At 33.7% G+C, this 134,806-nt stretch overlaps 15 protein-coding genes and 3 pseudogenes across 19 annotated transcripts; 13 read left to right on the plus strand and 5 right to left on the minus strand.

Moving 5' to 3' along the window:
• Positions 1–1,067: 1,067 nt before the first annotated feature.
• Positions 1,068–7,797, minus strand: LOC145631740 (putative alpha,alpha-trehalose-phosphate synthase [UDP-forming] 7). Its single transcript, XM_081683904.1, has 4 exons — positions 7,440–7,797; positions 5,146–7,258; positions 4,787–5,060; positions 1,068–1,972 (listed from the first exon to the last, which is right to left on the minus strand). The coding sequence occupies exons 2-4, from the start codon at positions 7,131–7,133 to the stop codon at positions 1,661–1,663; spliced, it is 2,574 nt and encodes an 857-aa protein (XP_081540030.1). The 5' UTR covers positions 7,134–7,258; positions 7,440–7,797; the 3' UTR covers positions 1,068–1,660.
• A 2,956-nt stretch (positions 7,798–10,753) lies between these two features.
• Positions 10,754–21,232, plus strand: LOC145630266 (GPCR-type G protein 2). Of its 2 annotated transcripts, XR_014112029.1 has the most exons (15): positions 10,754–11,431; positions 11,589–11,689; positions 12,095–12,202; positions 13,179–13,299; positions 13,372–13,501; positions 14,209–14,287; positions 15,127–15,215; positions 16,941–17,033; positions 17,482–17,508; positions 17,590–17,676; positions 18,661–18,732; positions 18,964–19,094; positions 20,469–20,625; positions 20,722–20,785; positions 20,901–21,232. XR_014112029.1 is itself a non-coding variant. In XM_081682520.1 (14 exons), exons 1-13 carry the CDS (start codon positions 11,217–11,219, stop codon positions 20,617–20,619), a joined length of 1,404 nt encoding a protein of 467 aa, XP_081538646.1. In that variant the 5' UTR covers positions 10,755–11,216; the 3' UTR covers positions 20,620–20,625; positions 20,722–21,232. The 2 variants fall into 2 exon arrangements, 1 of the variants encoding a protein (XP_081538646.1); XM_081682520.1 differs by having other exon boundaries at positions 10,755–11,431; positions 20,722–21,232.
• Positions 21,233–21,818: 586 nt separating this feature from the next.
• Positions 21,819–25,678, minus strand: LOC145631741 (growth-regulating factor 5-like). 2 transcript variants are annotated; one of them, XM_081683906.1, is made up of 4 exons: positions 25,191–25,678; positions 23,997–24,381; positions 22,335–22,738; positions 21,819–22,257 (listed from the first exon to the last, which is right to left on the minus strand). In XM_081683906.1, exons 1-4 carry the CDS (start codon positions 25,369–25,371, stop codon positions 22,250–22,252), a joined length of 978 nt encoding a protein of 325 aa, XP_081540032.1. In that variant the 5' UTR covers positions 25,372–25,678; the 3' UTR covers positions 21,819–22,249. The 2 variants fall into 2 exon arrangements, with proteins under 2 accessions (XP_081540032.1, XP_081540031.1); XM_081683905.1 differs by having other exon boundaries at positions 21,819–22,738.
• A 2,686-nt stretch (positions 25,679–28,364) lies between these two features.
• Positions 28,365–32,007, plus strand: LOC145631742 (gamma-tocopherol methyltransferase, chloroplastic-like). The gene is made up of 6 exons (XM_081683907.1): positions 28,365–28,808; positions 30,123–30,292; positions 30,521–30,625; positions 30,898–31,101; positions 31,450–31,552; positions 31,664–32,007. Exons 1-6 carry the CDS (start codon positions 28,400–28,402, stop codon positions 31,765–31,767), a joined length of 1,095 nt encoding a protein of 364 aa, XP_081540033.1. The 5' UTR covers positions 28,365–28,399; the 3' UTR covers positions 31,768–32,007.
• A 266-nt stretch (positions 32,008–32,273) lies between these two features.
• On the minus strand, positions 32,274–38,134 carry LOC145630267 (uncharacterized). Its single transcript, XM_081682521.1, has 2 exons — positions 37,451–38,134; positions 32,274–33,490 (listed from the first exon to the last, which is right to left on the minus strand). The coding sequence occupies exons 1-2, from the start codon at positions 37,963–37,965 to the stop codon at positions 32,854–32,856; spliced, it is 1,152 nt and encodes a 383-aa protein (XP_081538647.1). The 5' UTR covers positions 37,966–38,134; the 3' UTR covers positions 32,274–32,853.
• A 2,386-nt stretch (positions 38,135–40,520) lies between these two features.
• LOC145631744 (dual specificity protein kinase YAK1 homolog) lies at positions 40,521–52,605 on the minus strand. 2 transcript variants are annotated; one of them, XM_081683908.1, is made up of 18 exons: positions 51,878–52,605; positions 51,350–51,549; positions 48,699–48,852; positions 48,509–48,618; positions 48,360–48,429; positions 48,199–48,281; positions 48,012–48,090; positions 47,891–47,931; positions 47,459–47,581; positions 46,488–46,638; positions 45,507–45,621; positions 45,328–45,410; positions 45,147–45,221; positions 43,743–43,826; positions 42,759–43,579; positions 41,777–41,935; positions 41,031–41,305; positions 40,521–40,846 (listed from the first exon to the last, which is right to left on the minus strand). In XM_081683908.1, exons 1-18 carry the CDS (start codon positions 52,046–52,048, stop codon positions 40,776–40,778), a joined length of 2,865 nt encoding a protein of 954 aa, XP_081540034.1. In that variant the 5' UTR covers positions 52,049–52,605; the 3' UTR covers positions 40,521–40,775. The 2 variants fall into 2 exon arrangements, with proteins under 2 accessions (XP_081540034.1, XP_081540035.1); XM_081683909.1 differs by having other exon boundaries at positions 40,521–40,916.
• A 4,281-nt stretch (positions 52,606–56,886) lies between these two features.
• LOC145631745 (DNA polymerase alpha-associated DNA helicase A-like) lies at positions 56,887–64,046 on the plus strand. 2 transcript variants are annotated; one of them, XM_081683911.1, is made up of 8 exons: positions 56,887–57,508; positions 57,600–57,702; positions 58,116–58,419; positions 58,502–58,785; positions 59,391–60,422; positions 61,680–61,848; positions 63,242–63,399; positions 63,536–64,046. In XM_081683911.1, exons 1-8 carry the CDS (start codon positions 57,018–57,020, stop codon positions 63,776–63,778), a joined length of 2,784 nt encoding a protein of 927 aa, XP_081540037.1. In that variant the 5' UTR covers positions 56,887–57,017; the 3' UTR covers positions 63,779–64,046. The 2 variants fall into 2 exon arrangements, with proteins under 2 accessions (XP_081540037.1, XP_081540036.1); XM_081683910.1 differs by having other exon boundaries at positions 56,890–57,702; positions 58,111–58,419.
• A 1,296-nt stretch (positions 64,047–65,342) lies between these two features.
• LOC145632506 (1-aminocyclopropane-1-carboxylate oxidase homolog 1 pseudogene) lies at positions 65,343–67,959 on the plus strand (annotated as a pseudogene).
• A 9,246-nt stretch (positions 67,960–77,205) lies between these two features.
• Positions 77,206–79,952, minus strand: LOC145630268 (O-methyltransferase 13-like). The gene is made up of 4 exons (XM_081682522.1): positions 79,500–79,952; positions 78,580–78,890; positions 78,361–78,425; positions 77,206–77,700 (listed from the first exon to the last, which is right to left on the minus strand). Exons 1-4 carry the CDS (start codon positions 79,928–79,930, stop codon positions 77,395–77,397), a joined length of 1,113 nt encoding a protein of 370 aa, XP_081538648.1. The 5' UTR covers positions 79,931–79,952; the 3' UTR covers positions 77,206–77,394.
• Positions 79,953–85,460: 5,508 nt separating this feature from the next.
• LOC145630270 (1-aminocyclopropane-1-carboxylate oxidase homolog 1-like) lies at positions 85,461–87,580 on the plus strand. The gene is made up of 3 exons (XM_081682523.1): positions 85,461–86,112; positions 86,271–86,592; positions 86,985–87,580. The coding sequence occupies exons 1-3, from the start codon at positions 85,574–85,576 to the stop codon at positions 87,231–87,233; spliced, it is 1,110 nt and encodes a 369-aa protein (XP_081538649.1). The 5' UTR covers positions 85,461–85,573; the 3' UTR covers positions 87,234–87,580.
• A 2,895-nt stretch (positions 87,581–90,475) lies between these two features.
• LOC145631746 (1-aminocyclopropane-1-carboxylate oxidase homolog 1-like) lies at positions 90,476–92,833 on the plus strand. The gene is made up of 3 exons (XM_081683913.1): positions 90,476–91,264; positions 91,438–91,759; positions 92,269–92,833. Exons 1-3 carry the CDS (start codon positions 90,735–90,737, stop codon positions 92,533–92,535), a joined length of 1,119 nt encoding a protein of 372 aa, XP_081540039.1. The 5' UTR covers positions 90,476–90,734; the 3' UTR covers positions 92,536–92,833.
• A 1,437-nt stretch (positions 92,834–94,270) lies between these two features.
• Positions 94,271–96,559, plus strand: LOC145630271 (1-aminocyclopropane-1-carboxylate oxidase homolog 1-like). Its single transcript, XM_081682524.1, has 3 exons — positions 94,271–95,544; positions 95,670–95,991; positions 96,095–96,559. The coding sequence occupies exons 1-3, from the start codon at positions 95,015–95,017 to the stop codon at positions 96,359–96,361; spliced, it is 1,119 nt and encodes a 372-aa protein (XP_081538650.1). The 5' UTR covers positions 94,271–95,014; the 3' UTR covers positions 96,362–96,559.
• Positions 96,560–96,789: 230 nt separating this feature from the next.
• Positions 96,790–98,904, plus strand: LOC145630272 (1-aminocyclopropane-1-carboxylate oxidase homolog 1-like). The gene is made up of 3 exons (XM_081682525.1): positions 96,790–97,483; positions 98,000–98,321; positions 98,462–98,904. Exons 1-3 carry the CDS (start codon positions 96,942–96,944, stop codon positions 98,711–98,713), a joined length of 1,116 nt encoding a protein of 371 aa, XP_081538651.1. The 5' UTR covers positions 96,790–96,941; the 3' UTR covers positions 98,714–98,904.
• Positions 98,905–99,630: 726 nt separating this feature from the next.
• On the plus strand, positions 99,631–101,493 carry LOC145630273 (1-aminocyclopropane-1-carboxylate oxidase homolog 1-like). The gene is made up of 3 exons (XM_081682527.1): positions 99,631–100,237; positions 100,557–100,881; positions 101,023–101,493. The coding sequence occupies exons 1-3, from the start codon at positions 99,696–99,698 to the stop codon at positions 101,287–101,289; spliced, it is 1,134 nt and encodes a 377-aa protein (XP_081538653.1). The 5' UTR covers positions 99,631–99,695; the 3' UTR covers positions 101,290–101,493.
• A 1,018-nt stretch (positions 101,494–102,511) lies between these two features.
• LOC145632507 (1-aminocyclopropane-1-carboxylate oxidase homolog pseudogene) lies at positions 102,512–103,057 on the plus strand (annotated as a pseudogene).
• A 4,635-nt stretch (positions 103,058–107,692) lies between these two features.
• Positions 107,693–109,092, plus strand: LOC145632508 (1-aminocyclopropane-1-carboxylate oxidase homolog 3 pseudogene; annotated as a pseudogene).
• A 6,221-nt stretch (positions 109,093–115,313) lies between these two features.
• LOC145630274 (1-aminocyclopropane-1-carboxylate oxidase homolog 3-like) lies at positions 115,314–117,148 on the plus strand. Its single transcript, XM_081682528.1, has 3 exons — positions 115,314–115,920; positions 116,216–116,537; positions 116,649–117,148. The coding sequence occupies exons 1-3, from the start codon at positions 115,385–115,387 to the stop codon at positions 116,904–116,906; spliced, it is 1,116 nt and encodes a 371-aa protein (XP_081538654.1). The 5' UTR covers positions 115,314–115,384; the 3' UTR covers positions 116,907–117,148.
• Positions 117,149–131,552: 14,404 nt separating this feature from the next.
• On the plus strand, positions 131,553–133,446 carry LOC145630275 (1-aminocyclopropane-1-carboxylate oxidase homolog 3-like). Its single transcript, XM_081682529.1, has 3 exons — positions 131,553–132,097; positions 132,520–132,841; positions 132,997–133,446. Exons 1-3 carry the CDS (start codon positions 131,562–131,564, stop codon positions 133,246–133,248), a joined length of 1,110 nt encoding a protein of 369 aa, XP_081538655.1. The 5' UTR covers positions 131,553–131,561; the 3' UTR covers positions 133,249–133,446.
• The last annotated feature ends 1,360 nt before the right edge of the window (positions 133,447–134,806 follow it).

Raw genomic sequence — 134,806 nt, forward strand, 5'->3', positions numbered from 1 at the left:
TAAAACTACATAGTACGGAGTAATATTTATGCAGTATTTGATAGTACAAAAGATGCAATCCAAGAGGAAAAAATAAAAATAACATAACAAATGAGGACACTCCAACCCCAAACTTTTATTGAGGTTTGAAACTTTAGTCATCAACAAAGTAATTATTATTAATTTTTTTGGGTAAGATAGATATTGTAAAATAACCAATATTTTACCTAACAGATCCAATTTCGCCTCCTCATCTTCTAGTTCAAGATTTCTCAAAAGACTCACAGTCAAGTCAGAAGAATCGTTGTCTAAATTACACTTTAAACGCTCTTTATAAAAATGGTTGTTTTAAAAGTAATGCTTAATATCTATTTTTGTCAACAACATTGGCATATCAGATCTTAGATTGCTTGGTTGTGCGCTCAGCAATTAAAGGCACACCTACTCAAACCATTTAGAGCTAGTATAGGGAAACAAACCCAAAAAACAATCATCCTTCAACTCTTTCAGATTCAACACTGGAAGTTCAGGGTTCGTCGCCATAGGTCTGAATGATATGAGTGAAGGCCGATAGGCGGAGGCATCTCATCTTGATGCTTTATTAGATGAATTTTTATAGGCATCTCGTCTGAATGATATATGTTGAACTCTTTTAACAGTTGAATTGAAACCAATGTAGTGCCGTATGCTCAGTGTCATGCAACTGCGTCAATTTCTGCTCAGCACTGAACTGGAAAGAAGATTTGAAGCAGAAAAATAGGAAACAAAATATCGCCTATTCAATGTGTGCCTCCATGCCATCACCAAATGCCTAGGGAGCAACCATGGGTAGAATACAAATGCACTCCTGGTGTACAAAGTTCCAGGATTCGGACTTCCAATTTAAAAGAGCAATTGCAAGCCTTAATACATTGCAATCACTGAAGGAGGGTCTGAAAATTTTAATACATTGCAAGCCTTTCTACGGAGTACAGACTATGAATGTACCGAAGGCAGAATCATTATATGCAGCAATCTTTTGCTGCTTCACATCTTGAAGGAATTTTAATAAAGAATGAGTAACACTCCTATTCTGGCATTTTAAAATATAATCAGCAGCCCAAACAATTGCCTATGGAGTACACCTACTAAAGAATTCAACATTGTCAGGTAAACATAAAATGAATTCACTCTCTCAGAATAGAGGGGTGAGGCAAAGAACAATTGCTAAAACATCTATACCCACAACTCAATGCGGCAAGTTACAAGCCAACCCGTTATGTTCTTGCCAGACATCTGACTTCAATACTTATACGAGTCAATCACCAACCAGGCAGTTAAATGGAACAAAGCAACTCTTACATATGACAAATTTCAGAACGGATCCAATGGCAAAGCCTGGTGAGCCTCTCTATGTACATTTGACGCAGCAAAGTCCCCCATTTGCCAATCCTAATCAGCCTTTTCCAAGCATGAAAATATCAATTGCGTATACCTTTAGGCAATCTGGAAAAAAAGTTCTCAAAAGACCCATCCCCCACCTCAATTGTTCAGCCAGATTCAATTTCAGACATTTTCTGGATTGCCCACTAGGGTATGAACCAACTTGGTCCCAGAGGTATCAGGCAAGAAAGGAAATCCTTGAGTTATGCTATTTTGAAGACTAAAGCAATATTTACTTGAAAAATAACTGAAGCAACTATCAAGAGGGGCTTCCTGTCTCATCGTCACTTGACGTTACAGGGTCTGAAACTTCAGCAAGGGCATCAAGCATGTTTATGACTTCAGCGGTATCATCCAAATAATATTTTGCCTTGCTCGGCTTTTGTCCGACCGTACAAGCGTACACTGACGTAATCGCTGACAGTATACCACTGTTCATCGCACTCCCAATGATCTCAAACATGTCTTCATCAGATCTATCATCGCCAACACAGCAAACAAAATCAGCACGCTTTCCATTCTCCGCCATTTTGGTGAATATCTTCTCCGCAACTAGACCTTTACTTACACCCTGAAAGAAATAAGAAAAAAATAAAGTCCAACATTAAGAACGAAGCCAAATACCAATAGTGAATTACACGAACTTCATATTGCAACATCTTAACTAACTACCACATATTACTCAGTTACCAAGTATTGGATGTCCAATATGAAAATAGCATTTGTGAAGAACAAAGTACTCTGCTTAAGATAATCATAGCAACAATGTAGCAAACCATAAGGAAGATCAACCAAGGGCCATTTAGCATTTGATGCGGCAAAATCTCTCCCTTAGCTAGTCTACTGTTTGTTGATAAATAACTCCAGCTTTTCCCCACAAAGTCTTTCTCCAACAACACACACTGTGTTGCCCAAGCTCTTCATCACAAATCCCTCAGCCACAAAGGCACTAACTCTACCCTAGCCCAGTTCCCACTTTCCCAGTCATCCACCTCTTCTTCACCTCCCTTACCAAGACTGGTCTGCATGTCCAGCAGATCAGTTCCATCTCGAAATATCTCTCCCTCTCCCCCCATCCTCCTTCTCCTAAAGACTTGATTCACACACAGAGCAACATTCCAAGAAAACAGAGCATGTCATCAAGGCATGCAGCATAGACAAATTAAGATGATGATAGAGGTATGATGGAGTTTGATTTAGAATAATATTAGCATTAAACGAAGTATATTTACATATAGTATTGGAAATTTCACGTGAAATCCCTCAGATCTAATTTTGTACAATATATACGCCTAAATTACCTTTTTTTTTTTTTTTGAAAAACGCCTAAATTTACATGCACAAGGAATAAATGTGTTTTTTTTACTTTCAATTTACTCTAAATGAGGCAGAAGGGCTTGACAATCTAGTTTGTTGGCATAATTAATCTTAACTTCAAATTTTGTTTTGTTGTATTATGTCAAATATTGTTGATGTGTTGTTATGTTGTACCTTGTATCATTCACTGTACAAATTCCAAAGTTTTGAAATTGATATTTACGAGATATATTGCATAATTAAAGAATGCAGAAGAATCCTATGAATTTATACATATAAATAGTATTAATATTTTGTTTGTACTACAAAATACTTGTAGAATAATTTATTCAATAACTCAAAACTATATGAATGTTTAAATCAATAGAACAAAATAATAAGAAAATGTATTCCAATAGTTCAATTAACAACAGAGAGGAAATTAAATCAATTCATGTATTTTATATCAATTCATGTATTCATCAAATAGTACTGAGTGATTACGAATCTTTTATATAATTTAAGAGTCGGTTAACTACAACCCTCCAAAAGCCCAATTCTTAAATCTTATGCATTTTAGTGTTTTTTTTTTTTTTTTAATTTTTTGCTTTAACCTCCAATTAAGAACTTCCATTTATTTATTTATTTTTGTGCTATAACATACAATTAAATAACTTCCATTGCTACAAATTTTTTTATTTTATAACTTCCACATCTCTTATTGTTTTTCTTTCAAAATACATACATGCTACGTATAAACTTAAATTGTCAGTGTAAGTGAGTAGAAAAACAGAGCTACAAATCTTTAGATATTACTCGTACCATTCAAGTTATCTAAACTTACCGTTCAAATTAAAGCTATTCCTAAAAGTTCAAACATTCAAGAGATAACTAACTGTGATTTTGTGTGATCCTCTCAAAAATCAATTATTATGGGGAAGTTAAGAAAATCCTATCAGTGATATTTGGATTTGATTCTTTTATTTATCCCTGAACCCTTGATGACTAGTTCCAATAACAAAATCTCTAAAGGTTGACCTATATTGAGGACCATGCATAGAATAAAGTAGCCACTCATATGGATATATAAAGGGAATGCAAAGTTCACAGTTGACAAAACAAATAATAATGAGAAATATGTTGTTGACGGAACCCACTGAACTGTAAATTGTTACATTCACTAGAGAAAATATCTAGATAAAAGAGACTTTTGGCAAATTTCATTAAGTGTTAAATAGTTATGAATTTCATCATTGTACCCTGAATATGCTGGTTATTTGTATTAAGCATAAGCAAGTACAGCTAAGAATAGAAAACTTAGTATTGGAGAAATCAATCGTGTACAAAGATCTAACATAAGGATTCAAATGCAGTAGCATTATTGTTGACTTTCACAAAATCCAAGTAAACTCACTGCCTAATGCCTAAAGATGATTTTGTTTAAAATACTTCTGAATAAAATGAGAGATTTTGTTTAGGGAGATGATAGTCACAAAACAGCAAGGATTTAAATATGGATACAGCAATAGCATAATAAACTAATATGTGGCTGTAATGAACATTTTGGTGGGTTTATACAGTTTCTTATAGATTAGTAGTGCTTCATCGTATATATAGTAACTAAACAACATGGAGGGATTTAAATTTTTCCAAGCCACCTAGAAATTCAAGTGGGAAAACTGATTCCACTTCAAAATCATATACAAGTATACAATAAGAGGATCTAGATGATTCCTTCTTTTTCCCATGAAACCTTGTTTTCCAATATCTAAATCCAAAGTATAAGCAAAATATGGGCAAAAAGGCATTAGAGAAACTTCATTGCTGCTGACTTCAAAAGTTTTCAGCACTCATACCTTCCTACAACTAGATCCCCACAATACACCTTAAAGACTAAAAATTCTAATGTTATGTCATAATCTATTCCCAACTTATGTCTGACTGGCACAATATTTTGTCTACATCTTTCCGTCATTAGCTAACAAAGATATGGAGTTGACAATTCATATAGTAAATCATCAAAAGCAGATGACATGATTAACTAGAACAGAAATATGAAGCTGAAAATAAGTTAAAGCAAAGAAGATACCTGAGGCTTGACTTCAACAATATGCTGGCCACTTTTTACAGAAACAGGCTCATTTGCTAAAACACTTTCTAGATGATCTAACATCTCCTTTGCTTGACAAGACCCAAAACCTGGGTCAGCATCTCTATAATGCCAGACCAAGGCACTCTCCTTAGTTTCGATAAATGAACCATCTGTTGCTTCAGTATAAAGCTTCATGACAGGTTCAGCTATCTGCACCCATCCAAAATCACAATTCTGACCGCACATTTCCCATTCATCTTCCGCACTCCATCTAACCAAGTATCATATAAATGCATTAGTAAAAGAAGCACAAGAAAACACACAATCATTGTTACATACAGGTGCAATATGAGTACCTCATAAAGTATCCATGTTCAGCTGCAATGCCAACCTTTTTGCAAGGTGAAAACCATTTTCCTAAGCTATCTTTTCCTCTTCCGCTGACAATAAAAACTGTGTTTCTGGGGTCTGCAGATAACAAGTTTATGATACTTATTACCTCTTGACTGGGCTTCTTGTCAATGGATGTCTGCGGCATCATAGTGCCATCATAATCCAATAGAATGGCCCTGCTTTTAGACCTAGAGAATGCTGAGACTATAGCATCAATAGTCAACTTTCTGAAATTAGGGTCAAGTGCCACTACCCTAAAACCAAAACCCAACCCAATCCCCCAGCAGCGTCGCCTGAAATGGTCCCTGCAAGTCCTCTCAAGATCTTGGAAAAAGCTTCTTGACCAGAATGCCACATCATGTGTGCAAACATATCTGTAATGCTTCTCATGGCGCAGCTGCTTTTCAGCATCATTCATAGAGATAGCCTCATTCATAGCCTCAGCTGTTGCATCCACATTCCATGGATTTGTCCGGATAGCACCACTCAGAGAAGGAGAACAGCCTATGAATTCTGACACGACCAACATACTCTTCTTGGGGCTACTAGATGATGAACCAGATGAAGATTCAGAAACCCCTTGCCTGCAGACAATGTACTCATACGGAGTAAGGTTCATTCCATCCCTGACTGCAGTGACAACTACACACTCAGCAACAGTATAATATGCAGCTCTTTCACTCAGGGAAACTGGTCTATCGATAAAAACAATGGGTTCATAGCCAGGACGTCCAAAGGTTTCATTAATTCTCTTACAGCTAGCTTCAATTTCAGTCTGAATCTCTTCGAGATCCTTCCCTTTTCCTCTGGAGGGATTTGCAATCTGAACCATAACTGCTTTTCCCTGCCACTTTGGGTGTAGCTTCAACATTTGCTCCATAGCTAAAAGCTTCAAGTTGACCCCTTTAAAAATATCCATATCATCAACACCAAGCAGCACAGTCTTCCCTTCAAATTGCTGTTTGAGCTCCTTCAATCTCCACTCTTTATCGGCAAGCCTCAAAACCGACTCAATCTGACCCATATGTATCCCAACTGGCATAATTTTTATTCCAACAGTCCTACCATAATATTCTAATCCAATATATCCCCTTTTCGATTTATACTCCAGGCCTAACATCCGACTACAACAAGACAGAAAATGACGAGCATAATCAAAGGTATGGAATCCAATAAGATCAGCATTAAGCAATGCCTTAAGGATCTCCTCCCTCACAGGCAAAGTCCTGTAAATCTCTGAAGAAGGAAACGGGCTGTGAAGAAAGAATCCCATCCTCAATTTGATGAATCGTCTTCTCAAGAAAGTTGGCAAGACCATCAGATGGTAATCATGAATCCAGACATAATCATCCTCAGGATCAATAACCTCAATCACCCTCTGAGAGAAGATTTTATTAGCAGCCACATATGCTTCCCACAATGACCGATCAAAACGCCCACCATGACTAGCCGAAAAGGGCAGCATATAATGGAAAAGAGGCCATAAATGATGCTTGCAGAACCCATGGTAAAACTTGGTATGAATATCCGGGGGCAAGAAAGCCGGCACACATTTAAACTTCTCCAACAAAATCTGTGAAACATCATCTTGTTCATCCAAGTCCACTTCCACCTTCAAAGACCCTACATACAAAACCTCCATTTCCTCCGGCAACCCATGCTTCAAATGCAACAGTAACGAATCCTCGTCCCAACTAAAACTCCACCCCTTATTATCCGGCCTCCTCTTCGCCCTCACCGGTAACTGATTCGCTACAATGATCACACGGTCTTGTACAATCGAAGATGGTACATCAGATGATACACTATTCGCCTGATCATCGTCTAGCTCCGATATCACTCCCGTCACCGTCATCACCCTCGGAAGCCGCTTTTTCTCCCGCCCCAACCCCATCGCAGGAAAATTCCCTGAAGCTAGATCTAAAAGATTGGTATACGATCTTGACATCATTTTGTCCCCCTTTTTTTACGAATTCCAGTTCTTTCTCTCTATTCCTTCAAATCAATCCACTAACAACAGTAACAACTACAGATATCTTTTCCCCCAAATTCCAATATCGCTTCCTATATACACAACTACACAAAATCCAAATCAATTTCCAATTCAATAAACATTCAAATTCACTCAACAAATCTCATTTCATCCAAAAATGATCCAACAAAACAAGCTCAAATCAAAAAATCAACAAAAATCTCAACAAAATTACATGAAATGCAACAAAAATGAAGACCAAAAACAAAGAAAATTAACACTGACCTTGGCGATAATATCCAGAAGATCTAAAACGATTGAAAAAAGAAGATTCAAAAATCCTAAAATTTGCAGGAAGAACAGATCTAGGGTTTGTTCGTTGTTTAACAAGGAAAAGAGACTCAAAGTTTATTTGTTATTAAAAATTGGATTAAATAAATTAGAAATTGTTGTTGAATTATTATATCCAGAAAAAAGAAATGAGGAAAAAGAGTTGCTTTTAGAATATAGTGACGGAAATGAAGAAAACAGGTGATTTGAGGAGATTAAAAAAAAATAAAAAAAATGGAAAACGAAAGAGGATAAGGTTGGCCAGCTTGACTGGTCCGGAAGTCCAGCTGGCAAAGTTGAATTGTCATTATGTCACGCGCTTTAAATTGTGATCTTGGGTTGTTGGGCCCATTGTTTAGTCGGGCTCGCGTCTTCGCCACGTCATCTTTTTTTTTTTTTTTTTTTTAAGGTAGAGGGAGGACTTCAAGAAGCACGCGTAACGTAATGGTCAAAGACGGCAATTTATGACGTAATCTAGATATGCAAAACATGTAGTCCTTCACGTCCTTGTTAAGTTTTTTTTAAAAAAAATAAATTGGGTACTCCGTAGTAAGGAAGTCGAATGGAGGACTTATCCGTTGAATATTAGAAATTAAGGGTCTGTTTTGATTTATTAAACTTAATTGAGTTCAATTGAATTGTTTATAAAAAAAAATTAAAAAAAAAAAGGAAATTAGAAACTGAATTGAACTGATTGGAGCTGAACTGGATTGAAATTAAGCTAAACAGAACAGGCTTTAAGTTAGGCGCATTGTGGAAGGATGATATAAAATTGAAAATGTGACCACAATATAAGTTAGGCACTTTAACGCAGTTTAGTCGTGCTTTTAAGACTGGCATGTTCAAAGAATTCAAATATGAGATAAATATTTACGAATGTGTTGTATTGGGTTGCTCAAGACGGACACGACCGCACAACACAATCCTACCTTTAGGTAGTGCCTTTAGGTAATGCCTTTTCATAGTGAGTTATATTTTCATATGTTATACGGAGTAGTTCTTTTTTTTTCTTAAAGTCATGCTACTCAAACTATTCATTTTACCTCAAAATACTTAGATTAAATTCGGTATAAGTTATATCCTACAACACTTAGACACCTTACTTTCAGTTCAAACAACTTATGGATTTTTTTTTCACAAAAATAGTTAAATCAGATATGGGTACCCCGCGTTTAAGTAACATAGGTATAAAAAAAAGACTCAAATTCATAATAGTTCAAGGTAGAGTTTGTATAAACGCAATTGTGTACAATACATGTTTTTTTTCCCCATGTACAACACATAGTTGTGTATTATGGAGTAGTATGTAGTATTATTCATACTAGTTGGTAAAACAAAATTGAAGTTAAGTTTCTACCATAAATATCTAGACTCTAGAGCACTCATGACAGTGAACAAAAATATGCTCACGAGCATTTTGGTGAACAAAAAGCATAAAATACTTCATCTCATCAATGAGCATAAGTTAAATGCTCCATCATTTTATAAAATGCTCATACTATGAGCAAAATTTTACATGAATAGTACTAGTGGGCCAATGTTGAAATTCATTAATTAAAAGAATACTTCCTCCGTTTTCTTATACTTGTAACAATTTGACTTTTACACTATTTATGTACTCCACTTTGACTAGTTTTGACGATTTATAGCTAAAAAAAATATAGTCATGTGGGATCTTGTTAGATTCGTCTCGGTTTATACTATTTTAATATCTAACATTTATAATTTTTACATATTGATAATTAAAGATATAAACGATTGAAATAATGCATCGACAAGCGTAAAAAGAGAAGTGTTGCAAGTAAATAAAAATAGAGGAAGTATTAAATATGAATATGGTAATGTGTAAGAGGGAAGTAATGTTTGTGGGGTATTAAAAATGGTAGGAGAGAGAATGATGAGCAAAATCATTTGTATCATTGGTGGGATAAAATATGACCACAAAAAATGCTCGTGAGGAAAATAAGATCGAAGAGGAGAGAAAGTGAGTAGAGAGAGAATGAAGAAACAAAAAAAAACGAACATTGTTGTGAGTGTTCTTTAAGACCTTGTTTTGATTTTTATTTTTAAAAAGGAACTAATTCGACCAATCTTGAGGGTTGACTTTATAAAATAATTATTTAATTTGGTTGTTTAGCAAATAAACCTTTTCCGAAAGACTAGTTAAACTCTCATCAACCTACTTCGAACAAATAAAATGAGAATTGAAGTTATTATTGTGGAATGTACGTGAGCCCTACAAATGAAATTTGTCAACAGATGGAGGTAGAACACTTTGTAATGGTAGAACATAAATAATTGTGCAATTAATACACTTTAATAATGAAAAATACAAATTAAATGTGCATGCATATAATACATAGACAATTGTTGTTAGAAAGAAAGTGACAAGTTTACTTATTGAGTGTTTTAAAATACTCATACCTATATATAGGAAGTATATGAACACGATTTATTCAACTAGCTTTTCGCCATAGCATGTATGGTGTTTATGTATAAAAGGGTAATCTATTAGGAATTGATAAAATATTAATAGCTATTAAAATGAAATTGCAATATAAATATGCATCATAATACTACATAGTTGATACTTCAATAGTTGAGAGGACAATAATTTATAGATGAATCCATCAAGGAAGAATGCATTGAGTTAGTTTATATTGTATATGAAAGATCGATACTTCATTGAATTCATACTATTTTATTTTGTGTGTAAAGAGACTCGCAAGGATGATAATTGTAAAAGGATTTGGATTCAAGTATTTAATACCGCCTTCAAGGTTTTAATCAATTAAGCTAATTGATACTCACGTTGTTTAAGAGTAATTATTGCTCTTTGTTTCATACACTTTGGCAAAGTGTAGGCACATTATGAGAAGTGGGACACCTTTTAGCATTAAATAAATCTAATTTAACTCATTGGCTTGTATTATTTGCATGTTTGATGTCATATGTTGAACCAAACCACCTCCTAAGAGGTATGTAATGGGTTTGATACTTCTAAGTAAAATTCATAAAACTAACCCAACCTAAAATACCCGACACATACTAAAATTGTACATAGCATTTGAAACCATTACAAATCAAAAAGTACAACTAAAATTAATTTATTCACCATATTAAACTAATAACTAATATTCCTCAAAAATAAAAAAAAAAATAAAAAAAACAAATAACTAATAGATTCGAATTTAACAAATCTTAACATGTTTTATATATTGAACAACCCCTCACTCAAATACGGCAAATACGAGTTATATTAACCAACCCAACATACTCGATAACTCGACCAGTCGACCCCATATGATTTGATAGCACTAGCCGAAGCCCAGATGAGTTACAACCCATCGAACCCTTAGTCCCTTACCCTTCATTGTTCATGGAATCAGCCCCATACCACAGATTACGACTTACGAGCAGTAATTAACTGATTATGCATCCTAATTTTATTTTTTTCTTTCCTTTGTAAAAAGAAATACGTAGTAATTTTTTTAGTGAGCATCTAAAAAATTGGGGGGAGAAGCGCAAAATCGAAAACAATCAAAGCTCATCAAACTTGAAGAAGAAGTGAGCATAAAATTGAACAACTGCAATCTGTTATGAAATCAAAATCAATCCAAAATCACCAGATCCAGGACATTTTACATCCCCAGTACATCAAATCTGCCATTCCCAATTGAAGAAAAAAAAGGGGTTTTTGATCAAAAATCAGAATCTCAGAGGAGAGAGAAAATGGGGTGGGGATGGTCAATAATGGAGGGAGTAGTAATGGTGGGTTCATTGGTGTTGCTGGGTTGGGCAGGTTTATGGTTCTTGAATCGTAGATTATACAAAGAGTATGAAGAGAAAAGGGTTCTTGTTCAGATCATTTTTAGTATTGTTTTCGCTTTTTCGTGTAATCTTCTTCAGCTTGTTTTGTTCGAGATCATTCCTGTTCTTTCCAAAGAGTAAGATACTTTTATCGTGTTGTGGGTGTCGACTAGTTTAGTTGGTTAAAGTCTCGGGATGATATGGGGAGGGAAGTGGGGTGTTGGGTCGAATCCCGTCTACATTATTGTCCATTGAAATTGGAAGTAGTTCTTATTGTTGTGTGTTTTGCTGCAGGGCTAGATGGATGAACTGGAAGCTGGATCTGTTTTGCTTGATTTTGTTGCTGGTTTTTATGTTGCCGTATTATCATTGCTACTTGATGCTTTGTAATAATGGTATTTAAGCTCTCTTGCTTATTTTGCAGTTCTTTCCATCTTTATTTGTTATATCCAGATTTTTTTTGCTGCTTTTCGTTGTCAATGTTTTAGAAAGTAAGAGTAATGATATAGTGCCATTTATTAAGCTATTATTGTATGAAAAAAGTTAGGGATTAGTTAACTATACTTTGATTTCAAATGTAGCTAGTTGTTACAAAATTTGATTTACACTGTAAACTGTAAATAAATTTAACAGAAACACACATTTAAAGAATGTGTCTAGGAGGGAAAAATCTGATTTAGCTGCTTCCGCTCTAGTATAGTTACTATAGTATATAAGATGTTATACTGTTTCTAAACTAAAATGTGTATAGGTTATCCTCCTATGATAACTACTATGGAATGACTAATCGATTTTACCAGGTTTAAGAAAGGAACGAGCTGCACTTGGGGCTATATTATTCTTGTTTGCTTTCTTGTATGCTTTTTGGCGAATGGGCATCCACTTTCCCATGCCTTCACCCGACAAAGGTAATTGTTGCAGTCTGAATTTCCTGTTAATGCTCTGAAATTCTGTATTTCTGTGTATTCTTTTATCGCATATGTGTGTTTGCTTGCTTGCTTCTGGATGAGACTCCTCACTTTTCTCATATTGCAGCTTTTCAATATCAAGGCATGCTTTAGCTGAATTGTTAATATAAGTTGCCTTTTCACCCCCTTGGCTGTATGCCTGTACTATAGTGCTTTATGCCTATATGATTGTTGCATATCTTGATAATTTGATTTACAGAAACCGTCAAGTTTTGATTGTTGCTGTCAGGGTTTGGAGAAGCAAGGTTTATGCAGGCTTAGTTAAAACAGTATAATTTATGTTGTAGTGTTGGCATTTGAATGGTTAGTTATAGATGGGAACTTTCACCACCAACTATTTGCTTGTCATTGAGACCTGGAATACCATATAGTTCATTAGTGAAGTTTGCAGAGTTTTGGTTCAGTTCATTTGAAACAATCTTCTTTTGTATAAATCCCTTCGAGTTCTTTGTGTTTTATCCTAAATATCCCTGCATATCCTCCCACCACAGGTCTTAGCAAAAAATGGGATTAGTATGAGCTAGATTGGGTGTCAATGTGACTAGCCACCGATGCCTTGTGGATTCCATATCATATTTACAGTGTATATTGGAAGCCAGCTCTAGCTGAAGGCATTAGTAGTGAACCCCACTTTATGTTTAAAGCTCCGCATTTAATTGAATTAACATTTCTTTCATGGGAGCGAAGAGATACCACTTGAACAATATGTAATTTAATGGTCATAGTTACTCTCCCACTAGTGTCTTATTATGAATGAACAAGATGTGATTTTTAAGGTTGACTTCCATAGTTCCATTACAATGGTCTTTAACCCATGAATTTTGTTTTGTCTCCCCCCCCCCCCCCCCACACACACACACACTTTACTGTAAAAAGTTGAGAACCCTTGTAAACAATTTGATTTCTCATGTCTCAGGATTTTTTACCATGCCTCAGTTGGTTAGCAGAATTGGTGTGATTGGAGTGACCGTCATGGCTGTCTTATCAGGCTTTGGGGCTGTCAATTTACCTTACAGCTATCTGTCCCTTTTTATCAGGTGTGTATTAGTTTCCTATATACAACTATTTTTAATATTGAGAGCTTTATCTCAAGGGTTAATGTATGTTAGGGAGATTGAGGAATTTGAAATAAAATCCTTGGAGAGGCAATTGATGCAATCAATTGAGACTTGTGTTACCAAAAAAAAGAAAATCATACTTTGTCAAATGGAGATGGAGAGAAGTCAAGTATCAGAAGAGGTATGTCAAAATATACATTACTGCTCCTTTATGTTTAATAGATTACTCCCTCCGTCCCAATGTACTTACCCCATAGCCATTTGCACATAATTTTATGCAAGTGAAAAAGTAGATAGAGAAAATTGGTGAATGAGTGTGGGACCCAAATTCCAAAGACGAAATAGAGAGAATATTTTTTTGAAAAGGAAAATGGGGCAAGTAAATTGGGACACCTTAAATAGGAAAATGGGGCTAGTTATTAATAATACCTGCTTTTTCTGTTGTCATCATTTCTTCTTAAATGTTTCACTTCTTTATAAATGACTTTGAACTGTGAAGGTTTTGCACTTCTTTTGTTGCTCTTTACCCTTTTTATGAATAGATGGCTGCCTAGCTTTTTAGTACACGTTTTTTTTTTTTTTTTTTTTTTATAATTTTTTTTAATTTTTTTTATTTTTTATTACTTGACATTATAAGCTCATCTGCTTTATGGCATGAACAAAAGCTGCACGAGGTCTTTCTCATGCCTGATTAAAATGTGCTTAATTGTTTTACTTCGCATCTTTTTTTTCCTTGCTCTATTTGTCCTCCTAAGAGAGGATGAAAAACTTTTATTGCTGATTTGAGAGTTTTCGATACGCAGTAGATTGTAAAAGCTGAGAGTCTTGATTTATGATCATTAGCTTTCCCGGATTGCTTATTTGGCTCACTTACATGTCATTTTGTAGAAGATGAATGCTAGATCTTTCCTGAAGAGAATTGTTGGAACAGTTGTGAGATCTGTGCAGGAAGACCAAAGGGAACAAGGTTTGTTGCTTGTACTTTTGTTTACCTTGAGCTTATTATCATCTAGTAGGTTTGATTGGCTGTATAGTTGGCTTACAAGTTGGCCAATTCAATTTTTTGCCATGAAAAATTTAATACAGATGATGCATAAAGAAACTAAGTCTTGGTATACCACCAGTTTGTAAGCTGGCTTGTGACCTCTGATTAATTAATGTGAAAAATGATTCAGTTCCTTTGCATCTATTCTGGAATGTACTAATACTTTGGTTTTAGTGTTTTGGGGTGTAGGGGTTGATTTGATCCCACTTTGTAAGTGTATGTCTCTGCTGACCAGTAACTCTCAAGGACTGAACAGTTTTATTTAAGTCTCTTACATAAGCTGTTGTCCGTTTATTATTGAGGGGAAACGTTTTACCAACTTCAAATATTCCATTTTCAAATATATTTTCTGCACCAAGGGCTGTATATTTACCTGGCTAATGGTTGGCTGTTGGGATTCTTGGGAAGCTTCCTGCTAGATGTTCTATACTGATTGAAACACATTTAAAGGGATTTTGATTTTTTAAACGTATTTCAACAAGAGAGATCCAAAGGAACTGGATGTTTAAATCAGTTTGTAAATGGCTTTATATGCGTGAGGAGGACTTCTTTTTTTTTTTTTTTTTTTTTTTTTTTTTTTTTTTTTTTTTGTTACTCGTTCTGTAATATCCCATGATGAAAGAAATGAGGAAAAACATTTTCATGCATGGTTTTTTCTTGTTGATCAATTTTATTTTAAAACTTCTTTTCCTTGTGAAATCTGCATGTTATAAGGTTCCTCTCTTATTTTTCTTCTTCTTTTTTTTTTTGTTTGTGGGTAGATATAAAAAATCTGGAAGCTGAGGTACAGGCTTTAGAGGAGCTGTCAAAGCAGCTGTTCTTAGAGATTTACGAGCTTCGCCAAGCTAAGGTATGCTCTGGTCACTTTACTGTTTCACTCAGCAAGTCAACATGCTTGTGTACCTTATCATGCTATTGTATATCATTTTATCATAGCTATAATTCGAGACAATCCTTCTCTCACTAAAACAGTAGGTTATAGGTAGCTAAGAGGAACACTAGGAAGGAAAATGCCAATAAATTCGGGAAACTTTAAGATAGGACTGAATCGGTAATGGCCAAAGTGAGAATCACCAATTACAGTCTAGCCAACATTTGAGAGGTTGGTGCTCCCCCAAGTCATAATTTTCTCTTTTTTTAATACCCCTCAATATGCATCCTACCTCCTATTATTCCCTCAGCATTGCCTGACTTGGTTTCTAAATCAACACTCTCTTCTCCTTCAATAGTAGATTATTCCTATTTTAACTAACTCTGGAGAACATTCCTTCTACTGCCTTCCCCTTTCTTTTAGTATAAGTACTAGGGTAGGAGTCTGATCGATTTTTGCAATTATGCATGTGTCCTTTTAAGAATATACTTCCTCCGTTCTAATAATATTGCAACAATGGGACTTTTGCACTATTCAATACTCTTGTTTGACCACACAATATGATTCATACGTTAAGTAAAATCTAGTCATTGGGATCTTGTTAGATTTGTCTCAATGTCTCATAAAATACTTTCACAGTATCAACTTTTTATAATTTTTACTCTTATATAATTATAGATATTTAACATATAAAATGTGCTTTGGGATACGTAATTTCATCCTTGTTGCAATATTATTGGAACGGAGGAAGTATGTATTTTCTTTTGAAAACGTTTTTAGATTATTGTAGAATTGAAAATCTGACATATGTAACACATTGCGAGTAACTCATAAAGCCGTTAGGTTTCATAGGTTTGTACCTTTAGAAATCAACCTATGCTCTTGCTATAAAGAGACTTAAAGCATTAGAGATCTTTTGTGTTTGTGAGTCCTTCTATGGGTATCAGAGGTTTGAATAAAATGTCTTTCTTTTTCTCTTCCTTCCATCCATTTATGCTCTTAATGATGAAACCTTTGATGGTATTGAACTTTTAATGCTTTTGTTGTTGGGTTCTTTATGGTGAACGATGCTGTTTTATGTCCAATCTCCATAGACAATCCTTGATTTTAAAAAGTTTGCATCATAGTTAGTGATTTTCTCTATCCAACAAAGTGCTAAGATTAGCTCTCGGTTTAAGAGCATCTTGGAGGATGGCTACATTGTGCAATGAGCATCTCAAAGTTGCTTATTGGATAAACATGAGCTTGTATATTTTGTCATTGAAGTAATGGGGGATTTGAATAAATTATTCTAGCTACTCTTTATTTGCAAAGTTTCTTGCTTTTATAAGTTACTATATATTTATTCATTTCAAGAGCTAGCTTATCAATTGGAAACCTACAATGTTCCAAGCTTGAAACCTACAGAATTGTATGTAAGCCACAATGCAGCTAGATTGCACCCCCTAAAAAAGAACATTAACTTTCAGGGATGGAATGTAACTGGTAATTTTCTTGCCTCATGTATGCTTGTTGAATTGTGATGGAACTTTAACAAGTATGATGTGCTAAAAGTAACTGCTTGAATGTATCTATTCTAGGGCTATGAGCCAATGAGTTAGTCTTAAAATCTTCTTTTTTGTATGAGATAGTAGTTGGGCCTACTGAGATGTGTCTTTGATAGTTCGAAAGCTGTTTTTCTGATCATTTCCTCCGTTGTTTCAGGAAGCTGCAGCTTTTTCTCGAACTTGGAAAGGCCACATGCAGAATTTTTTGGGTTACGCCTGTTCAGTCTATTGTGTCTACAAAATGATTAAGGTAATGCATTATTTTCCTACTTGTTTAACTTATCTTCTTCTGATGCACAATTGTCCTAACATGGTGTTGCTAAATTGTTCGTGGTTCATATTGAAACTTAATAGGGAATAATCTTGGTATAAAATGAGAAATAGAGTAAAGAAGGATGGACACTTAGATTGGAAGTAGTGAAACTAATTTATTAACCTCAAATGCCCTATGAAAAAAAAGTTGACGGTGATAGAAAGCTGGAAATAGGAAAGAGGATTTTGAGAGTGAACATGGTCTTTGAACTTTTTGTATATTAGAACTATGTAGCATTGCAGTACTCTCTAAGAATCTTGTTATATAGTACTTCAGTACTATGTTGTTTTTATTTTCTTTCTTTCTTTCTTTCTTTCTGGCTTCACTTTTCAAAGTTATTATTGTATGATGCTTTGTATATCTGATTGATCTCGTTGTTCCGCAGTCTTTGCAGAGCGTTGTCTTCAAGGAGGTAATTGTTCTGCCCGACTGGTTTATATTGGGTCTTAGAATTAGCTGAAATGCAGCTAAGACTTTTTTTCCCTCCTCACAGGCTGGTTCAGTTGACCCTGTCACAAAGACAATCAGCATATTCCTACAATATTTTGATATCGGAATCGATGCCACGTTATTATCCCAGGTGATTTTAATGAACTCTTGACTTATTGCTTCCCATATATAAGTATGTTATAACCTGAACTGCCTTTTGCTATTGATTAATTTCATGGCCCATACTCCAGCCCATTTTTTTTGTCCAATATTTGGATAATTTTATATTTTCTACTAGTAAGTACAATTATAGTGATCATGATATCAACAAAACTGTTTAATGATGCAATATTACTGGCACTGGTTTCTAAGAATTAGGATTTTATTTGTAGTACCTTAAAATACATTGTCAGCCTGTTTGATGCGATAATACTAGCAGTGGTTTCTAAGAATAAACGGTGGCAATAAAAGTGGATTTATATTGTAAATTTGTTAGGAGAGCATCATGGAAAAATCCACGTCTACTTTATAGTGAGTGTCCACCCACAACTATCCCTCAATTTTTCATGGAGCTCCATCACTTATTAATTTTGATTTTTAATGCAATAGCTAACTTCTCTATGATCTATGGACACAAATTTAAGAGAAACTTATATTGGATGGAGTAATAGTAGTTTTTTTTTTATTAATTAATTTTCTTTATTTGATGATAGAAAGATTTAGTATCAGTTTTTAAATTTCCTTCTTTATATTATTGTCTTGATAAATTCTTTTTTAAAGGAAAAGTTTAGGTCTGTTCGTGAGCCGAGGCTTTTGGGCCATTATAATTTCTCATTTGTTTATAGGATGAGCCGATGAGATGTTGAAATTTACAAATAACCAAATGGCCTAAATTGATGTTTGCCCAGATATTCATGATATATTCAAATAATTGTAGTTCTGACGTAAATCTGAGTTAGATATCTAAATAACCTCTGTAGTAAATATAAATTATATAGCTGAATTGTTTAATGTTGTATTTATTTATTTTAATTTTGTACATCTTGACCTGGCATATTTTCTATAATGGTGTAAGTGTGATGGTGATTTGTTGAAATTCTGTATTAATTTCCTTTTCCGGTCTTTTATTGTGCAGTATATATCCCTACTATTTATAGGGATGTTGATTGTCATATCGGTTCGAGGATTTCTATCAAACCTCATGAAGGTAATGTTATTTTCTATGCTTGTTATATTATGTAGTATGGATGCTCATTTATTTGTGGCTGCATCTAGTGAATCTAATGAATGAAGTTATATGCTTTTATCTGTTCAGGAATTTTTCTGCTTGTATTAGTTTAAAATCCTAGACATAATGCCCTGTCAATTTTGATCTATCTGTCGGGCTTCATGGGCATCCACGGTTTGTTTTCTAACTAGAAATATTCGGTTTTTCCAGTTCTTCTTTGCAGTTTCCAGAGTTGGGAGTGGATCTTCAAGCAATGTTGTCCTATTTTTGTCAGAAATCATGGGAATGTATTTTGTCTCATCTATTCTTTTGATAAGGAAAAGTTTAGCAACTGAGTACAGGTATTTATCATACTAAAAGTGATTGTATTCTGTTTTTGTTATTAAGCAAATATACACATTGTCTTTGATTAATTGTTGTAAATTCAGTGATTTGTTTCCCTGCATTTGCCATTATTCTCATCCTCTTGAGGACTTTCCCTTGACAAATTTATTCATTTTTTTTTTATCTTTTCCCCTTTCAAAACTTTCTTTAACCACATGCTCTGTAACATCACAGCTAAATTTGCAAGATAGTTCTTTTTTTCCCCCAAAATCCTGATGTTCTTAAATGTTTAGAGACCTAGAGCTACATATGCAATGTTGCTGGAAGACCTCCACATATGAGTTATGATCACTTGAGAACTTTTTGTCAATATTACTAGTGGCACTAGATTTGCTGGGGTTCAATCAGGGTGAAGTTTGTGTGTGTCAAAAGTTCAAATTATATACTTGAGATTCTAGCTGGAAGTGTCAGGTTTATAGTGGCACTTGACATGTTTTGATTTGTACATTAGTAATTTTACACGATAATATTAGGACATGGTTAAACGGGTCCTTTTTGTCAAACAAAATTTATTTATTGATTATTTACGTTCCCCATCTGTTATAGATAGACATTTATTTACTTATTTATTTATTTAGTTTGGTGGAACATTTAATCATTGCTGAAAATTGATGGTATGTTGAAGTTTCTGGTAATATATAATGATTTACCTGTGGAAACCATCAAAAAGTATTAGGATAAAAATTGTAACTTGAGGATGGTTTTGATAGCTTAGGGATGCTTTCTAATTGAAGACCCTACTTAAGGTTAGTTTCCTCGTAATCTTGACAAAGTTGCTATGTTTTGCTGCCATTTTCTATAATCAACTAATCCATTTGGTACTTTAGCTTAGTTATCCTAACCATTAGCGACACACCGTTATTATTGGCAGATAAATAGCTTATCTTATATTGTATGTGAATTAGCAGCTACTCCACAGGCTATGCAAATCAGGGCGGTAGTTGGACAGTCTCATAGACACTGTTTTAGGGATTTCTAGATAAACATTTGAGGCTAGTATTATATGTTATATCATATACAACTATTGCCTAGTAACAGACTAACAGTAGGCAATTGTAATGGTTCTATACTTCTATATATGCTAGGAAGCATCTCCTATTGTAAAATACACCTTGTCTACGAGTAAGAATTTTGGGCACAATCAACATTTGAAGATTTTTCTTCTGTTTCCTGTACATGGTCCCATATCGAAGGAATGATCAGGGAGGTTTGCATTCATTTTAATTATTAAGAAAATTGCAACATTTTGATCGCTATATGGTGCTGGCTAGTGAGGAGTTATTTTTTCTTCTGCAAACTTAGGGGGTGACTTTTGAACTGCTTCATTTCAGGATGATAATAACTGATGTATTGGGAGATATACAATTTGATTTCTATCATCGCTGGTTTGATGCAATATTTGTTGCTAGTGCCTTCCTTTCCTTGCTTTTGCTTTCTGCACATTATACATCTCGCCAAGCTGACAAACATCCAATTGATTAGGGGCATGTAAGTCCTTCTGACCTTACAATTTTTTTCTCTCTCTTAAGCTTACACCATAGTCCCATGTTCCGTTTGTTAATTTGTGCGCAACTTGGCTTGTAGGTCTTGTATACTTGGCTAAAGTGTGGATGTCTCTGATCAAGGTCACCCTAAAGTTGAGAAACAGGTATCATCATGGGAAAGAAGAGTTCAGTCATATGATGGTAAACTTGGCCTTTATCTTTTGTGCATAGATCGATACGAGGATATTGTTTTAGATTTTTTTGGTGTTTGGTACCCAGAGATCTTTCCGGGTATTGGTTTAGGGGAGCCTATCACGGGTGGCAGTATCCAAATTGTTTCCGTTGAAACCCAGTCGCAACATGCTAGCTTTGATGTGGCAGTAGCAGCTTTGGTGGATAGTTCATATGTAAGGTGTTGGCACCACCATTGACATTGGAGGGTTCACGCAAAAGGAGCTAACACATTTATTGGTGCACTAAAAATTCCATGTAAATCTACTCGATTTTTTCTGAAAGAGGTGTTGCATCAAAATCATGATTTGAACACTTGAATTCAAAATTAATACAAAGTATATGATAAATGTTCAAGTTATTCATCATTAATGTTGAGTTTGTCAATTCAGCCAGACAGTTGGAACTTGTTCCCACAGATTTTTGAAATGTCTTTTTCCAACTGAAGCCAATAATGTAATGGCAACTTAAATCACCAGTAGATATTCATTTCACGGCCTACATGTATCACTATCACTATCATACTGAGATTGTGCTTGCTCGAATTTATCCGAAAACCTGAACAAGAGCCCCTGGACTAGATCTACTATACTTTTCCATTTGGTATACCCAAACTCCGAAGTTTTTAGTCACTGATGTACCCTTGAAATGAAGCATGAGAAAGCCAAGAAGGCCTACAAGTCTACAACAGTGTCAATATAGGGCATCAATAGAAGCTACCCCCTCATCTGAATATACTATCCCCCATGTTATTTATCAGGTTTCTCTCTTATGTAATCTACCTATACTCGCTTACAGTGTGGTAAGAGGGGTAGAGGGCATGAAATATGGTTCAACCTTTTGATAAATTAACAAGAATCGGCAATTAATATTTTTGAGGCAAAGGTATGACAATCAACCTATCACCAATTGCTATTACACAAATTACTTGGTCGTGTAACTGAAATCTTAGCAAACTTGAGAATATTCAATAGCAAAAGACATAACAATATTTGTCAGCAATCAAAACAGCTAGCATGTCTAGCAAAAAATCCATGAAAACCTCTTACTGTAACCAGAAACAAATATTGCAGACTCTAAAAAGCATAAATAAAAAGCGATCCAAGTAAATCAACAAGTTTGATAACTACACATTTGTGCTTTTGCACTCTTGGATGCTGCTTCCAAAGGGAGTCGATTCCAGAACAAAATTTTATTCCATCTGCAGTTTCAAGCCCCTCCAGCCGAGTTTCCCCTTATCTGTGCATGCCTAGCATCTTTACTTCACACCATAGTTGTGTAAAAAGGCCTTCTCATATTATCAGTATCAACTACACAACTTTAGAGAGTAGCAAGAAAACCAACAGCTTCAAATCAAAGCCAAATTTTGTGTTGGCTTGGCATAACAACTGCTTACTTCAAGATTCTGCATGAAAAAAAAAGTCATGCAGATTTCAGAAGATGATAACGTTTCCATTCATTTCATAAATAATATAACTTCACCTTGAGGAGATCGTGGACTGGCTGAGAAGTCCGTAGTAGTCATTGGTACGGAAATGGAGAGCTGTGTTGTGGAGAAAGAAACCTGGTTGGCCCTCTCATCTTCTAAACCAGACCATACCTCCCTGGTATTTGGCCACTCCTCAAAGAAAGGGTGGAGAGAATGATTGCCTTGTTTCACAGACTGCGGTTGGCCAAACTCACAGTTGATAAAAGAGCGGTGAGAATAATCGTCATGTAATGAGGAATTATCCATCGGTTTTGATTGAGAGAGTGATGACATCTGGGGTGACATTGAGGGCCACGTATTGTCCAAAGCTGATTCCATAATGAGAGATCTGTTACCACCTGAGCATTGTGAGAAGGATCTATTATCACCAGCCTCAGGTTTTGACCCCTGGAGGTGCCTGCATATTTACATCGATAATGGTTAAACATCGATATGTAGAATTTCTTTGAAGCAAGCAAAGGCAGATAGAAGGTAATAAGAAAGTGATGTTTCCAAAAAGATTAAGTACTCTATCTGCTTGAAATTAAGCCGTTAATCCTCACTTTCATAAATCTCCCAAGATATCCATTACCATAAAAAGCTGAAAATTGATATAAATTCAGCTTCTTTCTTACACACATATCCCACAATATCCACCATATAAAGTGGAAATTTGAAACATAAGAATTATTTGAATCTAAATTAAATAAAGTGACTCAGGCAAGACTTAGGAGGCATTCTGCAAGCACAACAATTTGAGACACAGAAAAGCACTTGGTTGACATATCTTGGGAGTTAAAACAATGCATGTCTCAAAAAGCCAAAAGAAAGAATATAGATGAATGAAGAGGAGGAATGGCCCTAATTCAAAGACAGCTACACAGTTTTCTGCCCCTATTATCATCATCTTCAATAACCTCTTTCTTCTCTGCTCAAACTGGGAGTCCTGAGCAGCAATTTTTTTGCTTGTCCCCGGCTGTTTTTTCATTCTGTTAAAACCTTTAGGCTGTACAAAGAGGACACTGGAGATAAAGGCAGTGCAATTTGTGATGAAGTTATATAGAAATGACAGTTTATGATAGTATCAACATTGAAGCTAAATCAATTGCATAGTGAGTTAGGGAAGGGGGTTATAATTCCGACTTTCAAATTAATGGTCTAAAACTGTCAATTAAGTAGAACAAGAAAGTCTTATCTGTTTCTTGACTATAACTCAATAAGAATTGTGGAACTGTGGAAGGGCAATCTAAGAGCCTTTAGTCTGAGCCTAATTTGGGTTTTCTGTGCGAGTCTTCTCTCTGAAGTAGTGGTGAAAGTAAGAATTTAAGCAGGTGAGGATTAATGAGTGCTGGGAACATGGGAAAGTTTCTCCGATGTTATGTGATACGGTGAAGCAGAGTTCAAAATTAACTTGCAACAAAATGCGCAACTTTTAAAGAACACAAAATTACTTAAAAATGATAGGAATAGATCAGCACACAGTAAAAAGACCAGTTCCAATAATATGTAAATGCACATCGAAACAATACACATTGCAAAGCAATCATGTATATATACAGTAGCCAATATTGCCAAATAAAGAAAGCCAACGGCAACAGTTGTATAGTGCAATAATGATAATGGTACCATAGAGCAAAAAACATCAAATTACTAAATTAGTATGGATGAATGTATACCTGTTGTATTGTTTGGTAGGAATGGCATAAGGGATAGAATCCAATTGAAATTGTGATTGATTTGGATTTGAAGTCGGCGAAGCAGCATTACTAGCAGATGCAAATGCATTGAATTTGAGGGGAAGGCTCTGGTTTATAGCAGACACAGAAGTCGTCGTTGACGAAGAGGAGGAGAAAGGATTGGATTCCACATGCTTTCTTGAACGGCTGCGGCCACGGTTCATGTGGCGCTCGCAATACTTAGAGTCCGGGTAGGCTTCTTTGGCACACCGCCATTTCTTACCATCAGTTCTTCTACATCTACCCGGTTCGGGATCTATCTTCTTTCCATACCCAAGCCCAATTCCAATGCCATACAAAGAATTCTCTCTACCACAATATCCCACTGCATCAGTGCATCCCCAACCAAACCAAAACAAACAACATCAATAACTATCAGCCAAAAATTTCATAAAAATCAAATTAAATTAGTGGGTATCTCAGTATATCTCCACAACAATCAACCAAAACAAACATCAATAACTATCAACAAAAAATTAGATAAACTTAAATTAAACTCAGTGGGCATTGCTGTACATCCCCAGCAAACCAAAACAAACAAAACCAATACTGTCAGCCAGAAATTTCACAAAAATGAAATTACAATTAGTGGGCAACCCCAGTACAACCCCAACAATCAACCAAATCCAAAGCAAACAACATTAATAACAATCAACCAAAACATTCATTTAAAAAAAAAAAAAGAAAAAATCATATTAGTAAATATTCCAGCACAATTCCAACAAATCAAAACAAACAAATTCAATAACTATCACCCACAAAATTCATAGAAATCAAATTAAAATTATTAGGTTTCCTACTATCTTCCCAACAAACCAATACAAACAAAATCAATAACTATCAACCAAAAATTTCATAAAATTCAAATTAAAATTAATGAGTATCCCAGTACAAACCCAACAAGCCAAAAAAAAAAAAAAAACAAAACCAAAATCTATCAATCAGAAATTTCATTAAAAACCAAATTTTAATAAAAATCAAAACTTTATCAAAATTAAAATTAAAGGGTATCCACTACATCCCAACAAACCAAAAACAAACAAACAAAACCCAAACTTTATCAAACAGAAATATCACAAAAATAAAAAATTAGAAGGGTTTAATTAGTAATATGTAAAAGTACAAAAAACTCACAAGTAGGGCGATGGAAAAATGCAGAAGAAGAAGTTCCGAAGCTATTTTGAATAGGAAGAACTAGATCTGGTGGAATAGAAACTCCAGCAATTAAGTACTTGTAGATCAAAGCTTGATGCTCCAATTCTTGCCACTGCGACACTGTAAACGGCGAAACCCCTTCTGATCCTCCTCTATTCATACTTAAACTAAGGTTGTCGTTCTTCTCAACGTTTACGCTATCGTATACTTACACTTAATGTTCCGTTCACCGTAAACGGCGAAAACCCCTTGATCAACAGCTCATTCTTGTCAATCAACTCAAAGAACCAGACCAAACTAAACCAAACCCAGGTTGAATTTGCAGAAATTAGAAGAAAAAAAAGTTGGATTTTTGGTGGGTTTTTTTAGTTGATTAGATATGTATAATCAAATCTGGAAAAAGTGGTACAAAGATTCAGAGAAATGAGGTGATATTGTTGTTTAAGAAGTGGATAAAATGGGAGTATTTCAGCTTAGTTGTTAGTTTGACCTCATGAAAATGAAACCCTTTTTAAGGAATAGTTTTTCAGCATTAGTGTTAATAATGGAAGTACAATTTAGTCAATTAAATTTTCATTACGTATTCAACGGCTTCTGGGTTTGTTTCCGAAACCCTTTTGATTTTTTTTGTTTGGTTGACAATTTTTTTTCAAAGCAATAACTTCATGAGGCCAATAGGCCCAATGTAAATACACTACACAGCCTGTCCAATATCGACTAAATGGCACCCCAGAAAAAAATACAAAAACTTCAGTGCTTAACATCTACGGAGTATATTATTATACTAAGGGCTTGTTCTCATTGATTGAAATGTGTTAAACTGAACTGAACTGAACTTATTAGAGCTGAAATAAACTGAACTGAATTGATCTGAACTGGCTGAACTGAAATGAATATTTTATAAGAGAAGGAAATTAGGAGCTGAACTGAACTGAAAATAATCGTATGAGAACAGCCCTAAAGCGATACTTTTTTCCCCCTCCGAAAGAATTGTAATCTCGCCTATTTCTTTTTTTTTAATCACCGCCTATTTTTTTTTTTCTACCATTTGGTTAATTAGTTTGATATCCAAGTTTATCTAATCATTGTTACATTAATAATTTCAATTATACGCAGTATTTTGCTTCTTGTGGTTTTTTAATTTAATTTTTAATCACTTCCCTATTTTTATAATATCGACCATTTTTAACATAGATGTACTGAGTTAACATCAACGAGTACTACCTAGCTCTATCTATACTGTTGACATATATCCATGTAAAGCTCCATAGAGTCAAGTTTGTGGATGGATAACTAGGTTAATGTTAAACTCTTGAAGGGTGATTCTTAATACCTGAAATCAAACAATAATTCAAATCCAAAAAACATTGATTAGTCAAACATTACTCCTAAATGCACCTGAATACGTGTAAGATTCTTTCACCACCTCTTACCATTGAACCGAATTATATTTCCCTATTACTATTGTAAACACTAAACAAAATATCTAACATGATGTACGGGATACAACACCGTTAAGGATTCGATCAATAAACTACGCTACGCTGATATTTCTCCGTTATTACTGATATCGATTTCATTCATAACAACCCTCATTGTGGCCATGTGGAGAGCTTCTTTCAACCACGTAGGCACCTGCTACCTATGAAATCCATTTGGCATCTATGTCGATAGGTGACACCAGCTTGGTTATTTCCCTATAAATACCCAAGTATAGTTCATGGTTAAGGTAGGATTTTTATCTCTCTAATTCTCTCTCTCTCTCCCTCTCCCTCTTAGACACTCTTTTGTGTCTTCTCTTGTTCTTTTCATCAAAGTGCTAACTTTAGCATCGGAGCGGTGATCCTCGGATAATTTTCCGAATTAGCTAATTTGCAATGACTGTGCAGATATTTAGCTGGTCGATAAACCTTTACGGATCCCAAGATTCGAGTTACTGGAATTCACTCGAAACACTTATTTTTTATTATTTATTTATTATTATTATTATTTTTTTGACGGGAGTTCACCCGAAACACTTGAAAACCTTAAATCTAGAAAATCCAATATACTCGGCCAAATTTCCATTTCAAGTTTATTAGTACCCCCAAACGAGTTTTTAAAGCCCATCTCAAAAGAAATATTTTGAAGCGGCAAAAACTAGCATCAAAAGATATTTTCTTTTTTATGGACAAAATTTCTCAAAACATATTTTTGTTGTGTTAGAAACGTGCCAAAGCCCAGAATCATTAGGTCACAAATGACATAATCCCCACATTAATGCTATTTCCTTTTCTATATACAGAACTTCTGAGTAGGCACCCCGCAATTTTTATTTTTTTTTTGGGTAAAACCCCACATAATAATATTTGAATACAAAATTACAAACACAATATTATTAAGTCAATTTTTATTTAAATGCTTCATTATAACTAGATATGGATATGGATGTAATAAAAGTTTTAATCAATAATATTTTAATTATTATTAAGTATAAGAGTATAACAATGAAATATTAAAAACCTTTATTAAGACAATTTCAACAAATATCACGAGATTATATTATGTGTTATGTGTTGTTTAATACAATAACATTAGTCAAAATAAGTTTAGGACTTTAGTAATGAATTGTGCAAAGAGTTTACGTGGAACACTAAAAAAATATACTACGGGCCTGTTTCGACTTAATGAAAACAAGTTAACTAAACTGAACTAAATTGAATAGAGCTGAAATTAATTGTTTATGAGAGAAGGAAAAATTATGAACTAAACTATACTAAGGGTCTGTTCTCTTACGTTGAAAATCAGTTCAGTTCAGTTCAGTTCAATCCCTAATTTCCTTCTCTTATAAAATATTCAGTTCAGTTCAGTTCAGTTCAGTTGAGTTCAGTCAATGAGAACAGACCCTAAACTGAATTTATTGGAGTTGAATTGAACTGATTGGAGCTGAACTGAACTAAATTGAATTGAAATTAAGCTGAACAGAATAGGCCCTACGTATATACAAAGTTGTGCATCAGAATATATAGTATACACATAAAACAAAGAACTTAAATAAAAATATAGGAAGAGATATGTGATACCTGTTCCTCTTAAGATCTCTTATAAAGTAATAATAACAATTATAATAATTACAATATTATTATTTTGTCAGATATAATTACAATAATAATAGTCTACTATACACTGCACACAAAAAAATAAAAAGAATGTGGAGCAGTGAGTTGAGTAGGTGTTGTATCACTGCCACCAATCATATAAATACTAACCAATCCTCATCACATCTGCTACTCAAACCACTAACAAATCCATCACTCTGCCACCCTTACTACAACCGCCACCGCAACCGCCGTCGCAGCAGCATTACCATATCCATGGCCATGACAGAATCAAGAAATAATAACAGTAATACGTTCACAGGTAATATAAAGTCAAGGGAAGAGCTTAACAAAGGTATTGCAGACTTGTATGATGAATCTTCTGCTATGTGGGAAGATATCTGGGGTGACCATATGCACCATGGTTATTATGACCCTTCTCAACCCGCCTCGCTTTCGCAACACCGCGCTGCTCAGATCCGAATGATTGAGGAGGCTCTCCGATTCGCCGGTGTTACAGGTCCATTATATCATATTATACTATCAAATTATCAATATATGTTTCATTTGATTTTTACTTTCTTGTTAATAAAAATCTGATAAGTGATGTAGACAGAATTTAATTCCGAGTTTTTATGTTGATTTTTTTGATAAGTGGTGCTACATGTTCATTTTATTTTATTGCAATTAGTATTTTTTTTGGTGTCCCGGTTCACCCTTTATGGTAATTCGAATTTGGGATTAACTTTAGGTGATTAGTTTTCAGCCCCTTTTAATTGTTGTTGCGGGGGATTGAACATACGGTCTTCACTGCCAAGTTTAGTTTCAATCACCACTGTATCAACAACCAATTGGTTTGCTGTAATTAATATACTTGCATATTATCATTTCCATCAATGTTTGGTTTTGATGCGGAAAGAGTTCTAAACAGGATAAGTGATGTAAATAGGTTGAAATTTTCTTGTATTGGTATTTGCTGATTTACTCTTACTGTAGTTTGGGTTCTGTTTTGTGATAGGGCCATTTTCTTCACATTGTCGCCTGCAGTTTGCAGATGTACTGCTCAAATTACAGTACTATTAAATTTGAATATCTGATTGAATTGATATTTTGATATTTTCTGTTTGTTTACTTTTAAATGACAAATACCGTGACTCTTTTGTGGTATTTAGTGGTCACGTACTTCAACTCTATCCCCAAGGATTTCCGAATATGCTTTTTTTTTTTTTTTTTTTTTTTTTTTTTTTTTTTTTTTTTTTTAATTGGAGCAAATTCTTTCACCAATTTTAGAAATGGTATTGAATGGTAAAGAAAAATTAATGAACAAATGTAAATACTCAGAATTGGAGGAGGCTTTACCAATTATAAACAAAAAAGATGGGATTTTTTATACGAGATTGATGTAAAGTCATTAGTATTACCACTTATCAAACAAGCCGTTACAGTTACTAAAGAAGATACAATCATAAGAATTGTATAGAGACCAAACCAAACCATTACACGAATGTGTTGTGGGATATAACAAAAAAGAGGGAGGGGTTCATGCCTTTTAGGCTCGTGCTAAGAGAAGTGTACAATGTGCTTAAACTTGTAACAATTATGAACTATTATGAAGTGTGTTTGGCAAAATTAGTTGTTGTACTAACTGTAGTTGTATGTGCGAGTAGATGTTAGATTAACGCTAGCCTAATATATTTGGGGAAAATACACTCACTCCCTCTTATATACTCCATGGCTTTATGAGAGGATCCTGTTTAGAGTTGTAATTTATTTTTTTTCTCTTTTTTCTGGTTAACTAAATTCTTAAACTTCCAGAAATAACTTTGGTCTGCAGATGATCCAAGCAAACAACCGAAAGCTATAGTTGATGTTGGGTGTGGGATTGGAGGCAGCTCACGATACCTAGCCAAGAAGTTCGGGGCTACAACTCAAGGAATAACCTTGAGTCCAAAACAAGCTGAAAGAGCTCAAGCTCTTGCTGTTTCTGAGGGTTTAGCTGATAAGGTGAGTTATGAGAAATGTGGCATACACATGTAGAATGCTGTATTTGTCTTTTGATTGACCTACACATTCGTGTAATGGTTTGGTTAGGTTCTCTTCAGATCAACTTACAAACAATTCAGCAAATTCAGTTTTCATCAGCTTTGGCTTAGTAATGCATATAAAATAAACACTAGTGAGTTAGCAATAATGAAAGGATAAAGATTAATTCTCGTGAATTTAAAATAACAGGCATCCTTTCAAGTAGCAGATGCTTTGGAGCAGCCATTTGAAGATGGAAAGTTTGATTTGATTTGGTCAATGGAGAGCGGTGAACATATGCCTGACAAAAAGAAGGTTTGGTTTCTCTATGCTTATTAGACGTGAATTAATTTTGGCACACCCTTAATTGATATTGGCACACCTTTATGGGAAAAGAGCATAAAAAAAACTATGCTCTCACATTGGGTGTGCCAAAATCAACTAATGGTGTGCCAAAATCATTTCCTTCACCTATACTGTCTTACTGGTCTGCATATATAACTTGGTTAAGTTCGTGTTTCCTGTTTCTAGAAGACAGTGCTTTAGTGAATACGCTCTCTTAAACATTTTTTTTTTTTATTATTCAGTTTGTCACTGAATTGGCTCGAGTTGCTGCCCCCGGTGCTACAATCATAATCGTGACATGGTGTCATAGGGACCTCTCTGCCTCTGAGGAGGCCTTGAAGCCTGATGAAACTGAACTCTTACGGAAAATATGTGATGCTTACTATCTTCCTGCCTGGTGCTCTGCAGCTGATTATGTAGAGTTGCTGCAATCTCTGTCTCTCCAGGTGCACACCTCATTTTTTTTTGATATTATCCGTTGTGTGAATCACACTGCTACTGCTGTATAAATTGGCAAAGTACATCCTAAACCTGCCCACCCAGGAGGCCTGGAGCGTGGTGTTCATCAAATGCTCCTTTCAAGTTTGGACTGAAACTGAACATATTATATACTTTTGTATGGATTAAAATATGTCAGTCTAGTCAATTAAAAGCTCATGTTCATTCCTGATAGATTACATATGAAGTGTTTATTTGAAGTATCTAGCACATAATGTTCCCAAGGCACGTTATACTGATTGGTACTAGATTGATCTCACAAGTTAATGATACTAAGTTCTGAGTTTGTATTGCAGGACATTAAGGCTGAAGATTGGTCACAGTATGTTGCGCCGTTTTGGCCAGCAGTTATACGCTCTGCATTGACATGGAAGGGCATAACTTCGCTATTGCGCAGTGGTATGCTTAGACTAAGAATAATAATGACTCAAAGTCGATACATCTACATCTGCTCTTTCATGAGGTTAATAATGTTCAGAGTCTCATGTTGGCTTAAATTAATCTGTACAGGATGGAAAACGATAAAAGGAGCATTAGCAATGCCATTGATGGTAGAAGGATACAAGAAGGATCTTATCAAATTTGCGATTATTACATGTCGAAAGCCAGAGTAATTTTATCTGCTAGTTACAGAAGATTGCTTCTTTGATCTGTGAAAGCTCAATCCCTTCAGCAAGCACCTACAAAATTAGTAGCTAATTCAATTCTTCAATTATTTGGGTATTTCTTTGTCTAGGACTCTTGGGATGTTCCATTCCCAAAACAGTTGAAGTAGAACATAGAGAAGGATTGTTATTTTCATTCTCTTTATCCTCCAAATAAAAGTATGTGCAATTCGATTTCATATTGATGAATGATACCGTATTATTCTCTTGGTGTCTAAAAGTTCGACTCACTGTGGGTTACTAGGAAAATTAGGAAACAGAGTGAGTAGGTGTGCGTAAAAGAGATTATATGGAAAGAGGTAAAAGGATAAAAAAAGGTAAAAGAATAAGATGGAATACAATGCAAGCAGAATCTAAGCCATGCTCAAATATTTCCCAGACAAGCTCAAGACCATGATAGGTCCAACTGTTTCAGCTCAATTTATACTAATTGGTGCTTGAGTTTTAACTTTGAATAATAGACATAATACTGTTGTACATAAAAACTTAAAATGTAGAAAGCACAAAAACTGGAACACAGTTTTTACAGTTATACGGACTACAGAGTAACTAATAACACAGATATAACCTAAAGGCAAAAAAAAGTTAAATTTTCGTATCGATCTCATAGGCCTCATCCATGTTCTCCCTCAATTTGGAGGTTCAATAAATTTCAGCAGATCATGAAGAATTTCACATGCAAGATATCTTACTCATTTAATTTAAGAATCTAAAAGCTGGAAGGAAAGGGGTTTCCCCATTCCCAACCCTCCCTTCAACTCAACCATTCAATTTCTAGGGACTGATTTTATACATGGGTATGTCAGAAAACAAGGTAACTCAAAACCAATTAATTAAACATCTAGGCTGTTGTTACACTAGTCCCTATCCCGTAGTGACTCAGCTAGACGGAAACTCAGAATTCCAAACGATGCTCAAGTAACAGCCTGCATAACAGATTTTGGAGCTAATGCTTGTAATCCAAGAGAGCTTATGCTCAAGACAGGGTATATATATTTCAGCTCCCAGAATCACCAGAACCAACAAGCTTATATATTACCTAGAATTTAGATCAAACTCCCCACTTTCACGCCACTCTTCTTGCATTCCTGTGTCTCCATTTTCTGCCTCTTCATCGTTCAAAAAATCATCAGAAGGTTCTCTCTCCCCCCTCTGTGCATTATTGCCCCACCCGTTGATCATCTCATCAGGGATAACCCCTTGCTCTTGATCATTTAGTTCATGATTCATAGATGCATCATTTCCTTGTGATCCAAGAGCATTAACTCTGATTGGAGCTCGAGCCATCAATTCAGCATGTGCCTGTGATTCAGCTCGAGCTTGCTCAGCTTGCATGGCTGCCATCCGCATCTTAGCTTCCTGAACCTCCCGACCAGCTCTTGACTCCATTTCTGCTCGTACTTCCACAAAAGCGCGTTTCTCTTCTTGTAACAGAGCCTGCTCAATCATCAATCTCTCCTCAGAGCGAAATTCCCCCAAGGCCCGCTTTCGAGTTATAATATTAAAGGCCAGTGCCTGTTTCTCAAAAGTTGATGTGAACTCAGCTACTTTAGCAGCAATATTGTGGTCCCACTGTTGGGAGCGCGAGAGTATTTGCCCAGTAGTATCAGAATCAAGAATCCTATCATCTTCTTCTGCTTCATAATCTGCCACAACATGGTATGGTAGCAGCCTGTATTATCAAAAATTGAGCAGAGCATTTAGATAGTTGTAGGACTTCACGCAGAACTTGAGCAAATTGAGAGAAAAGGATGCATGTGAAGTCAGTAAAAGACCACGTCAAAATAGAGCATAGAGCTGAATTCCTTTTCATGTTATTATTTATCCGCACACCAATAAAAAGATGCAACATCCTCACATCCGAAACCATACATTATCAATAGAAATTAGATTGGCTTCAAAAAAAAAAAAAAAAAAAACAAAACAGAACAGAACAGAGATAACATTATCGTTTTGGAAATCATAACTAGCAATGTAATACTTCACCGCCTGAAATGACTGATAATTATGATGCTAAACTCATACCTTATATTTCTAGATTTATTTTACAGGTATATCGACTCCAAGCCAATAAAATTATTAAACTGTAATAAGTTAATAACCATGCTGGGTACAAGTAGTGGGCCTCGTGGCTAGTACCCTGGGTGTTGACTCATAACCTACGGTCAGTAGTGATAGTCACCAAGAGAAAATATTGTAGCGAATTTAATTCGGAAGCACAAAAGGTATTCCCCATGTCCAGTTGGATCCCCCTCAAAATACATTGGACACCACTCCACAATTAATGAGCTCTAGGCAAATCATGTAGCATTAGCAGAGGACATGATGCAATTTTGGAAGTCAATTTTCCAAGAGAAGATGAACTCTGACAGAATTATCAAGACATAATCACAGCTACATGTGTATCAACTTCAAGATAAGACAATAAGCTAACAAAAAAATTCCACCACTTCATTCCACTAATCTAATACCAGATACAAATATTAGCTGTGACAAAAGCCAATCAAAGCCAATATAATACCATATCAACAGACAAGAATCTATAGTGGATCTTGACCAGGTAGGGTTCTAACATTTCAGGGACATTAAATACATTCCACAATAAATATGCTATCTAAAATAAGAGGATATGGCGCTTTTGGTTTCACAAATCAGCTTTTGACATCATACAGACACATGCTGGAATCATTCAAAAAAAATATATAAGGGAACCCGTTTAAATCATCAGAAAATGTAATATTCTTGTGCCAAAACTACTTAAAGCTAGCAAAAAACCCTCCATATCCAAGCTTACTACTGGAACCATTGCCAACAGAAGTCAGGCTAGGTAGAACATCTGAACATGCCAAGTGACAACACTGACAAGGGGCAGATCAATAAAAGATAAGGAGAAAATTGAAGAGGACACTTACAAATATGATAAGCCAATACAGAAGAAAAAAATGAAAGTGCTCACTCATAGCTTAAGACAGTCAGTGTGTGTGTGTGTGTGTGTGTGTGTGTGTGTGTGTGTGTGGAGGGGGATGAAGTTGCACTGGTAATAACCAAATATATCAAGATCTCAAGCTATCATGAAACATTTACAAATTGACATAAAGTCTTGATCACACTTGATTCTGAAAAAACTACAACCTTCCGATACCTCCAAGAAAAAGGAAAAGAAACATTTGACAAATGCAAATTCAACACTGAATAAACCATCAGATATCTGTTTCCAAGTGCAACAAGACAATTGAACCCCCAATCTCATATAAGGCTAAGAATAGATGCCATCAAGATACTTAAGGATAAAAGAGAATTTTCTCTTCACAAAAGCTAAAATGACTAGCAAAATTAAAATGCCTTACTGAGCACTTTTCCTTAAATGCTGCCCATGCACCTACTGGAGAGGAGAAAAGGGAAGAAACAGGAGTACAGGAGACTCTATCTTCAAATGACATTAGCTAAGAAATCAAAATGTAAATCTCCTTCGAGAATAAACACAAAAGAACTTCCAAATCATCTAGTCTAAAAATCTCGTCACTCCCCTCACTTCCGAACTAAAAAAAAAAGCTCAATCAGCAATTAGCTTCTATAACTTTGATACTCAAATCTTTTTTCAAGTAATTTTAATACAAAGCATATAAAAAGAAAAGTTCTGATGTCTTTGAGTACCATTTTAAGCTATCACCTTATCAAAAACACCTTAAGACGCAATTGAGATCTAGTCTCAGAACTGACCCTTCAAGGGTAGATCACCAGTCACTACACCATATGCCATTCTAAAACACTAATATTGAAACCAACTAAAGACTTGAATGCAGCTTTCCAAGAATACTCCATAGAGTGAAGATCCCTTCTAAATGCAACCTAAAAACCTCAAGAATTATCCCTCCATAGAGTCGGCTCATAGAAATCTCTAAACAAGGGAAATATGCAAGAATAACTTACATGGTAGGAAACTCCCCTATAAGGCTATAAGCTTCAAAGAGTCAGAATCCCAAGGGACAAACTACCCCACCCATCTTACCATGAAACAAACGTTGAGCACACAAACTCATTGTTGCAATCCTACTAACTTCTTCCATATTTACTGCCGAAAAACTGCAATACAACATCAGAACTAATTCTAAATTCCCTTTCTTCACATGGAAATAAAGCTTTCTCATTTCAAGAGGTAATTCCCACTGATCATCAACATGGTACTTCTTAAGCATCTTTATCTCAACATTGTGCATTGAATTCCTCTCCTTGTCACTTCCATGGACGCCAAAAACCTAAAATCAACCCTCACAGTTTCAATGAACCATTTTATCCTCTTACAAAAGAGTTCAGTGTGGTATAGAGGATATCTTTCTTCCAGGATTTAAGCTCAAGCTGGAGGTGGGAAGTTGTTCAACATATGCATCGTTAAGCTTATGAGAGCCATATTCTCTGTAGTAGCTAATTCCAAGGCGTGACAATCACCAGATCGAGACTTTCTCGTACCCATAAATCAGACCTCATTTAACTCCCTAGCAACTGCTCATCCTAGGCAAACCCAAACTACCTCATTTCAAAGAATACACAGTACCCCCCCCCCCCCCCCAAAAAAAAAAAAAAAAAAAAAAAAAAAAAAGGAAGAAAAATGCCTAGAAATGACTAGCCAGAAAGATCTAAGCCTGAAAACTAACTCAAACAAAATGCCTAGAAATGACTAGCCAGAAAGATTCTAAGCCTGAAAACTAACACAAACACCGATCTACTGACAAAGACCTCCAAACAAAAGCAAGGTTCCAGGCTTCCAGTACATTACATAACAAAGCCACAAATAAACTCTTCATATTAGGTTCCTTAAATTTCATCTTATACTAGTTGGAAATTTCCAAAGTCCCCCTCACTTACACACAAAAACAAAATAAAATGAAAAATAAGTCCAAATGTGGAAGGCTACCTAAGTATCCTTGGTAATTGAGAATTGGGTAATTTAAGGACATAATTGTTTCCAATAACCAAATTCTTCAGCTTCTAGTTCTTAAATTAATCAACTTTATCAAGGAAACTAACAAACCCAATTTCTATTATCAATTTAATACTACATCTTGGAATGAATAACGCAACTTTCACCTTTATACACGCATTCAAACCCGATGTCATTAGGACCAAACTAGAATACTTATCAGATAAGTTCTTCACAATGCCTAACTGAGAATAAGCCAAACTAAATGAAAGCATAATTGTTTCCAATAACCAAATTCTTCAGCTTCTTGTTCTTAAATTAATCAACTTTATCAAGGAAGTTAACAAACAACTTAAAATTAACATCATAACAATACTCAAGAAACTAACAAACCCAATTTCTATTATCAATTTAATACTACATCTTGGAATGAATAACGCAACTTTCACCTTTATACACGCATTCAAACCCGATGTCATTAGGACCAAACTAGAATACTTATCAGATAAGTTCTTCACAATGCCTAACTGAGAATAAGCCAAACTAAATGAAAGCATAATTGTTTCCAATAACCAAATTCTTCAGCTTCTTGTTCTTAAATTAATCAACTTTATCAAGGAAGTTAACAAACAACTTAAAATTAACATCATAACAATACTCAAGAAAACATCAAAACTGAAAAATCAGTAAAATGTTGAGAAAGAGTGGAAAAACCTTTCACAAGCATCTTCAAGCGACGCGAAAGGCCGCTTGAAATCGGGATGACAAACGCGCCAAGCATCCTGATACGCCATCTGAAGCTCAGCTTGATTCCCAGCAAGAGGAGGAACAGATTGCTGCTGTTGCGACTGAGGTGAAACCCTATTCATCTTCTGCTGCAAATGCTGTTGCTGAGATTGAGGACTAGAGCTAGGGTTTCCCTGCTGATGAATAGGATGCATAGAATTCGAATTAGGGTTAGGGTTAGGGTTTTGATTTTGATTTTGCGATTGCGATTGATTTAGACCTAATGGACGATTCCCTCCAAGAGGCCTCAAATGCGCATCGATGTTCGACGGAAACCGTGCCATGGCAGCTTGTTGTTGATGCCGTTGTTGTTGTTGATGCTGCTGTTGTTGATGTTGCTGTTGCTGTTGCTGGAAATGCTGAAGAAGGTAGAGTTGTTGCTGCTGTTGTTGCTGTAACATTATTTGTTGTTGGCGTTGCGCCAACGCTTTCGCTTCGTCCATGATTTTCTGTTTCTCTCTCTTACGACTGAGTCTGAAAGTATGGCGAGAAAATTGGGGGAAGTTGGGATCTAGCTACTACTACCATGGGAGTGAGAGGATTTGCAGGAAATTACCAAGTAAGACTTTTGAATTGGAGAAGAAAAGACTTTTCCCGACTTTCTTTTCTTCTTTTCCCTTGCTACTCTAGTAAATTCAACAATTGAAATCCTCCTATTCAAAAATTGTTTTTACTTGGAGTCTAGTAGGGTCTAAAAACACAAAATTTTATATGTAACTAGTCACACTGTGTGGTCGAGGTTACTTAGATTGAGTATCGCTAACCCCTGATCGATCGAGTAACCCGTGATTTGCTAATTAACCTATGATCGAATGAGTAATCCCTTAGTAAGTAACCCCTCACCAAGTAACTCATGATCGACCGAGTAATCCCTACATAAGTAACTCCGGTCACACAGTGTGACCAGCCACATTATGAAATACGCTAGACTGAGAAATGGTGTTTTGTCACGTTTTGAGTGTTTTGATTGTGGATCATAAGATTAGCTTCCGTATATTTGATGACCGAGGATGCAAGTCAGGTATGGAAAGGGGTCGGGCTTGTGAAAATGTAACGGTAATAGCAAATATTGAGTTCAAGATTGGGCGGTCTTACCAATTGATAATTAGAGTGGCGAAAAGGTTTGGTCGAGGATGGCGAAAGTCGTGGTGGTCGAGAAAGTTAAGGTGGGCACAACACAAGTAGGTAATGAGCCTAGCCTGTTCGTGAACAGTTAGAGCTCGGCTCGGTCGAAGTTCGATTTGTGGTGACTCGGCTCGAGACCTTAACGAGCTGAAGCTCAGCCAGAAAGTTCGTGTATAAGCTTTTACTACTGTTTTCCATATATATATATATATAAATTTATTTGTCATAAATATTTCACAATCATGTATATAAACATAAATGTATTTGTCATAGTTAGTATTTTCATTATCATAATAATAAATAAATAAAAACTCATTACAAAATTAAAAATTTAATAATGAAAAATAAAGAAGACAAGTAAACTAAGGATAATAATCATCAATGTTGTTCGTAATCAGTTCGAATTCTGCTCGCTCATGCTTGGTCAAAGCTCAACTTAGTCAAAGCTTGACAAATAAAGTTTCAAGTTCCACAAGCCAAGCTAACCATATTCAGGCTCAGCTCGCCCAATAAGCACTCCTAACTTCCTAAGGGTCTATTCTTATTTATTGACTGAGTTGACTCAACTGATTAGAGCAGAGCAAAACTGAACTGAACTGATTGGAGCTGAAGTGAACTAAATTGAAAATAAGTTGAAAAAAATGGCCCTAAGTCTGACTATGATATTAATTTTTTTTTTATCAGTTGGGAATTTACGGTGCTTTAGAACACATGGTAACACAATATTTGTAAATTTTACAACACAAATATTTATGTAAGACCAACAACTTCGATTAAATCTCTTTTGAATGTACAATATTTCAATATTAATTTGGGTATCCAAAATTTAAATAATTCTATTTACATTACTTGAAAGTTGAAATCAAATGATAGAGCTAACAAATAAACAACTATATATATATTGAAGCTAAATTGAACTGAAATGAACTGAAAATAAACTAAAGAGAACAAGCCCTTAGTTTGATTTTCATTATTGTTGTCTAAAATTGAAAACATGAATCACTCGTCCATTGTACAGAATGGTTGCAATATATGAAGTATCAAATAGCAATATATCAAATAGCTTAATAGCATGAATCATCATTTTGTACCTCTATTTAACATTTGCTATAGAATATGCATCACAAAGAGTCATGATAATATTATATCCAGCTTTAGAAGTTTTCACTAATATTTTTTCCCATTACTGCTAATGGCCAAAATTCAACCAAGCACAAAGGAGTTGACATCAATTTTCCAACCACTACTAAGCCTAGTAGTCTATAATCATACACAAAATAGCTGATATCAATTTCATTTCAAAAGTTTGCCTTACTACGGAGTACATGCCAACAAGAAGTAAATGAATCGCGATGAACTGGTAAGGTTTGCCTTGCTACCCATCAAACAAGTTTGCTATGCTTTCAAAAATTTTCACACAAACAGAACAAACAATATTATGCTTCTAGCATGCATCAAATCTCCTCTATATCAGTATTAATTAATATAGAAAGCATAAGTCCAGCCAATTTTGAAGTCTCAAAAGTTAGAGCTTGGTGGTGAGGAGACGCAAAGCAATGCAGCATCTATGTCAAATTAATATGCATGTATTTCAATCAGAAAACGGCCAAAAAGTATTGAAGGAACCAATCTTCTACATTAGATTTTGAGCTCCCCGGATATCCAAACTGATGTAAAGCCGGGAGATGCTGGAATTCTACGGTCAACTGATGATGGACCACTGATAGCTAACATACTGAGAGCACTGTCAAGTTAGCCTCAGCGTGACCGTACAGTCAATGAAAAACGGATGCCTTCACCTGCTTGGCCCATTTGACAACAGTTAGATATGTTCAACATATTTTGAGACTTGTGGGGAGACATTTGTAATTACTTTGCCTTCACTCAAAATGATGCACATTGCATAAGAGAAAACAATAGAAGGAACACCACTAAAGCAAACCAGAAGATTTACTTCCAAAATTCGAATAAATGAAACAGATAATAGCCCAAGACAATGAATGAGCACGTTCAGGATGGAGAATTCTACAGCACAAGCTCACAAAGGAAGCATATAAAGTGGAGCTTTCTTGCGAGCTCCATGGAATATAATGGAAGTGAATTGTGGGCAGTTGCAAGGTCATGAATCTCATGATATCCTTCCAATGTCGTTTCTTCCTTGTGATGGTGGAATATTGATTGGATGGTTTGTTCTGCGACCTACCAAACAAGGGCAAGGGCTATCAAAAAGAACAGTATTGTATCTATCTTCTTCCCCCCCAATGTTGACCTTCAAAAAAGGAAATAAGCAGCAAAAGTGAAGGAACAGGCAAACAATTATTTCACATATGCGGGAAGACAAATTTAGAACTGCTTGAAATATCAGGATCAAGTTTGTGCATACCCCATGGCATGCTGTTATGTGGATATCCCGGATCATAGCTATAAGAATTGTGATGTGGCCTCATATTAATCCCCTCATTCCCATAAGTAACAGATGATCTCCCATGATTCGTACGCTGAATAGGCGGCTGTCCCAAACGACTTAGGGAGGTCGGTGACAACTGTGACATATATTGTGGTGCCCTTAACATTGAACGACCATACCCAAGAGGCAGATTGTGAGCAGGTGGGCTGTTCATATCTGGTTTTGAAAATGCTTGAACAGGTCCACTGGGCCTGGATCAAATCACAAACATTAAAGTAAATTAAGTAACAAAACTAGCATCCACTGGGCCCTGGATCCAAATTTCCCTACACTGAGCTCAACACTCATGCCCATGTTGAATAACCATGGCAACATCAATCCGATAGAAATCACAACTCCTATTACTTAATCTACCAAACACTGTATCAAATATGCAAAGCCCTTCAACAACACAACAGATTTCAGTTTATTGAACACCTAATTACTAATAGTATACAGGCAATTAAATCTTCTATAGGACATCTTAACTCTTACAGAATGCTTTGGATGCATTTTCTAAGGGCAATTCTCAGCACAGCTTAGATAATAAATTGACCACACACAAATGAATAACAGAAATCATATGGAAACAGGAAACCAATTCTATCATCTACATGCATGCCTCAACTCCTACAAACGACAGATGAAACTGAATAAAATAACTCAACTAGTACATTAATTACCTCCACATTGCATTAGTAACTGCATTTGAATCATGGCTGTATGTTCCAAAACCTAAAGTTTGTGGTGATGCCGTAGCTTGATCTATGTTCACCGCTTTACCAAACTCAGAAGTGATGCTGCTCACATCAGAACTATCCTCTTGCAGCAGTAATTCATCACTGAAAAAGAAAAACGGCAAAGCTTACAAAAATGCATAGGCTTTAAAAATTAGAAACACAATGACAGATGTTTTTCTATTTTAGTCTTCCACCTTGAATAACAGAAGTGAAAAAAGCACAAAACTTATTTCACATAACCTCTGTCCAAACAGAGGCATAACAATTTCACAGAAATTCAACAACCATTGGCATCTTCTATATCAAAGTAATCTTTTGAGAGAAAATCCTGCAAGAACATTTTTCTTGTTCAACATTTCAAATTTAAAAGCTGTGTGAATGTAGAGTAGCAGAGCTTGTTGACTGCTGGCATCAACTTGAGCATAATCTAATTACTCCAGCAATAGCGTAGACTGGGACAGATAATGAGCCAATGCCCAACTTTTCAAATGGAAGATATTTATCTTTTAGTGGGTTGGGTTTAAGCTGGTAAGCTCAAGTGAGGATTTGGCATCTTATTGTGAGTTCAACTTCCAAAGTTCCAATAGAATGCATGAAGTAATAAAGCACGATTGACTAGTATCCATGCTGACTGATACAACTTGAAGTGATCAGCAACTGAAGTCTTATGTGTATGTTCCCTTTCATAGAGTGATATTTGAAGTAATAAAAAATAAGTAAATAAAGATAAATTCCTAAGAACACAAAAGTAAAGCCATAAGACCATGACAGAGTATTCTAAGAAAAAACAATTTGTTTATGAAAATGAAATAAACTACAAAAATGTTTGTGATTCAAAAATATCCAGTGAGTAAAACTGTATATCATCTAGAAACAACAAAAGGAGTCCAAGTTTTCATGCCCAAGGGAGGTACTATTTACATACCTATAGTTTGGATCCCAATCGCCAGGATCAGGCAATGCTGTTACATCAAGCTTTTCATCCACAGGTCTTTTAATTTGTGAAAATTGAAGGCTTGAACCATGCGAACCAGAAATTGGCATGTGGGAAAAAGAGTTATCAGTACTGATATTACTACTACCAGATGGCGGCTTCCAACTTGACATGTTAGAGTTTATAGGTATATGCAGTGGACCACCAGGTACCTGTGACTGTGTGTTGCCCTCACCTTGACTGAAGCAAAGACCTCCACTCAATTGTCCTTGACAATGCGCAGAGGATGTACCTTCTTGAGACTGTATATTTCCGGAATGTCCCCAACTTTTTCTCCGGTTAAAATTGCTAACAGCAATACCTTTTCCGAGAGGAGACCCTTGACAATTTCCCCTTGCTGGAGATGCAGCACTATAATGTCCAGGTGAGCCAGAATTCTGAGTGAAACTGCTTGGCGGAGTAAACTGTGAAGGACTAACTCCAAGCGGAAATGGTGCAAAATTTCCTGCAGATGGACTAACACCAAGTCCATGTGGGCCTTGTGGCCGGTGATAAATTTTCCACCTTGTATCAGGGCTATTTCCGACCATTGCCTTACCACCTTGAGTATGAACATTCATCGTAGATTGGCAACCGGGTGAAAAGTATGTAAATGTATTAAAATTATCCCCATAGCTCCCGTAGCTACTTCCAAGCATATTACCATCATTATAACTATTATGGCTTCCTAAGCTACCATAACTACTGCTTTGTGCATACGGTTGCATCTGAATGTGTGGGGAAGCATGCATTGATAAAGTACGACCAGAAACCTGCATAAATGATATCAAAAGTCAGACACAGAGATGTGACAACAGGATACTCCCTCCAAGCCCACTCTTTGGAAAGTGAAGCATGGAGGCAGTGGGCCATAGCACATTTAGTACAATAGCCTAGGGAATGAAAAAGAAGCATCTAAAGAGCCTGCAAGCTTACATGTGGAGAGAGACCGGCTGCAAACCAGTGCCCTCCCCCAGGATGATGGTCCACCTTGAAATTTTGTGAAACTGGGCTAACCGGCTTCCCAATACGGAATCACAGAAAGAGAAAAAAAAAGTTTTAGAAACTTTGACAAAGAAGAAGGGACAAACAAAGGATAGCAAGAAGAAAACAGAAGACTTTGAAAGATAGAATGACACTAACCAATGAACTAATTACAATGGCAAAGCATCCACATATGGAAAAAATAAGAAGCTTGCAACTAAAGAAATTGATATGTACTTGCAATTAGAAAAAAAATAAAAAGATAATATTTCAGAGACCATGTCTCAAAACAGACTTATTAGTTCAATGAATCCCAATATCAGCATAAACTCATATTGGTAAATCAGAAAACTTGCTGCTTGGAAATTATTCCTCTTTACAATCTTTTTCCTCAGTCCCACTCTATTTGAAGGCTGAAGCTCCTTTGCAAATCAGCACTTTTAATCTAAACAAATAATCTTAATAAAAGACTACAACAAAAGCTTAAGGAAGACCATAAAGAAACATCGCTAGAATGTGTTTCCTTTAAAAGTAGAGGAACCAGCCATATGTCTTATTGGTTCTTCACATGGTATTTTACAAGGGACAATTCAAGGATTCTGAATTGATAAAGCCACATTGGTGTACCAGCAACTTTACTGAACAAGTGCATACATCTTTTTGATATTATAATTAATGCATTTGGCTTGATAGGGATGCCAAAGTCTCAGTAAATAAACACATTACCTGAGCACAATCAGAATAATCAATTATGAAGGAATGACTCAGAGGTCATCGTTGTTCATAACTTTATTCCATACTCTCGTACATGTATTGCAATCTCCAAATTTATACAACTAAACATAGCCATGCTTACTAAATAGCCACCTAAATAGAAATTTACTTTCAGTTTCCAACACCCAATATAGAAAAAAATAGCAACCATGTTCCATGTATAGTTCTTCCCAAAGATTCAAAGTTTTGAGGGCTTGGTATTCTCTGTTAAGTTCTTTCTTATACAAAGGATCATGATATCCGTTGTAGTGTTGCTCTAGAGTCTTATTTTCTTAATATATTGTAGTCAATGGGTATAATCATTTGTCACTCAACAAATAAACAAAGTGCAATTTCAGCATAGCCCATTCAATTCAACATAAAAGGATGTACCACCAGAAAGACAACAAGGACAGTAGTGAAAGAAAAGTTGCTAGTATAATTGAAATTATATTCCAAGTGTTCCTTTGGAAGAAGTAAAGTAAACCCAACACTTTGAAAAACAACTTATAACAAATGCTAACAGAATTCAAGAATTTTAAAAGCTTCAAATTTCCACGGTAAAATAATTCAAAAAGAATATTGGTGTGCAAAACTGCTCACCACACGAGGAGTCTCAGAAACAGGTATATAAGGGCTTGTGAATGGCTCTCCAGTCACAAAAGGATGTTTCAAAGCCTGCATTCAAATGCCAATCATCTAAATTCGTCATCCATATCATACTACATCAGATTACTAAGGATTAGAAACACAAAGTTGTTGATATGACAGAAAATTAATAAACCTGAAATGGAGACCATCGCTTTGCAGGATCAAACTCCACAAGCCCCCTTAGAAAATCAATAAGAGCTAACCGTATTTGCCTCTCTGCAAAATTCGAAGGTAATACATACCAAAATAAGCATGACTTGACAATATTATCATACAGGAAGCATATTAAAAGAATTCAAACATGGTACATACCTTTGATTATGTCTTCTTCGGGTAAATTTTTCTTGTAAGGATAGGCCGCAACAATTCCTTCAAGATTCATATAATTAAAATATTCTTTTCCAATCATAGGTTTTTTCTTCTCCCTCTGTCACAAATTCAAAGAATACTTGCATGAAGACAGGAAACAGTAAATCTGATAGTTATTTAAAAAAAGGACCAACCATAATATCATATAGCGCCATATTTTAAAACATTAAAAAATTTCACTACTTTGAGAAACTACGCTTTTCTCAAAGTAGTGACAAGTTTGATAATTATTATGAAAAGCTTCTATTTGGATTGGAATCTAACCCAATCTGCAATAGCTACTTGTGTTTTATAAGAATAAGATACACTATCTCCAACTACTTGGATTTCCTCAAGGTGCTCCCCCAAGTGTTTGAACCCCACTATCTAGGGCTTGCAGATTTTAATTAAGCTAAAAACCAAGGGACAGAAATGGTCAATTTGTCAATGTATCCTATTTGCTTCTGACATATCTTCATTACTCCAGGGTTTCTGCTACAATTAGTTAACGTATCCTATATGGCCCCTCTATCCATGTCTCTAAAAGAAACACCTGTAGAAAGCATGAAAAGCTAAAAGAATCTAAAATTCGGTATATAGAAAGAAGAAAACTAGAAAACAATAGCTTTAAGAGGAAAAAAAGTGTTGCCGGTGTTTTAAGGTCCTAGCCTATTAGCTTCAGGCCACAATCACCTTCTGTTTCAGGCATTTCTCTTTTACAAAGGTTGCAGTTGCACACCCTGGTCGGAATCATACTTGTCATTGCATAGCAAAAATCCAAAATAATAGGTAATGTAGTATTTAAAGAAGCAAAGCCTAAACAGGAAATACCAAGCCTTAATCAACCTTTTTTTCTTTAACAGGAAGTGCCATCAACCAATGATTAAATTCAAATTTTATTCTATTCATTAACAATCTCAGATTCTTAAGGGTACAAACACATACTGCTTCATATTCTTCCTCAGATAATGCTTGATAAGCACTTTTTCCTCCCATGGAAACATGTCCAGCATCTACATGATCGACACTTCCAACAAACTTAAAGAACTTGTTCGTGCTTTTTGCATCCTTTAGTAGATAATCAGGGGGTTGACCCCTACAAAAATTCAAATACAGATAACACTCAGTAAAGATCAAATATAAGGAGAATATCATAATGATCTTCTCTTTGGCCAATACAAGATGTATCTAGCTAAGATAACATCAAGTGTATTTTTTAATTTAAGAAAAAGAAACATATTTGCACATATAGGGATTTAAAATTCAGTTCAAAGGTGTGGGGACATGATATTGATGAGCTTAAAAAATGTAACAAATAATAAAAAAAATTAAAAAATTAAAAATAATAAATAAATAAAAAATTGCACTTTCAGTTGAAAAAAATGAGCACATTTAGCTAAAATTAAATGCAAATGAGTCCTTGCCTTCACTGGACCTACTACTAATAGTGGATTTAGAATAAAAAAGAGTAGAGATTGATTATGACTTGTAAGCAATGAAAATGAAAATTGAAGATGATTATATAATGAATATACAGTGTACCTAGAACAAATTTGAACTGTAATATTACTTATATTTATAAATGTACTTGAAATGGATCTGGGATTATAAGGAATTCAAAATGAAACATTTTCACTTTGAGTGGGGGAATTTTACATTTTATTTTGGGACTAAGGCTTTGTTGTTGTTGTATAAGAATTGCCAGCATTGAGCCATTAAAAGCCTTTAAAGCATAGGATATAATAAAAGGCTTTCAGTGAACTAACAAAATATGAGATTATTTGTTACAACTTAAAAAACTGGACATCGATTTAGCATCAAAATAGTTATCCAAGAACTGCAGTCATGCACAAGAACCACACCTAGACTTAATTTATACGTACAAAAATGACTCATAAGAAAAAAGAGAAGCATACCCGAGTATACGAATCATCCTTCTTAGAAGATCAAATTCTGAAGCTCCAGGGAATAGAGGGAGGCCTAGAAACAACTCAGCAACAATGCATCCAAATGACCACATGTCAATGGCGGTAGTATATCTTAAAAACATAGTCAAGGTATGCAACTATGCATGTCATTCAATGCATCATTCATTCATTCATAATTTATTTGGACAAGGAACAGCCATATATCAAATCAAAACTGAAACAGTTCAGCTCTATCTATATGTGTTTGTACTCTGGTAGTCTGGTTGTGCAGCAAACACAAGCAGACAAGTAGCGAGATAACTGAAAATGATTCTGGTATGATCATCTTCCTTATTCAGGAAGTTGGGTGAGAATTCTCAAATCATCAAATATTACTATACCTAAGGAAGAAAGACATAATAAGCAAGTAACAAAGGATACTGATAGCCAAGAAGAACTTCTGGAGACCTGTAGTAACGACTCTGCAAGAAATGTAAAAAACTAGAGTAAAAATCATCATTATCAATAGAAAAAGTGAATTAGTGAATGGGAAGAGCCTTACCTGAATATAAGAGTAGACAGTCTTATCCTCCATGCAGGCAGATCCAAAGTCAATAATTTTAATTTCTGCTGGTTTCATACTGTCAATATCATAACAGTGTCATACTTTGCTATAAAGAGGACCAGAAAACCACCTTTCCCATCAACATGTTCCCACTATCCCATGTGTTCACAGGAAGAAAACTCACCTTGTGCACAGAAGAATGTTCTCCGGTTTAAGATCACAATGGATAATACCAGCATCTTTCATCAGTCCCAACCCACGCAAAATCTATTAAATACAATATTTAGCAATCCAAAGGATATTAAAGGTGCTGTAGCAAGTACTATAGATATCAACAAGTTCTACCTGCTTTGAGAAGAGCTGTACTATGCTCAACGATAGCCCTCTAAAATTATTAAGTTTTATCAGCTCATATCTGCCACAAAAGTATCAATACAAGTCACATATAAAGTCTTAACAGCAATATAGCAAAGTCACGGGCAGACCAAACTTACAAATTTGTGTCTAGTAATTCAAAAGAAATACAAAGATGCCGCTGGAATACAAAGTAATCATGAATGCGAACAATATGATGCTTATCCTCAGGATCAAGCTTCTTATTTAACTGCAAAGGGGGCAGAAGGAAAAGTTATTCAGGTCCAGTGATAATAACTTCACGGCGGGAAATATTATCAGCTAAGGTACCGTAGTCAAGATTGAGACTTCAACCCAGGCCTGTTGATAGTAAGCTGGCTGATTTTTTATGATTTTGACTGCTACAAAACTGTTAGTATCAGGCACCCAACATTTGGCAACCTGTCCAAATGTCCCGTGTCCAAGAATATCTTTCACAATGTATCTGTTAAAATAAAATAAAAAAACTAAATTACCAGCACTTGTAAATTGCAGCATGATATTCTTGTCTATCATGACCCCTAGACAACAGAGATAAATAAGGAAAATAGACCACTTACATCAACAAAAGCATACCTTAAAAGATACCAGCACAAAACATGCACCTAATACTTATTTACCTCCCATCTAATGAACAAACAGGGGCTAAATAGCTAAATACAAGCCATAAGTAAATCGAAACACTAAAAAATCCAGATAACACGCGAAGTAGTTGAATAGAGTCAATGGACCGGTAATGCAAGCTACCTATCCTCAAAAGCTTTTTATTTCTGTTATTGGTTTGGCCTTTTCTACAATTATTGTCATCCTCCACAGTAATATTTATAGCAGCAAATTTTGCATGTCTGCGTCCTCCCATTGTATTTCGGTATTTACATTTCTATTTTTTATCAAAAATAAATAAATTATTCGTTTTCCTCTCTCTTCTCTTTCCTTGTCTTTTCACCTTTACCACCTCCAAATGTTCTTCCATGTCTTTTGACTTTTCCCAAACTATTTCAACAATTGCACCTCCTAATTTCAATTCAACAATAGTTATCAAACTCAAACTCATCCTCTTACGTTGTTTTCAAAATTTTGATTTTTTGTCTTTCATTTCTTTTATAATCAAGGGAAAAACTACACATCACAAAGGATAAAAATTTAGTTTTGAGAATTGATGAGTGGCATAATATTTTATGTATATTCATATGCCATAGTGTGACCTGTGACTCCACAAAGCTTGCTAGAAATTATCATATTCGTTGTCTTTTATAGATAATCTAATACCACCACTAAAATTATTTGGAAAAGATAAGGTTTTAAAACGAATACTTTCCTAGACAGGAGAATCTTTAAAATGATTCATAAATTCTGGGAAAAAGCATTACCGTGGTATGCAATTTTTCAAATAATATACAATTGGTCTTGGAAAAGGAGATTCTCTTATAGAAGGATGAAAGGTGATGCATGTCAAAAGGAATTTCCTACACCACAGGAGGCGCTGTGGCCTGTGGGTCGTTGGACATGTGGACAGCCATTGCTTAGTGGGTGCTCATGGTTGCCACTTGCCAGGAACAATGCTTCTCCTAAAGAGCTTTAAATTGGATTTGTCTTCTATGAACAACCATTAGACACTAATATTATAATGGGCTATTTGGTGGGCCAAACGGAGTCCAAAATGGGCTTTCACATATATGAAAAGTATTTTGAGCCAATGAAGAAGACGGATGAGACGGATTCTCAAGATGAAGTACCAAAAATGCATTTTTTGTTCCCAGCACGGGCGTAGTGCATTTCTAGAGTGCTGCAAAAAGCAATAAGGTGTGCTAAACTGCTAATGGGGAAGGTTTCGGCAAAAAAGTTGTCTAGTTGTACATACTAGGGAAGGAAATTTGTACAACCTCCTTGTAAGTAAAATCTTTTGGATGTGAGAACATTATAAAGAGGATTTCTGTAGAATACTCTTTAAGGGGAGGATGGAATCTACAAAATTGGATGTTTCGAGAATTAGGAGCTTGGTATGCCTATGGAATATGAATAGACCATTGCATTCATTTGAACAAATCAACCAACACATTGTATTCTTTTTCAAAGCAATCAAATCCCTTGCACATCTATAAAACTAACTAATTGGTACAAGATCGATCACCCTCTTCACTGGCATCATAATTAAAAGGGCTATGTCCACATATCCAAAAGACATAAAACTCCACAATGCATTCTTGATTATAAGTCCTAACTCACTCTCATTCCATATTTGCACATATTATAAATCAATCATTATCAAATAAAAGTTCCAAAAGCAAGCCTTTGTCCAAATAATGATCTTTCCCCTAAAAAGGCTCATCTTCATCATCAAACTTAAACCATTCCTGGTTATAACCCCTAACTCTTTCTCAGTCTGCATTATAAATGCATCATTGTAGTGTCCAATAAATGAGAGGCTTCAGTCAGAAGTTATAAAAGCTAGTCATTGTCCAAAATTAATAGTCTTCTCCCTACAAAGACTCTTCACTCTCAAAATCTATTGGAAGGGGGACTTGCATAAGCCTTGTATTGGAAAGGGGGATCAGTGTAAGTAAGCGCCTCACTAAAAGTCCCATCTATTGGGAACTGAGTGCACATAAGTCATAGAAGATTCACTTTTGAATCCGCTTTAAATGTATGAAAATCTGTACCAATTACCAATTTACCACCACTTTCAATTCTACACCCTCAATTTTAACAAAGCTACGACATTTAAATCAATGTCTGAATATTTCACATTGGATTGCAATTAAAACTTTTTGATAAATTACATCAACATTCTTAGTAAATTCTAACAAAGCTACGACATTTAAGCATTTTGGCACTACATTAATTCTTAGTAAATTCTCTATTGGGCCCGGGAGGATATTTTTGAGGGTGAGGAGTGAGAGTGGGGAGGGGGGTATATTAAAAATAAGTATAAGAAATCACACCTTCGTTGTGTATGAGAATTGACCAAGACGTAATTTACTGAAAGAATAAGATCCGAATTTGCATTATCATGGCCATCATTGAACACTCCATCAGATGGACTTGTTAAAAACCTCTTAAGGTTCAGTTCATCAGTATACTTGAAGTCGGGATTGCATTCTTGATAAGTTTCAACTATGTGCTTTGTAAGTTTTGCCACCAACTACAAACCAAAAAAAATAACACATACCATACACACACATTAGCATGCTACTCATTCAACCATCAATTTCAAACGGCAATCAACTACTTACAATAACCACTCATCTAAAATATTGCTAAACAACATTACTCCGACTCTCTATTTCACCTCAAGTACCCGTGTCAGATACTCGACAAATGTACACTACATTGGTATGACACTTCAACATTTCAATTTCAACCAAAATTAAGCAATTTCTTCATAAAATCATAGACTTGAACATTCCAATCATTGACATAATAACTAACATCATAAAAGAATGAATCAAGACATTAATTGAGAAACTTACAGGTCTTCTAACCACAACCCTCAAAGGTTTAGACTTGTTACTCGTTTCCTGGGAAAATATATAGGGACGAAACGCCAGCTGACGGGGGAAATACCCCGAAGCAAACGATGGCGAAGACGACGGCAACTCATTCGAAAGCTCGCCGCCATCTCTATGGTTGACTTCATCCATAGAAACCACTGATTAATCTTCTTCACAAAAAGTCTAATTGCAGAATTCAATCATCCTCCTCTCTTTCTCTCTCCTCCACCAATCAATCAACAATTCCAATCAAAACCGCATACTAATTCACCCAGAAGACTGCAATCCCATCCTCATTCAAAAACCTCGAAAACTGATTCAATTTCTTCAAATTATTGAAATTAGAGCTAATGCCTCATCTTGTAACCATCCGATTGCAGATGAATTGATCAAAATTGAACCTTAATTAGGGTTCGGATCGTTAAACGATTGAATCCGGGTGTAAATTGAGGATCCGAATAAGTGAAGTGTGAAACTTGTTGAAGATCAATTACAAGAAGAAGGGATAATTTGGTTTGATTTGATTGAGAAATTGATTTGATTGAAAAATTGGGGGAAATTGGGTTGGAATTGATAGAGTCGACCGGTATTGGTGCCAAAATTGATTAAAAATTTGGGTGACTGGAGTTTTGATTATACGGTCATCGGCGGAGCATCTTCCGTATAATGAACCCGGTCCATTTTTATGACTTTTTCTTTATTGTATAATGTATTCTATTTTACGGGTAGAGTGGAATTTTGGAAAATTATAAATTATACTAGTACAAGTAATTATTTAAGGTGGGTCGTGGGTGAAAAATAAAATTCGTTGACATGAATTATCCATTCGGTTAAAATTATACAATTATAATAATAAAATAACTTTACTTCATATATAATTTTTTAAAATAGGTTTTACCGGAGTGAAAAATAATTATTGAGTTTTCATGCTGTTTTATTGAAGGATTTGCGTGAAATGGCTATGGCTAGAATAGTGCCAATGAAGAAGCATTTCTAATTTTCTATTGCTTTAGTCTTGTAGAGTAACTAATTAACAACTTTGGATTACATTACTACATGTATCTAGGTGCACATGCAGATAGGTGCATTTAATGGTAAGTTTTGGGTGCACCAAGACGCTATTAGAATTTTCATGGGCTTTAGACTAAGGATTTGATTGAAATAATTCAAGGTGACTTTTTTCACAATGGTTTTGCTGTAGATTTTTGTTTTTAAAAAAAAAAATAGTAATGAGGTAAGAAAACTAATTAATTTAACCCTCCAGTATTTGCCCTTGCTTCATAATAATAATAATAATAATTTGCCCCAATTCCCCAAATTACTTTGATTTTCTTGTTCTTGCATCTTTAATTGTTTTGTTTACTATAAAAATATTTAGGGGTTCTTTTTTTTTTTTTTTTTTTTTTTTTTTGAAATCAGGGGTATGTATAAACTAATATGTATAAATCAAAATATTAAATCATTAAATACATAAGACGAAACCATGAATATAATACGTATTAAATATGGAGTAACAAAGATTTCAAGTAGCATCAACAATGAGAAACAAGTGGAGTATTTTCCTTATGTACTAAAATATTAAAATATAAATGGAGCCATGTTTTTTCAAACAATAAACAAGCAAATAAGAAAACTTTACATTAGAATGTTAGATTAAACTACACTGGAAAAATTCATATTAGACTAAAACTTACAAATTGCAATTTAAAACACCTTTTATTCAAAGTGATATTTAACACTATTTATAAGGAAAAAAATAAATAAATAACAAAAAAAATTTAAATCTTTTTTTTTTTTTTTAATTGACTTATACTTTCTAGAGAAATGTGTATTTTTGTGTGAAAATTTTCATATACACCTTTTGTTCTAAGAGAAAATTAGTCTAAAGTAGTATTGTTTGTGTGTGAAACATTTGAAAACATTATGTACTTTAGTCTAAATTTTTTTAGAATTATCTAAGTCCATGAATTTATCTAAAGTTTCATAGTCTATAATTAATTGAAGTCCTTTTCTAATAATATTGCCTATTGGTACTAGGGGTGTACAAAAACTGGCCCGGACCTGAAAACCGACCTGTAGATTCAGGTCCGGTCCCGGTCCTTGAAATTCAAGGATTCCGGGTTTCAGGTCCGGTCCGGGTAAAACCCGGAAATTTCAGGTCCGGACCTGAAACCGGTAAAACTACTTTTTTTTATTTAATAAGTTTAAATATGTCCATAAACAAGTTCAAACAGGTCCAATCAGGTCCAATCAGGTCCAAACAAGTCCATAATAGGTCTAAACAGGTCCAAACAGGTCTAAACAGGTCAGCACTTTCATATTATTTAAAAAAAAATCAAAAAAAAAAAAACTAATCAGGTCTATTCAGGTCCAAACCCGGACCGGACTTGATTTTTCAGGTCTGGACCGGAACCGGACCTGTTGATTCAGGTCCGGTCTTCGGTCCTTAAAAATCAAGAATTCAGGTCCCGGTCCATTCAGGTCCGGTCCGGTTTTGGACCGGTGTACAGCCCTAATTGGTACTATGGTCCTTTGTTTGATTTTATTTTTCATGTTAAACATGCAAACAATATTGTCGTCCACTTAGTTGCTAGTATGTATGAATTCTTTTTCCGCAAATGCGGACCTTGATGGTAATAAATTTCCTATATTTTTTTGAAGTTAATTGAACTTATTTTGGTTGAAATAAGCTAAAACAAGCAAGTTCAACCAAATAGGCCCTTGATCATACATACATCAAACTTCCCTTGTATTTTTAAAATACAACATATTTTTTTTGACACGTTTTTTAAGGAGATGATTAGAGTAAAATAATTTATTTTATTTCTCACATTTTTTAGCATGCAACTTTATCAAAATAATTTGAACACCAAGATTACATTAGGGTTAGGTACTACATGCATAAATTTTATTTTGAATAATTTATCCGTATCCACTATTTAATCTCTTTTTCAAAGTGTGTACCAAAAATGTGTTGTATTTAAAAGAAAATAGATGAAATATATTTATAAAATATTCTTTAGTAATTATAGCAATTACTCCAATTAGTACTCTGTGTGAGTATAAGGACTATGAGAGGTCATTAAACTATTAGACTCCACTCCCATTATGTTTCCATTAATTTATCTCAAAATCTTGCTATTTTTTTCCTTAAAGAAACCATACAAATTGAATCTATTCAAATTTAAGTCAGACCATTATTATTTTCCTAATTTCATATTATTAATTTGTATTGCTGTAATAATATAAAAATTATGTATTTATAAAATACACATTAAGACAACTTTAATAAGATTGATTTACTTGATAATACGTGTTTATAAATCTTGTATTAACATAAAAAAAAAAAGGTCAAAGTCTAATTAAAATACGAGAGCTAACAAAACTTGACTAAGGGCCTGTTCTCATTGACCGAACTCAGCTGAACTGAACTGAAATGAATATTTTATAAGAGAAGGAAATTAGGAGTTGAAGTGAACTGAACTAAACTGAACTGAATTTCAACGTATAAGAACAGGCCCTAAGCCTAGAAATTTTTATGCTTCGCATAGATTAGATTAAAAATTGCATACTATAACACCTTAATTCTAGTGAAGATAACGTAGTATCGAACTCTCAATTGTTCGTTAGTACATCATTTTGTTGACATGAAATCTCACTTGTCTGTCTATAAATTCGTTATTCTTTGGATTTAATAAATTAAAACTAACGTCAAACTTTTTTTCCCAATTTGAACACATCCCCCGTACAAAAAGAAGTGTTTAATAAGTTTAATTTGAATCTAAATTATAGAAATCCGTGATAGTTTTGTACTCTTAACCTAATTAAAATAAGATGTATGAGTTTTAAAAATGAATAATAAAAAGTCAAAAAATAAGGCTCCATTCACTTTATCTTATGTTTGCTGAACTGAAATTATTTTTACTGGACTGAAATTATTTTTACTGGCCTGAAATTATTTTTGCTGAGCTTAAATTATTTTTACTGAACTAAAATTAATTTTACTGAACTGAAATTATCTTTAACTGATTTTCTATTATATATCTTCTTTAAGTTTATAGAATTTTACAATACTGAAATTATTTTTACCGAACTGAAATTATTTTTTATTGAATATTATTTTTTCAAGGTGAAGTGAACATGGCCTAAATATACGAATAGTGAAAAAATCAAACGTGTCAATTAATTAGAAACATTGGGCATACGAATTGATTTTTACTAAAGTGCAATTTTCCGCCGTGTGGCTTAATGGCTTATGAGAGATTATTATGATGTTATATATACTCGGCCACTCGGGTGCACAATACACCCATGGGTATTCATGCCTCATTTTTAATTAATCATCAAATGAAAATAAAAAAACTGAGCTTGATTGATATTGTTTTTTATTTTCAATTTTCTTGACATTTTGAAAAAAAAAAACAAAAGTACAACAATTGTTTCTCCTTTTCTACCAGTTTTCAAAACTATCACGATGTTTGATCAACTTTTGATTCACTATATGACATATAATTTTGAATAAAAAAACAAAAAACAGAAAATAATAGTGTTACCAAATAGACCGTAATTTTGAATTAATTTGGTGCATCATGCACCTAGGTGTATACAAAAAATATCAAAAGCTTCTAACTTACGAGGGATTACCAATGAACGCAAAAGATTCTGTAAGAGAATAGATTCAAAGATCGAGTTGGCGGGGCCACCGTGGGGCAAGTTATAAAAAATCAAGACGTCAACGGAGGCGGAGACAGTCGACACTAGTAATCCCCATTCTCCCGTGACTGAGAGCCACACAGTGTAAAATAACGTTGGTTCACTCCATCCCCACAAATTTAAAAACTGGGAACCCAATTAATACACGTCGTCCAACCACAATCCCAAAACCCACCTTCCAAACACAACTATTGGTTCCCAATTACCAAACGTCTCGTCAATAACCCCCCTTTCCTTTCGCTTTCAATTACCCCATATTCAGTCTCTGGTTTACAAAACCCCCCCCTTAAATATCTCTCTTTCTTCTAAATTCTCCACTATTTATATCAAAAAATCAAATTAAAATAATGCGTTGCACCGAGTTGACTCAGTAGCAGGTTTCCGCCATTGCTGATTCAACTCGGTTATGGAAGCTTTTTGCTACCATGTCTGTAATGGCTCCTCTGCTCTCGCCCTCGAGAAGCTTCGCATTTCGACGTCGACTTCATCCGCCGTCAGAACGCGGTTTGTCGGAAGTTCGGCGGCGGCGCTTCGTTTTCCGAGTGTTGTGTTCTCGAATTCCAGAATTATCACCGGAAAAGGCGGCGATGTTGACGGAAAAACGAAGATTGCTGCTCCGAAGAGGAGGAGAAGCAGGAATCAACGGAAAACTCCACCGGTGCCGGCGCCGGCGGAGACGTCGTTGCCGGAGCCGAGGAATTTGATTGCGAACAAGGCGCTGTATCACAATGGAGATCCGTTAGGAAGACGAGATCTAGGGAAGCTGGTGGTGCGGTGGTTGCGGCAAGGGATGAGTGCGATGGCGGCGGAGTTTGCGGCGGCGGAGGTGCGAGGGGATTTCTCGGAGTTGGAGCAGCGAATGGGACCGGGTGTGACGTTTTTGATTGAGGCGCAACCGTATATTACTGCAATTCCTATGCCAGTTGGTCTTGAAGCTGTTTGTTTGAAGGCTTGTGCTCATTATCCTACTTTGCTTGATCATTTTCAGCGTGAGCTTAGGGATGTTCTTCAGAAGTTGGAACGCGAGGCGGTTGTGCCGGATTGGAAGGAGACGCGGTCATGGAAGTTGCTTAAGCAATTGTTTAATTCAGGTCCATTTTTATGCCTTTGTATTATGAATTGGTTGTTTGATTGCTGTTTTTAGGGTTGTTAGTTGTCTGAGATTGTGATTACCTGATGAATGTTAGGTTTTTGTAAGCGGTGTCGTAAAATCGAGTATGATACTTTTGCAGGGTTTTAGGATTTGCTAACTGTCATATTAGAATGATGATAATGGAATTCACTACAACTAAGCATGTTGTATGTTGCTTGGGTTCAAAAATGGATTGCGAATTTGATTGTAAAAAGCCGGTGTGATTTGTTCGGTTTAAACTTTATAATCATGCTGTGCACAGTGGACTGTTTGATAAATTTACTGCTTCAATGATTAGTTCGATAGCTTATTGATCCTAATATGCCTCCTGCTGATTGTTTTTCATCTGATCATACGAATGTAACAGCGCAGCACAAAGCTATAGCCAGGAAGGTCACTCAGCCGAAGCCTGCCCGTGGTGCTTTGGGGCTTGACATTAACAAGGTCAGGAAGATGCAGGCTACCATTGATCAATTTACCAATCATATGGCAAATTTGCTTCGTATAGAAAGGGATTCAGAGTTGGAATTTACTCAAGAAGAGTTAAATGCTGTGCCTACACCTGACGAAAATTCTGATTTCTCCAAGCCAATTGAATTTTTGGTCAGCCATGGGCAATCACAACAAGAGCTTTGTGATACGCTTTGTAACTTAACTGCAGTTAGCACTTCAACTGGTATCTCAGCTTGTGACATGAACTTACATAAAGTAGTCAATTCCGTTGTTACTTTGACTCAGCATCTCTCTTATACCTGCAGGATTAGGTGGAATGAATTTGGTTGTGTTTAGAGTGGAGGGTAATCACCAGCTGCCACCCACTACTCTCTCTCCAGGTGATATGGTTTGTGTAAGAACATGTGATAGCAGAGGTGCTGGTGCAACTTCATGCATGCAGGGTTTTATTGATAATCTTGGGGAGGATGGCTGCAGTATTAGCGTTGCTCTGGAGTCTCGACGTGGTGATGCTACCTTTTCAAAGCTCTTTGGAAAGCTTGTGCGAATTGATCGCATTCCTGGATTGGCTGACACACGAACATATGAGGTAATTGGAAAAAGATGAACTGGCTCTGTTTCTGGTAAATATTGGAAAGATAGATATAAGTTACACTGTAAGTGAGTAAGTGCGTGCATGCATTACATAAGCGACACACATGTCTGTGGTCCTTAAAGGTCATCGCCTTAATATGTGTTCTAGTTACTAGTTGCTATAGCACGTTGCGGTTAAATTTCTTCTTTAATATTTGTAATTGATAGATATTTTTACTGAAGCACTAGCATCAGTTGCATACCTGTATCTGCATTAATGTGTTTCCTTGCAGTGCTAATATTTCTTTGAATTGTTAGTTTCTTTTGATGGACATTAGTGCTGTTTCTTTGCAATTCTCTTCCTATAATTTTTAATATGAATTGTTAGATTCCTTTGTTTTGATGAGATGTGAACCTTGTACAAATATTAATATAGATTTAGCATGAAAAATTGGTTAGATTAACCTATGTGAAGATTAACCTATGTGAAGTGCTTGCATTTTGTAAAAATGTTAAGAGGTTTACCAGGTGTGCTTGCATTATCTTATCTTGGCTCACTTAGAAAGTTTCTTGAATTTGATTTACTCTTGATTAACTATTGTCTCTTCATTTATTCTCTAGCGTAACTGTGAGGCGCTGATGCTACTGCAAAAGAATGGTTTGCAGAAGAAAAATCCATCAATTGCTGTTGTGGCTTCTCTGTTTGGTGATAAAGAAGATGTTGATTGGCTGGAGGACAATCATGTTGTAGACTGGAAAGGAGTAGAAGAGGACAGTCTGGTGGACAGTAGCAGTTTTGACGATTCTCAGTGTCAAGCAATGGCCTTGGGTTTGAATAAAAAACGGCCTATGTTGGTTATCCAAGGGCCACCTGGTTCTGGAAAATCAAGGTTGTTAAAACAACTCATTGTTCTGTCTGTTGAACGCGGTGAAAAAGTGCTTGTTACAGCCCCAACAAATGCAGCTATTGACAACATGGTTGAGAAACTTTCAGATACTGGAATAAATATTGTGCGAATGGGAAATCCAGCCCGAATATCTGCCACTGTTGCTTCAAAATCATTAGGTGAGATTGTCAATTCCAAAATTGGGGATTTCAGGACAGAAATAGAAAGGAAAAGATCAGATTTAAGAAAAGACCTGAGACTTTGTCTAAAGGATGATTCATTAGCTGCTGGCATACGTCAGCTTATAAAGCAGCTCGCAAAGACATTAAAGAAGAAGGAAAAGGAGATTGTGAAAGACACATTGTCAACTGCTCAAGTTGTTCTTGCCACTAATATTGGAGCTGCAGATCCACAGATCCGAGGGTTGGGGCCCTTCGATTTAGTTATCATTGATGAAGCAGGGCAAGCAATTGAACCCTCATGCTGGATCCCAATTCTGCAGGGAAGGCGCTGTGTGCTTGCAGGTGATCATTGCCAGCTTGCTCCAGTGGTTTTATCTAGGAATGCACTGGAAGGAGGTTTGGGAATCTCCCTTCTAGAAAGAGCAGCAAATTTGCATGGAGGAATGCTCATTGCAAAGTTGACAACTCAGTACCGGATGAATGATACCATAGCTAGCTGGGCTTCCAAGGAAATGTATGGTGGGTTGTTGAAGTCTGCTGCAGAAGTCTCATCTCATCTCCTTATAGATTCTCCTTTCGTCAAGGTAACCTTGATTAGTATCTATTTATATTTAAAAGTAGTTGTTTGACTTTACTTTTTTTTTTTAATCGTTTATTTTTCACTTTCAACTATTTAGTAATAATGGGCTTTTCCCCTTTTCTTGCATGTCCTGAGACCCTTGACCTTACTTGTTTTTCTTTTTCTCTCTCTTGCTTTCTGGATAGCAATCATGAGAAATTTTCATACATTCATATATTATTTATTTATTTTTTTCCTTTCCTAATCAAGCATCGGAACCTTTTTTTTTTTTTTTGTTCTTCCGATTAACTTACAACTTCAGATACTTGATTACAATTCAGTATTCTGGGTACGAAGTCAACCTGCATCTTATTTCTATTTTTCTGTAGTTGGAAAATTAACATTCCTGACTTGAAGCCTTACGTTATCCCAATCCCAGTAAAATTAAGCTAATATAGACCAGTAGTCTAGTTTTGCTTCTCTTTGATTTTAATCAATGTCAAGTACTGAGATCAAGTATATCTACTTAGTTCTTATCTGGGTGAAATGGAGTTCATATCTAGCCGCTTAGGCTCTGCCATTTTCAACTTATGAATGGGAGCTCTAATCACGTTATATTGCACTATAGCAAATAGCATTGGATTTACACTGATTAAAAAGCCATTGGATATCTAGAGTCCCAGATTGCTGAAAAAGTAGCTGCAAGCTTGCGTTATAATTACCTCAAGAGTTCTTCCCAGTATTACCTGAGTATCTAATCGAGGCATATTCAGGACATACAAAAGCAAATAGAATCCTTGTATAGCCTTGCAGGTGATAGCACCTTTGAAATTAGTATGTCAGTTCCTTATAGTTAAATCTTCACAACACTTACCTATGACTTGAATGGGCTATTAGTTGGCGTCTAATTTGTCTAGCAATAAAGACGTTTAGTATTTTAGCTTGGAAGAATCTAGGACTCTAGGAGATAGATTGTGGTCTAATATTTGATAAATTAGTGGTGGAGACTGTTTTAGGCTTAACCCAAAAAAAAAAAAGGAGACTGTTTTAGGAAAACTAGTCAAACTCTATTCTCCCCTCCCCATCTATGTCTTTTTATTTGGACTATTGAGCCACACTTGCATGCGTCAATTACCACAATGTCTTGGTAAAGTTACAGTTTCATCTGTAATAATTGAAGTTGTTTTGGTTGAAAAAATAATGATGCATAAAAGAAATTCACCAAATTTGTTAAGTCTCTGTTGTATCTGTGTCGCTAAAGCCTATGTTTCCCTATTTGCAGCAAACTTGGATAACTCAATGCCCATTGCTATTACTGGATACGAGAATGCGTTATGGTTATTTATCTGTTGGTTGTGAGGAACAAATGGATCCTGCTGGTACTGGTTCTTTCTACAATGAAGGAGAGGCAAATATTGTTATCCAGCATGTCCTCTCATTGGTTTATGCAGGTTTGTTTCTACTTAGAAAACATGCTAAATTGCTAATACATTGAAATCTCTTACATGTGCCATTTTTTTGGGGATATTTGAATGCTTTCATAAATTATCAACATAGACATGTACAATTGAGATTGGCTAACCACATTACAGTCATCTTCCTGTCACTCAAAAACGCTAGGCCCACCTACAAAGATCATCGGTTGTTTCATGGGGCTTATGTTCTAGGGAAGGTCTCCTCACAGACCATCATCATTTTCTTAGCAGAACTAACTTATGGAAACCTTTGGACATCCTGGTTGCCTAATATCAACTAGATTGTTTGGTTCACACGGAAATTTAATTCCATTGGGAAGTTCATAGATTTCTTGGGAAATGGCCTTGTGATGTTTGGTTGGTACTAAAGAGTTTGAAATTCCCGGGAATTGATTTCCTAATTTGTGTTTGGTTTACTCGATCAACTTCTTATGTAGTATACAACAAATCAGCTTTTATATGAAAATATTAGCATATCAAAAAGATTAGTGTATAACACCATAACCAATCAAATCAGGAAGAAGCTTAAATATGATTAACAAAAAGCACAATGATTTCGTCAAAAAAAAAAAAAAAAAAGCACAATGAGCCATTAATTTTTTTTGAATGTAGAATTTGGATTTAATTAGGTTTCTCACCTCTTTGTCACATTTAAAAATAAAAAAAAAATTCTATTTGAGATGTTTCGTCATATAAGCAGAAGTAGAGAATTGCAGCTTGAAACCCAAGTTGTTTTTGCAGCCTTGTTGGTAAGATGTAGAGAAAAGGAGTCATGTAGACTCATCAATAGAGGAAGGTTGAGGGCAATTGTTTTAATTTTTTTTTAAAAAAAAATCAGGGCCATTTTTTTATTTGTTGACCCCCAATGTGGGAATTCTGAATGACTTGGGAGGATGGGTAGTGGTTGAGTGATGAGCTCCCATGTTTATGCGAGAATTTCTTAGGTAGTTTTAAATCCCCCAAATTTAGCTATTTTCTGCCTACCAAACACGAGCTCAATGGAGCATTCCTCAGCACAAACTAGGTAATTCCGTAATTCTGCCATAATCATCATTCATCATACAAGTAACATAACTTGCATGGTTGCAAACTATTTAAACAGTTTTTAGTTTTTAATTACATTGTGATGACTAATGTAAGTTAAGTAATCACCCTGATTAACTTAAAGAGAATTCTGATTTCTTAATTGAATTGCTTTATAATTTTAAACATGTCAGTTGTTTACTGAAGATATACCTCTGTTATACACTTGCACCCAAACTTTTGTTATAAAGACACTCCTTATGCAACTGTTACAATGTTGTGCTTTTTTCATTGATGATGAGCTTCATATAATGAGGAAGTTGATAAAGTATTCTCTATCATGCAGGTGTGAGCCCAAAAGCCATTGCGGTTCAGTCTCCTTATGTTGCTCAAGTGCAACTGCTGAGAGAGAAGCTCCATCAATTTGAGGAGACTAGAGGGGTTGAAGTGGCAACAATTGATAGCTTTCAAGGCCGGGAAGCTGATGCTGTAATTATCTCTATGGTAAGTCTCATCTTGAACATTGTCCTTTCTGCTGCCTACCTAAAAAATTTATTGTAAAATTAACAGAAACTTGATAGGCTGAATATTTTGCACTATTTGTTGTACATGGCAAGTGACACTGAGCTTTTATTTTCAGGTTCGATCAAACACAATGGGTGCTGTTGGCTTTCTTGGGGATAGTAGGCGCATGAATGTTGCCATAACAAGGGCACGCAAGCATGTTGCCATTGTTTGTGATAGCTCAACTATATGCCATAACACCTTCCTTGCAAGGCTCTTGCGGCATATTCGATATTCTGGAAGGGTCAAGCATGCTGGGTCTGATTATTTAGGAGGTCCTGGACTCGGCTCCAATCCCATGTTGCCATCATTAAGTTGATGCAGCCATAAGCTTTCTTTATACAACTGATTCCTGAGCTATTGGTTGCTTTCTTCCAATTGTTGATACATACGCCTAGACCTCATTCATGTATAGCATTCAAATTTTTATATTGTATAAAGCATTTTGTAGTGCCGTTGTAAGTGTATATGTGCATAGCAGTCTCAGTCTCACTTGCATACATAATACAAACATTTGCAAAAATATGTTGCAATGAACATCATTAAGTTTACTACTTCAAACTTTATGAGAACATAATCTTACAGTATATTTGCATTTTCTCAAGTTCCCTTCATAATTATACAAGTACTCGGTATGATTTTGTATTATAATTGTTCGGATATAAGCATTGATGAACCTAAACCCTTCTGAATCCCTATCATCACCTTCTTGACCAATTGTTAACAACCTAATTATATAAGCTCTAACAAAAGACATGAACTTTCAACGAAAAACTTGAACATTCGATGAACAAAGTTGATTGCAAAAACAAAGATGATTACTGCTAACATATCAAGTTGATTATATTGCCCAAACTGCCAATTAGTTGAAAGATCAATGCCAACTCCGTTGAAGTTAACAGTACAGTAAATTGGGAAGATTTACCTAATTGGTAACTCGGCTAAACTTGCAAGGTTGCCAAATTGCCAACGTTGAACGAAACCTCAAAATCATGAGTAGAATTTTAACTAAGCTTTTTGTGTTTGGGACACATGTTACATGCCCTGAAACAAAATGACGAATAGTCATCAGTTCATCACCTAAAGCCAATAAACAGATAAATCAACAATAGTAGTCCATTCACCCTATTGAATTGAAACTTTAGCTTAGCTTGCATAGGTTAATATAGTCCGCATTACCAAGCAAGGTTCCTTTAGGAAAAAGGTAAGAGAATCCTCATCCCTAAACCCGTTCCTAGCGACCTAGCTGGATTGATATACAGACTCAAGAAAGATAAATATAGTCCTTACTCAATTTTTACGGAGTAATAGAGCTTCATTCACTTAGGTCAACACACATTTTATACTATACCCATTAATATGTATAAATTATCTTATGATAAAAAAAAATAATAATATTTTAGAAGTTATATATCCACATGAGTATACATGATTATATTTTGAAGGAAACAGTGATTGTCACTCTTGACATTTGCATTCTAAATTCGTAATTTTTCAAGGGATAAAAACACCTTGAAACATAAACCAACCTTAGTTTTTGAATAGATTAAATTCCCATGCATTGCATAAAAAATAGATTAAACTACGTACCAAATTGATTATTTAATTCCCCACTTATGTTGAATCTATATATAACAAAATATTAAATTGCAATTGGATATTTATTTCTATAATTAATTAAAGGTCAAATTAAGACATTCATAATAGCATTCAAAGAAAGGGAGCAGATATTGACATGACAATTATTCATTGAATCATTCATTATTGGATATTGTCTGCCTCACTACAGCTAAAAAGTTCTTATAAATAGAAACACTCGATACTTCAAACATGCAACCAACAATAATATTCTAGCTCAAAAACTATAATATACACACACATCTTACTATTACTTTTACATACATTTTTGTTGCAATACTTGCTAGACAATTTTCACATTATGGAAATTAATACAAACTTTGAGCGCAACGCTGATCTAAAGGCCTTTGACGAGTCCCAAATGGGTGTAAAAGGCCTTATTGATGCGGGCGTTACACAATTACCCCGAATTTTTGTCAATGACCTACCATCCCCAGACTCAAAAAAAGTCAATGAGGGACTAAAGCTAAACATCCCGGTGATAGATTTCACCGGGTTAGAGGACGCAGGTCCCGAGAGACGAAAGGAGATTATCAAGGAACTATCCGATGTAACTGAAAAGTGGGGGTTCTTTCAAGTCGTGAACCATGGGATCCCCCAACACGTCTTGGAAGAGATGCTCAAAGGCGCTAGGAGGTTCCATGACTTGGATGCCGAGGCCAAAAGGCAGTACTATGTTCGTGGAATCGACACGAAAAAGAAATTCGTGTTCACGTCCAATTTTTATCTCTACACCGGTCATGTGACTAATTGGAGGGACACCACCGTTGCCACCATGAACCCTATGCCTGATCCGGAAGAGATTTCCGAGGCATGCAGGTATATATAATCTTTAAAATGACTAACACTATACTTAATTTTCATCAACGGATTATTTATTTATTTATGTTTTGTTGGTCAAATTTATAATTGGTTTTAATAAAATTTCTAGCTGTATAATACTACGTAAATATAATGCATGTGAAAGGAGTAAAACTTTGTAAACCTCATTAAATTACCATATTTTTTCTTTTTAAATATTCTAATGATGTCAAAAGCATAAAATCTTTAATTTCATTTGTAAATGTCGTATTACTTTTTATTATTTTATTAATGAATTGATTTGTTTAAAAAAAAAAACGACTTACGTAATTTTTTTTTTCAACTTACATAGAGATATAATGATGGAGTATGGCAAAAGTGTGAGGAAGCTAGGACTAACATTCATGGAGCTATTATCCGAGGCCATGGGTCTAAACCCGAAGCATTTGGAAGACATGGATTCTGCCGAAGATTATCTGCTCTTAACCCATTATTATCCTCCATGCCCACAACCCGAATCGGCTATAGGCATCAACAAGCACGCTGATAACGACATCCTTACGGTGCTCTTACAAGACGATATTGGTGGACTTCAGGTTCTTCATGATGATATTTGGTATGATGTTCCTCATATTCCTGGTGCCTTGGTTATCAACACTGGAGATCTTCTACAAGTAAGCCAATTTAACTTTTTAATTGTTTTTGGATTAAGGGTATTAATTAGTGTTTAACAAAGTTGGATGAGAACAAGCTAACCTTAAGAGTTTAGGGTAATGTATTGAAAATAATAAGTTAAATTTATTGAAGGTTGACTTTTGCACATATTATGAAGGTTTTTAAATTAATATATATTAATAACTCATACTCGTATTTTCTATATAATTATCTTTATATTATAAGTATTATTCCCTTTTGTTCAAAAAATAAATAAATTATTTTCCCCCATAAATAATAGTATATTTTACTAATAATTGTTCCCGGTAATGGTTTTTCGCCTAGGTGGATACATGGACAATCGATGTAGATAGTTAATTGTCATTAAGGTTTTGTCCGAGGAAAACCTTTTTGAGAAAGTAATTTAAAGTGTTTGGGTTTAGAATTTAGAAAAATGTGTCTTTAGAGTGAAATATATTGGGGTATTTATTTATAAAATTCCTTAAACAAGTGTCACTTGCATTGAAAGCCCACGTGGGTGTTTTGTCAGGTAAACGGTAAGTGTTCATGTAGTCGAAAGTAGGTTTTCATTTTATATGATGATCAATTATGGAGTATGTTGAATAACGTCTACGTACTAGCTAACATCTAGCTACGTACTAACAAGAGTAGTAACAACTAATACTTCGTAATTGAAATCACCAACATTTTTTTTTTTCCTGAGAAAGAGAAATCACCAACTTTTTTTTTTTTTAATTTTTTTTTTTTGAAAAACGAGAAATCACCAACATTTAATAATAGGACAATCAATTACTTGTTATGTGTTGAATACGGCACATACAAGAAGACAAAGTATTTTTCTTGTTTTGAAACTAGTCTACTTTTTTCCAACATCTCCAAAAATTACTTGAATGTACCCTATATTAGGTTCACCCGAATGACGGGTGCATGTGAAAATTTTCATTTTTTAATTTCTACCTAATTTTAAAGACAAACAGTTTAAGTATCTACATACCTTTTTAATCACTTTCTTAGCTAAAAATTTTAGTTTAGAAAAATCATATAATATATAGTTTATTTGACAATTATATAAATAAAAGAAAGTACTCCATATTAATTATTGATATGATTTTGTATTATGTGCAGCTGATTAGCAACGACAAGTACAAGAGCGTAATTCATAGGGTGCAATCAAAGAAAATTGGCCCTAGAATTTCAGTGGCATGTTTCTTTAGGCCTAGCCTGAAGAACCCAAGATTACTTGCACCAATTAAGGAATTATTATCCGATGAAAATCCTCCAATTTATAGAGAAACTACTGCTGGTGAATATCTTGCTCATTACTATAAAACTGGCCAAGATTATGGTGTTCAACCAGCACTCGAAAATTTCAAGCTTAACAAATAAATTTATATAAATAATTATATATGTATGCATGAAATAATCCGAACTTCCAATATGTAATCTATATTTTTATACGTACAATTTGTTCATCTCATCATTTATTTTATATTGCTAATGGCTAATGCTAGTTTGTACCGATCTAGAGATCACTAGATCATTGCTCATAACTTGTATGTCATTTTTCTTTTAATTATTTCAATTTCGATCAAATAAGTGTTGTAACAGCAAGTTTCATACGGAGTATATCAATACATAATAATAAAATTGTTATTAACAACATATTATTATTGTTTTTTTTTTTTTTTAAATTCTTGCTTAAATTTTTTTTGTTTAATTTTGCAACCACTTCTACTAGATTATATTTCCTTCATTATTTAATAACTACAACAATTTTGACCACAATTTATTTTTTGCCAAGATGTAAAAAACAAATATATATTGTTAGATGAGTTTAAATGTATATATATTTTTTATTTATAATATAATAAAATATATTGTTGGTCAATTTTATGTGTTGTAATAGACAAGTTGCAATTTTTTAGTTTGAATAAAAAAATATTAGTTTTTGATGCAATACTATACTTTTGTGTCCAGAATTAGTCTATAACAAATTTAATAAGTGTAATTGGTATTATAACGACTAAATTTGGACAAAGGCGATTTATTTAAACCTATTATAAATTTCCCCTCAATGTCAATAGATCATATTGAGCTGATCGAAAACAGATCACAATAATGTCGTATTTATTTGTTATTGTTTATTCATGTATTGAATAACAACCAAAGATGACTTTGTTGAATGATTTTGTCAGCGATTATATATGAATAGAAGTTGAAGAACACCATTGCATTATAATATATATACTATTCCACTATTATACTAAAACAAGCCATGCAGATATCATTGATAAAAACATGTCAACTTCTCATGAAAATTTTCCTGCCTATACTATTTATAACATTATAATTCTTTTTTTCACTATTTTTTCGTCACAAAATTCCAAAACTAAATAAATACTTTTTTCATAAAATAAAACAAAATTAATGAAAACAAATAATAAGACTTTTTTATTTGTCAAGTACATACAAATATACAATTAATTATAGATACATCTGGTGTATTGGATATTTGTTTAGGAAGACTGAGAATTAAAGAATGAAATATATAGGGATAGGAAATAAGAGGGTGAAATTCGATCTATGAGTAAATAACTAAATATAAATTCTGTTATATTTTGGCCCTAAATTAGGGAAAACGGCATGTATATCCGCAATCCTTATCCATCTAAACATATGCCCTATAGGCCTATGTGTGTCTTAACTCTTAAGGACGTTAAGGTACAATTAATAATATATGCCAATTTGTTTTATTTATTATTTTTTTATACGACTTTGGTCAATTCACTTATTTTTAGTACTCCCTCCGTTTTATAATTAGAAGCTAATTTCTCTTTATTACGTGAATAATAAATGTTAGAAATAGGCTTAAAATTATGAAATAGAGAGAGTATTAATTAATGGTGCTAATTATTGTGTGAAGCTATCGGCTATACCCGATTACCTAAAAAAAAAAAATGATTTTTAATGATGTCAAATCAATGTAGTCATGTACAACTGTACAAGGTACCATCTCTAAAGAAGAAAGAGCCTTCTGCCCTTATGCATGCTCAATTTCCATTAAGAGTACTTATAATAACGTATATATTAACATAATGTACACCGGGCAAAGGTAGTTATTAGAATTTGTTATATATTTTCGGGTGTATCATACGCTCAACTAACTTAAAGTTAGTTTTTGTTCTTCATTTGATGATAAAATGAAAAACAATTATTAAAATGAGAATAAATACTCATGGGTGTACGGTACTCCCGGGTGTATATAATAACCTTTAAGGTAGTTCTAATTTATCACATTAATTGATAAACAAAATTCGTTTATCAAGTTGAAAAATCGTAAATAAATCAGAAAATATCTGGGTTAGCATGTTCGTAATTATATCAACAACTTTAGGGACAAAGTTTAATAAAAAAAGGGTGTAGTAGCAAATTAGCCCCAACACTTTTATTGCAGGTGTAAAGTAACCCCATAACTTTTACTTGTAGCAAATTAACCCCACAACTTAATATAATTGTGCAATCAAAACCTATACATCAAATTTGAGCAAAATCACATTAAAATATATAAATTTCATAAAATATACTCCAATAAAAGACAAAAAAAAGTTAAAAAAAATTAATTACATCCAAAATATTGTGCATATACATTATCATAAATATTAAATACATACTATAAAATATAGAAATTATCGACACTGAAATATGACAAAGGGCGAAAAAATTAACGGAATTTAGCAAACCATCATACTTGATTAATCTCTTCAATTGCTCACATTTAATTGAAATGGTAAGAAATATAACGCATGTATAATACTCTTAATGCTTATTATTAATACAAAAAATTAGCATGTTTTGATGAATTTATTGTTAAATAATGATGCTCAGATGTACGTTGCACGATATGTTAAGTTTTGGGGTCCATTTGCTATAATTAAAAGTTAAGGGGGTAATTTGAACATAGAGTTAAAGTCTTGGTGCTAATTTGCTATATTTCCCAATAAGGAACTGTTGATTTATTTAAGGAGATAAACTTGTATTTTCTCATTTAAGGAGATAACATTTTAAAGATTTAACTTATATATATGATAAAGTCTATATACGTAGTATATGAAATATAAGTATTTAACACATTTGTCAAATTCTCAAATCCAAATTCATGTATGATGGCCGACCAAATTATCTTCACAACCACCGGATTATTTGATATACCTCGACATATTGTATAAGTTTACCTACTCTTCTAATTCATAATAATACATGCTATTTTGGATTATTTCCCCAAGTTATATAAGCTAAGGCAGAGTTGACCAATACTCCCCAAGAAAAATCCATGCACTCTTCAATTTCCTTAATTTTCTTATTTATATTTTATTTATTTATTTTTTTGAATTTTTTTCAGATTTATACTTAGCGTTTTTTTTACTTAGCGTTACTTAATTTGTGTTACTATTCATTTATTTCAAACTATTAAACTTGATTTATGCGACTTAATAATTAACAAAATTATAAATTGACCATGTATGAATGTGCTCATAACATTAAAATGGCTGCATCGACAATCTAATATATATTATATATATAAAGGGGAGTTTTTTCCCGAGTTTTTAGAAAGCCACGTAAGATTTAATTATTAATACATTTTAGTGTATCCAATTAAATACGAGATTATTATTTTCTTTTAGAATTAAATAATTTAAATGACACACAAGCAAAATGGGCGAATGAGATTTTCTAATTTAAATTAATTAAATATAAAATATTATCTTTTGATATAGGAATTTTATCTAAATATATAACAAATTTTAGCGCATATATATATATATATATATATATATATATATATATATATATATATATATATATATATATATATATATATATATATATATATATATATATTTAGGAAGACTCATATAAGAACCCTCCTCTATATAAGAATCCATCCCAACCGTTCAATGATTTTGATCTAACCATCTAAAATCCCCCTTTAGTAATGACATTTTTGTAATTTTAATAACTCTTTTTCAATCTTTAAATAAAAGAAAACCCTAAATCTCTCTCCTCAACATTTTCTCTCTCCTCAACATTTTCTCTGTTCTCTCTCCTCTACCTCAAGGAACTTGGTAAGTTTATTTTTTTGGTTTTTTTTTTTCGATTTTTAATAATTTATTTTTTTAATTTCCTGTTTTTTTTTTCAAGTTGTTTTTTCGATTCTTTTTTTTTACGATTTTCCAGTTTTTTTTTTTATTTTTTTTATTTTCCAGTTTTTTTTTTGGCGATTTTCCATTTTTTTTCGATTTCTTATTTTCATTTTTTTTTACGATTTTCCATTTTTTTATTCTATTTTTCAGTTTTTTTTTTTTTTTTTTTTTTTTTTTTCGATTTTCCATTTTTTCGATTTTTTATTTTCAATTTTTTTTTTCGATTTTCCATTTTGTTTTTTATATTTTCCAGTTTTTTTTTTTTTTTTTTTTTTTGTCCATTTTCCATTTTTTTCGATTTTTATTTTCAAGTTTTTTTTTTTCGTTTTTTTTTTCCAGTTTTTTTTTCGATTTCAATTTTTTATTTTTAATTCGTTTTTTTTTTCCTCTGTTTTTATTTTTCAATTTTTTTTTTATTTTCCATTTTGTTATTTATATTTTCCAGTTTTTTTTTTTATTGTCCATTTTCCATTTTTTTTCGATTTTTATTTTCAAGTTTTTTATTTTTATTTTTCGTTTTTTTTTTCCAGTTTTTTTTTTCGATTTCAATTTTTTATTTTTATTTCGTTTTTTTTTCCTCGTTTTTTCCTCTGTTTTTTCCCTAATTTTTTTCGCTTTTTTTTTTTTTTTTTTTAAGTTTCTAGTTTTCATTTTCAATTTTTTTTCCAATTTTTTTTTTTTTTTTTTGCTTGAGTTTTTCTATTATTGGATTTTAATTTCAATTTTTTTTTTACTATATTAGAAAACTTTAGAACATAAGGGAAAACTTTAGAACATAATAGAAATACTTTAGAACATATAGATAGAAAATGTTAGAACATAATAGAAATACTTTAGAACATAAGGGAAAACTTTAGAACATAAGTAAAAAATATAATAAAACATAATAGAAAACTTTAGAACATAATAAAATACTTTAGAACATATGGGAAAACTTTAGAACATAATAGAAACATTATAACATAATAGAAACATTATAACATAATAGAAAACTTTAAAACATAATAAGGGAAAACTTTAGAACATAGTAGAAAACTTTAGAACATATGGGAAAACTTTAGAACATAATATAAATACTTTAGAACATAAGGGAAAACTTTAGAACATAATAAGGGAAAACTTTAGAACATAGTAGAAAACTTTAGAACATATGGAAAAACTTTAGAACATAATATAAATACTTTAGAACATAAGGGAAAACTTTAGAACATAGTAGAAAACTTTAGAACATATGGAAAAACTTTAGAACATAATATAAATACTTTAGAACATAAGGGAAAACTTTAGAACATAGTAGAAAACTTTAGAACATATGGAAAAACTTTAGAACATAATATAAATCCTTTAGAACATAAGGGAAAACTTTAGAACATAGTAGAAAACTTTAGAACATAAGGGGAAAATATAATAGAACATAATAGAAAACTTTAGAACATAATAAAATACTTTAGAACATAATAGAAAACATTATAACATAATAGAATGCATCAGGAACCTTGGCAAAATAGAGATATTGAGGTAATGGGATTCCTGCGACTTGTTGGTGATTATAAAAAATATAATGCTGTTGTTGTGTGTTGAGGAAATCAAGCAATAATTGTTCCCTCAAATAGAGGATGGCATCCTCCTTCTGCTGGAAAAGTTCGGGTCAATATAGATACATCTATACTTGTTGATGGGTGTGCAGGTTTGGGTGCAGTAATAAGGGATGCATATGGAAAGAATCTTGATGTGGCTATTCAGAGAGTGAAGTGTGGGGGAATGGTGATGATGGCTGAAGAGCTAGAAGTCGGGTGGGGTGTGCATAAACGCTTTGGTTTACTCATATTGAGCTCCAATGTGCCTTGGAGGTTGTGAAGGCTGTCCACAATACTATACATAGGAAAGCTCTAATTAATTTGATCATAGTAGATGTGTGCTTAATGGGGAATCACTTTATGTAATTCTCTTGCTCACATGTGAAATGAGGTGGCAATGTTATGCCCACTTTGCTCCTAGATTGTGTCCAGTAGATGGGGGAACAAGTTTTCTTAGATTCTTTCCCGCAAGGTATTATGGCCTTAGCGGATATCGATGTAACTTGATTTTATCTGGTTGCTTAATAAAATTTCCACCTTGTTTCAAAAAAAAAAAAGTGTACAATCATAGCATCAAAAACAAGAAAATTAGCATATATTGATGTTAAAGTTGTAAAGGATGCACTTAAAGTTTTAATAAGATTGCAAGATTTGCAACTGTTGTTCCAACTGTGGTGTAAAATGGCACATCAAGGATGCTTTCCCCACCATTATTTTTTAATTTTTTTTTCTTCTCTTTTCACTTATTCTACCAATTCAATGTTGTTTAAAAAAAAACCGAATCCAATGTTAATATTTCATGGAGTAAAGTGTCCAATTGCCAACCTATTTGAGGAGCTATTATTATTTAGTATGTTCTAAACTTTATAAACATATGAAGTTTTTTTTATTTATTTTTTATTTTTAGACATAACCTATGTAGGAATTGAACCTACATCCCCTATGCATCTGCATAGTGCTCTACCATTTGAGCTAATAGGTTTTACCAAGTATATCTATATTAATTAAAAAGCGTAGTCTATTCGGAAATTTAACCATTACAATAACCATCTTCTTTGATAGAAAAACTATAAGATAAACAAGAGCATCATATAATATACATCTATGATAAACAAAAGCTAGAATACATCTATGCATCAAAAGCTATAAGTTACATATTATTTGCACCCTTTTGAGTTTTTAATGCATCATATGATTAATATTTATGATAAACAAGAGCTACAAAAAATTTTGTTCTAAATTTTTTTGCTTTTGTTCTAAATTTTTTGGCCTATGTTCTAAAATATATGCTTATGTTCTAAATTTTTTTTCCTATGTTCTAAAATTTTCTTTTATGTTCTTAATGTATGTTCTAAATTTTTTCATATGTTCTAAAATTTTTTCCTATGTTCAAAACTTTTTCTCCTATGTTCAAAACTTTATATTCTATGTTCTAAACTTTTTTTTTTTTTTTTTTTTTTTTTTGCCTATGTTCTAAATTTTTTGCTAATGTTCTAAATTTTTTTCCCTATGTTTTAAACTTTTTTTTCTATGTTCTAAACTTTTATCCCCATATTCTAAACTTTTATACCTATGTTCTAAACTTTTCTCTAATGTTCTAAACTTTTTTTTTCTATGTTCTAAACTTTTATCCCCATATTCTAAACTTTTATACCTATGTTCTAAACTTTTCTCTAATGTTCTAAACTTTTTTTTTCTATGTTCTAAACTTTTATCCCCATATTCTAAACTTTTCTCTAATGTTCTAAACTTTTTTTTTTCTATGTTCTAAACTTTTATCCCCATATTCTAAACTTTTATACCTTTGTTCTAAACTTTTCTCTAATGTTCTAAATATAAGTTCTAAAATTTTGCCTATGTTCTAAATTTTTTTGTTCATGTTCTAAATTTTTTTCCTATGTTATAAATTTATTTTATCTGTGTTCTAAACTTTTTTTTTCTATGTTCTAAACTTTTATACCTGTGTTCTAAACTTTTCTCTAATGTTCTAAATATACTAAAATTTTGACTATGTTCTAAATTTTTTTGCATATGTTCCAAAATTTTCCCTATGTTAGAATTTTTCTGCCTATGTTCTAAACTTTTTTTTTTCTTCTATGTTCAAAATTTTTCCAATGTTCTAAATTTTTTTACTTTTGTTCTAATTTCTTTTCTATTTTTTTCCTATATTCTAAATCTATATTATTCTGAATTTACAATAAGATTATTTTTCGTCACTTTTCGTGCACTACTACTTTTGCAATAACTGAGCAAAATTTGCAGCTTTCCAAGCAACATATAAAACAACATTATATCTAGCACTCATACAAATTTGTAAGTTTTGTCAGCTAATTTGATGGGTATGGCATAGTAACATAGTGACTACATCTTATACCAAAAGTATTAGAAGTAAACTGATTAGTGATTATACAAACTTGCAAGTTCAATCTTAAAAGGCAGTCCGATAGAAGCAAAGTGATTCATCCTCTTATTATCTTTTCCTGGAACCATATTTCTTCTGTTCATAGAACATATCTATTTTGGCACTTCCTAGAATGACATTTTTCGGACACCAATCTTAATCCTTCTCCTGCCGAGTACATTCCTTGCAGTAATAGGCATCTAAAATGCATCACATATCTACCCTGAAACGATCTGTGATTGCACTCATCACACCCCTCACTCATCCCCTATCCCTGTTGGTCCCTCACGCAAAACTCTCAGCATCTGCCAACATCACCAACCTTCTCATTCCTCTGCCACCAATAATCACACCTAACAACAACCACCAACAACCACAAAAATGGCACAACAACAACACCAACGACACCAACAATAAAAAAAAAAATGGCACAAAAATCGCCCAACAAAACCGCACATAAATTGCATAAAAAATGGCTGAAATTACCTAATATCGCTGAAACTCGAACGCTAAAATTGCTAAATTCGAACATTAAAATCGCTGAAATTTCAGCCTTAAAATCGCTGAAATTTCAGCCCTAAAATTACTGAAGTTTGAACCCTATAATTACTGAAGTTTGAACCCTATAATAGCCGAAGTTTGAACCCTAAAATTGCCAAAAATTTATGAAAATCAAATCAGAATAATCAAAAATCGACTTTAACTCATGCGAAGTTCATGAAAATCAAATTAGAAAATCGCATAAATCAAATCGCAAAAAATCAAATAAAAAAATCGAAAAAAAGTAAATCGAAAAATAGCAAAATCTACTTGAACATCATGTGTTTTTCATGAAAATTTGAACAAAATGGAAATAAAACGTACCTAATTAGAGCAATTTAGGTTGTTTATGCAAAATTTGAACAAAAAATTCATCAACTTGCAGCAATTCGTGTCCAATTTTGGGATTTGAGGAGAGAGAAAGTAAAGAGGTTTGAAAGTTTGGGGAGAGAGGAAATTTTGGACGGTGGGTTAGGGGTTTGAGGGAGGATATATGTTTTAATCTTGACCGTCCAAAGTAACATAATCTTACGGCTGAGATTGATTCCTATATAACTAAGGTTCTTATATAAGGAGGGGTTCTTACATATATATATATATATATATATATATATATATATATATATATATATATATATATATATATATATATATATATAAATTTATTTTAAAATATTCAAACAAACCGCCCGGACTTCAATCTAATCATACATTCTTCTATTTATTCCATGTAAAAGCTAAGCGTGAACTATGAACACGAGTGGCCTGATGCATTGTGCAAATAAAACTAACATTTTAGTAGTATATGCATGTAAATTTCTTTCAAAAAAAAAAAAAGTATATGCATGTAAATACAAAGTGTAAAGAATTCGTACTACTCGGTAACATGTTATATTAAATACAAGTTTCTCTCAGTGATAAACAAAAATTAATTGTTTATTAATTGACATTTTTATATATAAATCAATAACTTTTTCATTAATGTGGGTTCTCCACAGTTAATGGCGTGATTGGATAAAATTATTTATATGTTTACAAAATTGTCATGTGATAAACAAATTAAAAATTATTTATTGTTGGAGGGCAAGCTCTTAATAACTAGCTACTCCGCACTCTTCTTAAGAAATTCCATGACTTTGGTATCATAAGCTGAACAAGCAACCCTAAAGCCTTTAAACCCAGCTGCTTCAGCCAAGGCTTGAAACTCTTTCTTAGTCCTCTCTTTCCCATTTGGTACAGCCATCATTATCGTGTCGAATTGAAACGCAAATTTCGCGGCATGGCCGGTTTCTACTTCTTCAGGGAGGACATGCTCGCAAACAATTACTCTTCCGTCATCCGGAATTGCTTCATAGCAGTTCTTCAGGAATTTTATGCACTGCTCGTCACTCCAAGCGTGACATATCCACTGAAATATTACCATACTTTAGAGAAAAAAGTAAAATTAAGTATAATTGCGGAAGCTATAGTTGGATCTAAAACCTAATCTCTGATACCATGTTAGATTTTGTGAAACAAATTGAAATGATTTAATTTCCATTAATCAATACATATATATTAGTTATAATATGAGTCGTAACTTCTGTTAAGAAACGTCAAAAGATAAATATACAATATTCACATAATATATCCAAATTGCGATAAATTTTCTTTTCATATATTTTGTCACAAATCTTAGACCACCTAGCCAAAAAAATTAAACTTGGATCGGATGAGGTTCTAATGATACATGTATTGAGAAACAGAGGATATATGTATATAGTTTTTAATTTCATCATTTCTGCAACGTACGTACACTACTAAATTATTACATTTAAATTTATAAGATCTTATAAATTAATAAATCTAACTTTTGAGGTAAAAGTAGCTTTAAGTAAAATTTATAAGAGTTACTAATCAACGTATTAATAAGCACTTGTTTTATCAAGGTCATACAAGTAAGGTGTCAAGATTTATGACTTTATTTTTGATAAATTTTTTTTTATACCTACATACATATTATGGATCGGAGTAACATTTAACAGCTAGTACAATAACTAATAACAATTATTTTGTTGAATAGACTCACCTTCATGAAAACAGCATCACCTTTTGGAATACTCTCAAACATGTCTCCTCCAACATGTTCCACACCTGTACACGAAAATCTCGTAAGTATATTAGCTTATATAATTATATTACTATTACTCAACTCCGTATGTTCAATTTTTTTTTTATTTTTTTTTAGAGAGCCACAAGGGCGAGTGATGGTTACATATGATCCTAGTCATCATTTCATACTTCATACCTGTACAAGGTGGAGCGACGTTGATGACATGAGGCAAATCAAAATTGATACCACGAACATTAGGATACTTTGAAAGTATCTTAGTAAGAGTAGCTCCGTTACCTCCACCAACATCGACCAAGGAGGAGAGATCCTCGAATCCCTTGTAGGTTTTAAGGATTTTGTCCACGGTAATTGTTGAATGACTAGCCATTGCATTGTTGAATTTCTTGTTCATATCCGGGTTTTGCCCGTTATAGACATAGTGTGACACACCGTATGCTCTTTCAAATGCATGTCCTCCTTCCAAAATTGACTCCTTTAATTGATAGCTGCAATAAATATGATGAGATAGTTATTGTTCAAGCATGAACATGAAGTATTTTTAGAGATAGATGGAGGAAGCATGTGTTTATAATTATTGAATAATAAACGTGATGTTTATAAGATTATTTTGTATTTTTACTTATTATTATGTTCGTTATTAAATTATTGTGGATGCTAAGACTTTATATACACGGTTTATTGATAGAGTATGAGTGGCGGATCCTGAAAAAATATTTAACAGGATCAAATTAAATAGCATTTGATAAATTTTAATGGGTCATTTGATAAAAATACAAGTAATTTTTAAAGGTAAATTTTTTCTATTTTCATGTTCAAGTGGGGTCAAGGGACCCCACTCATCAAATACATGTGCATTCAATACTATAAAGTATATAAACCGATTTCAGGCTTCAACCATTTGAGTTTTTTGTTGAGTTGGTTCTTCAACATGGTATCAAGAGCCAAATGAGGAGGTCAATGCTACATCTATATTTCAAGCTCAAAGGACTCTCATGTAATAAGGGATTGTCAACGCATGTTTTTAATGATTAATAACTCTAGTCAACCGATATTATAAAAAGCAGATAATTTAATAAGATACACGTGTTACATACCTGCTATCAATAATAATCTTGGAAATACTAGCCAAAGGAGCCAAGCTAACACCATTGTCATCCTTAATCAAGAATTTACAAACGGGAGCTAGGCCATAGAGCCTCTCGACGAGCCCATCAGGAAGGCTCCTGGTGGTGCAAGTGAGGATGGAGTGGCTAGCTAGGAGGCGGAGCATGCGGTCTAGCATGGTGGCCGCCTCCGGATTCTTGGCGGGCAAGTGTGCCACGATCTCCGTGGCAGAAACTTGGCCTCCGTTAGAGCTGAGTTTCTTGATGATTTCGAAAACCTCGAGCTCAAGGATGGTTTGTAGTACGATTGGAGTTACTGAAGAATTTAAAAGCGACAATGCAAATAATGAACGCGCATTATTTTCCTCATCTTCATCATGTACTCTCCCGTTTTGGGTTTGCACTATTTTGGATGAAGACATTTATTTTGAAGTGATTAATTTTTAGGAAGTTTGATGGGAGAGAAAAATAAGAGTGTCTTAATGATTTATGTAGGTGCAAGATGTAAGAAAATTGTGATTCTACTTGTATGAATTTAGCAATATTTATAATGTGAAATTGAAAGAACTAAGATGACAACAAAGGTACGTCAGTATTTAAAATGTAGTATAACTATTACTCCTTGTGTGTTTAAATAAGGGTTACACTTTGACCAAACACGCATGTTAAGACATACCTTTGACCATTAATTTATATAATTATATATTAGTAAAATCATAAGAAAATTGATATTATGGAAGTATACATTATAACGAATCCAATAACATTTGTTTTTAATATATTAATTAATTAATCAAGTCAAAACCATTATGTGAATAGTGTAAAAAGTCAAAGGGCTTGTTCTCATTGACTGAACTCAGCTGAACTGAACTGAACTGAACTGAATTGAGTTGATTTGAACTGAACTGAACTGAGCTGAGCTGAACTGAACTGAACTGAACTGAACTGAACTAAACTGAATATTTTATAAGAGAAGGAAATTAGGAGCTGAGTTGAACTGAAATGAACTGAGCTGAACTGAACTGAACTGAACTGAGCTGAGCTGAACTGAACTGAACTGAACTGAGCTGAATTGAATTTCAACGTAAGAGAACAGACCCAAAGTGTAACATTTATTAAAACACGAAAAAAGTATTATATATTCATGACTGATATAGATTTTCAAAATATTATTTTACAGGCCAATTGTACTTATATATAAATCATTAAATATACTACGGGTATTATAATAAAAAAATGCGCATTGACAACCATATATTGAAAGAAATAATGTAACTATCTTGTGCATAGACAATTAAACTTTTTACATCATCAACCTCTCAAATCTCAATTCCAAACATTTATTTATTTTTTTAATTTTTTTTTTTATGATAAAGATGTCCACATATATAAGATTTTTAGTGTGCATAAGACCAATTAATTAGAATATACCGTGTTAGAAGTCTTATCATCTTAACCATCTTTCTTTTTGTTTGAAACAAATCTTAACCATCTTTCTATTACATATTTATGCACAACGTACTCAAGTATATCTAATTTGAATTGGTATCGTTGGTTCGTTACTTTATTTCATCATCTTAGCTATCTACGAGTACATATACACATGTTCACGTACAATAACATGATACTTTATTCAAATGACAATCCAGGACATCAAAGGGGCAAGTGTAATGTTCTCGTGCCTTTTTTTTTTTATTTTTTTTTTTATTGACATTATACAATACAGTTTTTAGTCATTAATATTGACTTGACAGCTAGTCTTTTGAGTGTACTAATTAAAATTTGCCTCCTTAAGTAATAAATTTGACTTTTAATTTGTAGGTTACTACTTATTGATTAATCCACTTGTCTTAGTCTTATTCAAAGTTTATGATTTTCAAAATACATTTTACAAAAAATATTTTGGGTTACATACTAATCATAATTACAAAACTAGGAAGTGTTTGGCAAAATATAGATGTGAAGGTAGCTGTGTACGTAGCCGCACATAAGCTATTAGTTGTGAAGATATATAATTTAGGTATGAGTGTTTGGTAAATTAGCTTAGCGTTGCTGTTACATATAAACATCAATATATATATATATATATATATATATATATATATATATATATATATATATATATATATATATATATATATATATTTATTTATTTTTAAAAAAAACCTATAGATTATATTTTCAATAGCTACCTCAACAACTACCTCCTACTTCAAAAACTAATATTTCTAACTTTTAATAAAAGCTAGCTTCCCCACTAAAAGCTACATCAACCACTATACATTGTCATCAAGCACTCATACCAGTAGCACTAAAAGATACCCCAACCATTATACATTACCAAACACTCATACCAATATTTTCTTTTGAGTAGTGATTTGACTTGGTTAAACCATTAAAAGCTACTCAAACGCTAGCGTCGAACACGCCTTAGTGTTTCAAAATTACATTTTGAAATAGTTCTTACTAGATCCTACATACAATAGCATTAATTTCTTCCGTAATTTTTTAATCGCAATGTTTAAAATTTTACACTATTATTCATAGACATTTGATCTATTGATCTTCTTTTACATGATTTATAAATTAAGATAAATACAATTATATGGGTCTTGTTAAAATAATTGTATGGATATAAACTTTTAAAATGTCAAATTTATATAATAAATAAGATGTTAATGGTTTATTATGTGCATTGACGATAAACTAATAAGCTACTTTATTTATACTCGTAACAAAAACTTAGGATTATATATGTGATCAATCCCCACTAGAGACAATTTGGGTTTGAAATCGATCTGAATACCTACCCTTACACTCATACCTAAGCCGCCGGCTAATGGACCTCGCATTGTTGCTGCGCCTGCTAATGCGAATTAGATTGACCTACAAATATAGTAATACACGAGACTCCAAATATATGTGGTACTTGTCAATATTAAAGAATGAAGATTGAGAATGAATGGACTATATTCGTTCATTTATTTGATGAGTTTTGGATTTATGTGATGATATTAATCACATTTAACTTAAGTACATTCATCATATACGACCAACTATGAAATTTAGCTTGCTACTTGCTATTAGTCAGCAATGGCTACCTTGCTACTAGCTAGCTAGACGTATGTACTATCGGAATTAATTGAGTTGGCTGAATCTTTTGTCATCGTACTTGCATTGTACATTATTGTGTAGGTAGGTAGGATTGTGCACCGGTCTATTTTTGTACACCCCTAATCGCGTGTACATCTAACTTACGATCTTCAACTAAATCAAGTTGATTATTAATGTAAAATGGCCAATTTTGTCGATCAACTAGGTTGACAGATTTGTTTTTAATTTTAGGGCCGAGTTACCATTCAACATTTTTTCGGATGTCAAATCATATTGCCATTATTTTTGGATCGAATATACCCGTTTTGTGCTCATCTCTATTATACTTTATTTAGCTAAAAGGTAACTGTCAAGTAGTTATAGAGGTGATTATTTCAATTCATAATTGAATTTTATAACTTTATTCGTAGTAAGCTCCAACTAGTGGCTGACCTTTAATATTTGTAATACTCATTCGTAGTAAGCTTTTCGACCACATTTTATTTTTTTTGATTTAAAAATATATATCATTACGTGAAATCTCATCAGATTTATTTTAATTTCCATATTCATATTATTAACTTTTATAATTTAAAAAAAAAACAAATAAACTACTAATAATTATTTTCTTATACATTGTGAATTATCTACTTAAAATTGTATAGGAAATTAAATTATATCACTTAAACCGTTCAAGCAAGCCCCCTCCCAAAAACAAATAGCCTTTTAGAGCAACTCTAATGATTGTAGCTAGAGACTTGCTTGCAATTTTATTAATTTCCTAGCTACTAGATTGACCATTGGAGCTATAAAAATCAATTAGCTTGGCCAAGTTAATTTGCTTGGGAATTAAACTTGCCAAAATAAAAATGCTCATTGCACCAATTAAGCTTTTTCCATGTATTTTCTATCCAACAACTACTACTAAGCTAATAGCTAGCCATTGGAGCAAAAAGTAGCTAAAATGATAATTAGCTTAAAAGCTTATGTGGCATGACAAGCTAATTGTCAAATTAGCTTGCGATTGGAGTTGCTCTTATAAGTTAATAAAACGATGAAAACAAAATTATACTTTGTCGATTCATTTATACTTATTAAGTTGTTTTAGTTTATGAAATCGGCTCACAATAAATTTACTTGGATTTTTACTGTCATAATAAGACAAATATATAGTGTAACCGATGTAAGACATCTATAGTCTATACTCGTATGAAACACAAAATAGATAATTAACACATCTTTTAATGGTAAAAATAATCAATTTTAGGGGCATAACTGATAACACGAGCACATATATACATCACTAAATAAGTACTCCGAACTACTTTAAATTTGACGAGAACAATATTTTTTATTAGCATTTTTTCAAGTGTAGACCTTTATAGTTTGATTATAATTGTTTGGATATAAGAATCAGTGAAAAAAACTAAAGCCTTTTGAATCTTGATCATCACCTTGTCAACTATTAACAACCTATATAAAAAAATTCAAAACCAAAAAATATAATGCATTGAAATAAGAAAATACATGACCCTAACACTTCAACAAAATTGTTGGAAATCGAATTATTATCGACCAAAATAGTCAATAATATAAAAATTTCTCTAGAAGAAGAATATAGAGCCAGAGTTGCGGCCTTATACCGTTAATATATATATTTTCTTGTCAAGATTGAAAAATGCAATTTCTAGAATTTAATTACATAATTGGTTGAAATTCAATACAGTAAATTAATTTTAATTTCAATATTCAGCAAATTCGGCTAGACTTAGAAGGTAGCCAATCAACATTGACTGAAATCTCAAAATGAAGTTCTTTCATCCCCTAAATTTCAGAGTAGATACGACATAGATAGAAATGAAGATAAGGAAAATGCATCTTACTTAAATTAAACCGGAAGTTTGTATAGGTCAATCCAATTATCTCTTAGAAGTGGCCAAGGTTTGATCCCCTAACCTTTTGTTTAAAAATAACAATATTTAACCACTATGCCACAACGTTTTATAGGAAATAAATAGACATTAAATTACTTATAATAAACAACTCAAAAATACTTAGGGGGCCGGGCCCTTGCCAGCCCAAACAAAGGTCCACCCCTGTATGTATATAACAATGACATACCATTTAATTTGGTGATCGATGGGATATGAAGTAAAACTAATTAGGCTACCTATATTTAATTCATTTGATATGATTTGATTGGGTTTGATCTAATTATATTAATTGACTAAACTTTGACATTATTTGTGTACCAAATCTTATGAAAAAAATATTATTATCTAATGATGTATACCTTCTGAATATAAAAGAAAATTATAAAATTTTAAAGTTACATGACTAAAAATGTGTTGTGATGAGTAAACACATATAATAAAAATAAGAATTGCATGTTTTAATTTGATGATCTAATTAATCATTATATTTCTAACAAAAATAGTTACTTCGTATTTGCTTAAATAACTAAACTATTTATAACCTTATTACCAGAGGCGGGTTACAAATAACATTGGAAATGGTCTAATACAATTTTATTAAATTGGGCCCTAAAATCATTTTTTTGTAAGGAAAAATATTTAACTTAAATTTTATGAAAAATGGGGCCATCTAATAGTAGTTTCACCTAGGAGCCTTGTATGATCGACCGTCCTGCACATACTTAGAACCACCCTTGCTTAATTAATGTATTGTTGAATATAGACCTGCTAGTATTGAATAATTATAATCATGAAAAAATGCTAGTGACTAATCTTTATAATTATGTAGTATATACTAGTCTACAAGGAAGACCATTGAATACTAATCTAATATTTTTATTATGTCTACACTTAGCTTGCTATAAATTGAGGAGGCGCAAGAAAGACTCAACTCACTACACTTGCTCATATTTCCTAGTTTGTGGCAAAAGTTACATAGAAAAATACTACCAAAATACTATCAAGAATAACCAAAAAAAAAAAAACCAAGAAAAAATAATGAGCCTAACACAAGCCACAACCACAACAATGAACGACCAATACGACCGAAAGAGTGAGCTAAAATCCTTTGATGAGGCTAGATTAGGTGTTAAGGGACTCATTGACTCGGGTTTGTCCAAGGTCCCACGTATGTTCGTTAACAACCTAGACCACAATCGCCCTGATATTGAGCCCAACAACTCCGATTACACCATTCCTACGATCAACCTTGAAGGGATTGAACATGATCCCGAAAAGCTTAAGAAGGTGATCGAAGAGATCGAGAATGCTTGTGTGAATTGGGGATTTTTCCAAGTGGTTAACCACGGTATCCCTCAAGATGTCGTCGATGGTGTTGTTGATGGCGTACGTAGGTTCCATGAGGAAGACCCTGAGGTCAAGAAACAATACTATACTCGTGAATATGCTGGTAAAAAATGTGTTTATTTTTCTAACTATTACTTGTACACTGGACCCGTTACTAATTGGAGGGATACCATAACAATCGTTACAACCCCTCAACCTCCTAAACCCGAGGAATTGCCTCTTGTGTGCAGGTATATTGTGTATATATTATCGACTTATGTAGTTTTACATAGATATCTTTTTCTAATTAATAATATTAGTGTAACATACTCTCTTTAAAAGAAAAACAGACGTGATGATGTTATAAAATGACACGTATTATGTTATAATGTAAGTACTTGTGTTACAGGGACATAGTATTGGAGTATAATAAGCAAGTGACGAAGTTGTCCCACACTTTGTTTGAACTAATCTCGAGGGCGCTAGGGCTAAACCCTAATCACTTGAAGGACATGGATTGTGCCCAAGACGTGATGTTGTTGGGACACTACTATCCACCGTGCCCTGAGCCTGATGTAGCCATTGGGTTCGGCAAACATGCTGATAATGATGTGCTAACCATCCTCGTACAAGACCAAGTTGGTGGTCTTCAAGTTTGGCACCAAGATCAACTAGTTGATGTTCCTCATGTTCCTGGTGCACTTGTCATTAATACGGGAGATCTTCTTCAGGTAACTTGCACTTTCACAACATTTTACAATGATACATCGCAGTACTAACCTATGGATTTTACAATGATACGTCATTATTATAGTGCTTATTGAGACAAATCTAACAAGATTTCTTAGATTTCACGTGAATATATTTTTTTACTTACATATAATTCACAAATGATGGTCAAAGGAAGGGTAAATAGTGTAAAAGTCGAAGCAGGTCAAGTAAAAAAGAATGAAGGATGTTTTTTTCCCGACTATAAAATTAATGTGTGTTGAACTGACTAATGACCTACATTGTTTGGTAGAATTAATAATGTTCTTGAATGTCAAAATAAAGGATGGAAAATATATGGAGTATATCAAATTGAGTATTATTCATTGATGTTATCTAACTTGTCTATATGTAGTTGATTACGAATGACAAGATCAAGAGTGTGTACCATAGAGTGAAGGCAAAAACAGTGGGTCCAAGGGTTTCAGTGGCAGCATTTTTCAAGCCACATCCTTCGAACACAAGAATTTACGGTCCAATTAAAGAGTTACTTTCCGAAGAAAATCCACCTATTTACCGGGAGATCACAACTCAGGAGTATCTTGGCCATTACTTCAACAAAGGTCAAGATGGAAGCCCTGCCCTTGACTTTTTCAAGATATAATGATCAATCTCAAGTCTTTTTCTTATAGAATGCTAAAATAATAAGCCTTTCCCTACTTTGATACATGCTACTTAAGTTTTTATGTTAGTAACAAGTAAAAAATAATTGGCCTTACTAGATTGAATAGAAGAATAATTTACACTGAGTCAGATATACGTTATTAGAGATATGAGATATTTTCATATATATATTTCGAATATCTCATATTTCTAATGGGCAGAGATTATTTGCTTAGGTCAAAATAAGAAAGAATAATATACTTTTGTGCGTCATATACCTTTATGTTCCATATAAATGTGTTTAATGTGTGTTATGTGCATGGCAATAAAGTACAATTTCTCTCCTAATCTATAGGAGCATTTTATAGTAGTGCTCAAATTAAGGTTGTATAAATGTATACTTTATATACAATAATAAATAAAAGTTGTTAGTTGAGGGCAGTACAAATGGTTGTGATTAGAGCTGTCAAAAACCGAACCGAACTGGTGAATCCGAACCGTTTTGAGCTGTTCCAAAAAGGAACCGAACCGTTAAGAACCTGTTATTTTAAAACCGTAAACCGACCCAATCCGATTTTTTAAAACCTGAAACTGAACCGATCCGAATGTTTGAGAGCCGTTAATGAACCGTGCCCGATATCAAGCCGAACTGATACAATCCGAAACCGAGAACAACCCAAACCGTTTATTCATTACTTTTAGTAAATTGTCCAAATATTGTTTGCAACTTGCATTTAGGAAATTACACGTGTACCCTTCAACTAGTACATGAAAAGACGCATGTACCCTTCCATTGGTACTTGAAAAGACAGTTACACTCCAAATAAACAAAATTTGTTTATTTGGGGAATTAACCGGGTACAACTCGAAATTTTTATGATTTTGGAAACACGTATTAAAACATAAATATTTCGATCTAACTTTATACAAATTATACTTGATCAAAAGTAAACATTGAAACATATAAAGCATTATTGATCTAGTATATATTGTGTTCAAAGTTCTTAAATTTTGACTATACAAGGGAAATTCTCAACGGTGACTCCCAATTTCTGCTACGCACCAATGGTGACCTCCTTACTTTTTTATTATACAAAATGACCTTAGTAAAAATTTTATCCCACTCATAACCTTATTTCCTTAAATATTAACTATAGTTAGATTTATATTTTTTTTTAAAAAAATCTAAAAAATTAACCCCCAACCCACCACCTATCCATCCACCAACTCCCTTCCGGCAACACTACCCAGGTTCCTCAGCTCCGATCGTCGATGACACTACCCAGGTGACCCTGCGCCAACGTACTCCACCTTGACCACCGCCAAGCCCCAGATTCACAAATCCCCGCCCACAACCCTCCCTCTCCTCCTTCTCACCGTCACCACCACTAGATCGCCGAACTCAGAACCCCTACCAACCCCAGACCGCCGAGCCCAAACCACGACCAACCCCAGACCACTAAACCACCGATCTTTCTCTCTTTCTTCTCCGCCCTCTCCTCCACCCTCTTTTGATCTCTTTATCTTCTTTGATCTCCACCTAGAATCGTAACCTTAAAACCTAAACCCATTACGCCTCCTCCAGACCTCGACCAAAACCTACCCACAGCGAGGCGACGAGATGGCGAGAATCAAAGGTCAGAGGAGAGAAAGTTATGAGATTAGGGTTAGGGTCAGGCATGGGAAATGATGGAGGGATAGTTCGGCGGTTTAATTTGGATGGGAGGTCGGTATTTCAGATGAGGGGGTTGGTGGCTCTGGTGAGGGTGGAGGTGGTGCTAGCTGGATTTGGTGGGGATGAGGGTGGAGGTGGTGGTTGGGTTGGTGATTTTTTTTTTCAAAGCTAACTATAGTTAGTTTTTTTTAATTAATTAACTCTCATTAATGTCATAAGTGAGATAATTTTTTTAATTGAGGTCATTTTGTATAATACTACCTCCGTTTTTATTTAGTTGACACGTTTTGACTTTAGCACTATTCACACACCTCCCTTTGACCGTGTTTTTTGCTTTATATGTAATGAAAAATATAGTCATGTGAGATCTTGTTAGATTCGTCACGTTATATACTTTCAAAATATCAAATTTTCATAATTTTTGCTTATTGATAATTAAAGATATTAATGATTGAATAAGTACATTGGCGAACGTGACTAAAAAAAACGTGTCAACTAAAAAAAAACGGATGAAGTATAAAAAAGAGGAGGTCACCGTTGGTGATAGCAAAGCTAAGGAGTTACCGTTGAAAATTCCCCAAAATACAATACGGCAAACAAATGGGGAGGAACTCGTAAAAAACACAAACAATTGGGGATGAAGAATAGTAAAAATAAAACAAACAGATAGAGGTCCAATTACTGGGGCAGCTCGGGCTTTAGGTGTAAGAGAGGCCCGTTATAAGGCCCATGATTCGGGCCAACCTGGGATTTTTAGGCCCAAATCTTAAAAGTCATTGTTAGGGTCTAAAACGCTGGCGCAAAGCTTGGATAAAAATGCAAATATTGAGGTCAGCCCAACCTAAGAAAATTTGTCCAAATCTAAGCTTTTTAAAAATCCTTTTTGAGAAGAAAATTGTAGAATAACTGTAGCTTTATTTAAGGCTAGTGTTAAATATTTTTAGGCAGTGTTAAGGTCTTGTTTCTTTGAGCTTCTGGACTTAACAAAATAGATTTCAACATATCAGATTGAGTCTGTAGAGCAAAGCAGATTTTAGCAGAATGGAGCAGTTTTAAAGAATAGGGATTACTCTATCATTGTCCTCATCGATTCATGAATCCCTCTTGTTATGTCTCTATCCCTCTACCCTACTGTTAAAATGTGCATCCTCTCTCCATGTTGTAATTAAAAGGGAAGGATAAACTAAATTACCAAGCTTATAAGTTATAACCAACTACTTATGTAATCACTAGGTAAAGAATTACAATTTCGGAGTGTCGTGTGAGATTCAAGATCATCCTTCCCACACATCACTATTGTTTGTTTGTTTATATAAATACAAATATGTAATCGTATTTGTTGCACGTTATTAAAGATTTCAAGTCTTCTATGGTTAAAATCCTTAATACGTGGTACATAGATCTCCACATATATATTCTAGGGTCCCAAAATACTTGACCTTTCACAAAAGTTAGCTCCAAATTTGTTTTTATTTATTTATTTATTTATTATTATTATTATTATTATTATTTTTTTAGTTTTTTGTGAATATTTTTTTAATTATATCTACATAGTAGAAGATAACATTTCAATTAATGCCAAAATTGGTAAAGTCGGGATTATATATGTGATCAATTTGGCTAATGAACATATAGATTGTACACTATCGACTTTTGTAAAACTAGGTAGCAAATTGCGAACCCATATCCATTTCGCGTAATAAAATTAAAGTGTACTACATACCAAGTAACATTACCCATACACAACAATAATTCTCATTCAATATTCGACTCGTACAGTCGTACTAGTTTATCTTTGAAAGGTGTAGAGTACACAATTAAGCAAGCATGGACGTATGCACCAACGGCTCCCAACTCGACTACGATCGCGTAAAAGAGCTGCAAGCCTTTGATGCTACGAAGGCAGGGGTGAAAGGGCTGGTTGATTTAGGTACAAAAGCAATTCCTAGGATATTCATTCGACCGCCAGAGGAGCTCGTACAAGAGCTTAGCACACCTTGTGTTAAGCTCGAGGTTCCAGTGATAAATTTTGAAGGGATTGATCGTAGTAAGGATCGTTACAACGAGGTTGTCGAACAAGTCTTAGATGCATCAGAAAATTGGGGATTTTTTCAAGTTGTAAATCATGGGATTTCTTCGGAAGTGTTGGATAAGATGTTGCAGGGGATTCGGAGTTTCTTTGAGCAGGATGATGAGGTAAAGAAGAATTTTTATAGCCGTGACATGACAAAACAAGTTAAGTATATGTCTAATTATGATCTTTATAATTCTCGGGCTGCAAATTGGAGGGATACTTTGGCAGTTGACACTTATAAAATTGATGATCTCGATCCCAATGAGTTACCTGAAATATGCAGGTATGTATATTGTCTGAAATTAGTAGTCACGTTAATAGTTTAATTTGAATTAATTTATTATGTGACAGTTTTATTATTATGTGTTCGTTGTTGATTTTATAATTTATAGTTTGATTGTTTTTATTATAATGTGATTATGTTTGAATTCTATGTGTCCATTGGTTGATTTGTAGGGATGCGATGTTGGACTATTTTAACCAAGTACTGAAGCTAAGTGATGTTCTACTAGAGTTACTATCTATGGGTCTTGGACTCGAACCTAATTATTTGAAAGAAACCGAATGTACCAAGGGATGGGCTTCAATAAACCACTACTACCCTGCTTGTCCTGCTCCAAAATTGACCTTAGGAACAAGCAAACACACTGATCCTGCATTCCTCACTATACTATTGCAAGACCAAATTGGTGGCCTCCAAGTCCTTCACAAAAATCAATGGGTCGACGTTCAGCCAATTCCGGGAGCCCTTGTTATAAATATCGGTGATATCCTTCAGGTATTTTAATTATATCAAACTCATTCATAGGCCATGTTCTCTTCACCTTAAAAAAATAATATTAAGTAAAAATAATTTCAGTTCAGTAAAATTAATTTCATTTCAGTAAAAATAATTTCAGTTCAGTAAAATTCAGTTTTCTTAAAGAAGAATTATAATAGAAAATCAGTAAAAAATAATTTCAGTTCAGTAAAAATAATTTAAGTTCAGTAAAATTAAATTCAGTTCAGTAAAAATAAGTTTAGTTCAGTAAAAATAATTTCAGTTCAGCAAAATTAAGGTGAATCAAACAGGGTCATACTCATGTCTGTAAATAATTGGCTACATTTAATTCACGTACTATCTAGTAAGGGCATACGAAGGAAAATAAATGCAATTTAGGTACTAAATGATGAAAGTAGCCTTTAATTCTAGACCGGTCTAAAATGGAAATGTTACATGTTATCTAGAAATTGGAAGTAGCGTTGTTTTTTTTTTTTCTTTTCTTGATAAGTTATGCTATGATGCAGATTATTTCCAACGACAAATTAAAAAGTGTTAATCATAGAGTGACTGCTAATCAAGTTGGTCCAAGAATTTCATCAGCATTCTTTCTTAAAGGTATTTCATCATCCTCAAAGTTGTACGGACCAATTAAAGAGTTGTTATCGGAAAAAAATCCAGCTATTTATAGAGAGTTCACTCTCGATGCATTTTATGCACATTTCTTCTCACGGCCCCTCGATGATGCTGGATTTGATTACTTAAAAATAAAAAATCATGGAGATGGCATGTAGAAAGAAAATTCGAGGTTGATGACTTGAGGTGATGGAGCAGGGGCGTCACTGGATTTGGGATCCAAATGTGTGCTATTTCTAGGTGTTTTTTTGACGTCTATTTGTTTATCTTACGGAGTATTCCCTCCGTCCCTTAATACAATATCTCTTTCTCTTTATTATGTGAGTAATAAATGCTCAAAAGAGACATTGTATTAAGGGACGGAGGGAGTATTAGTTATGTACCATAGGTTACCATTTGTAACATGTTGTTTTATTTTGGAGTAAAGGACATATTGATTTAAAAGTTGGCTTTTAATGTAAATTGAACTTGAAATTATAAATGTCAAATATAAATGTATGTGAAAATAAATTGGCTGTAAGTAGAAAATAAGCATTCTATTAGTTTTTAATTGTGTCTTAGCTTGTCATAAGATGCCTTGATCAACTTAATGGGTTCGAGCTTCTTTAGAATTTAGTGGTTGTGCATTAACATCTAGAAGGTTAAATTCAATCATTTTCTTCTTGTGATTACTTGCATATGTTCCTTATCAAAATATAAACCAATAATAGAGATATTCAGTGGGTGCATAAAATGACAACTTCACAGATTGTAATGTTTATTTTTAATTTTTTTTTGAAGTTGAACATAAGCTTTATTTATCACTCACGGTGAGCCACATACAGTATGCGTCTTTTTCAAATAGCTATATATAAATGGTCTTGCTTGCTTCGTCACTAATTAAACTTTTTTTTCAATATTATCGGTTAACTTTGGCAGCACATGCGATATATTACTCTTTTAAATTACGTATATACAAACTATTATTTTAGAATATTATGTGAGGAAGACATATTAGAAATAGAAATATAATTTACAGACAGAGAGAGTATCAAACAAGAATACAGGATTAGTAATTGTTACTCATGTCTTGTAAGTGGTTGTACCGTCCTTTGCTTTATTAATTTCTAGAAGGTTAAATTCAATTATTTATTTCTTGTAATTACTTGCATTAGTCCCCTAAAATCTTTATCAAATATAATTGAGATTTTATTTCAGTGAGTGCATAAAATGACAACTTAATAGATTATACAAATAATATTTAGGGAAAATTGTCCGGAATAATCTCAACTTTGCTCCATTCGCTCGAAATAATCCCAACTTTTGATTATTTTTTAATAATCTCAAATTTATACTTCATTTGCTCAAAATGGTCCCAAGTGACCGGTGACCTATAAAACAGGTAAATATTTTTTTGCTTAGTTATAAACTACACATGTCACTACGAGATTGGTAAAAAAAAAAAAAGAATTATTATTAATATTAGTATTATTATTAACTTATTAATCAAAATTAAAATTAAGAAAAAGCCGCCACCACCACCCCTGCGCGTGCCGCCCCAGACCCTCCTCTCCGGCTAGCGCCACCCCCTCCCCTCCCCTCCCCTCCCTTTTCCGACACCGGACCCAGCAACCACCGTAGTCGCCACCCCTACCTTCCTCCCTTTTAAAATCTGATATCTTATGGTTAATCTATCAACACCAAGATTGTTAGCGTCATCGTATCTAATGGGTCTGGTGGGATCTTGTTCACTCTTCACCATTTTTTCTAGATTACTGCCTTAAAGAAATCATGATATTGATTATGAATTTCAGATTGATGATTTTGATCTCCTTACCTTCGAACTTCATCTTCCAAAACATAAAGTTTTTTTTATTTTTAATACAATTTTTTTAGGTTGTTTAAGGTGAAGGGGGACGGTGGTCAGGGCGGCGTCGACGCCGGCGCCAGGAGAGGGTGGCTGGGTGGCGGCCGACGTGTGGGAGGCATGGTGGTGGGCTGGGTGTGTGTGACAGTGTGGGTTGCTGGGTTGAAGGCTGGTGGTTAATTTTTCAGTTTTTATTTTTTCTTTTTTATTTATTTTTTTTATATTTTAACCGATCGTAGGATGACAGGTGTCCGTTAACTTATAATAACAAGTTGGATGACCGGTTGGGACTGATTTGGGCGGATGGAATACAAAGTTGAGATTATTAAAAAATAATTGAAAGTTGGGATTATTTTTGATAATTTTTCCTAATATTTATTTCTACATCAACACTTATTATTTTTCTGAGGTTCAACTTACGGTGAGCCACAGGAATTCGGTGCGTCTTTTTCAATAATTAGTTGTATGGTCTTGTTTGCTCCATCATTAATTAAAAATCTTCTGCACATGCGACATATTACTACTACTCCGTCGGCACCAAATTAATAAATCAAGTACTCTATAAAACGTTATTTTAGAATTTAGAGTATTAGGAAAAAGTCTTAAGTTTAACTCAAATGATTTTTTTATAACTAGACCTTGTACATATGTTATCGACTCACAATCATTCTTAAGGGCTCTTTTATCAAATCATGTCGTATCCTTAACATTAATCACTAAGGGATCGGATACTGAATTAAGTGGTGCTAAATTATTGTTCTAGTCTATAGCTAAATTTGAGGACATTTAGCATGGACGGGTACACCAATGGCTCCCAATTCGACTATGATCGCGCTAGAGAGGTGAAGGCTTTCGATGATACGAAGACAGGGGTGAAGGGACTAGTAGATTCAGGTTTAAAAACTCTTCCTAACATATTCATTCGACCAACTCACGAGCTCTTAGAAGATCTCAAAACTCCGTGTGTGAAACTCCAAGTACCGGTGATAAATTTAGAAGAAATTCATAACAAAGATCGGTATGCTGAGATCGTCAAAGAAGTCCTTAATGCATCAGAAAATTGGGGATTTTTTCAAGTGATAAATCACGGGATCCCTTCAGAATTGTTGTATAAGATGGTACAAGGGGTTCGAATGTTTCATGAACAAGATGCCGAGGTAAAGAAGAAAATGTACACCCGTGACAGGACCAAACAAGTTTTATATCAATCCAATTTCGACCTATATACTTCAAAGACCGCGAATTGGAGGGACACTTTAACAGTTGACACATCAAAAAGTTCTGGTCATCTTGATCCCAAAGAGCTACCAGAAATATGCAGGTATATTTGTTGATCACTGCCAATTTTCGTGCCTATACAATATACATTAGAATATGATCATAAATAATGCTAAGCTATCTTTTACTAGTCTAATTATATAAGTGTTTCCGTTTGATAATTTTCAGGGATGTGTTGTTGGAATACTACAACCAAGTACTTAAGCTAAGTGATATTCTTCTAGTGTTGCTATCCATGTCTCTTGGACTCGAACCAAATCATCTTAAAAAAATGGAATGTAACAAAGGGTGGACCGCCGTAAACCTATATTACCCTGCTTGCCCTGCTCCTGAATTGACTCAAGGGATAAGCAAACACTCTGATTCCTCATTTCTCACTATACTTTTACAAGATCAAATCGGCGGTCTCCAAATTCTACATAATAATCAATGGGTGGATGTTCAGCCTATACCCGGCGCCCTTGTTGTTAACATTGGAGATCTTCTTCAGGTTTCTTAATTTTGTTCATCCTGTTTTTGGTTCTTGTCAGATAAGCTGAGTACTACTGTCTGATCTGTTTTATTTTACTATGCAAATGATTTCCAACGACAAGTTCAAGAGTGTGTACCACCGCGTATCTGCTAATCATATCGGACCAAGAATTTCAGTTGCATTTTTTCTACACGGCCCGCGTTCATCACCAAAGTTGTACGGACCAATTCAAGAGCTGCTGTCTGATGAAAATTCAGCGGTTTATAGACAGTTCACTCTTAGTGAATTTCTCATATATTTCTTCTCTCGACCCCTTGATGAACCAGGACTCGAATACTTCAAGCTACATAATCATAAGTTGGAGAGTAGTAATAACACTACAATCTAATCAACATCCTTGACAAAGTCATGTTCATTTTCATTCTGATCATCAAAATCTGGCTGCTGTATGATTTTGATGTCATTATTTGTTGTTTCCTGTCTCAATTTTTAGGCGATTATTGTACATTTTGTGTTCACTAATCTGCTATCCCTTATACTTTGTTATTCCATTCTAGTGTATACCAATTTCATATGATTCTAAGCAGTGCATACTCAGTATGCTCTTAAAAGCTCAGCTATTTCACCCGTTTCAAAATAATTGCAACATCTATTATTTTACGGTAGTTGTTTTTCTTTTTCACTAACTTTACATAATTAAATTTTCATTGTTTGTTTTCCTACAAATACTTTTGCAGTTTGAAGTATTTGTAGGAAAACAAAGTATAAGGGATAGCAGATTAGTGAACATCTATTATTGTTTTCCTACAATTTAATTTTGGGTGGAAAATTCTTTAACGGATAAAGTCCATAAACTCAATCTCTTGGCTTTATAGAAACCTTAATTTGCAGTTTGAAGTTTTGAACCAACTCACAATCATTTAAAAAAAAAAAAAAAAACAAAATTCCATTTTAAACGGGTGAAAATAATGAACAGCCAAGATACCCTCATTGAAACCCAACCTGAGAGTTATGCTCGAACGAACGATCTTAAGGCGTTTGATGCTCGAAAAACAGGTGTTAAAGGGCTAGTTGATGAAGGAACAAAAAAAATTCCTAGCATATTTGTACGACCACACGAGGATCGTTTAAAAGATTTAAGTACATGTCCAAAAGATATAAGTGTTCCGATTATAGATTTAGCTCATGTTGATCATGAAAGTAATAGTAGAACAACAAAAATTGCGAAAGATCTTGTTTGGGCGTCAAAAAAATGGGGATTTTTTCAAGTGGTAAATCACGGGATACCCTTGAAAGTGTTGGATACGATGATTGAAGGTGCTCGAATGTTTCATGAACAAGATGATGAGTGTAAGAAGCAATTTTATAGTCGCGATAAATCAAAGGTTGTCACCTTTAATTCTAATTACGATTTTTATAAATCGAATGCGGCTAATTGGAGGGATAGTTTGTCAGTCAACACTACTTTTACTGGTGAAGTTGATCCTCAAGAGTTACCTCCAATATGCAAGTAAGTTTTTTTTTTTTTTTTTTTTTTTTTTTTTTTTTTTTTTTTTTTTAAATTAATTGTTATTTTGCCATTTGATCTTAAATTTGGAGATAATTTAAAGTTACCCTAAAAAAATTAGAGCTTGAATTTGATTATACTATACATGATTTTGGAACAATTGTTTTGTATTGGTCACTTTAATGAGTAATAACCTTTGTTTTGAAATCTCTTGATTCCTTGGGTAAAAAAAAAAATCTCTTGATTCCTATCTACAATAATGATATGAACGAGATTAAATATCAGGTTTGATTACAAGTCCTTTCCAAGTACACAAATCTATTACTCTTACAATAAATTTTATCAGTTTTATCCTCATGAAAACAAATTGTTAGAATTTGATTTAATTTGGATTAATATTTACACAATTTCATCTATACTAGTGACTTATTAGTGAGCTATTTTATGGATTTGTAATTGGCTAATATTGTAGTTTCAACTCTTGAAGTATGTTGCTAAAAGGTAGCTTTAATTTTGCAGGGATGTGATACTGGATTATATTAATCATGTCATTAAGTTAGGTGATCTTATACTCATGTTGTTATCAATGGGTCTTGGATTAAAACCAAACTGTTTAAAAGAATTGGAAAGTTCAAAAGCTTGGAACTTAGTTTGCCACTACTATCCGGAGTGTCCGGAGCCAGATCTTACGTTAGGAACTAGCAAACACGCCGATGCCTCCTTTATTACAATACTTTTGCAAGATCAAATCGGAGGTCTCCAAGTTCTTCATGAGAACCAATGGGTTAATGTTGAGCCTGTAAAAGGTGCGCTGATTGTTAACATTGGAGATGCACTTCAGGTTTGATCTCGATCTTTTGCCTATTTCATTACAATATTGTTTTAGTATATATATGATTTTTTAGTGTACCTGAAACATCTTTGCTATTCACATGTGAGTTGTCACACATTAAATAATATTGACTTTACATAATATTTCAGATTGTATCCAATGACAAGCTTAAAAGTGTATATCATAGAGTGATTGCAAAAACGGTAGGTCCAAGGATTTCTATTGCTTTCTTTTTCAAAGGCCTTTTTTCATCACGAAAGTTATATGGCCCAATTGAGGAGCTAATAACAGAAGAAAATCCATCGATCTATAGAGAATTTACACTCGAGGAGTTCCTCACACACTTCGTCTCAAGACCACTAGATCAGCCTGGTATCGATCATTTCAAGATCCAGTTATGAAGACGGCAATCGGATTTTTGGATGAGATGGTTTATGCTTCACCACTGATCATTGTATTAAATTGCATTATGATCAAAAGTACATTGAAATATTTTGGGTACCTATGTGTATTTCAACATGTTACCGGTGGATTTATTTTTATTGGTTTTGTTACATGGCATGTCACATGTGTAATGTACAATATTTTGAACCACTACTTCGAATCTTATTTATTTCTATTTAGACCAAAATATTGTAAATGGTTTCACAAAACGTTTCGTTTTGATCATACGATTGAAAGTAAAATTGCGGGCCTCAACAATCATTAAATGGGCTGGGATAAACAAGTCTTTTCTAACGTTGTTTACACAACAAAATAGAAAAGTATTAAATCGACCTAGTAATTGGATACAAGTATGTTTTAAGTTTTAAGTTTTAAGTTTAGTTTTGAATAAAATCTTGTTATGATGTGATATACTCAATTTTAGTGAAAAACGGGAAAAAAATTATGCAAAATAAAATTAATAATTGAAAGAAATTTACATGTTAAGATTGGTACCAAATTATTTTACAAGTGACATTTAAAATAGAAACCTTTAAAAATGATTTTTAAATAGAAGATGTAGTGAGTTTTTATTTTATTTTTTTAAAGTTCGAACTTAAAAATAGAAATTGGAGTACTATATTTTGGAAATAAAGGAGTATGAGTTTGTTGAAAATATTTTAAGGAGTATGTAAATTACACATAATTGCACATCGCACGCATTTAGATTTAGTACAATAGAGATTAACGCACATTATGAGTAAGCATGTGGATTGATGCATACTCGTATTTTAATTATTAATTGTACTTCCATTTGCATTTGATCTTCCTATATACTTCGTATGTGATTTTTTACTCTTTACGTCAACTTCCTAATTATTTAAGAAGCAAACAAATTAAAAACAAAACAAAACCCATCGTAATCAGTATACATTCATCAAAGGAAATTTGCAAAAGTCAATGGGTAGCCAAAACACCATTGATGGAGCTTTAAGTAGTTATGATCGAATTAATGATCTCAAGGCATTCGATGAAGAAAAAACCGGGGTAAAAGGGCTGGTAGACGCCGAAACAGAAGCTATACCAAGCATTTTTGTAAGATCATCCAAGGATCGTTCAAAGGATTTCGAAACTTGTGATGAAAATATAAGTGTACCCGTCATAGATATTGGTCAAGTTGGTCAAAGTAATGATCGAACTGCTGAGATAGTCAAAGAAATCTTTTCCGCATCAAAGGAATGGGGATTTTTTCAAGTGGTAAATCATGGAATCCCATTGGATTTGTTAAAAAAGACAATTGATGGTACTCGAATGTTTCATGAACAAGATGCTGAGACTAAAAAGGAGTACTATAGTCGCGATTTTCAATCAAAGAGGGTGATGTATTACTCAAATCATGACTTGTTTAATTCAAATGCTGCAAATTGGAGGGATAGTTTGTATGTCAATACTTTACATACTGCTGGTGAAATTGATCCTCAAGAATTGCCTCCTATTTGCAAGTGAGTTAATTTTTGTTTCCAATGTAACATAATATAAACACAATTTGGTTTTTTTTTTTTTTTTTTTTTTTTTTTTTTTTGTCAATAATTTTTCATATTATTTAACATTCAATATTGTTATATTCTAGACTCTAGCCCCTTTAATTAGTAATATGTGACAATTTCACATATTCATGTGTGTGGTACGTATTAGATGATAAGATCAAATTTCGTCATTACATCTATTATCATCAATATAATTCATTAGCTATATAATTAATTTTATTTGATGAAAATATTTGTAATATTGTGTTTGGTATGGGTGTGTGTGCGCGCGCAGAGATGTGATATTGGAGTATGTCAACCATATACTTAAGTTTGGTGACCACATACTTATGTTGCTATCAATGGGTCTTGGACTTTATCCAGAACATCTTGGAAATTTGGCAAATGGTAAAGAAGGTTGGTCTTTCATAAACCACTACTATCCAGCGTGTCCAGAGCCAGAATTGACATTAGGAATAAATGGGCATGCTGATAACTCATTTATCACAATACTTTTACAAGACCAAATTGGCGGACTCCAGATTCTGCACCAAAATAAATGGGTTAATATTGCTCCTGTCTCTGGTGCTTTGATTGTTAACTTTGGCAATATACTTCAGGTTTATTATCTTTTCTCTTATTATTAAGTTATAATTAATTGCTCTATTTCTTAATTAGTGAGTAATAAATTTATTTTTATTTATATATATATATCATTGTGATGACACACTAATTGTAAATTTTATCTTCAATTTTGATAGATTATAACTAATGACGTGTTAAAAAGCGTCTACCATAGAGTGATTGCAAAAAGTGTTGGACCGAGGACATCTGATGCGTTCTTTTTTCGTGGTAATTTCTCATCAAAGAAGATATATGGTCCAATTAAGGAGCTAACCTCAAAAGAAAATCCTCCTATTTATAGGGATTTTACAATAGAGGAAATCACCACATACTTCTTCTCCAAATCTCTTGGTGAGTTTGGGACTGATCATTTCAAACTTCAACATCCTAGAGATGGCAACTAATTTTAAGAGAGATGGAATTACAACATTGTGTTAATTTGCTACATAATTATCAAACTTACATGATCTTTGTCTGGGAATATTTTAATTTCTTTATTTATAGTATTGTATAATAATTTTCTTTACTAGTTACTAGCTATATACAAGTATGTATTTGCTTCATAGCATGTGTGTTTGGGACCTGGTCATCTAACTTGTTGAGCCAAATATAATTTGTTGCATTTTTGTAATTTTAGTCTGAAGTTTTGGAATTGAAAGAAAATTATAAGTATATAATTGTGGATTTGTGTAAATTTTGGTGTCAAACCACTACTTAACAAAAACTTATGAGAACATATTTGATAATGTAGTGATTGGGGTAGCTTTTAGTGGTGGAGGTAGCTTTAATCAGAAGTTAGAGTTATTAGCTTTTGAAGCTAGAGATAGCTGTTGAAAATTTAATCTGTAGTTTTAGGAAAATAAATTGATTTTTATATGTAAGATCTAGTCAACCAATACTTTACCGAACACTCATACCTAAATTATCTATCTTTACAACTAATTGCTTGTTGATACTTAAAAACTAACAGTTATTGATACAGCTAAAAACTAATACTATAGCTAACAGCTACCTTCACAACAATATTTTGCTAAATACTATGCCCATCATTTCAAGTTTATTGTTAATCTGATCCTATATATAGTCGTCCTTCCATCCCTAGCTAGCATTCAATAAAATTGTTACAAATTTGCTATTCTTTTTCCGTCTAATTAAGCTTGTAATTAACCCTCTTTGCGCTTGGTTGTAAACTTGTAAACGTTGTATTTTGCTACTAAATAAGCTTCAAACTTCTCACACGGCAGGAAATATTAACAATCTACTAACTCTCCATAGTTAGTTTTGTTACATTAATTTGTACGACCTAGACTTCGTATATCACAGGGTAAATTATCTATACCAGTTGAATGAGAATATACGGAGAATATACTTTTATTTCTGGTCAATAGATTATAAGGCTTGCTAAATGTGTACACATGGATTAGTACATGGGTTAAGCCTAGCTTGCTAAATTTATGTGTTTACATTTATAAAATTAAAACTTTGTTAATGCACATGGATTAGCATGTGAATTAGTGCATACTCTTTACATCTATAGACTATAGTCTTTATAAATCAAAGCACATACACAATCGTACACATACACTCCATTTCTAGCAAATTAAAGAGAGTGAATAAGATTCAATAATGAGTATCCAATGTACCATTGATGAAATGCCAACTATTTATGATCGAATTAACGATCTTAAGGCATTTGATGACGAAAAAACTGGGGTAAAAGGGCTTGTAGATGCAGGAACAGAAAGTATTCCGAGCATATTTGTTAGACCATCCAAGGACCGTTACAAGGATTTTGGTACATGTCCTAAAAATATAAGTGTGCCAGTAATAGATTTCGGTCATGTTGATAATGAAAGCAATGCTCGAAATTTGGAGACTATTGTCAAAGAAATAATGTGTGCATCAAAGGAATGGGGATTCTTTCAAGTGGTAAACCATGGAATTCCATTAGAATTGTTGGATAAGGCAATTGATGGGACTCGAATGTTTCATGAACAAGATGTTGAGAGTAAAAAACAATTTTACAGTCGCGATTTTTTTTCAAAGAAGGTAACGTTTTTTACTAGTCATGACTTTTATAAATCAAATGCAGTTGAATGGCGGGATAGTTTGTATGTTCATACTATGGCCGGAGAGGTTGAACCTGAAGATCTGCCACCAATATGCAAGTGAGTTCATTTTTTTTTTTGACAAGAGTTCATTTTTGTTAATAATCTTTTTTATTCTAAATCATATACTTGCATTTAAATAATAGCTCATGCACTTTTTTTTTTTTTTTTTTTTCCATCTTATTTAATTTTCAACTTTTTTTGGGGAGGAAGATAAATGTTTTTTATGGTGTTGTATACTTATGGCAGATCCGTCTATAGTATATCTCTAACTAGATGTGTTAAAAGCACATCCAATTCAAAACCGATCCGAAAAATATCCAATTCAGATTTTGACTCGCGCAAACATAATAATTTAACATGACTCTACTTTAAAAATTTACTCGATCCGACCTCATTAGATCCAATCCGATATCCGAATTGACACCTCTATCTCTAATACAACTGTGTTAAAAAAAAGGTATGTTTATTCATATATTATATTTTATCCATATTACCTTTAAAGATAACTACTGTTAGGAAATACTATACATATTATATTGTAAAATTATAATTGTAAAAATACATAATTAAAAAGGATTATTATTATTATTACTAGATGAAGCCCGTGCGATGCACGGTTTGTTTGATTTTTTTTAAATAATGTTTTTTTTTTTGTATTTATGAACCTAAAATTTGTTATATATTTAGATAAAATTCCTAATATTAAAAGATAATATATAATATTTAATTAATTTAAACTTAAAAATTTCATTCGCCAATTTTGCTTACATGGCATTTAAATTATTTAATTCTATAAGAAATTAATAATCTCTTATTTAATTGGCTACTACTAAGATTTATAATCCTACGTGGCGCGCTGAGAAAATTAGGTCCTACATGGCTCTCTAAAAACTCGGGAAAAAAACTCCCCTTTATATATATACTAGTTTTGTGCCCGGTGCGATGCCCGGGTTGTATATGAAATCGATTTAAATCTATCCAACGTGGCGCGACACTCAAATTTTATTTTTTTGAAAATAAAACTCTAAATTAACAATTTTATCCTAAAATTTTATCCAAATTTGATTCAAAATAGAATTCTAAACTAACTTTTTTATCTTATGAAGTGTATTTAAATCTATCCAGCGTGGTGTGACACTTGGCGAAAAGTTAGAATGCCAAGTGTCGCTGCCTCGTGACCTCGCTAAAAGTTTAGCTTTATATATTAGTTATATGATATGATATGATATGATATGATATTAGATTATTATTATTATTATTATTATTATTATTATTATTATTATTATTATTATTATTATTATTATTATTATTATTATTATAAACGGTAGTTTTCAAATCAATTTTGCCATCAATAAAATGAAGTCCACTCAATTTCATTTTCATCAAGTTAATTTTATTCACTTTTACTTTATTTCTTTCTATTACTAACTTACAAAAACTTTACGTACTACAATAATAAACAAATAAGTAGGATCTTGGAAGCAATTAAACTGTATCAAGGTAGTGATTATTGTTGCTGCTATTTACATTTCACTTGATGAACAAATTGATTAAAGAAGTCCAATAATCCTTTTGCAGGGATGTGATATGGGAGTATGTTAACCACATCCTAAAGTTTAACGACTACATGCTTTATTGGTTCAAAAAAAAATATATTTTTTAAAAAAAAAAAACTAAAACCTAACCCAGCCATACTCCTCCACCGCTGGTAGCCGAACTCTCTCCACCGCTGCCGAAACCCGCCGCTTTCACGGATAGAACCACTCAGCCACGCCCTTCCCTTTCTCCAAATCAACAAACCCTTTCCTAACTCTTTCCCCCCTTCCCGAAAACCACCACAGCAGCCACCTCCACCCCTAAAACAATCGAAATCGACATGCCCTAAAACCATAATGGCTTATAATTGAATCCAAATTGCTCTCTTGAGTGCGCGAGGTTGCTGTGGAGGTGGTTATGTAGGATGGTGCACTGCGCGAGGTAGTAGCGTGGGTCGATGCGGTGCGCGAAGTGCTGCTTTGCTTTGGTGGGTTGATGTGGTGCGTGAGGTGGTTATGGGGGCTGGGTTGGTTTTCGGGGATGAAGAAGGGGTTGAGTCGCTGGTTTTGGTGGGGGCAAGGGGTGTGCTGCGGCTGGGTTTGGGCTGTCGGTGGCGAGGGCAGGTGGTGGGGCTTGGTTGGGTTAAGGTTTAAGGTTTTTTTTAAAAAAAAAAATTTCTTTTTCTTTTTATTAGTTTTTTTTATTTATTTTAAACCATTAGATTATTGACACGTGTAATTTGAGGGCCCTACTAACGGTTTTCATCCAAAGAACCGTTAAGTGGTGGTGAAATCCATCTTTTATGTTTTTTTGTGGTGTTATAATCAAAGTACTTTTTTTGTTGGTGTTATAATCCATTTTTTGTAAAATTTATGGTGTTATTTTCTAAAAAAACCTTTTATCAAATTAAACATATTTTTATCAAATTAAACTTATTTTTACAAATTATTGTTATTTCATATTAAGTTAAGGTGAAGAGAATAATGTCTTACTAGAAGAAGCTCACATCGATCAAGACTTCAAGAGTAGATATATAAGATCTACTAAGTGACCACGTCATGATGAAATTAATCAATTCTAATACTTCCTCCGTTCTATTAATATTGCAACAATGGACTTTTTGCACTATTCATCACTCTTGTTTGACCATATAATATGAGTTATACGTTAAGCAAAATATAGTCAAGTGGAATCTTGTTGGATTCGTCTCATAAAATACTTTCACAATATCAACTTTTTATAATTTTTACTCTTACACAATTATAGATATTTAGCATATAAAATGTGTTTTGGGATGCGTAATTTCCTCTTTGTTGCAATATTAACCGAACGGAGGAAGTATAATTGTAATAAATGGATATAATTTTTTTTATTTTTTTTTTTTTTTTTTGAAGAAAAGCAAAGTTAGTACATTAACTATTCAAAGACGAGATTGATGTCATATTAGTCCTTGTAATTATATCAAATTTTACCCCAATTAAATGATTAAATTGGATCTATGATATACTATAAAATAAAACTTTGACTTGCTATAAGTCAATAATTTGTTCTTGATAACAGTAAATTTTGTTAATGCACGGATAATCACATGCATTATGTGAGAATTTCATGTGGCGTCAACTAATCTAATGTAATTTCACTTGTATGTGTGTTAAAAATATTTTTTTAAAAAAAATAAAAATAAAAATAAAATTCCAAACTATTCTTTCAAAAGAAAACTACAAATAAGCTAAGATTCATTGAGCTAGCGGCCATAGCATCATGAATGAAACACAAAGTAGTTACGATCGAATAGACGGTCTAAAGACATTCGATGAAGTGATAGAGTATAAAACATATTCATGGGCCTCAATCATCAGCTTAAGCTCAGCTCTGTAACATGGTATCGGAGTCAGCGTGACATAAAGGTCACGGGTTCGAATCTCATCCGCCCCTAGCCTCCTTCAAACTGGAATTAATTCGTACCAGGTATGGGTGAGCCAGTGAGCCTGTGTTGCATCCACATTTCAAGCCCAAAGGGCCTTTCATGTGAATTTTTTTTTTTTGCTTTTGTTGTTTTGTCAAAAAAAAAAGTCATCATTTACAGAATTTTTATGTATTGAATTTTCATTGATATATGTACTATGTACGTAATTTTTGAGGAGTATACAACAATTATTTTTCTCCCTTTTATTTAATCATGAAAAATATGAATAAAATTATATAAGTTAATATTGATGAATTGTAATTATAAAAATCTAATAAACTACTCACTTTTCTAAAAAAAGAGACTGCCTAAGTAAGATAGGCAGTCTCAGTTTTCAAAAAATAGAAACTACTTTTCTAATAAAGGAAGTCTTAATTTCCTCAAAATTGAGACCGCTTATCTTAAAGAGGCGGTCTTAGCTTTCTTATTCTAGAGACCGCTTTTAATAAAGCAGTTTCTTTGCCAAAGAGACCGCTGCGCTAGAGACCGCCTCCAAGGCAGTCTCTTTGGCCAATTTTGACGGATCTCTTTGGCCAATTTTGTAGTAGTGCAAGTTCAATTCCTAGCTACAAGCACGTTTACTTTTATATTGAAGGGTTGGCATGTGACACGAATGTAAAACACTTGTCTAAGAGGAGGGTGTCATGCATGTGAGCACATAAGCTCTTTCAGATAGGAACGCCAAATAGTATAAATTGTTGATAACGTTAATGCATATGGATAAGCACATGGATTAGGCTAAGTCAATCAAGTCAATGCTTAGATTAATCTAAATATTGTTAATGCACATGAATCTCTACGTACATGATTTGAAAGCGAAATTACGTACACATGCATATGGATCCATTTCTACGTATGTGTCACGTAGCTCATAAACTCTCTTAGACAGAAACACGTAATGGTTTAAATTGTAAATAACGTTAATGCATATGGATGGATTAGGCTAAGTCAATCAAGTAAATGCATAAATTAATCTACATATTGTTAATGCATGCAATGGTTTTCTACGTATGTGAGTGGAAAGCGTAATGAATCATTACGTACACTTGACTATAAATTTGTTTTACTAGCTTCTCCATGCAAGCACTAACTCTTAATACGTCCAAAAAAAAATCAAAAGGAAACTCCTATTCATTTCATATTGTCCTTCCATAATAAAGCTTGTAAGATTCAATAATGAGCAACCAAGGTAACATGAATGACACACAAAGTATGTATGATCGAAGTAACGATCTCAAGGCGTTTGATGAAGAGAAAACTGGGGTAAAGGGGGTGGTAGATGGAGGAATAGGAAAGGTTCCTAGCATATTTGTTAGACCACTTGAGGATCGCTCTAAGGATTTAGGTATAAACGCTAAAAATATAAGTGTACCTGTTATAGATTTTGCTCAAGTTGGTGAAAGTGATTATCAAACTGCTAAGATTATAAAAGAAATCATTTCAGCATCTCAGAAATGGGGATTTTTTCAAGTGGTAAATCATGGAATTCCATTGAAGTTGTTGGAAAAGATGATCGAAGGAGTTCGAATGTTTCATGAGCAAGATGCAGAGGCTAAGAAGCAAATCTATAGCCGTGATTATTTCTCAAAGAATGTCACTTTTCTTTCCAACCATGACTTGTATCAATCAAAAGCTGCTAATTGGAGGGATACTTTCTATTTCAATGCTCTAACAGGTGAAGTTGATCCTCAAGAGCTTCCTCAAATATGCAAGTGAGTTACTTAGTCTTTTAAATTTTATCAATTAAAATATGTAGTATATACTCTATGTTCTAGTACTAATTCATGTTGCTCTTGCTTTGTTGTATGTATTTAAAGTTTCACTTGATTAAATGTATTAAAAAGAAATATAATTTTGCAGGGATGTGACACTAGAATATGTTGACCATATGGTTAAGTTAGTTAACAACATACTCATGTTGTTATCAATGGGTCTTGGACTCAAACCAAAACATCTTGAAGAACTCGATATTAGCAAAGGGTGGTCCTTAGCTTGCCACTATTACCCAACCTGTCCAGAGCCACAATTGACCCTGGGAACCAGTGGACATGCTGATATTACATTCATCACGGTACTTTTACAAGATCAAGTTGGAGGCCTCCAAGTTCTTCATGAAAACCAATGGGTTGATGTTGAACCTATCACCGGCGCCTTGATTGTTAACATTGGGGATGCACTTCAGGTATCAATCCTATTTTTAGACTTAAATTTAAGTTCTAAGTTTGGATCTGAATACATAGGTGAATAATTTTAGTTTGTTTGACATTATTATTATGATATATTGCATGAACCTAAATTAGAAGTTCTAATACTTTATTACTTCAATTTGTATTCAGATTGTATCTAATGGCCTACTGAAAAGTGTCTACCATAGATCAACTGTGAATAATGTTGTACCAAGGATTTCCATTCCATTTTTTGTTCAGGGCCTTTTTTCATCGAAGAAAATATATGGTCCAATCAAAGAGTTAACATCAGAAGAAAATCCACCTCTCTACCGTGAATTTTCAAGTGAAGAGAACCTCACATACCTTTTCTCCAAATCCCTAGATGATATTGGAATTCATCATTTCAAGCTACCTTCATTGTCCTGAAGATGGAAGATGTAAATCTGACTAATAAAGATGGAATATTACAAGTTACAACAATGTTGTTTGGAGTACCATCATAATCTGTACTCCACTACTCCTATTTAAAGATGATCTATATGCAGCAATAAAGATCCGCTCTTATAATAAATTATTATCTATTTGTCCATTATTTTCCTTGGCGTGATGCTTTATCATTGTACTCGTATTATATATTGTACTCCGTAATTTTTTTTTTTTTTTAATTTATGTAATGAATTCAGCATTCATTTATTTTACAGCTTTGTTTGAATATCAACATGTTACCTACGTTTGTGTCAAAAAAAAAAAAAAAAAAAAAAAAAAAAACATGTTACCTACCTACGTTTAATTAATTAATTTTTTTTTTTGTTCCTCTTCATTTTCATATATATTGATTTAAGAATTAAATATTCGTTATACACGATAACTCTTAATGTTACATAATACTCGTACTATTAATACACGATACTCATGAATGATAAATGTCCTAACCTTGTTTAAAGTTTCGAATCTCACCAAGGTTTTTTTTTTTTTTTTTTTTTTTTTTGGGGGGGGGGGGTCAATCATTGGTTACAATTTGCACACCTGAGATAAGGTGGTCAGTTTGGATATAATGCAACCTTATGTATAATTAAACTACAAGTAGTAATTAATTAATAGGTCACCTCTTGACCCCAATTCAATAATACTGTAATATAAAAAGGCCAATCATGTGATTAAAATTGTATCAAAGCTTTTCCTTTACCAAAAAAAAAAAAAACAACGTAGAAATGATGTAAGTTAAATACTCTTTCCGCTCCTTTATTTTATATCTTAATTTTTATTTATTTATTTATTTTTTTTTTTTAAGAAAGAAATTCGAGTTAAAACTTAAACACAAAATATTGACTAACCTACGTCATTTGCCTTTAGTTTGCTAATTGCAATCAAGGATAAATGCAACTAATCATCTGGAATTAAACTTTTGAAGTTTTAGACTTTTAATGGAAGTAGAAAAAGTATGGTGGTTTACCCAATAACAATAAAGGCATGCAGCACTTATGGTGGGCAACTTGCTAATTATGATTTGTATATGGAAGAATTGATTAGCATAATCAATATTTTAATCTTATACTCCTTGACTAATTATCGTCCCGGACAACGCATGCACTAAGTTTTTTTTTTTTTTTTTTTTGGCTAATAATATTTGAAGCAAAAACTCTTACAACTTTTTAAATGTTTTTTTTTTTAAAGAAAATGTTATACATAGCCTTTAGGGATACATATAAGCATTAAATACACACTAAAAATAGTGCAAAGTTAGGAAATCATAAAAATATAAACACTAATTACACTGATTTAAACGTGTTTTTGTCATGAATTCCTAATTTTATACAATTTCAAGAGTATATTTAATGCTTATATATATCAATTAGGGAGTTAGACTACATATAACATTATCCTTAAAAAATTATATTAATACAGAGTATAATCTCTGCATTGAATTAAGGTACAATATTAATTGTTCAAGACAATTTGTATTACAATAAGGTGTCCAAGATATACATGTCTAACACTTATGCATTTTTTTTTAATAGACTTATACATTTGGAGTAGTGATAGGCCACTAATAGGTATGGGCTTGTTGGGCACATATCGGAGACAAAAATGTAATTTTGCGTATTACTTATCATGCTGTAAAAAAATAGTCTATCTCCTCTTAATAACAATATTCAACACTATAATAACTATATACAAATAAAAATAACAGTATACCACTAGTAGAAAAATAGCATTAGGCACCCCCCATATGGCACCGGTTCAGGCCAAACCGGTGCCAAAAATCGGCCCAAAATTGGGCGAGTTTTTAAACAAAGGGAAAAGGCACCGGTTCAACTCAAACCGGTGCCAAAAACATAAAGGCCACCGGTTTGAACCGGTGCCTTTGTGAACCGAACCTTTTAATTTAATTATTAAAAAAAAAAAACCGGCCTTATATCTCTCTTTAATTAAAACCCTAAAATCTAAGCTTGCTCCTTCTCTCTCCTCTCAGTCCGCCTCTTTCACTCTCTCCTCTCCCTTCTCTCTCCTCTACTCTCCCTTCTCTCTCCCCAGCTCTTCTTGCCTTCTCGATCTCTCCGTCCCAATCACTTCTCTTTCTCTACAACAACAACAACACCACCGCAACAACAACACCACCACCGCAACAACAACAACACCACCACCGCAACAACAACAACAACAACATCGTAACAACAACAACAACATTAAGGGTTTTTTGTTTCAATTTTTTTGCGTTTCTGGGTTTCAACATTAAGGGTTTTTTGTTTCAATTTTTTTGCGTTTCTGGGTTTTTGTTTCACTTCTCTTTCAATTTTTTTTGTTTTCTGGGTTTTTGTCGATTAAAATCCAAGTAGTAAGGGTTTTGTTCGATTTCATTTTTTGTTTTCAGATTGGGTTTCTGGGTTTTTGTTTTCAGATTGGGTTTTTGTTTTTGCGTTTCTGGGTTGTTGTTTTCAAATTGGGTTTTTCAGATTTGGGTTTTTTTGCGTTTCTGGGTTTTTTTTGCGTTTCTGGGTTTTTACGTTTCTGGGTTTTTGTTTTCAGATTGGGTTTTTGTTTTTGCGTTTCTAGGTTTCTGGGTTACAATTTCAGTTTTTTTGCGTTTGAATTTTTTTTTCAATTTTTGGGATTAAAATCTGGGTTTTTTTTTTTCAAAGCTTAATTGTATTAATGTTTTTTTTTTTTTATTTTATAATTGGTGCAGATATGTTATTCAGATATGAAATCGAAGAAGCAAGATACAAGAATGAATGGTGTTTTTTTTATTTATTTTTTTTATTAACAACATTGTAATTTTTTTTTTAAAAATTTATATTGTAATTTTTTTTGTATTTATATGTTGCAATTTTTTTTTTTTTTTTGATTATGTATTGCAAATTTTCGATGATATTGATGTTGCAAATTTTCGATGATATTGACGTTGTTTTAATCGATATTCGATTTATGTTACGTTTTGATGTTGTTATGTATTTTAGACTATTTAATTTTTAAGTGGAAAAAACAAAAACAAAAAAAAAAAAAAAATTTGGCACTTTTGGCACCGGTTAACCGGTGCCAAAAGCAACAAATTTTTTTTTTTTTGCCATTTTTTGCACCGGTTAACCGGTGCCAATTCCGAGTTTTGGCACCGGTTTGAACCGGTGCATTTTTAAACCCTTTTTGGCACCCCCCACATTGGCACCGGTTCAAACCGGTGCCTTATGCCGGGTTTGAACCGGTGCCAAATTCATTTTTTCACGTAGTGTACAAACCAATAATTACAGTATACAACCTAAGCTAATAATAACAGTATACAAATTAATAATAACTTAGCACCGACAAACAATTAACGTCGTCAATCTTCGACCAAACTTCGGCAATTTCCAGTTTCCAGCATAAAACTCATCGTTTTCAATGGCTAGAGCCATAAATCCCATGGGAATTAAACTCCAGCTGAACGTACTCCATAGCATTGCTCACTCTTTTATTTTTGGGTTATATTTTTTGGGTGATTTACGGTGATTTCTAACGAAGGTGGTTGCGTGTTTCTGGGTTTCGACCAAGGTGGTGGCTCCGTGGCTGGTGGGGTGGGTTCCTTGTTGTTGGAGGTGGAGGTGTGGTGGGCGAAGGTTTGGCCGGCAATGGGAGCTATCCCTGGAGGTGGGGAAATGGTTTAAGGGAGGAAGAAGATGAAGAGGAAAGGGAAAAAAAGGGGGGGGGGGGGGGAAGGAATTTTATTTTTTATTTTTATTGTGGTATGGATAACTCTAGCCCAACCTGGTAGTGGGCTATAGTTACTCATATACATTTGTAACTTGTAAAGTTGCAAGAGTTTATTTTTAAGTACCTTGAAACATTTTGCATTTGATGAATGGTCACAAGTTCAATTCCTAGCAACAACCATGTTTATTTTTTATGGTGAAGGGTTGACATGTGATAAGAATATAAACCTTTGTCTAAGAGTAGGCCAGAATTTCATGCAACTAGGGATGACAATTTAATCCGAGCTCGATTCGAATCTGATCCGATCCGAAGGAAAAAAATCCGATTCGAATCCGTTTAAAATTAGTCCAAATTCGAATTCGATAAAATAGATCCGAATTCGAATAGGAGGTGGATCGGACTTGGACCCTACGCAAAGTCCGACGGAGTCCGATCCGAGTCCGAATCCGAGAGTATAAACATATGCTCTATAACTTAGGACAATTATTTGCTTGTTTTGTAGCAAAATTTTATTATATAACTTAGTTTATAATTTAAATATGTTATGTTTATACTTTAATTAGTATGACAATACAAGCAATTATAGGTATATGAGATTACAAAAAATAAAAATAAAAAAAATATTCGGATCATTTTGGAGGTTCGTATAAACGGACTGGATTTGGATCCGAAAATTACTAGTCGGATCGGATTCAGACTCGGATTTATCCGACTCGTAATTTTCGGATTCAGATCCGAGTCCAGGGTCCGTTTACTAAACGGGTCGGATTCGGATTTAGCCACATCCGACCCGAATCCGATCTGGTGCCATTCCTACATGCAACACATAAAATCTAAGAGTAGGCCAGGAGGCATTTGGTTTGTAGGTTTTAGGTATGAGGTATGGGGTTGGAATGAATAAAACTCATATTTAATACTACCTCCGTTACATATTATCTGCAACGATTTGACATAAAGTAGAGAGAAAAAATGTCTAATCGTTGCAAATAATATGTAATGGAGGTAGTATTTGTTTTAACAAAAATCTTATTTTTAAACTCATACCTCAAACCCACGACAAACTATGGCTTTTAGAAATCCGAGGAGGGAGGTGGGTATAGCTCATACAGTCATACCACACCTTTAAGTATCAAATAAAAAATAAATAAAAAACCCAATCCTCAACAACCAAATACAATGTATTAAGTTTCAAGTCTTCCAGCCCCTTACCAGTATACCACCCTAATTTCATTTCTAATTTCAAATTTATACCATCCAGTGAACCAAAGTCCCCGATATATAATAGGAACGTCTTTTAGTATAGATAGTATTGATTATTAAGAGCATCTACAATGATGGGGAACACCCTCCCCACAACTCTCTCTCTCTTCTCCATTTGGCTACCTCACCATTGTAAGAGGTGACTCATGGGTTACCCATTTGATGGGGATGCCCTCTCTGGCAAGTCACCAAATGTCTCGGCCCACGCGAAAAAGAACGTTGCGTTTTATATTTTTTTTTGCCAGTTATTGTAAAAAAGGGTACCGTTTTGTCTGTTTAAAAAAAAAAAAAAAAAAAAAAACTGAAATTTCTGACGCGCGTCGGGGAGGACACGGTCCACCAGATTTTCGCCAATTGTCCACTTACTTTTGTCTTGATTTAATTGTAGCCATTGATATTATAGCTGTTGGAGCTTATTTTTTCAAGTAATTTTTATCTCTTAAAAAACTTTCAACGGTAATAAAAAAAAATCTGCTCTGAATTTAAAAAAAAAATATTTACCAACGGCTTTCTTATATTTTTGCCTATAAAAAGAGACCAATATTGCCTATGTTATTCACACTTAAATTTTTTACCATCCCTCTACATACTAACTCACAAAAGCTAAGTTATATATTATCTAAACCCAAAAAAATAATAGTAGTCCTAATTATGGATCCTAATATTCCAAATAATCAAGGAAATAATTTCTACTCCCCACAAAACCCAAATAACCCAAATAATCCAAATTATCAAATTAGTTCCAATTCTCCAAATTTTCAAGCTAATCTCCACTTTGATCCAAATGGTCTTGCTAATCCAAATGTTCAAAGAATGTTATATTATAACATTTCTAACCGACCAATTATAAACATGGTGGGGTATTGATAAAAGTAGGAGAGGGAATGGTGGAGTTACTCACCATTGTAGGAAAAATAAAGGGAGTGACTTAAGAGGGTGACTCAAGATAGTGGAATATGATGTGGAGAGGGAAAAGTAGGGAAGAGAAAATTGTGAGCCACCCCACCATTGTGAGTGCTCTAATAACGTTAATGTATATAGATTAGCACAAGGATTGATCTAATTTTTTTTTATTAATATAACGCACATTGATTTCTACAAATGTGAGTGGAAAGCGAAATAAGTAAATAATCACACTTGACTATAAATTTGTTTCACTGGCTAATACATATAACTAAGAGTCGTCTATGCACGCTCTAACTCCTAGTAAGTCCAAAAAAAAAAACTCCGATCCATTTCATACTGTCCTCCATAAAAAACCTTGTAAGATTCAATGAGCAACCAACGTATCATGAATGAAACGGAACATAGTTATGATCGAATTAACGATCTCAAAGCGTTTGATGAAGAAAAAACCGGGGTAAAGGGGGTGGTAGATGGAGGGATTGATAAAGTTCCTAGCATATTTGTTAGACCACTCGAGGATCGCTCTAGGGATTTGGGTACTAACGCTGAAAATTTAGGTGTACCCGTCATAGATTTTGCTCATCTTGGTGAGAGTGATGATCAAACTGCTAAGATTGTAAAAGAAATCATTTCAGCATCTCAGAAATGGGGATTTTTTCAAGTAATTAATCATGAAGTTCCCTTAGAGTTGTTGGAAAAAATGATTGAAGGAGCTCGAATGTTTCATGAACAAGATGACGAGGCTAAAAAGCAAATTTATAGTCGTGATATTTTATCAAAGAAGGTCAATTTTCTTTCCAACCATGACTTGTATAAATCAAAGGCTGCTAATTGGAGGGATACTTTGTCTTTCAATGCTCTAACTGGTGAAGTTGATCCTCGAGAGTTGCCTACAATATGCAAGTGAGTTCTGTATTGCTATATTATCAATCAGATTATATATATATACTACCTCCGTTACAGGTTATGTGCAACGATTAGATATTTTTCCTCTCTGCTTTATGTCAAATCGTTGCACATAACCTGTAACTGAGGTAGTTACCCTTATGCATCCTCTATTATCTTTGTGTATATGTGTACTAATTTTTTAATCTTTTGAATTCTTATTAAGTATATTATAGGACTAGTTCATGTTATTAATTATTTGTAATTTAAATTTCACTCGATCAAGTATATTAAATACAAATTATTTTCGCAGGGATGTGATACTAGAGTATGTCGACCATATGGTTAAATTTGTTAACAACATACTTATGTTGTTATCGATGGGTCTTGGACTTAAACCAAAGCATCTTGAAGAACTCAAAATTAGCAAAGGATGGTCCTTAGGTTGCCACTACTACCCGGCTTGTCCAGAGCCACAATTGACCTTGGGAACTAATGGACATGCCGATATCACATTCCTCACAGTACTTTTACAAGATCAAGTTGGGGGTCTTCAAGTTCTTCATGAAAACCAATGGGTTAATGTAAAACCTATTATTGGTGCTTTGATTGTTAACATTGGAGATGCTCTTCAGGTATCATTACTATTTAATTTCTTGATTTTTACTATAATTTCTAACTTTGGAATACATGGGTGAATAATTTTTAATCTAAACTACTAGTGATCTAATACTTAATGTATACAGATTGTATCTAATGGCCTATTAAAGAGTGTCTACCACAGATCAATTGTGAACAGTGTTAGACCAAGAATTTCCATTCCATTTTTTGTCCAAGGTTTTTTCTCATCTAAGAAGATATATGGTCCAATCAAGGAGCTAACATCAAAAGAAAATCCACCTATTTATCGTGAATTCTCAACCGAGGAGAACCTCACACACTTCTTCTCCAAATCCCTTGATGAGATTGGAATTGATCATTTCAAGCTACATTCATTGTCCTAAAGATGGAGGGTAAATTCGGATCGATAAGAGATTGTATTACAACCACAACTTCCAACAATATTTTTATGAGTATCATCATAATTTGTACTAGTTAAAGAGCTATATGTAGCTATCTAGATTCGCATTGTAATCGTTATAAAGGGCCAAAAGTTTGGGAAGACATTTATATATGTAGAAAATAAAAGCTCTTATGATAATTTATTAGCCATGTAGTCCATTATTTTACTTTGTGTGATACTTTATCAATGTCCTCCGTGATATTTTCTATTTTAATTATATGATGAATTCAGCAATACTTAAATTTCTTTTAATTAATTTTTTTTTTGAGAAATACATCAAAAATTAATACGGAGTACTGAACTATTTGCTTAGCATAAATGTTTATATTTGATTGGTCATATCGTGTGGCAAATTATTATGGGAGCTATCTCGTGAGTGTTATACAAATTACTCGATCATTGTAACAAGGGTTACTTTGTCATTATTATAGGAGTTATTTGGTCATTAAATTACTCGATTAGTGTTGTAAGAGTTACCTTGTTCTTTTATAGGAAAGCAGCTATCTGGTGGTCAGCCGCCACACATATAATAAACGTTCACCTTTTTATTTTATTTTTTTAATCTCCTTAATTTTTCCGTTTACCTTAATAATAAAAATATAGTCGTGAAACTCTTTCATGGACATTTGAAGTGGCCTACAAGTAGATTTAGCACTATATATGGGTGGAAACTACCAACACTTTAATTACATATCTTTTTTTTTTTTTTAAAAAAAATAATAAAATAAAAAAAATTAAGTAGCAATACTTTAATGAATTGACAGAAATAATTCCAACTTTATTCGATTCGCCTAAAATAATCTCAACTTTCGATTATTTTTTACTCGAATTTGCTTCAAATGGACCCAACAAGTCACCAACTTATGGTAACCGATTTCTTATGCCACGTGTTGCATTCTAATTGGTTTATCTTATTTATTTATCTTAAAAAATATTATTATGTTTATTTTTTTTGAAACATATTATTCTGTTTATTATGAACTGATTAAGCTATTTTAAAAAAAAATGAACTGATTAAGCCTACTTAATACAGTAATAATCATCAATACTATATACTAAAGTAATCACCAGGAATATTCTAGAATTACACGTGTCATTTTTACATTAAAAAAATTCCCGTCAATTTTTTTTTATATTTTCTTAGCAAATAAAAAGATAATTGATGAAAAAAAAGGATATACAGCCTTATTTCAAAAAAAAAAAAATTAACAACATAAATAATAGAACAATAACAACAAATTTAAGTACTACTTCCGTTAACTTTTATTTGCAAATTTGAGGTATTATTCCAAAGTTGCAAATAAAAGTTAACGGAGGTAGTAAATAAAATATTTTCCTTTAAATGACCAATTAACCAGTCCACAACTTGCATCGATTTCATTAACTCAAACCTACAACAAACATGTATTACAACATATAATGATTATATATGATTCCAAACGGGATTATATGACCCCGAGATGTATCCCTTAAATTTTCGAGACTTTTCGACACCGGGCCTCGAAATCCCCAAAATTTCACAAAAAAGTGGATATAAGCCTTCAATTTTGGAATTTTTTGACTTTTTTTTTTGCTCGGAAATAAAAATTGCCAAAATGCTTACCATGGCCCCTAATACCCTTCGAGAGTCCAATTGGGTGGGTGGAACCATCCAATTTGCCTTTTAACGACCAATTTATCGATTTACAACTTGCACCGATTTCATTAACCAAGCCTACCACGAACATTTATGACAACATATAATGATCATATATGGTTCCAAACGGCATTATATGACCCCGAGATGTATCCCCTAAAATCTTAAGACTTTTCGACACCGGGCCCCGAAACCTCCAAAATTATCAAAAAACGTGGATATTAGCCTTCAATTTTGGAATTGTTTAACTAATTTTCGCCCAGAAATAAAAATTTCTGAAATGTTTACCATGGCCTTTAATACCCTTTAGGCGTCCAATTGGGTAAGTGTAACTATCCAATTTGCCTTTAAACGAACAATTTATCGGTTTACAACTTGCACCGATTTCATTAACTCAAGCCTACCACGAACATTTATGACAAAAAATTATGATAATATACGGTTCCAAACGACATTATATGACCCCGAGAATTATTCCCAGAATTTCAAAACTTTTCGACACCGGGCCTCGAAACCTCCAAAAATTTTCAAAAAGTGTGGATATATTAGCCTTTAATTTTGAAATTTTTGACTTTTTTTCACCCGGAAATAAAAAATTACCGAAATGTTTACCATGGTCCCTAATAACGTCCGGGAGTCCCATTGGGTGGGTGGAACTGCCCAATTTGCCTTTAAACGACCAATTTACTGGTTTACAACTTGCACCGATTTCATTAGCTCAACCCTACCACGAACATTTATGACAACAAATAATGATCGTATATGGTTCCAAACTTTATAATATGACACTGAGATGTATCCCCTAGAATTTCAAACTTTTCGACACCGGGCCCTAAAACCTCCAAAATTTCTCAAATATCGTGGATATTAGCCTTCAATTTTGGAATTTTTTTGACTTTTTTCCCCCCGAAATAAAAATTGCTGAAATGTTTATCATGGTCCCTAATACCCACCAGAAGTCCAATTGGGTTAGTGGAACCATCTAATTTGCCTTTAAACAACCAATTTACCGGTTTACAACTTGTACGGATTTCATTAACTCAAGCCTACTACGAACATTTATGACAACATATAATGATCATATATGGTTCCAAACAACATTATATGACCCCGAGATGTATACCCTAAAATATCAAGACTTTTCTATACTTCGAGACCCGAAACCTTCGAAATTTCTCAAAAAGCGTAAATATTCGTCAATTTTGGAATTTTTTTGACTTTTTTCGCCCCGAGAATAAAAGATTCCGAAATGTTTACCATGGTCCCTAATATTCTTCGGGAGTCTAATTGGGTGGGTGGAACCATCCAATTTGCATTTGAACGACCAATTTACCGGTTTACAATTTGTACCAATTTTAGAAACTCAAGCCTACCACGAACATTTATGACAAAAAATAAAGATTATATATGGTTCCAAACAACATTATATGACTCCGAAATGTATTCCCTAGAATTTCAAGAGTTTAAGACACCGGGCTACGAAGACTCCAAAATTTCTCAAAAAAGTGCCGAAATCCTTCAATTTTTGAATTTTTTGTCTTTTTTTCTCCTGAAAATAAAAATTGCCGAAATTTTTATCCTGGTCCCTAATACCCTCTGGGAGTCCCATTGGGTGGATGGAACCATCCAATTTTCCTTTAAACGGCCAATTTACCGGTTTACAACTTGCATCGATTTCATTAACTCAAACGTACAACGAACCTTTATGACAACATATAATGATTATATATGATTCCAAACAGCATTTTATGACCCCGAGATGCATCCCTTAAATTTTCGAGGCTTTTCGACACCGGGCCTCGAAATCTCCAAAATTTCACAAAAAGCATTGATATTAGCCTTCAATTTTGGAATTTTTTCTACTTTTTTTCTCCGAAAATAAAAATTGCCGAAATGTTTACCATGGTCACTAATATCCTCCGGGAGTCCAATAGGTTGGGTGGAACCATCCAATTTGCCTTTAAACGGCCAATTTATCGATTTACAACTTGCACCGATTTCATCAACTCAAGCCTACCACGAACATCTATGACAACATATAATGATCATACATGGTTCCAAACGTCATTATATGACCCCAAAATGTATTCCCTAAAATCTCAATGCTTTTCGACACCGTGCCCCGAAACCTCCAAAATTTCTCAAAAAGCGTGGAAATAAGCTTTTAATTTTTCAATTTTTTTACTTTTTTTCGCCCGCAAAAAAAATTGCCAAAATTTTTACCATGGCTCCTAATACCCTCCGGCAGACCAATTGGGTGGGTTGAACTATCCAATTTGTCTTTCAACGACCAATTTACTGGTTTACAACTTGCATCGATTTCATTAAATCAAGCCTACCACGAACATTTATGACAACATATAATGATCATAAATGGTTCCAAACGACATTATATGACTAGGAGATGTATCCCCTAAAATATCAAGGCTTTTCAACACAGGGCCTCGAAACCTGCAAAACTTCTCAAAAAGCATGGACATTAGCCTTCAATTTTGGAAAATTTTGAATTTTTTTCGCCTTAAAATAATAATTGTCGAAATGTTTACCATGGTCCTTAATACCCTCCGGTAGTCAATTGGGTGAGTGGAACCATCCAATTTTGAAAGGAATGGTACGTCTTTCGAACAAGTGTATTATTCCGATAGAGGGTTCGGAATTATTAGAAAGCTAATTGTTCAGTGAGGTCAAGTGATTTTAATGACAGGGTGGAGGGCGCTTCCGATCAGTAATCTTGACTAAACCCTTCGGGTCACACCCAAGCAATTTAAAAACCGAAGCGACGAATTAATTCGTACGAAATTAATGAGTCGCCTGAGTAATTAATATTTAGACGTCGAATTCCGAGCTTAGAGCATCGGAACCGAATCTCCTAAGCCGAGTTAAATTCTAGGAATTAACGAGACTTAACAAATAAGTCAAACAACAAATATAATCAAAACGTGTAGCCCTAAACTCGTATCGGCCTAACCGTATGAGAGCTAGGCTAGCGCGTGACATCACTAGCACTAGCCGCAAGCCCAGCAAGCCGCAAGCAAGGGCGAGCTGGGCGCGTTGGCCAAGTGTGGTGCGTGATGGCTTGCCGATGCCAAGCAACGCACAGCAGCCTTGCGGGCTTGCGGTGTGTGCTATCTGGGAGAAGCCAAGCAGCGCACAACAGCCTTGCGGCCTTGCGGTGCGTGCTGGCCGGCCGAGATCCAGCAGCGCATGCAGCCCCTTGGCTTGCGTGTGGGTGCAAGGCCCAACCAAGTCAAAGGGGCCTTGACCGGTTTTTCCTTGGTGATTAAGAAGGTTGACCGGTCATGCCCTCTTATGATTGGAGGTTTTTGTAGCTTGGGGATCAAGGAGAACATGTGATCCTCATTGTGGTCCTTACCTAACCATTCCCATGTGTGTGTCAAGTGTTGTTTGATTATTTGTGTTGCTATTTAATTTAATTTAGAATTAAATTAATTGCTTATTTTTCTCATACTATTATTTTTCCCACATGGAAAGATGATGGGAATTTTGGAGAGCCTTTGCCTATAAATACCAACGTTAGGAGTTGGATTCTTCACTTGAGTAAGTGTTGAAAAAAGTATCACAGTATGAAAACCTTTGAACACAATTACTCAGATTAAGGTTGGGCTTGCTAACTCCAAGGCAATAGACCGAGTTTTGTGCTCGCGCTGTGGGTGGATTTCGTAGGAGGTCCCCGTGTGAGTGGGGCTAAGGGGCTTTCGAAGTAAGAGCTCAATTAAGGGAGCGAAGCACGCTACAAAGGCAATAATTTCTTAATTAGTCTTGTATTCATGTTAATTATGAATTATGCTTATATTTATTATGAGTTTGGTTTTGGGGTCAGGTTTTCTCCACGGTGGATCGGAGTCACCGAAACCCAACAAATTTGCCTTTAAACGGCCAATTTACCTATTTACAATTTGCACCGATTTAATTAACTCAAGTCTACCACGAACATTTATGACAACAAATAATGATCATATATGGTTCCAAAAGACATTATATGACCCTGAGATATATATTCCCTAAAATCTCAAGGCTTTTCGATACCGGGCCCCGAAACCTCCAAAATTTCTCAAAAATCGTGGATATTAGCCTTTATTTTTGGAATTTTTAGATTTTTTTCGCCCGGAAATAATAATTGCCGAAATGTTAACCATTGTCCCTAATACCCTTCGAGAGTCCAAATGGATGGGTGGAAGAATCCAATTTACCTTTAAACGACCTATTTACCGGTTTATTACTTGCACCGATTTCATTAAATCAAGCCTACCACGAACATTTATAATAACATATAATGATCATATATGGTTCCAAACGTCTTTATATGACCCCGAGATTTATTCCCTAAAATTTCAAGGATTTTCGACACCGTGCCCCAAAACCTCCAAAATTTCTCAAAAAGCGTGGATATAAGCCTTCAATTTTGGATTTTTTTGACTTTTTTCGCCCGAAAATAAATTTTTTTACCATGGTTCCTAATTTCCTCCGGGATTCCAATTGAGTGGGTTGAACAATCTAATTTGCCTTAAAACAATCAATTTATCGGTTTACAACTTGCACCGATTTCATTAAATCAAGCCTAACAAGAACATTTATGACAATATATAATGATCACAAATAGTTCCAAACGACATTATATGACCCTGAGATGTATCACCTAGAATTTCAAGTCTTTTCGACACCGGGCCCCGAATCCTCCAAAATTTCTCAAAAAAGTGGATATAAGCCTTCAATTTTGGAATTTTTTGACTTTTTTTTTGCTGAAAATAAAAATTTCCAAAATGTTTACCATGATCCCTAATACCGTCCGGGAGTCCCATTGGGTGGGTGGACCCACCCAATTTGCCTTTAAACGAACAATTTACCGGTTTACAACTTGCACTGATTTCATTAACCCAAGCCTACTGCGAACATTTATGACAACATATAATGATCATACATGGTTCCAAACGGCATTATATGACCCCGAGATGTATCCCCAGGAATTTCAAGTCTTCAATTTTGGAATTTTTTGACTTTTTTTCGCTCGGAAATAATAATTGTCGGAATGTTTACTATGGTCCTTAATACTCTCCGGGAGTCTAATTGGGTTGGCGGAACCATCTAATTTGCCTTTAAACGACCAATTTACCAGTCTACAACTTGCACAGATTTCATCAACTAATGCATATACTACGAACATTTATGAAAAATTGACAACACATAATGATCATATATGGTTCCAAACGGCATTATATAACCCCTAGATTTATCCCCTAAAATATCAAGAGTTTTCTACACTGGGCCCTGAAACCTCCAAAATTTGTCAAAAAGCGTGAAATATTAGTCTTCAATTTTGGAATTTTTTGACTTTTTTTTTCTCCCGGAAATAAAAATTGCCGAAATGTTTACCATGGTACCTAATACCCTCTGGAAGTCCAATTGGGTGTGTGGAACCATCCAATTTGTTGTTAAATGGCCAATTTACCGGTTTACAACTTGCACCGATTTCATTAATTCAAGCCTACCACGAACATTTATGACAACATATAATGATCATAAATGATTCCAAACGGAATTATATAAAATGCACACTCGAGACTCGTTGTGGAGATTTGATATCAGATGCAACTTGGTCTCGAAATTTTCTTGTAGAATTTGAAAGCAAATTTGACATGCCCCCATTATTTCTACGAATTTTGATACTTGAAGGGTGGAGATGAAGAGAGAAAATTTTCCCACTGGGCGTGCCAATTTGTAAACCATAAAAATTTGAACCTGAAATATATAATTAAAGAGGTAGAAAATATACGGGAACAATTATTTCATTGATAATTTTGGGTTACAAATCTCGTAGATCTCTTGATTCCTCTCTCCAAATGGCAAGGGTTTTGATATTTGTTTATAGTACGGAGCCTTGTCGGCTAATTCCATACTATAGACCTACAATGTTTGGTAGTAGGGAGGAGATGGGGTCTTTGTGACTTATTCCATCTTAGCCTCATTAAACCCTAGAAACGACCCTCTTTATATAGAGTGTCATAGACTAGTAAACAAGATATCTATCAAATATTCTACGAGATCTTGAAAATAATGTCTTATATTTTTTTATATCATCTCCTTATTTACATATATCTGACACCTAATAATTTACAAAGTTCTGGTGTCAAAAGACCCTGAGATATATCCCTTAGAATTTCAAGATTTTTAGACACCGGGCCCCGAATCATCCAAAAATTTTCAAAAAGCGTGGATATTAGCCTTTAATTTTGTAATTTTTGAATTTTTTTCGCCCGGAAATAAAAATTGCCGAAATTTTTACCACGATCCCTATTATCATCCGGGAGTCCCATTGCGTGGGCGAAACCATCCCATTTGCCTTTAAACGACCAATTTACCGGTTTACAACTTGCACCGATTACATTAACCCAAGCCTACCGCGAACATTTATGACAACATATAATGATCATATATGGTTCCAAACGGCATTATATGTCCCCGAGATGTATCCCCAGGAATTTCAAGACTTTTCGACACCGGGACCCAAAACCTCCAAAATTTCTAAAAAAGCTTGGATATTAGTCTTCAATTTTGTAATTTTTTACTTCTTTTCGTCCGGAAATAAAAATTGGCGAAATGTTTACTATGGTCCCTAATACTCTCCAGGAGTCCAATTGGGTTGGCGGAACCATCCAATTTGTCTTTAAGCGGCCAATTTACCGGTTTACAACTTGCACGGATTTCATTAACTAATGCATACTACAAACATTTATGACAACATATAATGATCATATGTGGTTCCAAACGGTATTATATGACCCCGAGATGTATCCACTAAAATACCAAGACTTTTCTACACTAGGTTCCGAATCCTCCAAAAGTTTTCAAAAAATGCGGATATTAGCCTTCAGTTTTGGAATTTTTCAATTTTTTTTCGCTCGTAAATAAAAATTGCCGAAATGTTTACCATGGTACCTAATACCCTCCGGAATTCCAATCGAGTGTGTGGAACCATCCAATTTGCTGTTAAACGGCCAATTTACCAGTTTACAATTTGCATCGATTTCATTAATTCAAGCCTACCACGAACATTTATGACAACATATAATGATCATAAATGGTTCCAAACGGCATTATATGACCCCGAGATTTATCCCCTAATATTTCAAGATTTTTAGACACCGGGCCTCGAGTCCTCCAAAATTTCTCAAAAGCATGGATATTAGCCTTCAATTTTGTAATTTTTGACTTTTTTTCGCCCGGAAAAAAAATTGTCGAAATGTTTATAATGATCCCTTATACCATGCGGAAGTCCCATTGGGTGGGTGAAATTATCCAATTTGCCTTTAAACGACCAATTTACCGGTTTACAACTTGCACCGATTACATTAACCCAAGCCTACCGAGAACATTTATGACAACATATAATGATAATATATGGTTCCAAAAGGCATTTTAATTATATGACCCCGAGATTTATCCCCATGAATTTCAAGACTTTTCGACACCGGGCCCCAAAACTCCAAAATTTCTCAAAAAGCGTGGATATCTTCAATTTTGGAATTTTTTGACTGTTTTTCGCCCGAAAATAAAAATTGCCAAAATGTTTACCATGGTCCCTAGTACTCTCCGGGAGTCCAATTGGGTTGGCGGAACCATCCAATTTGCCTTTAAACGGCCAATTTACCGGTTTACAACTTTCACGGATTTCATTAACTCAAGCATATTATGAACATTTATGACAACATATAATGATCATATATGGTTCCAAATGGAATTATATGACCCCGAGATGTAACTAATAAAATATCAAGACTTTTCTACACTGGGCCCCAAAACCTCCAAAAAAATTTAACAAACGTGGATATTGGCCTTCAATTTTGGAATTTTTTGACTTTTTTTTTCGCCCGGAAATAAAAATTTCCGAAATGTTAACCATGGTCTCTAATACCCTCCGGGAGTCTAATTGGGTGTGTGGAACCATCCGATTTTCTGTTAAACGACCAATTTACCGGTTTACAACGACCAATTTAATTAATTGCACCGAACCCGACTTGAACCGAAATTGATCATAACCCGTCAAAACCCGAATTTAATCCGACTTGTTACTAACCTGACCTGAGTTCAACCCGACTCGTTCCTAACTCGACCCGTATTCAGCCCAACCTATTACAAACCCGACCCGAAATCAGCCCGACTTATTATTGACCTGACCCAAATTCAACCCGACTTGTGATTGACCCGACCCGAATTTTATCAGACCTATTACTTATTCGACCCAAAAATTCAACCCGATCTGTTACTAATCAGACTCGAAATTAACACGACTTGTTATTGACCCGACCTAAATTCAACCCAAATTGTTCCTGACCCGATTTTAAATCACCTTAAATGAAATTTAGACCACCTTTTTATTGTTGATCAAAGCATTTTGTCGAGGGAGACCAAGTCGGTCTAGGCCAGCTAAAGAAAGGAGCATCATTCTCAAATTTAAGAGTTAAATATAGTATATATATTTGTTTATGGTCAAAGGAGATAATTTTCTTCCCAAAGTATAAACTATAGTTCCCTAGTATTTTGTCATATATATAATAGTGAAAGGAAATAATTAGCTTGATAAAAATGATAATTATCTATTTATAGTTAGTTAAACCCGAATATGAACTGACTTGGAAATGTTCCGATCTGATTGTAACATGCAAATTATTGACTTGAATATAACCCGACTTGAATTCGAGAATGACCCGACTTGAAAATGACCCAACCTAATTATAACCCGCAAATTATTGACTTGAAATGAACCCGAATTGAACCCGAGAATGACCCAACTTGAAAATGACCCGACCTGATTATAATCCGCAAATTATTGACTTGAACCAAACCCGACTCAAACCCGAGAATGACCCGACCTAATTCTAACCCGCAAATTATTGACTTGAACCGAACCCGACTCGAACCCGAGAATTACCCTAACCCGACCTAAACCTGACCCAAACTCGATAAGAAGTATGACCCTATGTGACCCGACTCAAGCATGATCCAACCCGACCCGCATAGGTTATGGAATTAATCCAATTGACTTGACCCGAGTTGACCCGACCCACTCTTACCCGACCCGTTTACCCGAATTGACAGCTCTACTAAATATTAAAAATATAAGCGTGTTACACCTTAAAATTTGCATAAAAAGCCAAGACATGTTGGGGATCTGCTTAGGCCTGAAGTTAGGAGTAGCCCACAAAATTATGTTAGTCCATGATGTCACAATTGAAGGGAATTGGATAGCAGATTATATTGTCTCTCTCGGCTATTTTACTCCGACTCATCAAGATATAGATCTGTTTCTAGACTATAAATTTTCTTATTTTTTACTCTTTGATATATAGATTAAGTCACGGTCTTACGAGAAGACATACCTAATCTCCTTCCTGTAACTAAAAAAAAAAAAAAAAGAGAATTGGTCAAGCCAAGCCCAGGCAAAATCTATAATTTCTAACAGCTTACAATTAACAACATCGTAGTGGGGGCCAATAATTACAGATTCACATTATAGAATATATTTTCATAAATTGTGTATAAAACCGGTCAATAGAACACTATTATTTGTAAGCTATGTACAGTGATAGTTTGTTGCATCTTTGTAATTTTGTCTGGATTCTTGGAAAGAATATTTTATGAGTGTATTTTTTATGCAAATATTTTTTATGAGTATATTACCATGCATAGCATGAAACCTAATCTAGTGTTATATCGAAATGGGAAATTTCGCAAATTGCAGCCATTTAATTTTTTTTTTTGTAAATTGCAGCCCAAAAGTTCGTGTAAATTGTAAATTGCAGCCCAATTCAACTTTTACATCGACTTACATGTCGAAAAATCTTCGGTTAAGATTTTAGGGGCAATTTTAGTTCTTAAGGGACTAAATTGAGCTCGAAATTAGCAAAAAAATAACATGAGTGTCTCATTTTGCGTAACAAAAATATATCGATTTGTGGAAAACTGTAAAAATGAGACACTTACGTTATTTTTTTGCTAATTCCGAGCTCAATTGGGACCTCTAAGAACTAAAATGGCCCCTAAAACCTTAAACGATGATTTTTCAACATGTAAACCGATGAAAAAGTTGAATTGGGCTGCAATTTACAATTTATACGAACTTTTGGACTGCAATTTGCAAAAAAATAAAATTTAATGACTGCAATTTGCAAAATACAAACTTTAAATGGCTGCAATTTGCAAATTTTCCATCGAAATGTGAATGCTTTATAGAGTGAGTAATAATATACAAAGGCCATTTTATTGAGAGTATTTCAAACACCATACTCCCTTCGTTTTTAAATACTTCTCCATTCCTACTTTTTGCACAATTTATTTATCATACTTTGACTAATGTTTATGTTTATACATAAGAAAAAATATAGTATTATGGGTATTTGTTGGAATCGTATGAACAAATATATTATTAACTAGATTAACCTCGTGCGATGCACAATTTTAAAATAAGAATTGAACTACTCTGTATAAACTTTTAACCCGTACTAAAAGAAAATAACTTCCTCATTTTTCCTAAATAATTTCTAATCAAATATGAATTTACAATTCACGAGAGTTCATAATTTTCATATTTAACAACTCGTAAATAACTAAATAGCATAATATGTGTTCCAAAATTTAAAATTTAAATATTCAAATGGAATATATTTTCAAAGCTATGTTAAATAGGGAGCATAAAAAGAAAAAAAAAATATATGACATCATCCTTGCATTTTTGAGGGAAAAAATTAAATAAAAAAGTGACACGTAGGCAATGATGACATTGACGGTTGTTATTTTAGTATAGTATATAGATATATAGATATAGATTTTCAATTGTTAGAATTTATACTTATTAATAATTAAAAATATAATTGATCAAAGATTTGCATCGTCATACATGCCCAAGAAAAATAGATCAAGTATTTTAAAACGGGCGAGTATATATTATATGGATGCGATCTATGTACAATTGTACACTGAAGGAAATAATCACCCCAATTTAATAAGTAAATTGGATCTGTTCCATGTGGAGCTTCAAGGTGAACAATTTGACTAATTTGAATGTAAAAATATACTTTTGTGAATAATCACTTGCTCAATAAGTCAAAAAAAAAAAATTTCTTGATTTTTGTAAATTTTGTTAATGCACATGGATTATCACATGCATTACGTTAATAATAAGAGAACTCAGGTGGCGTCAACTTTTGTAATAATTTTACTTGTATATGTTCTACTTAAAAATACTCCATTCTAAACTATTCTTCCACAAAAAAGCTTCTAAGCTTCAAAGAGTGGCCATAGCATCATGAATAATGAACCACAAAGAAGTTATGATCGAATCAAATATTTAATTACATTCAATGAAGGAAAAACCGGGGTGTAAGGGGTGGTAGATGCAAGAATAGATAAGGTTCCGAGCATAGACCAAAAGTTGTAACTAAAAAAAATTGGGATCTTTTATCAAAACAGCTAGTTTGACAAAAGTATTTAAAAAATGGCTAATTATAAAATTTAATTCCCAAACTAGCTAATTTATTAACTTTTGTTTTGAAAGATCCCTAAATTTATTAACTTGGAAGGAATTTATCTATTTCTTATTTCCTTTGAACTGGTATGGTTCACTTTTATATATATATATATATATATATATATATATATATATATATATATATATATATATATATATATATATATATTAATTTTGTTTTTTTGGTTTTATTTTTATTGTGAATCGCTAAATACCGTCAATGTTTTTTTATCAAAACTGCCAACAAAAGTTATGAAGAGACAAAGTTACCCTTATCCTGCAGTTAACCATCCTCACATAGCTTACTCTCTCTCATAAGGGACAAACCCAATCGGCAACCACCACAAAAGCCACCACCATCGCTTTCACCACCCATGCCACCAGCAATCACGTAATAACAAATACTTATATTATAGAGTACTTTTTTTTTTTGACAAATAAATAATTATAATACTATAAATAATAATAATAATAACAATCATAATAACAATCAATCCAAGATCCTGTACTAAACTACTACTTGAACTCAAGTGAATAATTATAATTTGACAAATTATGATGAAGAAGAGAAATGACTTGTATTCCTTCTTTAACATAATAAATAAATAAACCAAAATTAAAAAAAAAAAAAAACTAATTCTTTTTAAATAAAACAAAAAAACATAAAGTGAACCGAAACGGTTCAGATAAAAGGAATATAAAAAATAATAATATCCTTTCAAATTAATAAATTTAGCTAGTTTGGGAATTAAATTTTATAATTAGCCGTTTTGGTAAATATTTTTGTCAAATTAGCCATTTTGGTAAATTGGAGATAGTATTATTATTTCTGCAATGAATTGAGGTATAATATTATTTGTTCAAAACAATTTGTATTACAATTAAGGTGTCAGAGATATACATGTCTAACATATATTTGTAAGACTTTACACCTACGAAGTATTATATTGAAATATTAATGGTGATAAAATTCTTATTTTTCATTTAAATGGTCGTCACAAGTTCAATTCCTAGCAACAACAATGTTTACTATTCAAGGGGGGTTGGCATGTGAAATGATCTGAATGTAAAACATTTGTATAAGATAGGGTGTCATGTAGCCCATAAACTCTCTTAGATAGGAACGCCTAATAGTATAGATTGTTAATAACGTTAATGCATATGAAAAGCACATGGATTAGACTAAGTCAATCAAGTCCAATCCTTAGACTAATCTATATTTTGTTAATGCACATAAATTATGTGAGTGGAAAAGCTAAATGCATTACACTTGACTATAAATTTGTTTTACCAGGGATAATTTCTCTATGCACGCACTAATTCCTAATAAGTCCAAAACAAATAAAGTAATAATAAGGAAACTCCAATCCATTTCATACTGTCCTTCCATAAAAAAAGCTTGAAGATTCAATATTTCAATGAGCAACCAAGGTAACATGAATGAAACGCAAGGTATTTATGATCGAACTAACGATCTCAAGGCGTTTGATGAAGAAAAAACCGGGGTAAAGGGGGTGGTAGATAGAGGAATAGAAAAAGTTCCTAGCATGTTTGTTAGACCGCTTGAGGATCGTTCTAAGGATTTGGGTATAAATGCTGAAAATATAAGTATACCCGTTATAGATCTTGCTCAAGTTGGTGAAAGTGATTATCAAACTGCTAAGATTGTAAAAGAAATCATTTCAGCATCTCATAAATGGGGATTTTTTCAAGTGGTAAATCATGGAATTCCTTTTAAATTGTTGGAAAAGATGATCGAAGGAGTTCGAATGTTTCATGAGCAAGATGCGGAGGCTAAGAAGCAAATCTATAGTCGTGATTTTTTCACAAAGAATGTCACTTTTCTTTCTAACCATGACTTGTATCAATCAAAAGCTGCTAATTGGAGGGATACTTTCTATTTTAATGCTCTAAGGGGTGAAGTTGATCCTCAAGAGCTGCCTCAAATATGCAAGTGAGTTACTTAATCTTTTGAATTCTTATTACTACGTAATTAATATATATATATATTACTCTATCTAGTACTAATTCATGTTGCTATTTGTATTTAAAGTTTCACTTAGTATACTACCTCCGTTTTTTTTTTTTTTTTTTTTTTTTTTTGACACGTTTTGACTTTAGCACTATTCAGTAATCACACACTTCCCTTTGATCGTGTTTTGTGATTTATAGTTTTATACGTAATGAAAAAATATAGTTATGTGGAGTCTTATTTGATTCGTCGCGATATATATTTTCAAAATATCAATTTGTAATAATTTTTGCTAGTTAATAATTATAGATAACGATTGAATATGTGAATTGACAAACATGTCTAAAGAAACGTGTCAACTAAAAAGAAACGGAGGAAGTATAAAAAAGATATTATTTTTGCAGGGATGTGACACTAGAGTATGTCGACCATATGGTTAAGTTAGTCAACAACATACTTATGCTGTTATCGATGGGTCTTGGACTCAGACCAAAACATCTTGAAGAACTCGATATTAGCAAAGGGTGGTCCTTAGCTTGCCACTACTACCCGACTTGTCCAGAGCCACAATTGACCCTAGGAACTGGCGGACATGCTGATATTACATTCATCACTGTACTTTTACAAGATCAAGTTGGGGGTCTCCAAGTTCTTCATGAAAACCAATGGGTTAATGTTGAACCTATCACTGGCGCTTTGATTGTTAACATTGGAGATGCACTTCAGGTATCATTCCTATTTTTCAATTTAATTATAAGCTCTAAATTTGGAATACATGGGTGAATATTTCTAGCTTGTTCAACATTATTATAATATAGTACATGAATCTAAACTAGTTCTAATACTTTATTATTATTATTATTATTTCAATTTGTTTTCAGATTGTATCGAATGGCCTATTGAAAAGCGTCTACCATAGATCAACTGTGAACAATGTTGCACCTAGGATTTCCGTTCCATTTTTTGTTCAAGGCCTTTTCTCATCTAAGAAAATATATGGTCCAATCAAAGAGTTAATATCAGAAGAAAATCCGCCTCTTTATCGTGAATTCTCAAGTGAAGAGAACCTCACTCGCCTTTTCTCCAACTCCCTAGATGATATTGGAATCCATCATTTCAAGCTACATTCATAGTCCTGAAGATGGAAGTTAAACTTGATTAAAGATGGTATTACAAGTTACAACCACAACTTACAACAATATTGTTTAGAGTACCATCATATAATTGGTACTAGTACGTCAAATTGGTAAAGATTATCTATATGTAGCATTGAAGATCCGGATTGTAAGAATTATTTGAAGTTGTGATTTATATGGGCCAAAGTTTGGAAAGACATCTATATTGACTATATATATAGAAAATAAAGGCTCTTATAATAAATTTTTATGGAGTAGCTTTTACAGCTTTTCATTGTAGGAAAATTCAAAATGTTATTTATGTACGAGTATCATTTTTTTTCCCCTTCCTCTTTACTTTTCTAATATATTGAACTTAGAAAAGTCGTTATTAGAATATTATTTTCACATAATCCATAATGTTACATAATACGAAGTACTAATTAACATGAGATTCATGAATTATAAATGTCCTGGCCTCGTTTAAGTTTTGAATCTCACCAAGTTGGGGGATGGAGGGGAGAGTTCAATCATTGAGATTCGCACACCTGAGATGAGATAGGTGGTCAGGTTGGATATAATGCAATTTTATGTACTACCTCCGATTTTTTTAGTTGCAACTTTGGGGTATTATTTGAGAGATAAAATATTTCAAAGTTGCAACTAAAAAATTTCGGAAGTAGTATAATTAAACTAAGGATAGTAATTGATTGATAGGTCAACTCTTCACCCAATTCAATAATAATCTAATAAGGTTAATCATGTGACCAAAATTATATCAAAGTTTTTTCCTTACAAAAACACAAATATAAATATGTATGAAATCATGTAAGGTAACTCTATACTCTCTCTTTCATTCTCTTTCTTAATTTTTTTTTCCTAAAGGAAGAAATACGAGTTAAAACTTTGTAACATAACAAAATAAAAAAATCAAAAGCTAATATACCTAACTATTTTTTTAGCCATTACCGTTTTATTTTATTTTATTTAAGAGTCTATATTTTCCTTTTACCTTAATAAAGATAAAGGCATGAAGCCCTTTCAATTCATAGACATTTGAAGTGGCCTACAAGTAGATTTAGCACTAGATATATGGGTGGAAGTAACTATTAAACACTTTAATTACCTCTTTAAATAAAAAGGAAAAAAAAGAGTAAAAATACTTTAATTATTTTACATTTTGCACGCTTGGAGTAACATTAGTTCAATCAAAGAGTTCACATCGGAAGAAAATCTACCAATTTACAAGGAATTCACAATTCCTCAGGTTTCTTGGTTAACTTGACAGATTTATGCGTAACAGGGCATTTTGGAGATCCACTAAGGCCTGAAGTTAGGAATAGCCCACAAAATTACTGTATGTTAGTCCATAATGTCATATTTGAGTATTGGACAAGGCCCATCCAAATTTTAATCTTTGGTGGTGTATTTTCTACGGAGTAATTCAATAATTACATAAATACGGCCAATAGAGAGTTTGTACTCCGTAATAACTTAAGTGGTTAAAGCTTCCCTCCTGGTTGTAGAAAATTTTGAGATTGGTTTTCATCATTCGTACTGTGGCTCTCTAACCTTC

This window comes from Chenopodium album, chromosome 5 (assembly GCF_948465745.1).
Source record: "Chenopodium album chromosome 5, dcCheAlbu1.1, whole genome shotgun sequence".
NCBI lineage: Eukaryota > Viridiplantae > Streptophyta > Magnoliopsida > Caryophyllales > Amaranthaceae > Chenopodium > Chenopodium album.

Coding starts and splice junctions, on each gene's coding strand:
- LOC145631741 (XM_081683905.1), bottom strand. CDS start 25,371: ATGAATAGAGGAGGATCAGAAGGGGTTTCGCCGTTTACAGTGTCGCAG. Junction 24,382..25,190: donor ATTTTTCCATCGCCCTACTT/GTGAGTTTTTTG, acceptor GCACTGATGCAG/TGGGATATTGTGGTAGAGAG. Junction 22,739..23,996: donor CCTACCAAACAATACAACAG/GTATACATTCAT, acceptor GTAAATATGCAG/GCACCTCCAGGGGTCAAAAC.
- LOC145631740 (XM_081683904.1), bottom strand. CDS start 7,133: ATGATGTCAAGATCGTATACCAATCTTTTAGATCTAGCTTCAGGGAAT. Junction 5,061..5,145: donor GAACATGGATACTTTATGAG/GTACTCATATTG, acceptor ATACTTGGTTAG/ATGGAGTGCGGAAGATGAAT. Junction 1,973..4,786: donor TTGTTGAAGTCAAGCCTCAG/GTATCTTCTTTG, acceptor TATTTCTTTCAG/GGTGTAAGTAAAGGTCTAGT.
- LOC145631742 (XM_081683907.1), top strand. CDS start 28,400: ATGTGGAGCAGTGAGTTGAGTAGGTGTTGTATCACTGCCACCAATCAT. Junction 30,293..30,520: donor CTGAGGGTTTAGCTGATAAG/GTGAGTTATGAG, acceptor TTAAAATAACAG/GCATCCTTTCAAGTAGCAGA. Junction 30,626..30,897: donor ATATGCCTGACAAAAAGAAG/GTTTGGTTTCTC, acceptor TTTATTATTCAG/TTTGTCACTGAATTGGCTCG.
- LOC145630267 (XM_081682521.1), bottom strand. CDS start 37,965: ATGGACGAAGCGAAAGCGTTGGCGCAACGCCAACAACAAATAATGTTA. Junction 33,491..37,450: donor CTTGAAGATGCTTGTGAAAG/GTTTTTCCACTC, acceptor TTGATAATACAG/GCTGCTACCATACCATGTTG.
- LOC145630266 (XM_081682520.1), top strand. CDS start 11,217: ATGGGGTGGGGATGGTCAATAATGGAGGGAGTAGTAATGGTGGGTTCA. Junction 13,502..14,208: donor GAAGTCAAGTATCAGAAGAG/GTATGTCAAAAT, acceptor GTCATTTTGTAG/AAGATGAATGCTAGATCTTT. Junction 17,677..18,660: donor ATGCCACGTTATTATCCCAG/GTGATTTTAATG, acceptor TTTATTGTGCAG/TATATATCCCTACTATTTAT.
- LOC145630271 (XM_081682524.1), top strand. CDS start 95,015: ATGGACGGGTACACCAATGGCTCCCAATTCGACTATGATCGCGCTAGA. Junction 95,545..95,669: donor GAGCTACCAGAAATATGCAG/GTATATTTGTTG, acceptor GATAATTTTCAG/GGATGTGTTGTTGGAATACT. Junction 95,992..96,094: donor ACATTGGAGATCTTCTTCAG/GTTTCTTAATTT, acceptor TCCAACGACAAG/TTCAAGAGTGTGTACCACCG.
- LOC145630270 (XM_081682523.1), top strand. CDS start 85,574: ATGAGCCTAACACAAGCCACAACCACAACAATGAACGACCAATACGAC. Junction 86,113..86,270: donor GAATTGCCTCTTGTGTGCAG/GTATATTGTGTA, acceptor CTTGTGTTACAG/GGACATAGTATTGGAGTATA. Junction 86,593..86,984: donor ATACGGGAGATCTTCTTCAG/GTAACTTGCACT, acceptor GTCTATATGTAG/TTGATTACGAATGACAAGAT.
- LOC145630275 (XM_081682529.1), top strand. CDS start 131,562: ATGAGCAACCAAGGTAACATGAATGAAACGCAAGGTATTTATGATCGA. Junction 132,098..132,519: donor GAGCTGCCTCAAATATGCAA/GTGAGTTACTTA, acceptor TTATTTTTGCAG/GGATGTGACACTAGAGTATG. Junction 132,842..132,996: donor ACATTGGAGATGCACTTCAG/GTATCATTCCTA, acceptor ATTTGTTTTCAG/ATTGTATCGAATGGCCTATT.
- LOC145631745 (XM_081683910.1), top strand. CDS start 57,018: ATGGAAGCTTTTTGCTACCATGTCTGTAATGGCTCCTCTGCTCTCGCC. Junction 58,420..58,501: donor TGCAGTTAGCACTTCAACTG/GTATCTCAGCTT, acceptor TTATACCTGCAG/GATTAGGTGGAATGAATTTG. Junction 60,423..61,679: donor TAGATTCTCCTTTCGTCAAG/GTAACCTTGATT, acceptor CCCTATTTGCAG/CAAACTTGGATAACTCAATG.
- LOC145631746 (XM_081683913.1), top strand. CDS start 90,735: ATGGACGTATGCACCAACGGCTCCCAACTCGACTACGATCGCGTAAAA. Junction 91,265..91,437: donor GAGTTACCTGAAATATGCAG/GTATGTATATTG, acceptor GTTGATTTGTAG/GGATGCGATGTTGGACTATT. Junction 91,760..92,268: donor ATATCGGTGATATCCTTCAG/GTATTTTAATTA, acceptor GCTATGATGCAG/ATTATTTCCAACGACAAATT.
- LOC145630273 (XM_081682527.1), top strand. CDS start 99,696: ATGGGTAGCCAAAACACCATTGATGGAGCTTTAAGTAGTTATGATCGA. Junction 100,238..100,556: donor GAATTGCCTCCTATTTGCAA/GTGAGTTAATTT, acceptor GTGCGCGCGCAG/AGATGTGATATTGGAGTATG. Junction 100,882..101,022: donor ACTTTGGCAATATACTTCAG/GTTTATTATCTT, acceptor CAATTTTGATAG/ATTATAACTAATGACGTGTT.
- LOC145630268 (XM_081682522.1), bottom strand. CDS start 79,930: ATGTCTTCATCCAAAATAGTGCAAACCCAAAACGGGAGAGTACATGAT. Junction 78,891..79,499: donor AAGATTATTATTGATAGCAG/GTATGTAACACG, acceptor TATTTATTGCAG/CTATCAATTAAAGGAGTCAA. Junction 78,426..78,579: donor CGTCGCTCCACCTTGTACAG/GTATGAAGTATG, acceptor TTTCGTGTACAG/GTGTGGAACATGTTGGAGGA.
- LOC145631744 (XM_081683908.1), bottom strand. CDS start 52,048: ATGGATGAAGTCAACCATAGAGATGGCGGCGAGCTTTCGAATGAGTTG. Junction 48,430..48,508: donor GAATTACTAGACACAAATTT/GTAAGTTTGGTC, acceptor CTTTTGTGGCAG/ATATGAGCTGATAAAACTTA. Junction 47,932..48,011: donor CTGTCTACTCTTATATTCAG/GTAAGGCTCTTC, acceptor CATTTCTTGCAG/AGTCGTTACTACAGGTCTCC.
- LOC145630274 (XM_081682528.1), top strand. CDS start 115,385: ATGAGCAACCAACGTATCATGAATGAAACGGAACATAGTTATGATCGA. Junction 115,921..116,215: donor GAGTTGCCTACAATATGCAA/GTGAGTTCTGTA, acceptor TTATTTTCGCAG/GGATGTGATACTAGAGTATG. Junction 116,538..116,648: donor ACATTGGAGATGCTCTTCAG/GTATCATTACTA, acceptor TAATGTATACAG/ATTGTATCTAATGGCCTATT.
- LOC145630272 (XM_081682525.1), top strand. CDS start 96,942: ATGAACAGCCAAGATACCCTCATTGAAACCCAACCTGAGAGTTATGCT. Junction 97,484..97,999: donor GAGTTACCTCCAATATGCAA/GTAAGTTTTTTT, acceptor TTAATTTTGCAG/GGATGTGATACTGGATTATA. Junction 98,322..98,461: donor ACATTGGAGATGCACTTCAG/GTTTGATCTCGA, acceptor ATAATATTTCAG/ATTGTATCCAATGACAAGCT.